This window comes from Scleropages formosus, chromosome 17 (assembly GCF_900964775.1).
Source record: "Scleropages formosus chromosome 17, fSclFor1.1, whole genome shotgun sequence".
Lineage (NCBI taxonomy): Eukaryota > Metazoa > Chordata > Actinopteri > Osteoglossiformes > Osteoglossidae > Scleropages > Scleropages formosus.
The window spans coordinates 14,137,948-14,278,689 of NC_041822.1; the positions used below are offsets into that span (position 1 = coordinate 14,137,948).

A 140,742-nucleotide genomic window follows, 5' to 3' on the forward strand; every position below is an offset into this window, starting at 1 on the left:
TCATTTGAAAGCATAGAATTTCCTCTCTGAGGTGCATTAGGAATTAGTATGGTAGCATGGACAGTTTGGGAGATACACTTAAAAAGACATTTCCTCTAGAGTGGACTAAAAGAAATGGCTGGGTGTCGGGAGGATGCACTGCATAAATGTGTGCGACTTGTCAGGTACAGGACTTGACTCAAATTGTTGAACGTATAGTGACTGTTGCTAATGGTATTGTATGTGCATTGCTTTGTACTGAAGTTTTTGCAAAGCAAATACATGAAGAATGATTTCAGTGCAGAACAGCAGAGAGCCAGTGCATTCATGTAACTAGCACTGCACAGTGGAATGGACATAAATTGTAAAATAAGAGCAATAGCCGAAAGGGAATAGAGGTCATCATGGGTCAGGAATACTGCGTGTTGCTGAATCGAGATGCTCAAATGGTACATCTCCTCTGTGGGCACAGCACTCATCACAGCTGACAATAAACACTTACAGGGCTAGAAGGTATGGGCACTGGAGCTGTGTGAAATCATAGCATATCACATCATATCCCTTTCATTGTATCATGTATGGCACCTCAGTCCTTAAACTTGATTTATAGTTCAAGGGCTTTTCCACTTCAACCTTAGCTTCCAGTCGAATATGTCGAATGACACATACTGCTTCGTAACATGTTAAAATTATAAAACACCGGTGTCATTTGCTGAAGCAATAAACCTATTACACTTTGCCTCTCTTGTCATATATAGGAGCATCTGTTAAATTAATAAGATGTGAAACATGTCAAAGGTTCTGTCACCATGATCTTGAGAGCAAGGTATGGTTTTTTTGGCAAAGGTTTCTGAAGGATCCCTGATGCTGTGTGGTATTTTTCAGTAATGCCAAGAGCTTTATACAGTAACTTCCTACGTGATGATAATGATTAATCATCTCCATCTCATAGTGCAGCTGACAGAGGTATCTTCTGGTTGGACCGTGTTTCTGTTACTAAGGCATAGCTGCTGCTGTGTTGTTTTAGCAGTTTAAAGACAAAGCTGTCGATGATCCATTGTTCTTATAATTGCTACGTCTGCCCTGTGTAGCACTTGTTGCAGTTTCAAAGTAATTCAAATCACCTCCAGTGTAAAGATCTCTATAGAACAGCAGGACATTCCTGCCAAAAAAAAATCCCTGGTCTTCACTGACATGATGTAATACTGAATTCAGGCAATGTTACACAGTAAACAATTACTAATTTGTATTTTCCCACAGCTACTCCCTATGAATCAGACTTTATACGGTATATTTTGGTAAAGCACATTCCATGTTCATGGTTTCTAGCCTTTAATTCATGTCTTTCTTACAACTAACATTACATTTACAATTTGTATTTAGACATTTGAGTTGTTTCTTACTGTAGATGCTAAAATAATCAAATCTGACATTTGTAAAACTGCCTGTCCATCAATATTTAAAATCATCAGCATGCTTACACTATAGCTGAGCACAGAGGAACTATAACTATGATTATATTATTATGATAATAACTATTAGAAATAATTTTCTCTTTTTTGACTCATGATCCCTGTGCCGTATGTTACTGTGAAATGCATAGTGCTCCAGAGCACCAGACCTTCGGGCAACTATATTAGCTTTGGAACAATTACCAAACAAGTGTATTCAGCTCCAAAACAAGAGATGATGATGCACCGAATGGATAACCCTGCATCTGAGATCACTTTTATGTACGCTTAAAATTTATATGAAAAAAATGACCATGAAATCCCCTTCAGATTCTCTTGATTACTTCTTCCAATTGTGCCAGTCTTCATTTCTCATTGTCATTCCATAAGTATTTGTAATAACAAATTTGCCGTTCTGAATTTGTCCTCTCTGGAAGTAAACATAAATAAACTACATAATATATTTACCATACAACATGCAAGTACAAAAACTCACAGAACAGGATTGTAATGAGTTCTAACAAAAGGGCTTTACATCATTTCCACAACACTGGTATAAAAATGTTCTGATCAAAGTATTTACAAAAATGTGACAAATGTGAAAGTGTTCAAAACAGCTGCATAAATTGTGATTTTAATGCTGATCATTATTTAATTTATATCTTAATATATTTATTGTCATTGTTTTATTGTTGTACCCTATATACATTTCTTCTTTACTGTATTTTGCTGTTATAACCTCTTGAATTACTGAATTTGAGCTGTAGAGTGTGAATTGGTATTGAGGGTCAGGTGTAGACTTTTATTTTAAAAATGCTAAAGTATGGATGACAGGACAGGGAGTATACTGTATTCATCAAATATCTAGCCAGCTCATGGGCTGGATGACTTGTTAAAAATATGCAGATGGAATGTGGTATCACTATAAAATCTTTTACCGTTACAATGTCACATTGATTAAAACATGACTGTTTTAAATGTGCTATTATTAAGATCTTCTGAGAATATTTTGTAACCGCTAGGTACTTGGTGATCTTACAGTTGAGCCTCAAGCTGTCCTCTATTGCCAGGTCACATCAACTGGAGAACAGCTCTGAAGGGACACAGAGATGGACCTAAGGACAAAGACCGGCACATAGGAGTAGGGTCACTCACAATATGCAAAAATGAAAACACTGTCCATTGCAAGGTGAGCAAGTGTCAAACCAAGGACACACAGATTAGAAGCCAAAATGTAATCAAACAGCTGTCAGGAAGCTCAATAAAGTATCACTAAATGTAGTGTTTAGCCAAAAACAGAAGATGAGGTCAGAGATGTGAAAAGTATAGCTGAAGTCAATACTGGGAATGCCAAATGTGTAGTTAGAACACAGTAACAATTCTGTTGAGCTCTCAGAAAACTGAGCAATGGCTCCTTACTTCATTGTTTTTATTGAAACATCCATTGTGTTTCTGGGAAAACAGGTTGAAGGAGTCTTGCTGTAAAACCCTTGAGCAAGGTACTTGCCATAAATTGCTCCTATGAAAATAACATAGCTGTATTAATGACAACATCATTGTAGAATATTTTGGAGAGAAGCATCAGCTAAATACAACTGCTGATACTAAAAAATAATTGCTACAACCACTTGTCCCAAAAAGGGTCACAGTGAGCCGGAGCCTACCCGGCAAAAGGCCAACAGGAGAGGGTACACACCCTAGAGAGGGCACCAGTCCACAACAAGGCACCCCAAGCAAGACTCGAACCCCAGACCCCCCACACAGCAGGCACAGGCCACACCACCACACCCCCATACATCAACTCAATGAAGAAATGTAAATATAGTGTCCAGGGTACCTGAAGAGTTTAGACAGATGTGTGATCCCTCTAGTGACAGGATAAATACCTGACAGAATGTTGTAAAACTAACAGGTTAAAAACTTTAATATTGTAGTACATTGGTTGAATTTCCATGTTGAAAGCAATACCAGACTCTAAGAAGAGAACAGTATGTAATGAGACGTGAACTGTGAACAGAAAGAACAAAAGCCCTTCTATTTGCTCATGGTGATGATTTTGATGACAGTTGCCTTTGTGGACCTTGGTGCCAGGCCATTGCATGGAGAGGAGCCCAGGAAATCCAGGCAACACATACCCACATTTGCACACTAGTGTCTAGGACTATGGTACTCATATAGTTTCTTAAGTTTCCTCTCAAAACTAAACTTACTTTTTTTTATATAACAAAACCTATAATTTCAGTTTATTTCAGATGGTGCCACAGTAATGTACAGTATGCACCATGATCAAAAAAGATTAAATATTTAACTCAAGGGTAAAAAGTGGCATCTATCCCAGAATTTAATTATGCACATTTTAGTCCAGTTCTCTTACCAGTACTTCCTCCTGCAGTGACTTGTCTTACTGGTATCCACTAACTACTTCTGTAAAATGGTTAATAACATTGGAAAAGTTGTTTTTATTATTCAAAATACATCTTTCAGTCACTTACCATGGACAGAAAGGGACCTGAAATTCCAGTCAGTTCCTACATTGCCAATCTTTTTCAAAAGTAAATGAAATATCTCGAAGAGGAAACATGCACAAAATGCTTCATGCCATTACACTTGATGCATATGAACTTCTTACTTTCTGTATTGCAGATGATCTAATCAGTCATTTCATTTTTCATTAATAGTGTGAATAAATACTGAATTATTATGAGGTAGTCAGGAGGCATTCGGCTACATGCCCAGACTACCATAATTTGTTCCCCTTAAATTGGAGATGCAATGATTCTCTTCCAAAGGCCTCCTTGACGAATTACTTCATCTTATCTTCTCCATTTTGTAGATTCTGCCGCTTTGTACCTATGATCTCATTTGGTTACATTTGGTCACTCATTTGTGACACTCAGTGAGGATGGACATAGAGGTTGAACAGTAAATTGTAAGCCAGTTTTAAAGACTCACCTTCTTCTTCATCACCACTGTCTTGTACAGTGTTTAAAATACTGCAGCTGCTGCCGCAACCAGTTGGTCAATCCCTCGACTTCCCCTGCTTTCCCTTATGAAAAGTGTCCCAAAGTTTTTCAGTTCTTTCTCCCAAGGCAAGTGCCCACCCATCTTGAGAGAGCATCCTACATTATCCCAGGTCACAAGCATCACCTCAGATTTGGAGGTGTTGATCTTCATTGCTAGCTTAATTTACTCAACAGTAAACCATTCTAATGCCTGCTGTACATTTGAATGCAGAGAAACCTTGGTGTCTCCAGTCTGGATACTCTCCAAACCGTATTGCACATTGATATCTAGTCCATGAACACCACAAGAGTATCAAAATACACCCTTAGTGGTGTTCCTAAAGGAATTCAGCTTAATGCTGAAAATGCAGACACCACTCTCACTCTGTAGCAACAGGGAACCAATAGCACACCAATCCAGCCCTGGTACCACATTCTTCTGCATCTCCTCCCACAGAGGTTGCTGGGATACACCATTTTATACAAGAGATGGGCCAAGACTGACTGTATGTAGACCAGGTTTGCAAAATCCCACAATCCATCCAGGCTCACCAGTCAGCTGTACCTTCCTTTCCAGTACCCTGGAATTGACTTTCCTAGGAAAGCTGAGAAATATAATCACTGGATGGTTAGAACGTGTGCCATCCCCTTTTGTAAAGGTGGGAGCCAACACCACTGTCTACAAGTTGAAAGGTACTGTCCCTTCCTTCCACACAATAATAAAAAGGTGTGTTAACCAAAAAACCTCAATAACATCCAGTGTTGTCAGGATTTCTCTGCAAATCTCATCTGTACCTGCAGTCTTGGCACTGTGGAGTTGTCTTGCTTGTGTTGTAACCTTACCCAGAGAGATGGACCCTAATCCCTGACACTGAGATTCCTGATCCAGGTTTCTCTGCCATTACTTATGTGTTTTTACCACTGTTACCCACACTGAAATCTCAAAGTAGGACCACAGAGTCTGCTTTCCCTGCTGTGAACTGCAGCCACATCAAGGCAACTCTCATCCACAAGTTCAACCATGAGGCGCAGAACAGTTTGATATTTAGTACCCCCATACCAAAATGGGGAATTTCATGTGGGGCATCTCCAGAGTAAGAAGTCTGGTTCCAGGGCCAACACTGTGTGTGGAGGTAAGGCCTATTATATAATATCTTCTCCATACTTTTCTACCTCTCACATGAGATTCAACTCCTTTCTTACAAGTATGGTGACATTCCAAGTCCCAAAGAGTCTGTTCTTACTGCAGTAATGTAAGCCATCTTGATTTGTTAAATCTTCACCTGCCATCCAACACGTACATCTCACTTAGCAGATGGTGAAACCACACAGTCTTCAGCTTTTTCATATTGACTTTAGCCAGGCCACACAGGTCACTCAGCAACCAGGCATCCAGCATCAAACACTACTCCAGGCCCTGGCTCCAGAGGTGAGTGTTAGTAACCCGAGTCTAGGCAAGGCTTGCACCTGACTTTCAGCCAAATTGCCAAGGGTGACCCCACAATGTGTATAAGGTTTCAGGTAGCATAGCTCTCAGTATCCCTGGGGTGTTAAAGCCCCTCCATGACAACAAGGTTGGCAATCCATGGAGTAGAGCAAAAATTCAACAGTTCCAAATAACACCAAACATGAAATCAGTTTTATGCTATTTTGAAGACACACACACACACACAAAGATTTTATTGACTGGTTACATTGTAAGGTCATTACAAGTTATATCTAAACCATTAGTAAGCTGACACCTTTGGCCAAAGTAAAACTTATGTTTTTACACTAAGCTACTTAAAATTGTTTAGCTGTTTACATAAGTGGGTAATTTTTACTGAAGCAATTCAGGGTAAGTACCTTGCACAGGGTATCACAGTAGGACTGGGGATTTAAACCTGGGTCCAATGATTGCTGACTTTATCCAGTACACTTTTTCTGTTACAGAGATGAAAACAGGTAGTGTTCTGAACTGCCACAAGGCCTCCAGATTTAGGAAAGTCTCATGAAGGTCTCATGAAGTGTTAAACCAAGCATCTCCTTCCACACTGGATTTCCCAGATGGGTAGATTTTGCTGTCTTCTTGTTTCCTATCTGCAATGCATAATTGATATGGTCTGTGGTGCTACTATGAGCCTAATTCGCATTACCACTGCAAAGTCAGGTCGTGATTATAAAGCTACAGCATCTGCTGTGTCAGACCGACAGTTTACTTATGGGTTCTTCTATTAAAATTTACCTTTGTGAAAACTAGATTGTCTCCCTCTGTGCTACTTGGTCAAAAACAGAAAATGCATTAACAAATTTCTTTAAATCTTCAAAATTGATCATGTTACAAATCAGCATTCTCATGACATACTAGTGACCACAGAAGCCTTTCAAGCAGCACTGAGTCTATTGATAATGCAGTTAAGCTTGCTACCTTTGCTATGGGACATGGTATTCATTTCTGGCTATGGGCTGTCTCCAGTGGAGTCTCAAGGATGTTTGAAAAAGCGAAAGGGTACGTTACATTACTAAAGAAAAGCATTATTGTGTTTCACTAATCATTAATTGTACTGCTTCACAGTTAATCACCCTATAAAAGTGATTGAGAACTCCTTAAGCTCATTTTGGAAAGGATCCATACGTAATAGCTGCTTTCAGTCACAGGGCTAGACATCAAACTGGGACATCACATGCTGGAATGAGAAAGAAACTTGATCTCAGATGAGGCTGGCTAAAATTTGAATTTCCTAAGAATCATGGCATCCACTGGTAAAATACCTTGGGTGGGTAGATGAAATATTCCCACCAAGACTGCTGGTGAAGAAGTTATTAATCACTGTATTATTACCAGATATTACTTCCAAAAGGATTGTGTGTCACGTGGTCTGAAATACACAGGTCTGATAGAAAGCACATCACATGCAACTCAACTAACTTTTTTTTTTTCAATATTCACCAATGTTGTAACCCCTAAAGGGATGTGTATGTGTAACCAGGGCTATTTCGTAAAGGCATCCCATACTATTTATCTTAGTTTTCTTTATTTAAACCGTAGATATAGTTCACAATTAAACCCGTTTATTAAGCTGAACGAGTAATTTAAAGGTGTTCAATTTGTATACGTTGCCAAGGTACCCGAGATTACAGTTGCCAGTTTCTGGTTAAAACTTATCTTCAAGATCAGTATACAGACATAAACAAGCTTGTTATGTAAAGAATATATATTCATTTACGGTTGAAAGGATGTTATTTCGTGTACCCTATAATGGTTTGCGTTTTCTTTCGGCCAAGACCCTGCAAAGCCGTGTTAATTCAAAGGACATTATGTCGGCCAAAACGTGCCTTTACTTTAAGATGACAGCGGCAAGCACCGCTGACTGGCTATAGGGTGAGCGGCAAGCGTTATGCGCATGCGCACTGGCCTCATTTTCTCCCGGTTGCTTCTCTCTCTCTCTCTCTCGCGCTCTCTCCCCCCCTCTTAACCACCTCCCGGTTTCTCGCGCCGAGCAGCGAGGATATTTTCAAATAAAGACGGCAGACAGCGTTCATTACGTCCCACCCATGAAGCATGGCAGCTAATTTCGGCAAGATTTTGATCGGGATTTATGTGGAGATAAAGCGGAGCGATGGTGAGTAGCGTGGTGGCCGCGTTCGCGGCTCGTTTTTTTTTTTTTAGTATCTTTGTGTTGCTGTGCAGGAGGGAGAGCGGCGGCCGTTGACGCTGAGGCGGAGGCGCAGCCGCAGTGTGGCCCGTCTTGACGCTGGGACCGGGTGGACCCCTCCTCAGCCGATCATACCTCCTCCTGGTCGCGCTCCGCCATTGTTTTAATAATCGACTGAATGTGTGTAGTAGTAGTCAGTAAACCGATAGTTCTGGTTGGTCCGGCGAAGGCCGTTGTTGTTCGGTGGAGCGGTTCTGAGCGCGTTAGCATGAGCACTGACGTCATTCCCCGGTTCGGCGCTGTGTCCACATTGCGGTACCGGTCTCTAACCGACGTAGCCAAGTTAAACTTGGTCAAGATTAGTAACAAGTTCTTAATGCGTTCGGTTGTCTTGTCGATGTCCGGAATGAGGTGACAGTACGAGTATCAGGAGGCTCCGGCACTCGTGCTCCTGCGTCCTGACAGAGTAACGCGACACACACTCGTGTAGACTAGTACTGCACCTTGAAATTCTGCCTGCCTGCTGCACGTCGTCACTCAGTGTCCATGGTTTATTTGCATTTTGTGTTTTTATTCTGCAAGTATGCTAGTGGTCGATTGGGGTAAAGAATTGCTGGGGAAAAGGGGGCCTGGTAGGACTGATGCGATGCCATCCAGTAGACTGGGGAGGCAGCTGGATGTGAGAGATGGTTCAAGAAGGATGGGAATGGTGGAAGGGTTCACATGGCCTGAGCTCTGTTGGCTCTCTGACGTGCAGAAAAATAGACGGACTTCTCCACCTGCCAGCCTGCCCGGTGTGAAAAGTGATAAGTGATGGACTGTGGCCACATTGTGACCTAATTGAATAGTTTGACTTCACGTTTAGCCTCTTCTTGCAATCCAGTTGGCTTACATCTCAAGTGGTACGTGTAAAGGCACAAACCATTCCCATATTGGGGTTAGTAATACTGGTCACCTGCTCTCCGTCTGTGTGGATGATGATGGTGAACCGCACATGAGGTTCAGAATTCAGAATAGTGCATTTTCAATATTTTATTAAACTCGGCGTTTCAGCTGTATTATAATCTTCTACACTTAAATTAAAAATGCGCTTCTTTTCTAGCACATGTTTTAGGATATTAAGACCAAATGTAAAGAATTTGTTTCCTTTAATAGCAAACATTTCCACAGTGTCACATTCCAAAGGTGTTTTCATAAGGTGATTACCTCTAGGTCATTTATAGTCCCCAGATGTTTCTCATTCATGGGCTGATATGTGGCTCCGTCTGTTCAGAATGAGCTTGTTTTGCATTTTTGTTTATTGAGCAAATGCTTTCCTCCAAAGCGACTTCCAATGAACTCTATGTAGTGTTATCAGCCCACACACCTTATTCACCACGGTGACTTACAGTACTAGATACACTACTTACAATGGGTCACTCGTCCATACATCAGTGGAACACGCTCTCTGTCACTCTCACACTATGGGTGAACCTGAGCAGCATGTCTTTGCAGTGTGGAAGGCAACCAGAGCACCCAAAGGAAACGCACGCAGACACGGAAACTCCACAGACCGAGCAGGGATCGAACCCACATTCTCTTGCACCACCCAGGCGCTGTGAGACAGCAGCGCTGCTTGCTGTGCCGCCGTGCCACCATGCTGCCCCAACTTCACCATGTTTGCGTGGGTTTTCTTTGGTTGTTCTAGTTTTCCCCACAGTCCAAAGAGGTGAGTTTTGGGTGATTTGGGGAATCTAAATTGCCCATTTTGTGTGTGTGTGTGTGTGTGTCTTGAATTTTAGGCTGACTTTATTATAGATGTCAGCTAAATGCTAAGTAATCATTGTACATCACTTTGGCAAAAAGTGTTTGTTTGCTGAAGGAGTAAATGTAAATGCTTCCTCATGTTCACGTGAGTTTCTGGGTGCTCTGGTTTCCTCACATAGTCCAGCAATGTTTGTTTCAGGTGAACTGGTGATTCTAAATTGCCTTTTCTGTCTGTGTGTGAGTGTGATTGTCATTAAATGGTGATGTGCCCATAGTGTATCCTACCTCACATCTGCTTCTAGTATAGCGTCTGCACCATTGCAGCCATAATTGAACTGAGGTTAGTGAAATTGAGGTGGAGAAATGGGAGTGAAAGACGTGTACATCCTGATAGTTTTATGCAGCTACTCGTATGATAAACATTCTTTCATGTGGTAGAAAGAAACAAACTGCATTTAAGAATCATACATCTGCATTTATAGCTCTTCCTGCTAGTGTAATGCACACATTGTATTTTCTATAAGATGTATGTTGCTTTGGGGGGGAAAAAAGCATCTGCTAAATTAATAAATAGGTTTCCTCTTTGATTATGAATATTCAGGATGGGTTTTCTCAGTAAACTCAATAACCAACCAAGTTTTGCTTGGTGCTGACCACAGATGAGTTTATTGTAATTGATGTCATTGTTGCATTTGTGGGAACAGAGAGATGGGGACTTGCCATATGGACCGTTCCTCTTTGTACTTTTGTGTCTTCCAGAAGAACTGATAATTGTCTGGAGTCTTAGATGCAGCCAGATTCCTGTTTGTAATTCTCAATTTCCAAGTGTGTGATCTGTGAATTCTGTAGTGTGAAAGTGATTTAGGTTTGAGACATGCTCTAAATTCTTGTTGCTAGGACAGGGTGGCTTGGTTATAAGAGTTGGTGGGAACCACATCTTCTGCACTACATGAAGACACAAGTATATCTTACAAGCTCAACCTCCTTTAGCTTATCATTGTCTTCCTCAAATTAGATCACCATTTTTTGTTTAATACTTCCCCCCGTTCTTTAGAGAACCTTTTTTGTTGCTCTGTCAATTGAACTTTTTATTATTAAAAATCTAAAATATAGTTTTAGATTTTCTTTCCCCTTGGAGCATACAGTAATATCCCACTGTCCATTGTCAGCATATTGTAATATTCCTTTTTCTTCCTGCAAGTGGAGGACACTCATTGAGGTACTATGTGTAGGGGTGTTGGCAGAACTAAAAACATTTAAAAATGTAAAACAAAAAATTCCAGGCATTTCCCTCTCTTTATGCATGTGAAATGCAATTTGTTTGTTGCCGAAGGCCTGAGGTGTCCATGGAATGTTGTCTTTGAATCATATCTGAGCTAAGTGTGACAGCTATAATGCTCCAAGCACTATTTCCTCCCTTAATCCAAATGATTGAAGTGATAAAGAGATGCTCATTGTATAGTGTATCTGTTCCTGATGAAAACCTTGGTCTATGCAGGAGCTGTGGAAAGCACATAAGGGATCTGCCATGAGAAATGAAGGCGGTCAGCAATTTTACATTCCTGGTGGATATACCAGACAACAGCTACAAATTGTCCACCTCATATCCTGTAGATGACAACTGAAACTGGCACTCCTTTAAATGATCATTTATGTAGACATCAGTTAATGTACCACGAAGAAGCTTTGCATTGTTTCTGTAGAACATCACACCTTTTAAGACAGAAATTCCCTTGACCTTGAGTTTTTTGTTTTTGAAATATAGAGTACTCGGTATTTTGAAAAGTCCTTCAATGTATACATAGCTTGAGTTATCAAGGTATTTAACATGCCTTAAAATGCTAAACTTTTTTCCACTACAATCACTATGCTTTTTCTTTTGTTGTCGTGATAACCCTATTTTGGTAGTCACCGATGTGCTTTGTTCCTTGCTTATATTATCTGAGAAAATTGCATGAATGAAAGCAGTCCCCCCCCCCCAGCAACTTCTTGATTATGAGGTTGTCTTATTTATTATTGGCCACTTTTTATATTTGTTAGTTGGATCAATGGTAGTTCTTTCTTTAGTTAAGATCCACATGTAAATGTAGTCCAGGCATGTGATCACCCATCACTGGGTGTATGCTGTAAGCCTAGACACAGGTGCGCATTGTACAGCATTTGATGGTGACGTTACATGCTGAAAAGAATGCTGCCATCCAAAGGGTTTGTTTCATCTTTTGATACAGACTACTACAAAAGCAGCAGCATTTTGTCAGAGCTATGGTGTTTTTGTAGGGTAGCTCGTAGCATAGTGGCTAGATATGCTGCCTTTGGACCCAAATGTTGCAGGTTTAAATCCCACCTCCAGTTGTAGCACCCTTGAGCAAGGTACTTACTCTGTGGTGATCTAGTAAACTACAACTATTTACCCATTTATACAGTTAGGTAAGTAGCTTGCCACTGAAAGGCATTTTTGGAGAAAAGCAGCAGTGTAATGAATAAATATGAATGTCTCCTGTTCCTGGAGGAGGCTTTAAGAATTTCCAAAGTTCATGTGGTGAAGTGGTTCACACAGAAACAAGGACAGAACAGTGGAAGCTGGGTACCTGGATATTGGCTTTCCAATAATAAGTAACCATGTTCACTGATGTCAGACCTTTAAGAGACACGATGTGGTCTGTTTCAGTTGAAACGTGTTTGTTTCCAGGGGGTTTCGAGACAAGACTTTGTCACCGGGCGTATAACTTAGTCTGACCGACTGCAGAGGGATGTCGTACTAAGCAAAGACCATTGCAGAAAGAGGAGCAGACTGCAGGTCTTTTCTGAAGTTTGTATGAACTCATTCAGTTTTCTAACTTGTAAATGATTTAATACAATTACAGATGATCTAATAGAAATCTAATCCAAATGATAAAACCAGTTTCTAGATGGTTTTTCCCCATGCTGTTATATCCATGGATGGCTGATTGTTAGTCTGTGCAATACTTTCTCCCTCTTACTTATTCCCTCCCTTATTTATTCAATCCCTTGTTATTTATTACATTCTTCATTATTTTCTCATTCTCCAGCACTGTCAGTGCCTCTTTGTAGTTGTTTGATTTTTGTGTGTGAATATATATTCGGTGGGTTTTTTTTTTTTTTTTTTTGGGGTCTATTCTACACTGAGCCATTGGAAACCAAAGCCAAATTCCTTGTATGTGTGTGCATACTTGGCCAAATAAATTGGATTCGGATTCTGATTCTAATGGGACTTGCACTCACAGCTTATGGAGTGATGCACAGGAGGAGTGCACAACTTGTATACAAGTGAAATTTCATTCCTTCTGTCCAGTAACAATTGGGAAGAGTGAATCAGGTTTCACCCAAAGAGGAAACGTGGCAGGATTGTTTTTTGCTTTGAGGAATACTGCAGTCTGTCATAGGGATGCCACAATGAACCCTGTGCTAATTTCCTCTTTGTGTTCGTCCTTACAGTCCAGGTTTGCTGTATAATGGTTTTATTCTGCTGCTGTTTGCTGTTGCCAGTAGAAGAAATCTGCAGCACATCTAATCAATTCATACCTGGTACCTTGCAGTTACTAGGTTTGGAATCTGCCCCTAATATTGTAATCTAAAATTGCTTGAACAATGGTTCCAGCTGAATGAAGAATAACAGATCTTCTCAATCTTTCTGACATGGATACCATATTAATCATAATTTGGTATCAAAGGAGTGTTTTGTCACCATGAGGACTCTTCACCCATTTCTTTCACTCTTCATTCATGGGAACTTGAGTATTAGAAAAGTTTATGGTCACCACCCTTAATGAAAATATGTGAATATTGTTTTTAAAAAGCTGAATGTTTTTTGACCCAAGACAACCTACATTACATGCAAATTTAATTTACTAGTAAAATCAGGAAAATACAGATTGTTTACCTTTCAAGTTCCACTCTCTAGCCTTCTAATAAATCTTAGCAAAAGTAAAACCAATGTCCAACTTTCTGCTGATGTACTGATAGTACAGTTTGTTTTTCTAGATTTTAACAGCAACGTGTTAACCACGACAGAGTGGTTGAGTTGTTTTTGAAATGTGACAGTACTGATGATTTTGGATTTTTATGCTTGTCTAAATGCCCATATTGTTTCCCCCTGATTAGGATTTGTTGACAGTATCTCAGGGGTGTGGTTTTTCAGTATTTTAGTCACATTTCAGAAATATTACTTGAACAGCTACAGACTGTCTGTACCAGAGACACACCCATCCCAATTGTCTGTTTATGTGAAATTTGTGCTATTCAACAAATAAGCCTTAAAGGCTTCTTGTATGTTGGTATCCCAGAAATTTTTGCAATGATTTAAAATTCTAACAGAGGATGAAGTTTTGTACTCATTAGTCTTGCTCTATTCTACCTCTTTGAGTTAGAAAAAATATTTACATTGAATATGCATTATGGCTTGTGTTTATGTGAGACATGGTGGTTGAGTTACTTGGTTGAAAATCACAGGCTAGCATGCAATGGTAATGGCAATTATTCTGTTTTGCCAGACAGCCATTTAATGATTTTTGGCTACATTGTTATTGTAAAATTGGAGTGCTAACTTTAACACTAGTACTCTTCAAATCTGAGCTGCACAGAAGTCACTAATGTTTATGGACATGGTTCAGAGAGAAAAAAATCACAAGACAGCCCTACAAGCACACTTAAATTTATATGTTGGGTCAGAAGGCATTATGTCACAACTGTAAGAGTAAAGTGATGTTGAGGAGCCAATGTGTAGCACACGACTGTTTTGGAGGAGAAGTTCAGTTTCACTGCTTTACAATGATGGTACCTGTTGGTCAGCTAGAGGGCCTTCCTCATAGCACCCTTATAGCTCACTGGTTCAGGGGTGTGTAGAGAAGGAGATTAAGGTGAAGTGCCTAGTTTAGGGATCATAACCCATAGGTAAGACCTGTCTTGCACTGAACTCTTAGGTCTCACAGCATAACAGCACTCTGGCAGAAATTCACCTATTAGGCCTTTTGGGTTACAGAAGTTACGAATGGAGTTGGGGAAAATGTCAGAAAAGCTATTTTGAAGTGGGTTGGGGAAGAAAATGTTTGGTTTCTGGTGTGTCAAGGAATTTCTGTCAACATGTATTCTTACCGTATTGCTGCGTAATAAAGTGATGTTTTCAAGTTAAAATATTCATAGGGTTGTTTATTTCCTTTCATTCAGGGATAGAAACAGCAGGGGGTATAAATCTGCTTAGTGCTGTATAGTTTGATGGAGGGCTTGCAAACTGGGGGCTAACAGCCCATCAGCCCCAGCATGGGTTCTTTTGCTTAGGAGCTGTGCTGCTGGATGGGAGGACTTGTTCTGTAGGTCTCTTTACAACCCTACAGTCTCTGCCCCTGTCTGTCTGTCCCTTCCTCTGTGAAGATCTTTTAAAATGGTAGCTGGCTTATATTGAGTGAAAGCAACAATGGTGCAAATGACCAGTCTGTTATTCAGACAACTTGTGACATTACCATGGCATAAAGGGATTAGTCAATGGCTTTCTTGTTTAGTAAGGGATGTTGTTGACAATGAGGTGAAAAATGTGCTTTAAATGGATTGTTAGGGCTTTGAGTGTCCTTTTGGAAAGTACTGTGGTTGAAACTTGCTTGTCTTATTGGTCTCTCACCTTTACGGAGTTGGTGTATCATGGCATAGTGTACCTTTGTATGAAAAGAATGCCACAGCCTGTTTCACAGCTCAGTATTGCAGGAACTTTTTTCTTTGAAAACTGAAATGGACATCTCTATTAAGCCTCTGTCCTTTCTTCCTGTTGGTCTTAACACGGATTACTTGGGATTGGTGCAGAAAGGTGGAGTTCACCACTGCAGTATGCACATTGGAAACGGTAACCATGGTGAAGAGGGAGGGTGGGGCTTTCTGTTGAGCTGTTGTAATCTTTATCGATGGCTACTTCAAATGTAGTCATATGTCACTGGACTGAGACATGGATTGATGGTGGTTTCAGAAATTATTTGACTAGGTACCAGGAATTTGAAATCAGTAACCAGAGTTGTTTTTCTGCAGCGGGGGCATTGCCATGTGGTTAAGGAGGGTCACGTAAAACCAGTGACAGAGGATTGTGAGGCTTCCAGAAAGCCCTGTAGGGAAGGGTAGAAGCATCGTCAGGCTTTTGAATAATGGATGCTGTAGCATTGTGATCACCGCCCCCCCCCCCCAATAAAATTATGCTGTAAAGGAGGGACCGTTTTAAGGAGCAAGGGTGAAGGGCCACAGAATGTGTGCAGATGGATGCAGTAGAAACCTTGTGGAAATGCACACGCAGCTGTTCCAGGACTGAGCAGACGTTCAGCTTTTTAGAGCTCCAGCCTTTCCTTATAGAGAGGCCTGATATGGCTCTTTAGTGTCTGTCTACCCCCATGGGCAAAATGTAGTAAACCTTTTGTATGTAATATTGCACTTTTAGGATGCTTGTTTGATACTGATAGTAAATCTTCCTCAAGATACAGATGCAACTGGGACCAGAAGGGTCTTAGTGATGTTGTGACTAGTATATTACTAAATCACCTTTAACAAAATTATTATGGTACAAACATTTCTTGATTGACTTTTTTTTGGGCAGGCAAAGATTCTGTCAAAAACCTCTTATACAGGTACAATTTTTTTTTTTTTTGGTTAAATTAAGCCATCATTAAAACTAACATTTAAAATACCAATGTTGTGTCTGCAAATTCCTACTGAATCTTGATTAATATGTGATTTCATATCATTAATTCTCATGCAATATGTGATGTTCCTCATCTTCATGCTACTTGCAGCTTTATTTTCTCCACTTTTGTCTCCATAATAAATGGATGTTACTTTTTCTTTGTTGTGACTTCAGTTGCTTGTTCATGAAAGCCATGCATGAGCTCTGAACACTCTTGGGGTAAGTTGTACTAAGACACTTGTACACTTGCTTAGTTTGTGTGTCTTTTTCTGACATCTATCAGCTTGAAACACAGATTCTTTATTCTAGAAGAAATTTTATAAAAGGGAGATGTGAAGACTTTTTTTTTTTTTTTTTTTTTTTTTTTTTTTTTTTTTGGTGCAACTTCAAATTCCTGACCCTAGTGTTCATAACCCAGTGAGCAAGTATATACTGAGTTCATATTGTCACTAATATTAGGAATCCAACGAAGAGAGAAGGCTGGAGGAAAGGCCTGTGCATAAACACTGTTGTCTTAAGATGCACAACACCTAACTTTAGCACACAATACAAATACGGTTTTCTAACACTAGCACTGTGTAGTGAACAGCTCGTGAACCTCATGGAATTCTCAGGAGTTTGTGTATTGTCCCAGGTTTCCTCCAGCTCTTTGTGGTGTGACTGCTAGGTCTAAATTTCACACCACTAAGTATCTGACTAAAGGTGAAAATCAATGAAAGAAAATGGCATAGTTTGTGATTTATGGTTATATCAAGGTTGTAACATGAGGGAATCACAGAAAATGCAAAACCAGCAAGTATTTTAAAGTCCCCCCCTGTTGTCACTTGACTGTGATAAAGCTGCTAGGGTCAACAGTATTTGCTGGGGTTACCAGAGCTACATTGGATATTGGCTGTGTTTCATATAACTACTGGGAGTGCAGCAGGTGACAGAGAGGTCTCTCTGTGAGATGTAAAGGCACGTGTTGGGTGCCAGCTAAAGGTTTCCCTCTGTGGGACGGATGGCTGAATGCCCAGTGCCAGTGAAGGGTTTGGATCTGTAGGAAAGAAGACGGGAATGAGACGGTTGCGTGTGAAAAGTTTCGGTTGTGAGCTGCTTTTGTGGTGACCAGCTGCACTTGTGAATCCTAGCTACTACTACACTACTTAAATCCTACCTCCTGAGGGTAAGAGGGTACTATTCTTTTAGCTGTGTGTTTTTGAAAATGTTTTTATATTTGACAGTATGTAGAAGTTTTGAATTGTGGGTGTGAGAAATATGTTGTACAATTTTTATCTACTGTAGCGTGAAATGTTTATGAAAAGCTGCATAAATGTATTATCTTTTTCCATCTAGCTGATACTGTACTGGTATCTACTGCTGCAGTGGCCTAATGCTGACATTTCCATGTTTCTCAATATCCTCTTGTATGTACAGTGGCAGTGTTTTAAAAATGTGCCTTATTGCTGTGCGTGTCAATATTTCAGTTCAGCTATTGGCGAATAAAGTGCCACATTTGGTGACTTCTCTTAAAGGCCGAATCCATCAGGCAATGGTCACGTCTCTGAATGAAGACAATGAGAGCGTCACAGTGGAGTGGATAGAAAATGGAGACACCAAAGGCAAAGAGGTAACTAATCCCCACCTGCCCCACCCATCTGCAGGGCTACTGTCAGGACTGCATCAGGACAAACATGTCCATGCTTTATGCCTCTCAATGCTGCAAATGGTGCCTCCCGAGAGGCTCGGGTTGCTGAAACACACAGGCTTTCAATGCATTGTCTTTTCTCACAGAACTGGCTCTGACACTCCTCTCCTTCCTTACAAGTTAGTTAATATGTATGGGCTGTCCTAGTGCATCACATTAGCAGTCAGAACTTGATTTTCTGGCGGTTTGAATTTGATGTGCTCTAGCCGTGCAGCTAGTGTGTTCAGAAACAATGGCACCTTGGTGGACATTTTTAGGTTGAGCAGTTTTTGCAGCGGAGACCCACTGAGTGCTCTTTGACAAGTAAGGTGGAAAATGTATAATAAACTTAACTTCAAATGTCTTTTGAAGTTGTTGTACGCTCGTTCCCATACAACAGGGTTAAAACAATGAAAAATGGCTATAACCACTTGCTGAAATATGTACCCTTGTTCCAGTGACAGTGGCATCCGTCTAAAGTCTTCGGAGAAATGCTGTTGGAATAGTATTAATGGGTTAAAGTGACCTCATTTAACAGTGAACAGTGGAAATTTGTACATTATCCAGAATGTGATACAAATTTTAGAAATGTGTAAGACTATTTATTGAACTTCAGTGGGTGTATCTTGGGTTATGACTGAATGGCTTACGGAATACCTTGTATGAGTGAATTTTATTCAGTATGTACAACCTGTTCATAATTCAAGTAAAGCCTTTACCTGTCAGTGTCTTCCCATTTCAGTTCTCTTATTTTGTGTTGTGTACAGATTGACTTGGAGAGTATATTTGCACTGAATCCAGATCTGGCCCCAGGTGAAGAAAGTATCCCAAGCCCTGAAACCCCACCCCTGCCCTCACAAACCTCAGTGAAGGTTAATAAGATCCCCAAGGTTTGTACCCAGGATGTTTGATGCTCACACGGCCTGGTCAACATAATGCCCTGGTCTTTCCAATTGGCTTCGGGAGTCTTAATTTCTTGTAACTTTTTGAATTGTAGGTTCAGCTTACTTTATTTTTCTTTCCAGAACCGACGAACTATAGCGCCATCTAAAAATGATACCCCATCCAGGGACAACAGAGGTGAGATTAATGCATGAATTACTGAAAGTGCAGTTTTAAGAGCTAAAATGAACATGCTGTATTATTTAGATTGATCTGTTATTAACTGATATCTTGTATAAGTGCATACATGCACTTTTTACTATAACTGTTGATTGAGAGTTTATTTTAAAAATTTTTCAGATGTATTTGCTTTTGAATGCAAGTCTCAAAGGCCAAGCAAAGATTAATGCTGTAAATCTGTTTACAGCCATGAGTTCATCACTTATTTTCTGGCAGATATTTCCTTCTGGTGTTGGTTTTTTTTTTGATGACAGCCATGGCCCATGTCGGTTCTGTTTCTACCCCAGCAGTGGGATCCACTCGAGCCCGGCCTGGCCATCAGCAGCCCGAGCCAGTGCCGGCCCCACCTCCTCCTACCCAGATGCAGACACAGTCGCAGTCACAATCGCAGAGCCAGCTGCAGCAGCAGAATGGTAGTATCACTGACATGTCGCCGCCTCAGCCAGCAAAAAAGGAATTTGGAATCCCCTGTATGTACCTCTCTGTTCGAAACCATACCATAGACTACAAGTTTACTTTGGTTTCTCCCATTTCTCCAACTCTATATGGTTTATTTGCAAAACTTCAATATTTTCAAAGCAGGTTTCCTTTAAATATGTTGCGTACAGTTGCACCACATGAAATTCTCAGATGATAGAGCATCTCCTTCAGATCCTTTAACACTGCTGGTTAACCCTTGACCTTGTACAAGGTTTTTGCCAAGACAGTGAAGTTTGACCAGAAAAATGATGCTGCTTTGAATATATGAAGGCTGGGTGCTAAGCTTTGCCCATGATGAGAGCTGAATAAGGTCTTCGGCACATCTCTTCTATGTGCTTTTTTTTAGATCTGTCAAGTTTTCTTTGAGATCTTTTAACTGGGACTTTTCTCAAAAGCTTTTCCTATTCCCTCTATTCTATAGCTTTTATTTTTTGTGCAGTACTTTGTATATTTTGTGTATCTTTTTATATTTATTTTGAAGAATATTCTGTGAATTAGTTGTCTTGAAGTTTAGTTTTTGAATGTGAACATTTTTTTTTTGAAAATGGGTATTCTGAGTTTTTGGAGAGAATTCCTCTGTTAAGAGTGTGATGTTAAAGACAGCAGCAGCAGCTCAGTTTGGAGGGCTGAGACAGACCACAGCTGATGGTGTGTTACATTCCCTCAAACCGTTCTTGACATAGAGGCAGTAGACATGGCCCATAAGGGTCGCTGTGCTCCCCTCCCCTCCCTAGCTGGCTTTCTCAGTTCCTCTGCTCTGTATTGATGGAGGAAATAAAGCCTGCAGAAGGTGATACGTAGGTTCTTGTCAGTAATCTCTGTGTATCCTCTAAGGATTGTCTTGTCTTGTTTCCTGACAGCGCGGAGGAAGTCTAACTGCGTGAAGGAGGTGGAGAAGTTGCAGGAGAAGAGAGAGCGGCGGCGACTCCAGCAGCAGGAGTTGAGGGAGAAGAGGGCACAGGTAAGGGAGCACACACAGCACCTCCTTCCATGGGAGTCTTGTTTGAAGGTACTTTTTTTAATAAGTTTTGTACATGTCAGTGTCTTAACTTTTCACCTGTGCTTTCTCTCTTTGTGCTGAAGGAAGTTGATGTCACGATTCCCAACTATGAAATAATGTACATGATCAGGGACTTCCGAGCAAGCCTGGACTACCGACCTTTAACCACAGCTGATCTTGTGAGTGGCGTGTATGACTACCAGCTGTGAAGTAAATATTACTGTTTTGTGATCATGCATTATGAAGCATTAAACATTTTTCTTTTGAATCTGAGACAATACTGATTTTTAGCGGAATAGCATAAATATACTGACCAATTTCATAATGTAATTTATACTTTTCTCTTCCCAGATTGAAGAACACAGGATATGTGTATGTGTACGTAAACGCCCCCTTAATAAAAAGGGTAAGTATCCATGTAAGATCTTTCTCCCTTTCACTTCACACCTTTTAAGCACATTTGCTTTATTACCATGTTATAGTTTCCAATGTGATTCTTTCCAGCCTAATTGTGGGAATATTATACAAATGCCTACTTCAGCATTCAGAGGGTTTGTGTAATGGGTATTGTGTACCCTCCCTTTGAATAAAATGTTCTTGCTTGTTTATTTACTTGATCTGTTTCATTGCCGTATGTATGTATGTAGTCATGCCTATGTATGTTTATCATATGCTACTATTAAGTGAAATTTCCCTCTAGGATTAAAAACATTTGATTCATGCAGTCATTCACTCATTCAAATGTTCACTTCAGCATTCAGAGATGTGTAATAGCTTATGCCAGGACTGCAGGGTCCACTGACTCCTGAGGTGTACAACTTGGCCCAGGACCACTGTGCTGTACAAAGGGTGTTGTACTTCCTGAGGGATGACAGTACTGGCATTTCTCACATGGGCCCTGCCTTTCAGAGCTCTCCCTGAAAGACCTGGATGTCATAACCATACCCAGCAAGGATGTGGTCATGGTGCATGAGCCCAAGCAGAAGGTGGACCTGACGCGCTACCTGGAGAACCAGACCTTCCGCTTTGACTACGCCTTTGATGACAGCACTACTAATGAAATGGTTTACAGGTGGGCTTTTTTTGTACAGGCATTTTCTCCATTCTCTCCATCTGTGGTCTCTGGCTGCAGCGCCACCTTACTGATAGAGCTGCTGCCCTGATTGCTCTGCAGGTTCACAGCCAGGCCTTTGGTGGAGACCATCTTTGAACGGGGAATGGCCACATGTTTTGCCTATGGACAAACAGGAAGTGGGAAAACGCATGTGAGTTACTGTAATACAAGCTAACCATTTTGCTATTTCTGATGTTTTATCAAAGTTATCCACTAAAACTGCAATTTCATTACTTAAGCATTTAGCTAACAATCAGGGTAACATTGCAGTATTGTAGCAGTGCATTACGTCATTCCACACATTCATGTAATCGTGTAAGCCATACTGCTTTAATGGAAGCTTTTTTTTTTTTTTTTCTCTCTCCCAATGCTTAGTGACAGATTGTTGGGTACATTTTAAGGTACAGATGCCTTCTTTGTCAAAAATAAGTAAATGTGAAATGTACTTTGAAGTAACACAAACTGTGGACAGATTGTAAGCAGACTTTTCAGATAAATTGTAATCATCAGTTGCCAGACAGCTGCTGAGAAAAGATAAGAAAGAATGGAAAAGCAAGTACTCACTTCCCATCCTTTTGAAAACTCCAAGCATGCGTGATGTAGAAGCTGGGATATGTTATGTAGCACTGTGGCATTTAGCTGTGCATCCTTGCCTTGTACCTGCTTTCTCTGCATCCCTGGAGACACAGGACATGTGGAAAGGTAGAGAAACAGGTGAAGTGGGGGGGAGCAAGAATTAATGGAAGGAACAATAATGTGGCAATTAAGTTATGGCTTGTTTTACTGTAAGTGTAGTTACAATTGTGTGTTTGTCACATGTTGAAGGGGGCAATGTAATCAACTGCTTTAAGTAGAAAAGAATCGCAGCGTCTAGTATGCAGTATTGGCACAAAATAAGAAAAGAAGCAAAAAGTAATAAGCAGATTTCAGTGGTCCGATTAAGACCTTAGGCTTTCAGGTTTGGATAGGGTGTCCCTCTGTGGTCTACTCCGGCGGGGCTAAACATAGCCCTGTTCTCCTTGCTAATTTGTATGCTTCTCTCTATGGGGAGAAAGAAGATTCACTGTTCTCCACAGCACAACTGCAAGATTTCTCCTGACTTGTGGGAAAGTATGGGCAAGTGTCCTGTGTTGAAATTTGAAAGTGCCACTCACCTCAGATTCTGGAAACTTCAGCTTCTTCCACCTAATTACACTTGAATGGGTTTATACAAATGCTGATATACAGTGCTTTGCAAAAATACGCCAATTCGAATCATAAATGAAAAATGTTCTCCACCCCTGTGCTCTGATCCGTAACTACAATTAACTGAAAAGGACACATTTTCCTTATTTGCCTGTCACCAGGAAGAAACTCCCCCCATTTACTGGGTGTAACCCTGCAAGGCTCTTTTTTTTTTCAGGCAGTGAATCTGAAGAAAAGGAATGAAAATAAGGAACAAAGACCATCCTAAGGAATTAACTGCATGTACACAAAAGTACAGAGGGAAAAAAATGGCACAGACTGTGTGGCAGTGTATACATACAGGAACTGATCAGTCCCTACAGCTTAGTAAGAGCAGATGTGCTTCTTGGGAGTCTCACTCATAAGGGGACCAGAATCCAAAGTCCATGGGTTCTTGGATTCGGCACTGATGTGGTCAAATTACCTCAATCTGTCCCTCAGAACTTCTATATCTAATCCAGCATTTAAGAAAAGTCTCACAACAGCACAATTTTCATGCCTGTTTCTGCCCTCATCTCCTATCAGCTATATAAAGTTGCAACATATCTCATGATCATCCTCCTGTTGACCCTAAATTCTCTTTGCAGCAACTCAGCTAATGTGTGAGCCAAAAAATGGCTGTTAGACAAAAAAAACCTGTTCTTTGTTAATCGTTTGTCAACCTCATTTTGTCTGTTTGTTTAATGTACATTTATATACCCTGAGTAGTGTGGTGCTTTGGAGAAAAATATCTATTACATTATCTCCTTAATTTCACATGGTAGCAGGGCAGTGCTCAAGGATGTGTAAAATGTACTTGCAGCTATCCATAGCGAAACAGGATGGGGGCAAAAATTCCGGTTGTAAAATGTAGAAAGAATGCCAGAAGGAGCTCTACATGTACAAAGCCTTTGATTGCTTCAACCATATTCAAATTCACCTGAAGATCTGATTATCCCAACAAAAACTTTGCACGGGGCGGGTTAGTTAGGCGGGTTAAAGCAGAATCATGCAGATACCAATGATTCCTACTTGGCCAATTAATAAGGCATACATTTTTTTTTTTTTTTTTTTTTTTTTTTGGCTTTTATAATTTGTACATGAAACACCTTATGAAAGAAGGCAGACATTGAACTGTTGTGGTAGGGGAGGCTTTAAGCATGCCATGGACAGCCAGGTAACCAAACAGGTGTATCTGGAACACATCAGGCCACAACTCCCTTTGAAAGCACAAACAATAAGAATCAGGTTATTGGACACATCATATGCAAATCACATTCTCTCACAAAAACTTTTGAAAGTTAAAGAAGAAAAAAAACAGGAATCGGTTTGGAGATTCTAGTGAGCACTTGCCTTCCGAGCAGTAAGACTTATGAGAGAAGCTACTGAGAGGCCAAATGTTTCTAAAAGAACTAGAGTTTGGTGGCCAGAGAGTGAAGTACAGTTGTATAAGTCTAACCTTTAAAAGTTATGCATAATGCTGACCTGTAGTAGAATGGCAAGAAAGTCCTTACTTTTCCTACTTTTTGGTAGAAAAACTTCCAATTACATTTATTCCTTTATCTGATGCTTTTTCTCCAAAGTGACATACATCTTATAGAAAGTACAGTTTGTGCATTACCTTTGGAGAGAGAGCTGCAGATGTGGTTAAGTACAGTTTTTCATTCACCATATGCACCGATGTTCATAGCACAAGTAGCTGCGTAAAACTTTACCAGAATACAGTTGTACAATACACCATCGTTTATATAAATATATGCCAATCTGAACACCATGGTGATCAGAAGACTGTTAGGAACTGGTTTTGTTTGTAACTCCAAAGTCACTTTTACCGTAGTCCCAATTTATAAAATTTGAATATTTGCAAAAAAAAGATCTACAAACAATGTAAGACATGGTTTCAATAAATGAAAAGTTTTTAAACTTTGAGCTTAAAATGATTAAAATTAATGTCAGTAAAATTACTAATTGATCAATTCATCCTGCGTTTCCTTGGCAGATTTTCTATCATTTCCCTTTTATCTTTAGTGAACTCATAACTTTTATGGTGTCCTTTATATTGGCAGTACAGAACTGCACACATGTAGAATTGTAAAATTGAGTTGGCTGATATTAACTGGTTGAGTTTGCTCTGTTCCAGAATGCAGATTATTGAAAAAATCCAATTTTTGGAATTGTAATAAAATTTGAAATGTCACTATTGTCAACCCTCAGTGTATTCAAATATGTATATGAAGGCTTAGGCAAGGGGTGTCAAGATATTTCTCACAGACTTTTGCTTTTTCAGACTATGGGAGGTGATTTTTCTGGGAAGAATCAAGACTGTTCAAAAGGAATCTATGCGCTGGCTGGTATGTGCCTTAAATCCATTGGTGATATTGCTGGATGAAGATGCTGAGCTTCCTCTGTTTACTCAGTGTATGGTTTTCACCCTTTTTCAGCTCGTGATGTTTTCCTCATGCTGAAGAAACCCAACTACAAAAAACTTGACCTGCAGGTCTACGCTACTTTCTTTGAAATTTACAGTGGAAAGGTAATTGAAGCAGATAAGTGTTCCATTTCCAAAGAAATGACTTTAAATTGTTAAAGCTTTAATATCAGCTGACATTTTGAAATTTTAAATCTTATGTGGAATTAACACAGGTCTATGTTTCTATGGAAAAACCTCTTTCCAGCATAGCTCTTATGTTCCACTCAGGTATTTGACTTACTGAACCGCAAAGCCAAGCTGCGTGTCCTTGAAGATGGCAAGCAGCAAGTTCAGGTGGTGGGGCTGCAGGAACGCGAGGTCAAGTGCACCGAGGATGTGCTTAAGCTTATTGAAGTTGGAAACAGCTGCAGGTATAAGGAAATGTTAGAGGAAGTCAGTCACTACATTTGTGTTTGCTACATGCTTTTCTCCAATGTGAAGTACACCTTAGATTAAACAAATGCATTCCACAACTGACAGCTTGGATGTATACACAATAATTGAAATGCAGCCAGCGGTTTCCTAGCACAGAAATTCGGGTCTGCCTATATACGGGGCATGTAAATAGGAAAATAGACATGAAAATAATGGGTGGTGAAGGAATAACTTAGGTTTTAGAAGCTCAAGAGATAAATGGGTCATATTTACTCTTGAATGAGAATACAAGGACCATGACAATGGACTGCAGTAAGCTAACCACTGTCTAGGATGTGTTCTACCTTGTACCATGTGCATTGAGGATAGGCTTCCTATCTCTGCTCCCTACCTTTGGACAAGAGGCTATCAATAATGAATTAATGATGTGTAATTTTTAAAGATAAGCTATAAATTAATGTTTGTAAATATTTAATATGTTGTGATATGCAAATTTTTGATATTTCACTGGATTTTAGGTGTACTTTTTGTTCAGGAACTACAGTGAAAATTAACAGTAATTTGAATCCCTCAATGGGAATTCACTTAAGGTGATTTCATGAAATGTGTAGAAGAGATGTAAATGAAATCTCCTTATGAAAAATTGATAGACACTGGCAATACAAAGGAGTTGTCTGTAGATTTTAGGCCAGTTGTAAGATGCATGTCAGCTTTTTTTACTGTAGGCCAGTGAAGTAGGTCACTAACAGTTTCCTGCTTGCATCTTCTCTGCTTCTGCGCAGGACATCTGGTCAGACCTCAGCCAACGCACACTCGTCCCGAAGCCATGCTGTCTTCCAGATCATTTTGAGGAGAAAAGGGAAGATGCATGGGAAGTTCTCTCTCATTGACCTGGCAGGCAATGAGCGAGGAGCCGATACCTCCAGTGCAGACAGGCAGACGCGCCTGGAGGGAGCAGAGATCAACAAGAGCCTCCTTGCACTTAAGGTTAGTAGTCAAAGGTCTCTTACAGGCTCTGGATGCATTCTTGTTTCTTAATGTCAGTTTTCTGTGTCAGTACATTGCTTAAACATGTATTAATACAGTAGCAGCCAAGATAATTATCAGTTGTGGGGGAAAAAGCAGTGTTTTTCATTGTAGGAGTGCATCAGGGCACTTGGCCGCAACAAACCACACACACCATTCCGAGCCAGTAAGCTGACACAGGTCCTGAGGGATTCCTTCATTGGCGAGAACTCGAGAACATGCATGGTGAGTATTCAGGCTTGGTAGATCCTTTCTCTACTGACATCTATTACATGACATTCATTCATTCATTTAGCTGGCACTTTTCTTGAAGGTGACGTACAAGGTTGAGCATGTAGAATGTTACTTTATAATTATTTACCCATTTATACAGCTGGGTAATTGTACTGGAGCAATTTTTCAGGTAAGTACCTACCTTTGAGCAAGGGACTTATCGGTGAAGGTGAGATTTGAACTTGCAATCTTTGGGTCCAAAGGCATCAGTTCTAATCACCACACTACCAGCTGGCCTGCAGAATACTGTAGAATAAAGATGAACTAAGTGGGGAAAAAACATTTACCACACTTGAGAAATTAACAGCTGTTTTTACAGTTAATTCTCTTCAATAAGCACTGCTGTGAAAAGTGTTTTCCTCCACTTCTGCATTTTGTTAAAAAAAAAAAATTTAATAAAGTTGTAGTATTATGTGAATGAAGCTTGAGAGAGGGAATGGTGACACTAATAATCTTAATCATTTCCTTGGTGTTTGAAAATTTGAATGATGAAGTGTGTTGTCATGTTTGTGCAAAAGGTAATTATCCCTTCAGAAATTAGAGAGAAAAAGAAAAACTGAAAAGGGGCAAATTTGTACACAATACTATGGAAAAGGTATGTTGTGTTATTGGTGATTTTTGTTTCAGCATTTTTCTTAGTTTTGACATTAATCGCCTTCTGCACAGATTGCGACCATCTCCCCGGGAATGGCGTCCTGTGAAAACACACTGAACACGCTACGCTACGCTAACAGGTAGGTACACTGCACTGCTATATGAGTCACTAACAAAAAAGAATAAAACACACAGCTGAATTCACAACTGCTGCTTGTAGTCCATCAGAGTTAAGTGGATCATATATAATCTTAAAATCATTATTAATAGCTTTTGTTGCATTTTTGAATCTCAGGATAGTAGTAGTATACAGTGTTCATGGCTCAGATAAACAAATAGTTTAAATGATCTAGCTGCACAAGTAGACAGTGTTAGTTTTGGAAAATAGCAATGTGAATAAACTACCTAGTGCTAATTGTGTATGCTGCTCCAGCCCTTATCTTCTTACCACATGGTAGTCATGTTTTCCCTCTTCCTCTTTTGTATTCATGTATGAGAAATAATGACAAACCCTGTGTTAGTAATCTTCCTGCAACATGATTTTCTTATGTGTCCCTGCAGTGCTTTACCAGGGCACCCTGTCTTTTATCACTGACTGGTTTAGTTTAAGGCCCAGTTCTGAATGACAGGGGGCTGAGTTTGCAATGAGGATGTAAAGAACTTTAATGTGGAGTTTTTGCAAACCGGTTTAACTCCAGGCCTGGAGTAAAGCACACTTACCATGCTCTTAGGAATGCATGCTTTCTGAAAATTGGATGACCTGAAGTCAAAACTGATAAATTTGGGGCTAGCAGAAAAAGAGACTTATTTGCCTGGCTAAAAGAGTATGCCATAGATTGGTGTCTGGAGTTGAAAGGTCCTGATTTATACTAATATGCAAGAACAGTCAGTCAGTCAGTGATGCATATTACACTGTCATGTTTTCCTGGATGAGCAGTCTATATGTAGAAACACAAGCATTTATTTTTTCCCCCTTTCCTCTGTTGCACAGTTTGTCCTGACCTGAAGCTCTCCTTTGCTCTTCTGTCTTTCCTGCTCTGTCTCTGTGCCTTCAGAGTAAAGGAGTTTGGGATAAGTCCCTCCGACATCCCTTTCTCTCAGGGGGGCGTCAGTCGATCAGAGCACTCCCCCACCTATGAGTACGATGACTTTGCCACTTCACCCAGCAGGTCTACCTCTCTTCATTCCCCACCCCTTCTGGCAGCCAGATGCACAGTGACAAACACATATACAAATGCAACATATTTTTTGTGGGTTATTCCCCCTTTTTGTCATTGTTTTCCTCATTGGCCTCTGATAACCCTCATCCCCCTCCAAATTTTAATCTCTTCATTCTCACCTATCCCCTTTGTATCAGTCACGCAGTAGGTGTGGCATGCTTTTTCTTCCTTTTTCTCATTGCAAAAGTTTGGATACTTCTTTTTTTTTTTTTCCTTTTTGTCAGCTCCCTAATGTCAGGCAGAACAGCTTTTGTTTTAATTCACACCATGCCATTGTGTTGCTGTGTTAAGGGACACCTCCCACAGTAACTTGTCTCTGGTTTCAGACATCATCATTGGCCTCAACTGTGAAACAGTCATTTCACTGCTCAGCTGAAGTGCTCTGTTTCAGGGCAGCTGCTTGCAGTTTTATTGGGTTCAAAAACCAGAACTGCTGTTTAGTTCTTGTGTACAGGTTTCAAACGATCCAAAAAGCAAAAGACGGGAACCTGTGGGTGGAGTCACTGGTATTCATGCTGGCAGAAACGTAGCTAGCATTGCTGAGGAATGGAAATAATTTCCTTGCTTTCTGTGACTGCAGAGTGAAGGAGCTCACTGTGGACCCCAGTGCGGTTGAGGGTCGCCCCAATGTTCATGCCGTGAACCAGCTGGACGCTCTGGAGGCACAGTGGGGGGTTGGCAGCTCCCCCCAGCGAGACGACCTCAAACTGCTCTGCGAACAGAATGTAAGGACAGCAGTTGGCCCTGGTTTCTGTCATAGTTAAAGATAGTGGGGCATTGATATCAATTGTCATCAATCTTAAGTCACACTTGCTGTTTCATTTGTTGTTTTATTTTTATGATGACAGGAAGCTACATCATTTAGAGTTTTAATCTGTTGTTCAGAAAGTTCTGTCAATACTTGATACTGTACTGTTAATCAGTGCATTGCTAGCTTAAACCACCATAACTGTATTGATCTATTTCTGTGTTAATATCGGTATAATCGGTATTGTTGAGGTGTTGAATGTGTGTGGTTGCTGATCACTCCCCACTCTATGAAGGTGGGGATTATGTGTGGTGTAATGGTACATCTGGTTCCTCTGGCAGGAGGAAGAAGTCTCCCCTCAACTCTTCACCTTCCATGAAGCAGTCTCGCAGCTGGTGGAGATGGAGGAACAGGTTTTGGAGGACCACCGGGCAGTCTTTCAGGTGAACCCTCAACATCTTCTCACTATAGTCTCTGTGGTATATAAATGACAATTATTTACAATATTATGAAGTGACATTTTCATTTTTCTAACAATGAAACAAGGATAGCAGAGTCGTCATGAGTGATGTCTTTCCACAGTTAGAAAATGAATGTTTCTGATGTGTTTCATACTCAGGAGTCGATCCGGTGGCTGGAGGATGAAAAGGTGCTCCTGGAAATGACTGAAGAGGTTGATTACGATGTGGAGTCTTATGCCACTCAACTAGAACAAATACTGGACCAAAAAATTGAGATCTTGACTGAGCTCAGAGGTATTTTTTTTGCAGAAACAGCTGACACATTTGTTGAAAAGCACTGCAATGTACAATATGTTTATTGCCCAAACTGAAAATTTCTGTGGTAAGAGGTTCTGGTTTTCACAGGCTGTTTTAAGGGTAATAAACTAAAGCAAATCATTATGTCACGGTGTGATTTGAAAAGACCTAGGAACATTTCACTACTCAGTGCTACTGATGTACTTTTCACCCAGCCTACATCTATAGATCGTGAAGTTATATGCACATTGCATTCACTCCACTGGAAACTGAAATTTTTACATGGTAAAGAAAGTGCAATTTAAAAAAACAAATATTATCCAGTTTTTTTTTTTTTTTTTTAAATCTTCTGAAATTGGTAACTCAACTGTGACATTTAAGGTACTTCAAATGGAAGCAAATCCCAGCAAATAATTTTTCACCAAGTCAATGAGTTGAAAGTCTTCAGTGTACATTGACTTCTCTGTACAAATGAATCTGTTTTGTTCCCCTCCTTTCCAACAGACAAAGTGAAGTCTTTCCGCTCTGCACTTCAGGAAGAGGAACAGGCCAGTAAGCAGATTAACCCCAAGCGGTCACGTGCCGTCTAAAGATGAATGTCTGTGTCTGGTAAAGGCACATATGTAGGAAACATGTCCACTGAATGCTTAATACTGTATGTTTGGTCATAACTGGTTGTGAAGACAGTGCTGTCCAAAAGCAAAGGAAAATGTAACAAAGATCTGATAAATCCCCCCCCCCCCCCGGACAATTTTTTTAAAAAAAAATGGTTCTTGTGAGGAAATCTGTGTTGAAGATTGGTGGGATTTTGTCTGGGCATCCTCAGAAATATAAGGGGGAAGTGCTTTTTAAACTGCTTCATTTTAATAAGGATAAAAACATTTCTGGCTGTTTTATTTCTTTTGGCAAGAAAAAAAAAAAAATGAACTGCAGCTTCCATGGCATTATCACTGCTGAACTTGTCATGGTTGCATTCATACAGTTCCCAAATGTACTCATGCATGTGTAAAACAGCTGTGACTTGTAATCTAACATCCTACTTTATACACAACTCAGCCCAATCCCAGTCAGTGGTGTAAATAGGTCCTGTAGGGTCAGTCTCTCTCGCTCGCTTGCTCACTCATTCTTTGTAAAACTACATGTAGTAAAAGAGTGCAAATAAAAATTTGTTCCTTTGTCCAGTTTACATTTTGCTTCGGTGTGTATACTTGTTTCTACAGTCTCTTCTAGCCATGAGTCTTGTAGTCGCCCTCAGTTTTGTGCCATGATTCCTAGCTGCAACTAAGGTTCTGTGACATCGAAGCATTTCCTTTTACTTCTAATACTGTAAAAATTGTTTTTCACCTTCATGTAACACTATTTGTAAAAAAAAAAAACAAAAAAAAAAAACAAAACTAGAAATGGAAAAACAAGAAGTATTAACTAATGTATAGTAAATGCCACTGACTTACTGCTGAAGATGTTCCTTTCAGTGTGTGCACCAGATGTAAAGCTGGTTAAAAGAATAAAATATCACCTGGTTGATTAGACTCGTATGCTGTATGATGTGTGGGGTGGTGGACATCAAATGGAAGTGCTGTGGAAACATGATGCGTACGGACTGGTAAGTTTCACATCCCCTTTTACTCAGTGAAATCCCTGCTCTGCTGTACGTAAACATGAACTTGGAAGCACTGGGTGCTACACTTTTTGATATATCAAAAGTATATAGTTGTAATGAAGAAAGGATTTTAAACAAGTGGACAAATAACTGGCATTAAAAGCAGTAACCAACTGAGTTACATGTGTAAGGTAGCTGAAGAGGTAAAATGAATACACTTTCTATTAACACCTCAGCATGTATTTGGCACCTTAGCTGAATGCTCACCTGTGCAAAGTAGGAGCAGCAAGGTCTTTTCTACATGCTGAGAATTTTCAAAGGCCATAGTGCAAATGGAATTGGGTTTTTTTTTTTTTTTTTTTTTGGCTTGTGCAATCAGGCCATCATACGTAAACTCTGTAGTTGTACATTCCCTTCCCAGCTCAAGTAAATGTGAATTATTTTTTATTAAACGCCAAACATGGGAGCGCTCATTCAAAAATCTGCTTGTATCAAGTTACTTTTATTCAACTGTCAACTAACAATCTATACATCTTTTAAATAAATGTGCTGTTCCAATAAAATTAGATATTGTGAAGTAGAATCTGATAAATACAAGAAGTGAAGACTTGGCTGCTAACAAACCAGTTTAAGTACTTTGCATGAGCTTGTTTTACTCTTGTCTAGCTGTTAGGCAATGATTCATTTGGGGCATCAAAAAAAGCTATTTGAATAGCTTACAACTGTTCCCTTATGTATAGTAGGGCAGTTCATGGTTAATGTATAGAGAATATTAAAACTTCAAATATGAAAAAATTAAGTTTAACATGAAACAATTGACAGAAATGTAGCTGAGTAAAAGTATGTTTTCTGTGCACATGTAGTTGAGTAAAAAAGCACTTTGAAATGCATGTTTTTGGGATTAGCATTGTGAATGTTTTTATGGATGGAATCATGAGTCATGAGGTTCATTGCCTTTCTTGGAAATAGTGTCTTATTTGTATTTAACAAAGGAAAAAGGTTCCATATATCCTCTCTGACTGTGCTTGCTTGCTGCCTTGCCTTCCCTCTAGTTCTTCAAATAAGCTTTACACTATGGAAACCTTGCCAGTCTTCAAAACTACATTTAAAAACAGTGTAAAAAAAAATAAAACGCATAGAGAAAGGGATCAATGCATTTATAAAATTACAAATCGATGTAAAAGTAAACAATTCCATTTGCACATTGAAAAACAAATCTAGTTAAATGCAAAGGTCTTTAATGGAAAATGAGTGGAAGAAAATGTGGAGAGGATGGAGCTCAGAGCGAATAGTGAAAAATGGACCGATGTCTATTAGAGGAGCTGAAATACTTCTACCGGAATCCATGGAGCGCCACCAACGTATTTCACTTTCACATTCATAAATGCATTCATTTCATACATTCATGTAAGCCCACATTTCAATGTATCATTTTCATTATTCACACTTTAATGTATTACTACATAGTGATTACTAAAAGTGATATTACTGCAGTAACATCCTCAGTTTTGTATTGTAGAATGCAGTGATTTATCAGTTATATATGAAGTTTTAAAATTAATAATTTTACATAATTCAAGAGATTTTTTTGTACATTTTCCATCAAATAATTACAGTATTTAGAAAGGCACACAATATACAAAACTACCAAGCCCACCAAAAGAAACATGTTAAAGATATCCTGAGGAACAGTAATGATTAATGAAATATTTCAGAATATGCTATATGTCTAAATGCATTTCTTTTAGAAAGTGGTCCCAATGGGTGTCCTCTGGACGTCCCCAAATGTGGGACATGATGATGGGCCCTCCAGGGGACGTCCTCTGGCTGAGCCACACAGGAATGTTAAGTTTAGGTCCCTCGACTATTTTTGTGTAAATAATACGTCGATATATAACACGATTACTCCAACATCTACATTTGTTTTCTTAAGCAAAAATAACTAATTCGGCGGTAGTTACACCAAAGTAAATACCGTTTAATTCCCTCTCTTTCTGTACATGATGATTGTGGAAATCACTTCCTCCACTGGTGTTTAACTTCGATTGTGAAACACTAGAATAAATTCAGACACAAAAATAAATAACGATAACAAACTTTTTCCTGAACTTTTATTAAAACTAAAGTTACTTAAAGTAAAACAAGACGTCGTCTTCCCGCGCTCCCGTTCGGTGTCGATTGTTGACTGATTTCCTGCGCATCGTGCCATGTTGCTCTTTTCGCCGCTTCCACGTTTGTTTGTTGTCGCCACCGTGTTCGCCTTGGTAACAGGACGCCTGTCTCCTACGTCATTAAAATCTGCAACGCGCGGGAACGCCGGACACGCGCCATTCGCGCTGCAGAGGTGAGTCGAGTGCAGGCGCTCGCGCCGCCCTCTTCGCTTTTGGTGCCATGTAGTGACATCTGCCGATTGAGCGGGAAATGCAGGCCGCGTTCGCCTGGTTACGGACAGGGTTTTGGCGAAATTGGGACGCGAAGAAACCACGCAGTTCTTGGAAAATACGTGTTGTGTTTATATTTAAAAATTCGTAAGCCATTTTTTGTACTCAGTATCTATTTAGTTTTGTTGTAGTGAACAGAGAAGGCTGAAGGAAATGCCTGTGCATACAACACTTCTTGAGATGTATAACAAGCTACCAGACACACGACTGTAGGGTTGCACGGTTATGCTTTTTTTTTTTTTTTTTTTTGGAACCCGAATTGAAAATTACTTTGATAATGTCATGTCTTGGGTGGGTATTGTTTGTCAGGAGCTCAGTACATGATATTGATGGGCTTCCTCCATAATCCAACCCTTATATATGCCTGGTAGACGAAGAAGTGCCAGGTCTTCAAATTACCACCAAGTGGAGGAAACTCAAGTCAACAAATCAAATGCAAGGACATACAGTTCGTAGCTGTATCTTGGTTGTTCCGTGAAGAATGAAAGGAAACTCTACATCGACAGCCATTTCAAACTCTTGTGTTTTCATTTACGTTTATTAATTTAGCAGACACTCGTGTCCAAAGCGACGTCCATCTCCGAGAACAATACAAAAAGAGCACTGCATCAAGAGATTTGGATGCAGACACGTGATTCCACTGTATAAACCAGTGTACATTGCATGAGTAGCTGCATAAAGGCCTTTTTAAATTATTAAACCGATAACATACGCGCACAGGTTTATTGAGCACTTAGGAAATCAAGACAAAAGTGAGTTCAAAAGAGGTTAGTTTTGAGACCCATCTAGTTGGGGTGTAGCAAATGGTCAGGTCTTGTAGGTATCGGCGAAGACTTCTTAAGGGTTTTATAGCTTGTAACCAGTCTTGAATTTGATCCAGGCATCTAAAGGAAGCAAAAGAGATGAAAATAATGCTACATCCAGGGCAAGAGTTATTTTGGGGATGGGGCTTGTATACAATGGATCGGCGAGAGTGACATGTTTGGGGTTTGCAACATTTTGTTTGACATGTTTGGGGTGTGAGCTGCTGTTTTTGGTGGCTAGTAACATACTCAAACCCTGTCTGTTGCTATACTACTTAAATCCTGCCTGGCGAGAGGGCATTACTCTATTTTATGGGTCTCTAGGCATGCATTTCCAGTTTTGAAAATGTTTGGATCGGACAGTGTGTGTGGAAGAGCATTTTTAACTGCGGGTCTGTGAAATGTGGTTGTATTTACTGAAGCATAAAATATATGTACACAAAACTCCTTAAATGCATCAGAAAGAGTCTGTTCCATCCTACTCATATTGTACTGCTATCTACCGCCATAGTAACCCAGCACTGTAATTTCAGCCAGTTTCTTGGTGTGTAGTGTTCACTTTGGCACACTACTATAAGAAGTTTATTCCTGTAAAATAGTTGTATTGCTATGTGTCAATATGCCAGTGTGACATGTTTGGTGACCTTTTGATAATTTCGTTGTCTTGCAGGACAAATAATTGATTGTCATGTCTTTGAATGAGGACAATGAGAGTGTCACAGTGGAGTGGATAGAAAATGGAGACAACAAAGGGAAAGAGGTAGCTGATCCCCACCTGCCCCTTCCATCTGCCTGGTTGGCATCAGGGCTGCATCAGACTGAACCTGTCCATTCTTCTTGCCTCTTAGTACTGCAAATGGAGCCTTCAGGCTCAGGTTACTGAAACATGCAGGCTTTCATTGCTTTGTTTTGGCTAAAGGGATTGACTCAGACATTGCTCTCACTCCATGTGAATTCAGTGTTATGAATGGGGAACCCTAGTACCATACGTTGTTCAACACATTCCCCTCTCACAGCTAATGGGTGTGACAGTTGTGTTCAGCTAAGTTAGAATATCGGGTGAACTCCTTGTACTGCTAAGCTTTGGGGTCTTTTTTTTTCTCAGGTGAAACATAACATGAGTTACTTTGAGACTCTTGAAAGCAATGCATTGTTATGGTTAAAGTGCTGTGATCTTAACTCGGTATTATGCTTTAGATTTTGGAAATAAGATCTTTTTTTTTCATGGCTCATTAATTTGTTCCTTAGGTCATATTTTTATCCCTAGGCAAAAATTTGACCCAAGCACACATTTAGAGCACTGTATATGCTTTCATCAAGGGTACTACCAGAGTAAGAGCAAGTTGGATTCAAACCATCAGCATTTAAGATACAAGAGAGGTGCTAAACCTTGGATTTTGGGCATTAATAAATATTAGGAAAATGTAGTGCATGGAGGTAGATAGTGTTGTGGTACCATTTGGCAAATCTCTAAGCTGCCTTTAGCTGTTGCAAAATAAATCCTTTATGAATGAGTCATAAATTACTTGGTATAGAATATAGAAGCCCATGCATGCACTATATTCATAAGGATAGTTTTCTTAGTATTTTGGCCCTTTGTGTACAGTACAAGCTAATGGTCTGAAAAAACATGACACTCCTTGTTTTCTCACTGTTTCTCTAGTTCTTGGTTGTATTGCTTAGTGTCTCCACCTCTGCATTTTCTTGCCATGTGCTGTGTACACATGGAGATAGTATGTGTATATAGTCCTGGAGAGCATGTATGCACTGAATCCAGATATGGCCCCAGGTGAACAAAGTATCAAAAGTCTTGAAATTCTGCCCCCCCACATCCATAAGCCTCAGTAAAGGTTAATAAGATTCCCACGGTTTGTACCCAGGATGTGTGGCACTCGCATGGTCGAGTCAGCATCATGTTCTGGGCCTTTCCATTGGTTTCAGGGGGTCTCAATTTGCTGTTACTTTGTCATTTGTAGGTTCAACTTGTTTTATTTTTTCTTTGCAGGACCAACAAATTATACCACCTTCTAAAAATGAAAGCCCATGCAGGAACAGAGGTGAGATTCACATCTTTCTGTAACTCAGACCTACATCTTCATGAATTACAGAGAGCACACAGGTTTAATAGCTGAATTATATTTCTGTTTTTCTAGATTGACATTAAATTAGCATCTTGTGAAAAGGTATAAATGTTTTAATGATTGCTTGAAGCTATGTATGTTTAATTGAAACTCTTCACTGGGAATATTTTGCAATCCACTTGTGTACGTCCCAAGTTTCAGACCTGTGTATGCTTTTAAAAAGCTGGGTGCTGATTCCATTGCCTCTGTTAAGTGTTCTTCTACTCTCTGTTAAGAGAGTAGAAAAGGTGGCCACTATTAGTGCCGTGTCAGATTCCAGCAAGCAGTTCTTTACAGAGAACACAGGAGATAAGGCATAGCTGGCTGCAGTTTCCTATAAAAGCCAACACTCCCTCCCTAGCTGCTCTTCTTGGTACCTCTGCTCAATGCTCATAGAGGAAGAGACAGAAGGTGATGCAGAGGCTCAGAAATCTCTGTGAGCATCCTGCTAAGGGTCACCTCTCTCACCCCCTGGCAGCATGGAAGAAGTCTAACTGCGTAAAGGAGGTGGAGAAGTTGCAGGAGAAGAGGGAGCGGCGGCGACTCCAGCAGCAGGAGTTGAGGGAGAAGAGGGCACAGGTAGGAGAGTACACACACCACCGCCCATGTGAGCGATTTGTTTGAAAATTCTGTTTAAACAATAGTTTGTTCATGTCGCACTGTTGTGTCAGTGTTTTAACTTTTTACCTCTGCTTTCTCTTTTTGTGCTGAAGGAAGCTGATGTCACAATTCCCAACTATGAAATAATGTACATGATCAGGGATTTCCGAGCAAGCCTGGACTACCGACCCTTAACCACCGCTGATCTTGTAAGTGGCGTATTAATTTTCAGCAAAAGACATGTAGCTAAACCTGACACTAGTCATTTTAAAAGGATTACATTGCTCTTTTGTGTTGAAACAACAGTGGACCTCTATATGCTTATTTTAGTTTTTTTTTTCTAGATTAAAGAACGTAGGATATGTGTATGTGTACGTAAACGCCCACTTAATAAAAGAGGTAAGCATCCATGTTGCTCATCACGTGAGCTCTAATATTCTCTGTCCCACGCACTTTACACGTGTTCTACAGTACAGCTGCATTATTGCCATGTTATTGTAGTACAGCCTAATTTTGGGAATAGAAAACAAATGAAAGTCACAGTTGAAGTTGCACAGAGGTGGACATTGGATAAACCCTGGTCCATCATAAATGATCCACATTATCTGCATGCTACCTTGATTATTGGAGGTCATTTCTGCTTGTAGCCATCAGACTGTACAATGAGTCCTCACACTCCAGGGTAGTGACCTCTTAACTTCTGAGTGAAACTGAGCTTGCTCTGTGCTATCTCACTACACGCTGCAGCACCTTAATTTACCGTAACCTGTCTTAAATATGTTTGCTTATTTATCTATTTACTTTTAACTTATCTACTTATTTATTTCTTTCATTATCATATGTATGCATCCTCATGCTGTCTCTTTGGATAAATATTCTTGCATATTTATTTATTTACATATCTTATTTGTCAGCTTATCTGTTTCATTGCCATATATATGTATGTATGTATGTATGGTATATAGTCATGTGTACAGTATGGTGTGCATCATATGCTGCTACCCGATGAAATTTCCCCCTAAGATTTAAAACATTTAATTGATTCATTCAGTCATTCGCTCATTCAAATGTTCACTTCAGCATTCAGTGGTGTGTAATGGCTTATGCCAAGACTGCAGGTTCCTCTGACTCCTGAGGTGTACAACTTGGCCCAGGACCACTGTGCTGTACAAAGGGTGTTGTACTTCCTGAGGGATGACAGTACTGGCATTTCTCACATGGGCCCTGCCTTTCAGAGCTCTCCCTGAAAGACCTGGATGTCATAACCATACCCAGCAAGGATGTGGTCATGGTGCATGAGCCCAAGCAGAAGGTGGACCTGACGCGCTACCTGGAGAACCAGACCTTCCGCTTTGACTACGCCTTTGATGACAGCACTACTAATGAAATGGTTTACAGGTGGGCTTTTTTTGTACAGGCATTTTCTCCATTCTCTCCATCTGTGGTCTCTGGCTGCAGCGCCACCTTACTGATAGAGCTGCTGCCCCGATTGCTCTGCAGGTTCACAGCCAGGCCTCTGGTGGAGACCATCTTTGAACGGGGAATGGCCACATGCTTTGCCTATGGACAAACAGGAAGTGGGAAAACACATGTGAGTGACTGATAGACATGTCATCTCTTTCCTTGTTTAATTAAAATTCTAGTAGAGGAGTCCACTAAAACTGCTGTGCTGTTACTTAGGCAATGATAAGGATATATTGCAGTATTGTAATATTTCCATGTGTAGAATGCAGAATCAAAAATAATACTAATGTAAAAGTACTGTTACTTTAAAAATACTAGTGTGCAAACATTTGTTATAGCATTGTAAGAGAACATTTATCATAACACTACCTGTCTGCAGTACTTTTAGCAAATGGAAATAGATACACACACACACACACACACACACACACACACACACACACACATTTTCAGAACCGCTTGTCCCATATAGGGTCGCAGGGAACCGGAGCCAACCCGGTAACACAGGGCGTAAGGCCGGAGGGGGAGGGGACACACCCAGGACGGGACGCCAGTCCGTCGCAAGGCACCCCAAGCGGGACTCGAACCCCAGACCCACCCGGGAGCAGGACCCGGTCCAACCCACTGCGCCACCGCGCCCCCAATTAGGAATAGATAATTCACTAAAATTAAATTAAATTAAATGTATTGCGAGTGAGAAGCGCTGTTGTTTCACAGTGCCTGGGTGATGCGAGAGGACGTGGGTTCGATCCCTCACTCTGTGTGGAGTTTGAATGTTCTCCCCGTGTCTCTATGGGTTTCCTCCGGGTGCTCCGGTTTCCTCCCACAGTCAAAAGACATGCTGTACAGGTTCACCCATAGTGTGTGAGTGACAGGGAGAGTGTGTTCCACTGATGTATGGATGAGTGACCCATTGTAAGTAGTGTATCTAGCAGTGCTTATAAGTCACCTTGATGAATAAGGTGTGTGGGCTGATAACACTACATAGTATCCATTGGAAGTCGCTTTGGTGAAAAATGTCTGCTAAATAAATCAACGTAAATGTATTGATAAGTATTTATTTATATTAAATATAACTCTCTATTAGTATTTAAAAACAAACTAAAATACTTCAGACCAATATAGGCAGTCCCTGGATTATGAACGAGTTCCATTCCTAAGTCTGTCTTTAAGTCAATTTGTACTCAAGTCAGAACAGTTAGGTATGGTTGGTATCTAAAGTGTCAGTCAGTCAAATGTTTGTCTTAGTATATGGTATATAGTGTACCTTTCTATCCATAAAAAACATTAAAGAAATGCTTCCAGATACACTACACACATCTTTAACATAATACAGTAGTAATAATAATAACAACAACAATAATAAATGTAACTCTTCTTAATAGAGACACGAAAAGAGATAATAATAATAAATGTTACTACAGTATTTATATTGGAGAGAGAAAATTAAAAAAGCCAAATACAGTAACACACAAAAGATACTGTTAGCAGCAACGTAGTCCAATTGAAAAGAACAAAGTCTTTGTCCTACCTTAGGCCCACAAGACAGCGAACCACTGTAGATGTGCAATGTTTTGATGGGCGTTGCAAAGTAGCGCCCGTTTCTTATTATGGACCATTGTATGTAACTCAGATTTTTAAGTTGGGGGTGGTTTGTAACTACGGGTTGTACATAAGTTGGGTGTTTGTAACCCGGGGACTGCCTGTACTACTTGATTCGAATTTACTTAAGATGATTGTGTTAACCTGTATACATTTTAACCATTATTCTGAAATTGATAAAACAGGAACGACTTGCCAAATAACTTGGTTAAAAAACAAACCAGATCACTTAAAAAAATTCAGCTCTCACAATATGAAATGGACATGTTGATCTTTCATCAATATGTTCAATCAATCAATTAATGAATCAATCAATCAATGAATGAGCTTTATTGCCAAGTATGTTTACACATACAAGGAATTCTTCTTGGTGACAGGAACTTCCACAGCACAGACAGAATGACAATGACAAGACACATAATAAAAGTAGAGTGGGCTAATGAAAGATTAAAAAAAAAGAAAAAAGAGTATAAAGTACACAATATACAAAATAGACACTAGACATTATATGTGAATTATATCAATCAATATTTATGTTATTTTAGAATATAAAGATATTTAATCTCTGGTCAGCATTAAACTGATTTGTCTCACTGCATGGAGAAAGGCACATTGCTTAAATGTGGATTAGGCTATATGATATATCATAGTCTAATGATATGTGATTGTTAATGGATCACTGTGAAAAATTGATCTGACTAGCATCTGATAACCAGGATGAGGCAGTATCGCTGCTGCGATTTAATTGAAGACATTAATTCTGAATTTAAAAGTATCAAAAACATGACAGAGTACATTTTTAAGGAAAAAAGAAATTTAAAGAAAAAATGTATTCTGCAGAAGGGGGTGCGGTGGCGCAGTGGGTTGGACCGCAGTCCTGCTGTCTGGTGGGTCTGGGGTTCGAGTCCCGCTTGGGGTACCTTGCGACGGACTGGCGTCCCGTCCTGGGTGTGTCCCCTTCCCCCTCCGGCCTTACGCCCTGTGTTGCCGGGTAGGCTCTGGTTCCCCGTGACCCCGTAAGGGACAAGCGGTTCTGAAAGGGGGTGCGGTGGCGCAGTGGGTTGGACCGCAGTCCTGCTCTCCGGTGGGTCTGGGGTTCGAGTCCCGCTTGGGGTGCCTTGTGACGGACTGGCGTCCCGTCCTGGGTGTGTCCCCTCCCCCTCTGGCCTTACGCTCTGTGTTACCGGGTAGGCTCCGGTTCCCCGTGTCCCCGTATGGGACAAGCGGTTCTGAAAATGTGTGTGTGTGTGTGTGTATTCTGCAGAAATTTTAATGAGTACAAGTAATGGAATAAATGCAACACATTGCTACTCACTCACCTTGGCTGAATGCAGTGCATTTATATTGAAGGATTCCTAATTTTTATGTAAATACATCGGATGTGCTGCTATTTGTATTTTTACACTGCTCATGGACATAGTCACTATGTCACTTCACTGTCAGCTAACTGCAAAGTACACAAGGCCTTTGTTCAAAAACAAGTGGTTCTAACAGGCAGTTGCCATTGATAATGAGCAACCAGAGAAGTCGTAATTGACAGTCACCAGGCTGCTACACAGAGTAAATGTAGGGAACAGCGGACACCTACCCGAATAGACTCAAAAACATTTATTGCAGCAAAAGACTAGAGCTCTAAAACTTATTGAGGTGTGGTTTCTGGAAATATATCTGAGCTGTACATTTTTGTATTGTTGTTTGTTCACAGAGAGAAATAGATACAGGTAAGGAGTGTTGTAACAGAAAAATAAAATGTTAACATCATTTGCATAACCTAAACTTGATTTATTTTCTCCCATCATGGACATCTGTACATGTCACCATTTAACTTAATAAAGATTAAGCATTCCATTACCCAGCTGCTTTGGGAATTGCTTGCTGAAATTAATTCAACAAGTAAATAATGGTCCATTCATTAAATTAGCACTATGCCATTTTTTATGTTGCACAAACAAACAAAATATTTTTAAAATATGTCCGTGATATTTTCTTTAAACATTTTTTATGTCTCGGTTAGCTGCTTTGTCTTTCAGAAACACCATATTAAAGAAGAAAAACAAATGAAATCTGATCAGTAAATGACTGACTGGTACTGTATTATTGGTGCCCTCTGCTGAGGCCAAGTCTGTTCATCAACCTGAGCTGATCATCAACTTAATGCTGTCACTAAAGGGAGGATTGTATCTTGTTTGCTTTTTGTTAGTTTTAAAAATTGTGTGTTTTTAAACTCATTTGTCCAGTGCATATAGTTGGGATGGTTCTGAGCTTTATCCTGAAAACACTGGGCGTGAATAAATCAACACATTCTTGATAAGGTGCCAGTCCCATCACAGAGCAATCGATTACGTTTATTGAATTACACACACTGCAGACAATTTACAGTCACCAGTTCGACATGTCTAGGCACTGTGAGAAGAAATATCTGGAGCAGTCAGAGGAAGCCCTTGTGAATGTGAGAATGTGAAAAGGGGACAGCAGATAGCGTAGTAGTTAGGGCTGCTGCCTTTGTACCCAGAGGTTACAAATTTGAGTCTCACCTCCAGCTGTAGTACCCTTGAGCAAGATACTTAGCTTAAATGGGTATATAATTTTAAGTGGCTTAATGTTTTGAGTTGCTGTGGAGAAAAGCATCAGCTAAATTAATAAATGTCAATGAAAACACACTGAGCAAGGTTCAAACAGTCTAAAGTCTCTCTAAACCCCATAGTCCAGGAGCAATGAGACTCCAGCACTACACTTAATGTCATGCTTAATCTTGATATTACAGGCATCCCTTGATTTATTTTCAAGTCAGCGTCTATAAAAACATCTCATATAGCTCAATTACAAGCACTGAAAAAAATGTTTTATAATTTCTCATTTTCACTTAATAGAAAAAGCTTTTTTTGCGAACATTTGCAACCTGTGAAATAATTGTATGAAATCTATGTATCTAAAGGCTTAGGCAAGGGATGCCAGGATTTTTTTCACAGACTTTTGCTTTTTCAGACTATGGGAGGAGATTTTTCTGGGAAGAATCAAGACTGTTCAAAAGGAATCTATGCGCTGGCTGGTATGTGCCTTAAATCCGCTGGTCAGTCAGAGTCATTTATTTGTCATATGCACAGTTATACTGAGTACACTAGGCATTAAAATGCTTGTGACGAGGCTTATAGATGTGAACAGACGTGAACAAACACGTATTTAGACAAGGATGTGCTGATAAGTAAGGCAGCACAAATAAGTGTAAAAGGGCAGGTACAAATAAATACACACACACACACACACACACACACACATTTTCAGAACCGCTTGTCCCATACGGGGTCACGGGGAACCGGAGCCTACCCGGCAACACAGGGCGTAAGGCTGGAGGGGGAGGGGACACACCCAGGACGGGACGCCAGTCCGTCGCAAGGCACCCCAAGCGGGACTTGAACCCCAGACCCACTGGAGAGCAGGACTGTGGTCCAACCCACTGCGCCACCGCACCCCCCAAATAAATACAAGTACAATAAATACTAAATAAATAGTAAATAGTGAACACTGAGTAAAGTCCAGGGATCTGGAATAGAGGTAATAAAGTGTCGCAGTGCAGGACTACTTGCTGTTAAGTAGTCTGATGGCCCATAGGTAAAAGCTGTTTTTCAGTCTTCTCTTGAAACAGCTACAATGGAGGTGTCTGCCAGACGGCACTAGGTGGTATTGCTCGATAAAGATTCTGAGTTTCCTCTGTTTACTTAGTGTATCCTTTTCAACCTTTCTTCAGCTCAAGATGTTTTCCTCATGCTGAAGAAACCCAACTACAAAAAACTTGACCTTCAGGTCTATGCCACTTTCTTTGAAATCTACAGTGGGAAGGTAATTGAAGCAGATAAGTGTCATGCCAGCAGTGTACAAACTTTAAAATATGTGAAATTATTTCAAGTTCTTTTTGTGTCATGTCCATTTCTTTATTTAAATTTTTTTAGAGACTACTTTGCAAATCCAAATCAAAAATGCATTATAGCTGACAGCATACATGTGCAGGTTTAGGAATCTCTGGAAATGCTTGTCTCTGTAGCATGGCTCTTCTTGCCCTACCATTCAGGTGTTTGACCTGTTGAACCACAAGGCCAAGCTACGTGTGCTAGAAGATGGCAAGCAACAGGTTCAGGTGGTGGGGTTGCATGAGCATGAGGTCAAGTGCACTGAGGACGTGTTAAAGCTCATCAAAGTTGGGAATAGCTACAGGTATGATGAAATGTCGGAGTGGTTATCTAGGTCTCAGCATTTCTCCTGATTTTGGGAAGAAGCAGGAAGGATGGCTTGCAACAGTGTTTGAATGTTTATTTTTGGTATGTTGATGTTTGATGGAATTTCTTATAATGGAGTGGGATGGATATTGAAACAAAACTGCTGCACTTATGTTTATTTATTTGCTTGATTGCATTAAATTATAAACTATTGAAAATATCTCTGGTGATACATGAAGGACTTTACTGCAGCAAGGAGTATTCAGATTTTTGGAGCACTTCTAAGCTGCCTAAACACCTCTATTAAAGTTATATACATGAGATGACTGATGTGGTTTTTAACCGTGTTTCCTCCCTGTGTCTTTTGTCCTACCATGTAACTGCAGGATGTCTGGTCAGACCTCAGCCAATGCCCATTCGTCCCGTAGCCATGCTGTCTTCCAGATCATTCTGCAGAGGAAAGGGAAAATGCATGGGAAGTTCTCCCTCATTGACCTGGCAGGCAATGAGCGAGGAGCTGATACCATCAGTTCCAACAAGCAGACTCGCCTTGAGGGGGCTGAGATCAATAAAAGCCTACTAGCGCTCAAGGTTAGAGGTCAAAGGTCATTTATAGGCCTCAGAAGGTTTCATGTTTATTGATCTTCAGTTTTCTATGTAATACATGGCTTTGAAAGTTTATTAATGCAGTTGCAATGCCAGCCAACACCATCACAGGTTATCAGGAAGCAATATAGTCTTTGAGAAAACTGGATTATTTGTTTTGTAGGAGTGCATCAGGGCACTTGGACGCAACAAACCACATACACCATTCCGAGCCAGTAAGCTGACACAGGTCCTGAGGGATTCCTTCATTGGCGAAAACTCCAGAACATGCATGGTGAGTATTCAGGCTTGGTAGATCCTTTCTCTGCTAACATCTACATCTGCTTCATTACCATAGGATAAAGCTGAGCTAAGTGATTTAGTTACTGTACCATACCTGCCAGTCAGTTATTACGCATTTTTGCATATAATGACTGTAAATATGTAGAAATTTCAGTTTTTATATAAATGTTGTCTTCTGTTTTAACATTTTCTCATGGAATTAATACTAATCTCTTGCACAGATTGCTACCATCTCCCCTGGAATGATATCCTGTGAAAACACACTGAATACATTACGCTATGCTAACCGGTAGGCACTATGATGTAAAATGAGCTGTAAACAAAAAATAGCTGAATTCACAAGAGCTATCTGTAGCCCATTAGAGTTTAAGTTATGGATCATATAATCTAATTTTAGAAAAGGAACATTCATAATTTTTGTTGCATATTCATATCTCTGGTGCTAATGGTGTTTATTGATCATATATCCTCAAATAGCTTAAAGGATCCAACTGTACAAGAAGACAGGGTAGTGTAATAAATTTGAAAAGTGCTTATGGGAATGAATTGTCTTTTTATTTTCATCTCCACTCTCATCCATCCCTTTTGTACCAGTCACACAGTAGCTGTCATATCCTTTTCTACCTATGTCTCACTGAAGATTTTTGGATCACCTTTTCTGTGTTTGTCAGCTCCCTAATGTCAAACAGAGCTTTTGTTTTGATTCACACCATGCCATTGTTTTGCTGTGTTAAGGGACACCTCCCACAGTAACTTGTCTCTGGTTTCAGACATCATTACTGGTCTCAACTATGAAACCAAAGTCATTTCACTGCTCAGCTGAAGTGCTCTGTTTCAGGGCAGCTGCTTGCAGTTTGATTGGGTCAGGGTTAATAATTCAAGGATATTAATAATTAAAAGTTAAGTTCCCAAGAAACAATTACTGGTTGCAAGGAAACAATACTGAAATGTATTTTGACAGACTTAAAAAGTTAAGTGCCCTTCTTTGGACTGGAGCCCTATTCAGTGTATACCTGCCTTATGCCTCTGCTTCCAGAATAGCCTCTGTGCACAAGAACTAAGGAGCACAATTGGTTTAATAACTGATATTTAACTGCCAGTTATACTTGGTGGGCATAGGTTTGAGTCTAGTTCATGGTGTGCAGCTCAGGGTGTGCAGAGTTTGCATCTTTCTCCTTGTCTTTGCATTCTGCAGACATGTATTAATGAAGGCATGGCGTAAGTTGTCCATTCCTTTCATGCCTGAAAAACCACGCAAGTTGTTTCTGAGAGATAGATTTGAGTGGCTGGCACTTCCACACAGTCAACTCAGTTCAACTCATGTGTGCTGTTTAGTTTTTATGCACAGGTTTTAAACTATCCAGAAAATAAAATATGGGAGCCTGTGAGTGGAGTCACCAGTATTTTGACTTGGTAGAAACTCAGACAGAACCTCACATGAATAGTGATATTCAGTTCATGTTTTGTGACTGCAGAGTGAAAGAGCTGACTGTGGACCTTGGTGCAGTGGACGGGCGCCCCAATATCCATGCAGTGGACCAACTGAACATGATGGAGGTGCAGTGGGGGGTGGGTTGCTGTTTTCAGAATGATGATATCAAACTGCTTTGTGAACAAAGTGTAAGGACATTGGTTGACCCTTGTTCCTCATAATTGAAGTTAACTCACTCAGTCACTCACCTAACTAACTAACTAACTAACTAACATGAAGTGCTTGTGGGAGTCAGGGTTGAGGTTGTCTGGAACCAGAGGCACAGTGTGTAAGGCCAAGGAGGGTACACTCTTGAAGGCACCCCAGTCTAGTGCAGGATAGCCGCATGCACAGAGTCACACTATGGGAAGATAGAGTCCTGCACAAAGAATGAGCTGGATTTGAACCTATGTCTCTATAGCCCAGCCATTATCTTACAGCACCTGGGTGTATGAGAGAATGTGGGATTTATGTGGAGTTTGAATGTTCTCCCTTGTCACAGTGTTTGTGTGTGTGAGTGACAGGGAGTAAGTGTGTTTCAGTGGTATACTCATTGTATAGTTACTCATTGATGAGTTACTCATTGCAGGTAGTATATCTAACATTGTAAGTAACCTTGGGTGAAAAGGTATAGGCTGATACTACTACATAGTGTTCATTGGAAGTTGCGTTGGAGAAAATTTGTCTACTATAGGAATAAATGTCAGCTGAAGTTGGTGGTGGATTGACATTACTCCTTGGTAGTGCTGTTAGTTTGGTACTTTGCTACTCATAGCTGGTACTGGCACAATAATTCATTTTTAATGAGTACAAGGACTGGTAGTAATTGGAACAAACTTCGGAAAGGATCTTAGAAGTTCTAGTCTATTATTTAGGAAGTACATTTATCAGTTCTTGGTATTATCTGTTCTCATTACCAGCATTCAAATATAGTATCAGTGCATCCCTAGCTTATGGCACCATAACTGTATATTGATCTATGTATTTGCTCATGTCTATATAATCTTTTTGGTGGAAAGTCTGGGGGTATTCATGTTTTCAGTGTGTAGTTGCTGGCCACTGCCCTCTCTGTGGAGGTGGGGATTATAGTATGTAAGGTGTTATATCTCTGGTTCTTCTGGTTCCTCTGGCAGGAGGAAGAGATCTCCCCTCAGCTCTTCACCTTCCATGAAGCAGTCTCTCAGCTGGTGGAGATGGAGGAGCAGGTTCTGGAGGATCACAGGGCAGTCTTTCAGGTGAACCCTGAACATGTTCTCACTATCATCTCTGGTTATCTAATAACCACTACATTATATAGATCTAAAATCTCTGCTTGTTAATTTACTGAGCTGGAAGCCTTCATAAATGGTACTCATTTACAGTGGTATGAAATAAATTTTCATTAGATTTTTTTTTTAAACAGTGAATCAGGGTTATTCAAAGCAAGGTCAAGAGTGATTTGTCTCTCCACAGTTACAAAATGAATGATTCTGATGTGTTTCATACTCAGGAGTCAATCCGGTGGCTGGAGGATGAAAAGGTGCTACTGGAAATGACTGAAGAGGTTGATTACGATGTGGATTCTTACGCCACTCAACTAGAACATATTTTGAACCAAAAAATTGAGATCTTGACCGGTCTAAGAGGTATTTCTCTAAAAACAAACTATGAGGTACACATCTGTCAAAAATGTCAGATATAATCAGTCAGATATAATCAGCTTAAAACCACAGCTAAACATTTATGTGGTAAGAGGTTGCTGTTTTCCACGTGCTGGTTTCAGGAGGGTAAAACAAAGTCAGGCAAATCAAAATTCAGTTTAGTCCAATTAAATGTATATCTATGCAGCTTTCCCTCAACAAGGTGACAAAAGCACAGAATGAGAGAATGCAGTTTATACATAAAAGATGACAATAAAAATGGAGAAAAGAGAGTATGTAAGCCACTTTGGGTGAAAGAAAATGCCAAGTACTTTTTCGGTCCAGGAGAGACAAATTTTAGAAAGTAAAGTGGTGAATATATGTTTCATAAGTTGCCAATGAGTTGGAAGTCTTCAGTGTACATTGACTTTTCTGTACAAACGGAGCCGTTTTGTTCCCTTCCTTTTCAACAGACGAGGTGAAGTTATTCTGCTCTGCACTTCAGGAAGAGGAACAGGCCAGTAAACAAATCAACCCCAAGCGGTCACGTGCCGTCTAAAGCTGAATGTCTGTGTCTGGTAAAGGCACATATATAGAAAACATGTCCGTTGAATGCTTAGTATGATTCATCCTAACTGGTTGTAAAGACAGTGCTGTCCAGAAATGAAAGAAAATGTAATGTCCCTCCAGACAACTTCTGGGGTTCTTCTGAGAAAAAGGCTGTTGTTAAAAACTGGTATTCCGTCTGGGCTATAGGTAGCGTATTGTGTTTAAAATAGCACTTTACAATGCATGTTTGAATCCTACATCCTGCGTTGTGACTTGGATAATGTACTTACCCGGAATTGCTTTAGTTGAGAAATGAAGTTCTCAGCTACTACATGAAGGGGGTAAATATTGGTAAGTTGTTTTGGAACAAAATGTCACCTGAATTAAAGAGTGGAACTACTTTTTAAACTCCTTTCTTTTAATGCGTTTCTTCCGATCTTACTTTTTTGACAAGATGTGAAAAGAATAAAAACTGCACCTTCTATGGTATTCTCACTGCAGATTCTCTGCCATGGTTGCATTCAAGCAGTTCCCAAATAAAAGTTTGTTCTTCTGTCTGGTTAACATTTTGTATGTATACTTATTTTTTTCTATTTACAACAGAGTGTAAATAAGAAAGGCCAATAAAGAAAACCTATTCAGAGCTGGACCAGGGTGTTGGTGCCCATCTTTGGCTATGTGATCCTATGTTTTTACTCCACACATATGAAATTCACTAATGCTCAATACAATGATAATACACAAAACCATAAAACAAAGCTTGGAAAAACAATTTAAGTTGTCTACACCTGAAGGTAAATAACATACATACAACTGGGCTATGGCTTCAAGTCAGATGTATTACATGGAGGTGGAGGCAGACAGGTGGCATTTCACTGCTGGCTCAAAACTGGTAGCTGTAGAAGCTACAGGATCATGTACAGATTATTCACCTTCTGGTTGCTTCTTTTACACTTTCTTCAATCTTTCAAAAGTTAAGGCAGGTCATACTCGCATACTCCCTGTTGCTAAACTCACAAAGAAACCAAACTCAGCTTTTAACATTTATCAGCAAGTCCAAAGTGTTTAATCACACTCATAACATGAAACCTATACACAAGCCCCAAATGTCCATTCTTTACAAAGAATTTAATTTGTGTTTATTGGCCACACGTGGCACTCATTGTCTCCTGCCAAGCTTTTACATAGGATTTTGTCTGAGATGGGGCAAGCATTCCAAGATGTCATAGACCTATGACTTGGGTATGTGCGGGGAGGAGTAGGCTCTGCAGTGCTGCTGCTACACCATGAGGGCTAAGTGTCATCCCCTTGGATGAATGGCAAAATCCCTGCTCTGTTGACACACACAATTAAGACACAGGAAAGATATTCAATTGGTCTTTAACTTTCAGCCACAAAGTAAGGAGCATATGGACCAACAGATAAAAATGTCAATACACATTTATGTAACTGAATGGGTAAAATAACAGATCATTCTCAACACTCCACAAAACTAGATTCATTTGGCACCTTGAATGATTGTTGAACTATGAAGAATAGGAGCAGCAGTGTCTGCCTTCTGTATGTTAATATAGAGGGTATTAAATGTTCAAAGGGATGAATGACAACGGCTACCTCTGCTTTTGTGGTTAGGGTCTGATGATCTGGCAATTTACTTCATTTCACATCTGTATTCCCACATTTAAAACCCAAGATAAACACAAAGAGTACTTAATTAAATACCAAATCAAACAGAAGCCCAAGAAAGTCTGGTGGCGAACTGAAAGGACATTTAGTGACACGACTTTATACTTTGGAATTGGGCCATGAACCCAGAGGAAAGGCAGGTTGGAGAACTTTCTGCATTCAAACTGAACAAATGTTGAAAACATCAGAACTTGTGATGACCCCCATCTTGTCTACTTGACATATCTACATTACTTTACATATGTTATTTCATTTACCAGACACTTTTCCCCAAAGAGACTTCTAATGAACATTTTGTAGTAGCAGCAGCCCTCACCTTATTCACTCAAGGTGATTTACAGTGCTACATATACCATCTACAATGGGTCACTCATCAGATCTATTCATCTTTCGTTAAAAATATCAAATTCCATTGTCAACATCAAGGTCATTGTTCAAAAGAAGGCTTTCCTAACTTACCTGGAACACTCAATAAGTTCCTAAGACTGGGCACTGTGTAATGCTCACGAGCTCTTTTAACAAGAGCTTGCTAATACAGCAGCCAATCTCGGAACTTGGCAGCACATATTACAGCTTTATGGTTACAGTGCTTGTGGACTACTGAAGAATTGCCGTCCCTGTCTTCAAACACAGCTATTGTTCCCATGACCGTACCCCATGGAGCAGGATCCCACACATTAATGAGGGCATTGCATCCCTTCGCCTACCTATACATACAGCACATGGGCTTTTTGAGTTGTGGAGAAATACTGTACAAGCCTCAGTCTCAGACAAAGGAATCAGCTCAGTTTTTCTGGACAGTTGCCCTCTGTAAGTAAACCCCTTCTGGGCTATTAGCCTAGAGCTTCATCTTTACTTTTTATATTTGCAGACTAAGAATTCATAGGCTTTACTAAAACAACCAATAATGTGAACAGACATACTGCAGGGGGCAATTTGGCATAAATGGTTTCTTCATTTTCAATCCAGGCAAGGGTATACGGGTATACCTTACCACAGGTGAACAGTAAATCAAACACATATGAGTTGCTGAGTTCATCTGTAAGAACTCAGAGAAGGGCATACAGCTGCTCTACTGTGCTCGGTACAGGGGTCTCCCAGTCAATGTCCACATAATGCACTGGTGCATAACCATGACTCAGGCCATGTCTTGGCTTCGCTGTACTGTGTTTTCTGTTCCTTATGAAAAGTGAATCCCAGCAGAGTTGAAAGCGTGGAGTAGGCTGCAAATGAAAGATGAATCATTCATAAGACACAATTCATTCACAAGCAGGGACCCTGGCATCACAATCCAAAAAGCTAGCAGATAAAATAGGAATTAATTTACTTTCTTCATTGCAAACACCGTATTCATCATTGCTTTTAGCGGAGTGTAAAATGCAAACAGGCAGCTGAGAAAATTCAACAAAAACAAAACTTGATCCCTATTCCCAAGACCTACTGCAGAGTAAAGGCTGGAAAGTGGACTCAGATGTTTGAGATCACTTACACCATGAAGTCGTCTATGTCCATAGAGCGAGCTCTCTTCTCTATGAACCCAGCCTCTTGAAGAACACACTCAATTTTCTGTGCAATGCTGAAGTCCTGTGGAATTTCCTTTTGAAGGAAAGAAAAAAAAAAAAAAAAAGTCTTTTGCAGATGCACCACAAGCAGCAGCAACACAAGACAGCAACATGTACTCACAATGCCATGCACAGAGCAGTGAATCCTGTAGTTCTTCTCCAACAGCTGCTCCACAGCAGAAGACCTAAGACACAAAGAAACCAAAATAGTAATAATAAACAAAACTTCATTTTACCTTCAGCTCAAATAAAAAATGCCATGAGAAGAAAAATTTCATTTCAAAATACGAGCCTTGGTGACTTGAATCATCACACAAAGTGAGCAGCCCTCCCACCCCATGCAACAACAGATACAGTCGAGACTTTGCTTTGAGTACAATTTTCTCTGTGTAAAAAAAAAAAAAAAAAGAAAAAAAGGCAGGAATTTTTCATGTTTGATGAAAAGAAAAGAAAAGGAAAAAAAAAAAAGGCTGAACGCATTACGTTTTCCCTCCAGAAAAATAAACCGTAACAGCTTTTGTTACAAAAATTCTATTTTTCCTAAACAAATTACACTGGTCTGAGAACTGAGGAGGAGGGCTGCTTGGAGAGTTTTTTCAGTTCCATTGATGTTTTGCCAGGAAGGGCTATTTTGATTTAAAATAATACCCTCTTCTGGGGCAAAATCTGCTGGTCTGTGCCTGAATCCTACACATGTGGCCTCCTAGGCCCACAACTGGCCAAAAAAGCCTCTGTCTGAATAATTAGGATAAGTTTAAAGATGACTTACTTGAATGCAGAATTCAGCGTTTTATTCTTTCTCACAAATGCAATTCTGACAAGACCATCCCATTCCTGTAAAGGAAAAAAAAAACAATGTTCTGGAAAAATTTGTGATGTTTTTTAAAAAAAAAAAAAAAAAAACCACAAGTAAACATCTAGCACAACCACGCCAAGCAGGGGTGGATTGGCGCTGCAGGTGTGCATTTGTGGTTGGAGGAAGGTGACTTCGGTAAGAGGCCTAAGAATTCATCAAGGCAAAAAGAAGTGTTTGGGGGGACGAGGGCAGGGGCCCTGCATTGATCGCTACGACCTACGGAGCGGTTCAAATAAGTCGGGTGAAGTCCAGGGGCAGGTTGCACACCAAAGACCACAGGACATCAATACCTCTGTCTTAGAGGAGGCAAGGCCAAACATGGATGCACAAGGCAGCATCGATCATGGGGAGGATGCGGGGCAGATGATATCAAGACGGGCAGGGAAGGAAAGGGGTAGAAAACTTAAGGTGAGATGGCCAGGTGCCACTGACTGTAAGGAGTGGACCTCTGTTAACAATGATTTGAGAGGGATTTTAAATGGTTTGAAGGGTACGGCTGAGTCCAAGTTAAACCAGTTGGGTGAGATTATATATGACTATGGGGAGAAGAGATTTGGGGTGTTTGAGAAGAAGCATAAAGGTGAGCAGAGTAGGTTAAAGTCAAGAAGGCAGATGGAAATTGAGAGGTTGGTAAAGGAAAGAAGACATCTAAAAAAGCTTTGGAAACGAGCAGATGAGGAAGGTAGAAGTGGTATTAATATCTTGCAGGAAGAATTGAAACGTAGATTGGTAGTGTTGAGGAGAGCGGAAAAGCTTAGATTGAGGAGAAAGAAGAAGGAACAGGCTAGGGTGGCATTCTTTAAGGACCCATTTAAATTTGTGAAGTCCTTGCTTGAGCAAGAGAAGTCTGGGTGTTTAGATGTTCCAAGAAGGGAGTTGGAGAGCTATCTGCGGGGAATGCACACCGATGGTGAAAGTGAGAGGGTTTTTGAGGTACCTGCAGACATTCCTCCACTAGGGGAGATTGTGGTACAAATGGATGTGTGTCCTCCAAGGTTGAAAGAAGTACAAGAGGTGGTACGGCGTGCAAGGGCAGCATCTGCTCCAGGACCCAATGGGGTTCCTTACCGGGTGTACAAAGGTGCCCCAGACGTCTTAAAGTTTTTGTGGAAGCAGATGGTGGTCGTATGGAAAAAAGGTATTATTCCAAAGGAATGGCGGCGAGCAGGAGGAGTGTTTATACCCAAAGAGAAAGATGCGGTGGATATAGGGCAGTTCAGGCCAATATGCCTTCTTAACGTTGAAGGGAAAATATTTTTCACTGTTGTGGCACAGAGGTTATCTGCATATTTGTTGGTCAACAATTTAATTGACACCTCTGTGCAGAAGGCAGGAATTTCGGGTTTTTCAGGTTGTTTAGAGCATTGCAGTATGATTTGGCATCAGATAAAGGAGGCCAAGATGGATGGTAAAGACCTCCATGTGATCTTCTTGGACTTGGCAAATGCCTTTGGCTCAGTGCCGCATGTTTTGTTGTGGAGGGCATTTGATTTCTTTAAAGTTCCAGAGTGTATTACAAGACTGGTTAAGGTGTATTTTGAAGACATTAAGTTTTATTTCTGTACCAAGCAATACACCACATCTTGGCAGCGGCTGGGAATTGGTATAATGGCCGGATGCACAATCTCGCCTTTGGCTTTTACCATGGCTATGGAGGTGTTAATAAGGGCGTCGAGATGGGTGGTTGGGAGTATGAGGCTGAAGGATGGTCCTCACCTTCCACCAATCAGAGCGTATATGGATGATATGACTCTGCTTACTACTACTGTCCCATGTACTCGTCGTTTATTAACGAAGTTGAATGGAAATCTAAAACTGGCCGGATTGAAAATTAAACCTAGTAAGTGTAGGAGTTTGTCGGTAGTTAAAGGAAAGTTATCACGGGAGAATTTCCAGATTGATGGGGAAAAGATTCCGTCAGTGGCTGAAAGGCCAATTAAGAGCTTGGGTCGCTGGTATGATTCCTCATTTAGCGATAAGGAGCAGGTCAAAAGATTAAGGGAGGATGTTGTACTGGCAATTAATAGGATTGATAAATCCTTTTTGCCAGGGAAGCTGAAGGTTTGGTGCCTTCAGTTTGGTTTATTGCCTCGTATTAGATGGCCGCTAACTATATACGAGGTCTGTATGTCAGAGGTTGAAAGGCTGGAAAGGGTTATGAGCAAAACTATTAGGAGATGGTTGGGGGTTCCTCATTGTTTGAGCAGTGTGGCTCTGTATGGAAATGGGGTTTTGGAACTACCACTGACTAGCCTCGTGGAAGAATTTAAGTGTGCCAAGGTTGGTTTGGAATTAACATTGTCAAACTCAAGAGACCCAGTGGTGAGATCGGTTCCTGTAAGTTTAAAAAAAGGACGTAAGTGGGATCCACGGGAAGCTGTTGCGCAAGCGCAGACAGCGCTTGAGCACAGAGATGTGGTTGGTCAGGTGCAGGTAGGTAGGGCGGGGCTCGGTGCCGGCGATCGAATAAAGCTGTGGAGTAAAGCTAAGTTACCGGAGAGGAGGAAGATGGTGATTGGTTTTATTCGCGAACAGGAAGAGGAGGCAAGGCGGGTAACTGCGACGTCACATGGTGTGCAAGGGCGATGTTTGGCTTGGGAGCATGTGGAGAAGCGGAAGATCAGCTGGCGTGATCTGTGGGCGATGGACGCCGGTCGTATTAAGTTTCTCATCGGAGCCACCTACGATGTTCTCCCTACTCCGCAGAATCTTAATCGCTGGGTAGGTACAGAGCCGACTTGCAGCTTGTGCGGTGGTGTAGCCTCTTTGAGGCACATTCTATCTGCATGTAAGGTTAGTTTATCTCAGGGAAGATATACTTGGAGGCATAATGAAGTGTTAAGATCCTTGGCATGCTTGTTGGAGAACAAGCGGGTTGAAGTTAATTCACTCCCGCAGTATGGAAGAAATAAGCTTATTTCTTTCGTGCGGGAGGGGGAGAGTGTTATAAGTCACGCGCGTGGTCGTGGTGATACGAGTTTTAAATGGGGTGAAGTGCGTGACTGGAAGTTGTTGGCGGACGTGGGAAAACAACTGCAGATGCCGCAGTGCATTGCGATCACGGCGTTGAGACCCGATATTGTGCTGTACTCCGAGGGCGCACGGATAGTGTACTTCATTGAATTAACTATACCTTTCGAAGACTCATTGGAAGATGCCTTTGAGAGGAAGAAATTGAAGTACACTGAGTTGGCTGGTGAGGTGAGGGAGCGAGGCTGGCAGTGCGTTATTAGACCAGTGGAGATCGGTACTAGAGGGTTTGTTGCAAAATCAACCACGTCGCTGCTGTTGGAGTTTGGTTTTAGGGGTCAGTCGTTAAGAGCAGCCATTAAAGGCTTGTCAGAGGTAGCAGAAAGATCTAGTCAGTGGTTGTGGATGAGAAGGCACCAGGGTGCTTGGGGGAAGCACACTTGAGTGGGGAGTACTCACCTAGGTGAACATCAATGGTTTGAGTTTTGTTGTCACCTCCATATGCTGGTATGGTGTATTGGTTGGTTTTTTTTGGTGGGTGGAGTCGCTGGGATGGCACTGTGGGCATGGAGGGGGGTGGGTCTGGGACGCCAGATCTCGCTGTTGAGCCTTCTGGAGGTGTAGTGGGCTCAATTCAATGAAACATCAATGAAGGAAGGTGCCCACTTGACAACCCCAACGAAGTGCACACGGTGGCTCCCGGCAAGGAGGATGGTGTTTGCCCATGATATTTTTTTGTGAAGGGAATTGGTTGGTTTTGGGAGGGATGGTATATTGTGGCATGGTTGGTTTGTCTAGCCCCCTTGGTTTTTGGCACGAGGGGTTGAATATCTTTCCCTGTGTATTATTGTATGTTACCCTGTATAAATTCTACAGTGCCCGTATCACCGATAAAGTGATTCGAACTCACCTGGAAGTTGATTGATGGTGGAGGATTCTTGGGCTCTATTCTGACAACACTTGACTCAACTTTTGGTGGAGGTCTGAAGTTATTTTTTCCCACCTATTACAAACATGGTGTAAAAATTTATTGAATTTGGAAAAGAAATAAATAAGCAAAAAATATGATTTCCTTATCTACAGTTCTGAAATCAATCTGTCCTACTGTACAGCTGTTGATATCCACACACAGAATCTAACACCTTAGCCTGCGTATGTTGAATGAATGGGGTAGATTCTGAATAAGAGGTGTACTATGCTGCTTTAGTACTACTTAGTTCCTGGTACTCTTTAACTCTTCACAACCAATAGCAGCTTAACCTAATCACAGCGATTGAAATTAATCTCTCAACATATTACACACCCATGTCAAGGTTCTCCAGCATGCTGGTATTGAAAGTGTAAACAAACAGTAAACTGGTTAAACACCAAACTGTGCTTGATCGTATCCAGTTAAAAATGTCTTTTGACTTTCTGGACCACAATATCATAGTCCCCCTGACAACTTAGGACCAGGATGAAGAACCTGAGATCTGATTTATGGCGTCATGTCGAACTGACTGTCACTGGAGACGACTGACCTTCATGAGGTGGTCTACTCGAGCCAGCAGCTGGGTGTTAATGGACAGCCTGCAGTACAGTTTATCCCCTGGCTTAGCCACCAAGCGCAAGGCAAACTCCCTCTGGAACATCAACACTGCACACCTACCACCAAATCAAAAATGAGGAGTAATCATGACTTGAAGGTTCAGTGGAAAACAACATGGAACAAAAAACTTTAAGTTACTGTTGCTGGTGATACTTTATCTTACAAAAAGATTGATAATTACTGTAATGGTAATTATTTCATATTTAATTAGCCAAATAATTTCTCCAAACTGACTTAAAATGTTAGGTTGTATGCTGAGCTACTTACAAATACTTCCCCATTTATACAGCTGGGTAGCTTTTACAGGAGCAAGTTAAGGTAAGTACCTTGCTTAAGGGCATTACAGCAGAAGGTGGAATTAGAACCTGGGTCTTCTGATTGCAACGCAACAGCTCAAACCCCTATGCTACTTGTTGCCCTGTCGTATTTAAAACTATAATTTCGTTTCTTGTCCTGAAAGGGTTCACCAATTACTGTGCATCAAAATATTTCTTACCTGAAAAATGGCCTATGAAGTAGTAGCTTAAACACAAATGGCGAAGATATCTGTTGAAAATAACAAAATCCACAAGCATTAATGAATGTTTTCAAACATCACATTTATATTTTTAAAAATAAGAAAGGTTCCCTCAGCCCCAGCGAGGTCAATTATAGACTATACCTGATAGGGCAAGTTAGCCACACAGATATCAAAGAAGGGCAGCTCTGCCTTCAGAACATCCCCAACCAAGATCTGGAGTTTTGTTTGCAAAGGCCTGCAGCAAAACGTGTTCCGAGACAAGCCGTCAAATTCACACGGATCAGGCTACTCTCTCCACACTGGTAGAAATCCATCTTTTATAATACGTATAATTTCAGAACCTTTAAAAATAGCATAACTGCAAAGTCACAGGTTCAGTTTTCTATTAAAACACGTTAAAGCCACCCATTGCACGTCTGGATAGAAACACTGCAGTAGTACCTTGACATTTTTGTAAGTTCTGTAGTTAAGCAACAGTGGGACATAAACACAACACTAGTCACAAACTGCACAACATCCTTCCTCCAATCTAACTTGAAATTGTAATAAACTCACGTGCACTGGACTCTCTTCTGAAGTTCAGCCACAAGTCTGGTGTCCAGTTCACAAGCAACTACCTTAAGAAAAACAGATCAATGACCACCAGCTCCTTTGCGCCGATGCACAGTTTTAACAGCTTAATACCGCTTTGTTCACCTGTGTTACGACACAGTTTCAGCAGTCAGGGCTGTATATATATATATATATATATGTATATGTGTGTGTGTGTGGGACCAGCATTCCCATTCGTGAAAACGCCCACACTCCTTGTAGTTGACCTTCACAGGTGTCCACCATGAGGACGGAGCGATCCAGAACACCACCTGCCGCCGTCGTCCACAGGTCGTGTTGTGCTGCTGAAAGATGACATACCTTCTTTGCTTTCTCCAGCAGCTTCACTGTCATGTTGCCAGTACCAGGCCCAACTTCCAGAACCACATCAGTGGGCCTTAGAGCCGCCTTTGGAGAGACACAGGGATAGTTTTCACACAGCATACTTTAGTATATTAGTATATATTTTTAGTATATTGGGTTTCTAAACCTAGCATTACCTTCTCTATAATGCTGTTGACCACAAGAGGATTCTTGAGGATGTGCTGACCAACGCCGGTGTTGAACATAATTCCTAAAATAAAATTGTTACACAGAGACGACGATATTTATGGCAGTCCTTGTAATTTACTATTGATGTCAAGATAATAATGTTCTAGCCGAGATACATACACATACATACTGAGTTAAATGACAAGCTGCTTTGCCGCATTTTCTTGACTGCGAAATTTAAATTAAAACCAAACTGATACATACACAGTAACTTACTCTGCATGATGACGTCCACACTAGTCAACTCGCTAAACCATCTTAATCTTTAAAAGCTCGTCACAGTATTAATTAAGAGTTCAAACAGTCATTACCAACCTTGGCTTTTGACATCCTGGTGTTGTCTGCTTTTCTTTTCTGCTTTAACTTTGGGCATGTTCGTAACGTGCGATAATCCCTGAATTCAAAACTGTTTAACACATCCACATGTGCTCAGCCCAAATACTAAGCCCGAACAGGAAATACTACTTCAAACTGCATTGTGGGAAACGACGTATCGAAGACATGAGATAAAACGAAATCGTCTACAGCGATGCAGTAGCAGTACTTCAACTCCCAAAATGCAACACAAACCCATGGGTCATATCCATTCATCTTCCAGGTCATTCTACGCAAAACAGAGAAGTAAATGTCAGGTAGTAGAGAGAGCAGTGAAGAGGCTGTGGAAACTTATACTTCTTGCTCATAACGATTTTGAAGCATTTATGGCATTATAATTTCTCATTCCTACTAAATGGAGCAATTTTCACAATATGTAGAAGGGGTGTAAAAGTTCTAGTGTGGTGTGTGTGTCAAATTGCGTGTAACTCCGAACTAAAAAAAAAAAAAAAAAATCAGAATTTATATTTAAAAAGAATAAAGTTGATGTGTACATGATACAGTCCCCTTTTCCATGTGTGAAATCAGTGTATGTTTAAATGTAGAAGTTAAGTAAATTTTTAAATTAGAGGTCCGTGGTTTTCATTCCATCATTGAATCGACATTCAACGCTGGACATCCGTTCAGGTCACAGAACTTGACGACTTTCAAAACGATTCACTTTCGACACATTAAGTTACGTTCAGCACTCTTCTGTGCTACTACTAGGTTAAGTGACGCTTCTGATGTTCAGTAAATCATGAGTTTATAAGAAAGGTTCTGGAGAATGATTTAGCGCTCTGAAAACACAACACATAGCGTGGACACGGAGATAAATAATAAACTCGTAACCAAGAGGGTCTCTGTTGTATCAGTTAAAAACAATACGAACTGCTTCGGCAAAATATTCAGATGTATAAAGGTATAAACGTATAAATTAGCTAATTAGCTGCTGTGTAGATGGATACATTATAAAGTTGCTTATTGAACACTCAAGTCTCCTTGCTTGGACAACAGACAGAGTCGGCTAAATAAGAGCAAAATAACTTGGTATTGAGTGACAAGTTTGTGCGCCGGTGCGTTCTCCGGATTTCAAGCTGTAACAAACATGGCATCACACAGTTTGATTAATTTGAAAGCGTACACAGTTCCGCTTTTGGTAGAGTAAAGGAACGGCACTACATCAGAATCAAGAGTTTTATTGCATCGGCCAGTCAGTGTGCTGTGGTTCTAGGTGCCTCCGCTATTTACAGGCAAACAAAAAGCTGACGCGGAACTGCAGAATGAATAAACATATTTATAGAGTATGCAAACACAAGAGTACACAGTAGTAGTATAAACAGAAAAAATGTAAAGAAGTAGGTAAGTAAATTACGAAAGTAATGGGATTTGTTGCACTGACAGGAAACCTAGGGGAGTGTTAACTGTTCATGAGCGACAACCTGAGGGAAAACTGTTTTGTATCTGATGTTTCTGGCGGACACTACAGAGCTCTGTAACGCCTGCCAGAGGAGAAGGGTAAAAAGTTTGTGTCCGGCCGGGCTGTGTGAGATCAGTGACGATTTTGCTCGCCCGCTTCCTCATTGAGTCATTCTGGACTTGTACAAAACCTGAAGGGTAGGCAGGGGTGCACCAGTGATCCTCCGTCTTGACCATCCTTTGTAGCCTATTTCTGCCCGATTTGGTAGAATCGAATATACATGACGTGTGTTTAAGTTTCCTACGGTTACAGAGGCCTAAGAAACGGAGCAGGGAAACAACCTTTTCTCCTCTCTTTCATTTTCAGGAAAGCACGCGAGTTCCGCCGTGAGGTGGCGGTGGACGAGAGTCTCTGTACGCCTAGAACAAGGAAGAACTGCCCACTTTTCGTGACTCGGGGGCGAAAAAAAGTCTGCGGGAGTGGAGCAAGCGAAGCCTCCTGCCATCGAGTCGGCTGGGAAAAATGTCGATAAACTTGGTTAAACACGCGCCTCCGCACGACGAGCCGTCCGCGCTGCTGCGGCTCCTGTCTGCCGCCTTTTACGCCGCGAGCTCGTTCGTGATCGTCATCGTGAACAAGGTCGTGCTAACGTACTACAGGTGAGCTCGCCCGCGTGCGCGCGCCCGTCGCGTGCTGCTTCAGTGGCCGGGCGCCCTTTGCCGGTTGAACGTTGACGTTTTCTTATCCCACTTTTATTAAAGTGTGGAAGTTAAAAGAAACGTCTACAGCTGAAAAGTAGATAGTGAAGTTTTTCTAACACTTAAATTTTTCGTATACAGCACGTGTATATTATACGTAGTTAGAAAACACACACAGCTTGTTTTGTCATGGACACGAATGATTTAGTGCACAAATTCCAGTAGCTACTGAAGTGACATACAGTACAGTTCAGAAAAAGGTAAATAAAAAGCACCAGCCAGGTGATGAGCGACTAACTTACGAATGGTTCGAGAGCTCTGGAAAAACATGTTATGAAATGAGTCACTTTTTGACACCCCTTCTGTGTTGCGTAATACTCATGTCATGAATGTACTCTTTTAGGTTCCCCTCATATATGTTCCTTGGAATTGGTCAGGTAAGTTATCAATCATGTAAGTATATCTTTGTGTAAAAGGTAAACTAAAAAAAATTGTTAGATCAATCTGTTCTTGTTTGTAATTTGTCCCCCGTTACAGATGGCCACTACCATTATTATCCTCTATGCTGCCAAAATGAACCAAAATATTCATTTCCAGGATTTTGACAGAAGTATACTTTATAAAGTAGGTATCTGTGTGTTTACTTCCAGTTTGAAGAAACAAATGTCTTTCAGTTTTCGAAGTAAAGTATAGGTTATGTTTGTTATTCTTTCTGTTCTTTGAAATGATCTTTTTAACAGATCTTTCCGCTTCCTCTGCTGTATGTTGGAAATCACATCACAGGACTTGCAAGCACCAAGAAATTAAGGTACTATTGCTGCAACGAAATATGAAACATTGCTGAAAATACAGTCACATGCTTCTAACACCCTCGTACTGTTCTTCACAGTTTACCGATGTTTACTGTTCTGAGAAAATTCACAATACTGATGACAATGATCCTGGAGTCAAGGATACTAAGGTACTTTAGCTTTAGACAGTGCTTAGTGTTAATTCTTTTAAAACGCCCTATAATACTGACTCAAGTTTTCATTCTAGGAAATCATTTTCAGTTAATCTCATATGCAGTGTGTTGGCCATTGTGTTTGGAGCTCTGGTAGCAGCCAGGTAAATTCATCCCCTTAATTCCTTTTGGTTTTGTCAACATGTTCAAATGAATACACAGATTTTCTGCTGTCATTCATTTTTAGCAGCATTTCCATGGATAGTAACACATTTTCATGCTCATTATTGACATGGTCAAGAAATATATATATTTAAATTTAAAAATATATATTTATAAATATAAATTTATAAATATATATATTTTATATATATATAAAATATATGGGAATTAGGGCTTATGTAAAAACCAAGATGGAAAACAAAGTCCTGTTTTGTAGCTCTGACCTGGCCTTTGACCTAGAGGGATACACTTTTATCCTTCTGAATGATGTGTGTACTGCAGCCAGTGGCGTTTACACTAAGAAGAAAGTTGGTGTTGAGGTGACTGGTCTCCCCTTTCACTGACTGTCTCTTTTCTCTATTTGGTTCTTTCTGATGCATATCCTAACATCACTTGATGGCCCTCACAATGTACATTTGATTTCCTTCTCACAGGCCAAATAGTTGTAGGCTGAAGTTTTAATATTACCCTGGTCATTGCATGTTTCTGCATTTCAAACTATTAGACCTGCTTGCAAATGTACATTATTCATTTAAACTTTCTTTGGCCTTTCTGTTAATTTCTTAAACACACTACCTAAATTTACTGGTTGCTGAGACATTGCTTTTTGCTTCTGTGTAAGATTTTGAATTTTTCTAAAGAGCCTTTTTTCTTTTAAAGGGTCTTGGAAAATATGGAGTGCTCTTCTACAATGCATGCATCATAGTTATTCCCACACTTCTTGCAAGCTCGTACACTGGTGATTTGAAGAAGGTAATTTTGTATGTGGAATGGTGAGCAGGAGCAGAGTGAAGGAATCTGTCAACTCCAGGGCTGGAGCATGGAATCTTTCACTATGTCTGTCTGTTGGTGTGTATAGTCTGGGTTCCTTCTACATTCTGAAACCAGGAGGAATTGTTTATGTTAGGTGATGTAGAGTGTGTGATCATGTTCATTTAATTGGCTGACTTTCTGGTGTTTCTGCCAGGATTTACCCTTTCTTGTGCCTTCTTCTTCCTAGGATTGTCACAGTCTAACCAGAACCCTACATGCATTATTGACAGTGGATTATTTTTTTGTTTTTCTTTTACCTTCTTAACAGGTCATCTCTTTTGAGCTCTGGCTGTCGTTTGCATTCACGTTCTACTTTCTCATCTCTTGCATAATGGGGTAAGGTCCTGCACCACATTTTGAAGTTTCCCGTGTTTTGATCTACCTCACTTTTTGTAGTGCAGGGAGTAAACTCCAGCTGTGTTCTTTTCAGATTCATTTTGATGTATTCCATTGTACTGTGCAGCCATTACAACTCAGCACTTACCACCACAGTCATAGGGGCCATAAAGGTAAATATTTGCGATTTTAGTAAACATTTAAATGTGGATATGGTGGGGAAAAAAAGTTCAGATGATTTGGCTTTTTCCTAGACTGATTTTTTCAAAATGATTTTCCACTTCCTTCCCCAGAAACAACTCCGACCTCCAGTCCTCTTTTATCCACCTAAATTGTTTTCTTGTAAAATGTATTACTTCTATTCTTTCCTTATATCTTAGTCATTCTATGTGTTCACACTAAAGTGTGCCACAGAATGATTGTCTTTATTTGTTCAACAGTTTAATTGGAAATTGTACAAAACTTATGTCAGTCTGTCATTTCTGTTCCTTTTTCAGAATGTAGCAGTTGCCTACATTGGCATGTTTGTGGGTGGAGATTATATTTTTTCCTGGATAAACTTTATAGGATTAAATATTTGGTAAGTAAGAGTGATTTGCATTTCCCTGATATTTCTCAGCAGTTTTATTTAATACACAGCTTACTACCACTGCTGGTTAATACCTTCCTTTAATGAAATCAAACAATTTTTAAGCAGAATTTTGTGCAGATGTGGCAGTATATCCAGTCTAATTTTCACATAACTGTCTATGATGGATATTTGAAGCTTTATATGTTATGAAAATGGCATGTTTGTGGAGTCTGCCCTGTTATAAATTTTCAAGTTATTGTCACTCTTTTTTTGGTTCCCCCAGCATGCTGGGTGGCCTTGTGTATTCCTACCTGACGTTCCGAAGTAGCTCAGCTGCTGAGAAGTGTGATGAAAGGGGAGCTCAAGCATACAAGAACATAGAGAGCCCAGCAGAGCCCAATGAGCAACAAGAGAAGCAGCTGGTAGTGGTGTAAGGCTGGCATGCCAAGGGCACAGGTTACCTTGCTGGACTTCAGGTGGCAGCGTTTCATATTGGGACGCAGCATAGAAATGTAGATTTTTTTAAAAATTATTATAGTCTGATTTAATGTTTTATATTTTTTTTCTATATTTAGGTAATTTATTATTTGGTAAATTTTTTAAGGTTCATGCTAATTTATTGTTGGGCTGTGTATGTATAAACAAGATAAAAGATTTAAAGGTTCAAGTGTTCATGTGAAGCTATATAAGGCAAGGAACACTTTCCTTGTGTCTTACGTTTGGGCTGAGATAATGACAGCTCTGAATACCTTTTATGCCACGTTGTCTTAACCCTTCTTATGAAGGTAATACATTCCTAAAACCCCTTTGTAAGGTGAATTCTCATAACTCATGTAATTATTAGTTGAGCCCCCAAACCAACACCTATTTATGATAAAATATCACCATTGACACAGTTGCTTCAATATTTAATATTAGCAGTCATAACACAAGGCAGTTTCTTTTCATTATTTACATTTATTCATTTATCGGAAGCTTTTCTCCAAAGCAACTTGTATACCCATTTGCAGAGTTGGGAAATTTTACTGGAACCATCTTAAGGCAAGTACTTTGCTTTAGGGTACTAAAGTAACACTGTTTCTACATTCAGTTGCCCTTCAAAATGTGCAAGCATTTACATTTATTAAGCTGAAGTAGGGGTATTAAATGAAATACCTTGTGAAGTCAAATTCTTGGAGCTCAAATAGGTACATCTCAGGGGGTGATTGTATATAATGTTGTGTTAATCACAAGAAGTAATTTCACATAGGAACCCTTTGTAATATTGCTGTTATCTAGTCATTCATAAGTCTTATATGGAGTAAAATTTAAAACAGCATTTTCTAATTTTCAGTTATGTAGGCAACGGCAGTAGGTAGTACTACATACTGAATTTCAAAGGACTGCTTTTGTGACCCTTCTCTTTTGTTAGGGAACTAATTACATTTATTTATTTAAGAGATGTTTTTCTCCAAAGAAACTTCCAGTGGATACTATAGTGTTATGAGCCCGCACACCTTATTCACCAAGGCGACTTACACTGCTAGAATAGACTATTTATTCTGGGTCACTCATCCATACGTCAGTGGAGCACACTCTCTCTCACACACTAGGGGGGAACCTGACCAGTGTGTCTTTGGACTGTGGAAGGAGACCCCACACAAACATGGCAAGAACGTGCAGACTCCACACAGACTGAGTGGGCAAATCAAACCCACATCCTCTCGCACCACCCAGGCGCTGAGAGCAACGGTACTTGCTGTGCCGCCTGAGTACTTCAGAAGTCAACATGAACAAACCCAGAGAACACACAATTCATACATAATGGTGGTTTATTGGATAATTATGACCAAAATACCAGAGCTATGGCCTGCCTGTGAGAAAATCCTGCTTAAACATTCATAATGGAATTCTATAAGCAAGCAAAAACATTTCCTAGCAAGGACAAAACAGACAACCTGAAGGAAAAAGCCAGTTTATTAGCCTTCTCAACAGCTAATGAAAACTAACAATAGTACTTATGTTATGAAATTTAAGTAGATGAACTGCCATTTTTTCAGAAATAATGATTAGAAATGGAGCAGGTGTATGCTGAAGTTCAGTTCATGTACTGATTACATTCTCTCCCCAGTTTTTACTTTTTTCTAGATAGGTCTTGGTATAGTGTATATGTAGTTACTGGGAGAGGCACAGAAAATATCACCCAAATACTAATACTTCAAACTACTGTATGATAAATGTTTTAGAAAGACTCTGGATACTGCAACAAGAAGCAACAGTGTCACTAAGCAGGGCAGTAGCCTAGGAGTAAAAGCTTTACATAACATCTTAAACATTTAGTGTTGCAAACTGAAAACAGTTCCAATCAATATCCTGAACACTGAACTTTTATCAAACTACACCCTTATTTTCAACCACATTCATAAACAATTGTTTTGCACAGAACCTGCACAATATACCAGGTAGCCGTGGTCAAATCATCTAATCAAGGCAAAACAGGAAAGAAAGCAATTCTGGGCAGCAGCAGTGCCCTGCTTCCAAGTTTCAAACACTTTTGAGATTATGAAAATATTGGGCAGTACAGAAAAGGTAGACAAGCACAGATAAGAGTTAAACTTTGGATCAAGCTTCATTTGCTCTTGCAAGGTTGGCCATGGCAAGAACATATCTACATCATGTCATATATAGATGAGCTAATTTGGCCTATTTTGTAATTGCTGACTAATAGGGACATGAAATCCAAATCAAGATTCCCCTCCAATTTAGAGTTGAGGAGCTTAAATTAACCAGAGCAGAGTTGCAGTGCTTATGAGACAAATATGATTAAGGTGCTCGCTCAGATCTCATAAAAGCTTTACAGTTTTCACTTATAAATCCCTATGCAAACTAAACCTATTTATAATTTAGAAATAAAAAAGTAGACATGGCCTCTGAGTCATAAATTAACAAATATCAGTATTTGATTTACAGAAAGGGGAGACATACAACACTGCAGATAAATGTGTCTATCACAAATTTATTGTGGCATCAAGGATGACCACAAAGTACATAATGTAGGTGATAGGTGAATCACTACAATTTTACCTTTGTCTATGTGAATTGCTGACTGAACAGGACATAAATGGATCACTTTAATTTTGGACATTACCCAAAGTGTTTTATAAGTAATGTATATAAAGTGAATGGTTTAACATTTTTAAATTCTCATACAAACTCCCCTGTCTAAGTAGGAAATGTGTTATGAATGCTTGTCATTCAACATTAATTCAGCTTTAAGTTAGCTTAATTCAAGCCTGTACGAACCAGTGCCTCTTTACCTGTTATTACCTGTATCCTGCATGCACCTTTTATTTCAGACCAGCAGAACTAAACCCTCATATGTTCACATACACACACAGAAAAACAAACACTACCAAAAAGTGCAAAAAACTAACCCCCCCCCACTCAACCCAGCTCTTACATCTCTTTAAAAGTCAAGAAACAACATTCTTCATATAATGAAATCTACAGTTTTAGCAGCCTAAAAATGTAAGCGCATTAAGGTGCTTTAGCTTGTACCCAAGTAGGTGTCTGCCAGTAGGCAAAGGGTCTTGTGGTGGAGCTATGAGGAAAGGTTGTTAGCCAACTGGATGAGTGCCAGGGCACCGTGAAGACGCTCCCTCTGCTCCTGGAGCCTCCGTCTTGCTGCCCCACTGCTGCCCTTCTCCTCTTCTGGGTCCTCTTCATCTGATGGCTCAAACTCAAGGGGGTCACGTTGCTCTTGATCCTCTGACCTAGTCTTCTCCAAGCCCGTCCCCTTCGGAGGCAGAATTCGCTGCTCCCTCATCTGCCAGTACCTGGGGCAGAAAACACCTGTTCAGCAGCCAACTTACATTTGGAGACATCAAATGTAACCAGACCAATGTATAGCTAAAACATAATGTCCAAGCTGACACAGGAGGTTTGCATATTGCTAAACTTCTACTCTGAGCAAGTGAGATCTCCAGCGAGGAGGCAGTTCTGCCATGTTTCACATGTGGTTCACCTGGCCAGCCACTCTGCCACTGCCTTGTTGTCCACAGGCTGACATTTCCCAGGCTCGCCCACTGGCTCCTCCCTCTTCAGGCGAGTGTATGGGTGCTTGGAACAGTGTCGGTTGGCATGGGTGAACCGACTCCCACAACCTTGGGAAAACGAGGACGAGCTCAAATGAGACCGAGCACCCTTACAACAATCACTTTTCTCCAAAGCAACATGCAATAATAAATACCTAGCTAACCCCTCTGTCCAAGGTGACTTAAAAATGCTTAATACACCACACTAAATTCCCTAGTCACCCATTTGTACAACTGACTAATCTCTCTTTCTCTCTCACTCACGCACACAGATTAGGCAATTTAAGAGCCACCAGTACACATCTTTGGAATGAAGGGAGACCAGAGAACCTAGAGGAAACAACCAAATGTGGGAAGAACATGCATTCACATTAATTTAGTTGACACTTCTCCAAAGCAAGCTGCAATGTTAATATAGCAACAATCATTTACACATTTGTACAGCTGGGTAATTATCTCACTCAAGGGTACAACAGCCAGAGCTGAGATTCAAATCTGCAACCTTTGGGTCCAAAGGCAGCAGCTCTAACCACTATGCAACCAGCTATCCCCATAAACTCATTAGACTGTGTTGGATTCAAATCCGCATCCAAGGAGCTGTGAGGTAGCAGCAATACCCTTAGTGCCACAATAGGCAAATGCAACCCCCCCCTTTTTAAAAAACACACACACACAAAAAAAACAAAATCCTGCTTTTCTGCAGTCAGACAAGTAAATATCTACCCATCTCCCCTTTCTCACCCTTTTCCGAGCAGACAAAAGGCTTTTCCCCTGTGTGCAACCGCTGGTGGGTCTTCAGCTGTCCACTTTGGACAAAAGCTTTTCCACAGTTGGGATAATCACAAAGGTAAGGCCTTTCACCTGAAATGCAGAAGAGGAGGATTTTAGGATCTGGAACGGCACTGGACCACCTGTACAGTTTTTCCCCTTTGTGCACGTATCACCACCTGTGTGGGTCCTCTTGTGGGCTTGCAGAGACTTCTCTCTTGGGAAAACTCGGTGGCAGACGTTGCAGCGGATTCGGCTGGACGAGTTCTCGCCTTCGCTGATCAGCTCCCGGACCGTTTCGGCTCGAGGGCGGCCTCGCCGGGTCCCATCCTGAAAAGAGAAAAACACCCCCTCAAAGTTCAGCCGCTTCAGTAGTAGAGGATTGCTGCACGAATGAAGTTGGGAGCCTTTATAAAACAAACCCAATGGAGGTCAAGAAATTAGGTGACGGCAATAGGACCGAGATACGTTCAACAGATTGTCAGTTTGTGTCACTGCAGTCAGCAGCTCTACTGCCTTCTATAGTTAGGCATGCATGCATGCAAACCAGAGACGCAAAGGTATGCTGTGGAGATCTCAGCACCATTTAGGATCACACCGACACAAAGTGTCCCCCTGGAGCAACAGCCGCTCACCGCCAGCAGAAAGGCTCACGATGACCGTATTTGTCCCGTTCTCCACCATCACTAACAACGGACGAGCTCGCTTCTACGGCTTTGCGATCACTAGCCTGGGCGAGGCGCTCTCACAGAGCAAGCGCTAAGGCAGGAGGGAGGAACAACATCCGGTGACTTTTGGCGCGCAGCTCCGACGTCACGCATGGCAGCAGCTGCCGCAGTCGGAAGTGGGAGTTTAAAATCCATCATGTCAGGGCAACTGTGAGCGCGCGCGTTTTTTTTTTTTTTTTCCCCCTGAGGTAATTTTCGGTCTATCCCAATATTGTTTCACCGCAATCACCAAAGAGAGAAAAAGAAAAAAAAAAAACAAAACAAAAACACACAACACCTTTTTTTCCCGCCCCCAAGCAATCCATTTTAACTATCGCCCTTTTCATTTTTGAAGTTGACAATCCATATAAGAACCCCGACAGACTAAATAGGGAAATTTAGAGTAAAAAATTTGTCCTGGAGTTTTCATGCCTCAGCCTTTATTCAAACAAACCCAGCAAGACAGCAACAGTTTCACTGAGGTACAACTTTAAGAGCTCTACTTTCTTGCATTGAAAGAACAACAGGTCGCCCTTTAACTGACATCTGGCTGTCCAACAAGATAACTGAAGCCTTCCTGTACCCGGGGTGAACTGAAACACGTGCTACATCATTACGAAACACAATGAATGAATCAACATCACTCGCAATGCAGAAACACAGAGCAACAGCAAGGAGGATACCTTCATATGGTCCGGGCACGGGGAGCCCTCCCCATCCGCTCCCGTCGTGCTGCCAGTCGGGGACGCGGCTCCGTTCGCCGGCCCGGGGCTCAGGCTCACGTTGTGGGCGTTCTCCCCCCACTTCCACGGGTAGACCATAAAGTCGCTGAATCCGGGGCTCGTCGGCATCAGGTGCTCTCCGTTCTTGGGTTTTATCGGCGTCGTCTTAATAACGGAGACAAGCACTCTCTTCGGAGAGTCGTCACAAAAGACAACCTGGGGAGCTCTGCTTTCGGCCATAGTCAGTAAAAATTAAACGAGATTAAAATTCGTTTTCCCGCCGTAAAACGCTCAGAACCTTTTTTTTTTTTTTTTTTATTTAAAAAAAATAAAAAATACAAGCCAAGGACTGAAGGAAAGCAGCCAGCTAACAGCCAACTACATTAGCCACTTAGTTTCCTCAATTCCGTCCTCATGAGAAAAACAGAAACCCTAAAATGTTCCAAGAAATTCAAATTCTCACACAACTAGATATATAAAGTTTGTAATAAAATAAAATGCAACATAAAGGCAATATTTAGGAGAACAATGCTCAATCTTTCTCCTGTTTTCCCCTTCGCAGATTGCGAACACACTAAACACAGTAACCTCCCAAAACTTTCCCGCGTCACAATTCGCGCCCGGCTGTTTCACCGACCAATGGGATGTGAGAACACTGAAGGACATTCACCACTTGCTGAAGAAACAACCTATCTCTACTACGTATGGTTGACCCAAAGATATACAATAACCAATGATCGCCCGTCTTCCATTTTATCCGCGCGTTCGGTCAAGTTATCTATCCAATGAGATTTAAATTCTTACAGCGCGCCTCTGTTAATTGACTGAAGTCTAAACCAATTGCTTTAAAGAAAAAGAAAGTCCTGCCTAACTGAGCCCTACTTAGCCAATAGGATAGGCCTTATTGAGGAGATTATGATTGGTCGTTCACGAAAGGTCGCCTCTCCCGCGCACACTGCTAACGAATATAAATTAATTTTTGGTGAATTTAAAGGGCATGGAGGGGTGTAAGTCTGGCCGGGTGTGGTTACGTAATAAAACCGCTAAACGAAAATTGAAACAAAGATTGCTTTCATGTGAATGAGAAAGTCGTGTGAAATCACCAGTAGCATGTCTGATTTACAGCATAGCAACGCTTAGAGCGATATTTAGAATACTTGTTCTTTTTGTTCAGAAACACATCTGAAAGGTGACGTGAAAACAGCACGCAAACTAAAAAAAATCGAATTCATATAGCCAGTTTGTATTTCAGAACTCGAGAAAAAAAGTTTAAAAAAAAAATCAGTTTTAAACGTGGACAGTTGAGTCCACCGATAACTCATCCACCGGTTATTGTCCACTTTTTTTAAGCGTTTTACTGGGTTATCCAGAAAACAGTGAACGCTGGTGGGGTACTTCCAGGCGTTCTAGAAGAAATGAGGTCTCCATTCGTGGTCGGCTTCACAAAACCTGGAGGCAGAAATGTTCGTCCACTAGTGTCGTTCAGGAACGAAGTAAAAGAAAACGCGCTGTGGGGGAAACTGCTTTGTTTTCCACTGAACTGCAATCCAACAGACACGAGCCAGTCTAACAGTTTTCTAAGTCACCCGAACGGCCAGGTGGTAGCTCTTTACACGCCTTTTCCAAGACACTTTTAATATCATCAAAGTCGTATGACAGGTGAAAATAGGTGAGATAACGCTTTTGAACTATTTATGCTTTAATCCCATTTTTCCCTCTCGTTGGGGGAAGCCATTTTTGATAGAGACATAAGGAAGGAAGGTTATTTATTTACTTAAAAATCAGTTTCCCAGTCGATTTTTTTCCAGAAAATCGACTCGTACTAGACAGATCTGCAGAAGTAACATCGATTTTATCGGTCATTAGCAAAAAATAGTATGTCCGTATGGATTTATACTTACAAATGGCACAAAAAAATACACTCCTGTGTAAGTACATGCATTCTGTATATTTACTTGGTCGTGATATAGTGAGTTTCGCACCCTGATCCTTCGGGATTCGGATTATCAGCAGTCCAAGGCCTCATAGCGAGTCTTCCAGGATTACCACACTAAAGTACACGGTCTAACAGCGTCAGTTTTTCTTTCATTGAACAAAATGACAAACAATTTTGACCCAACCCTACTGAAAAACGACTCCGCATGTATTTCACTTTAAAAACTGTTATATGTGACGCTGTCCCATGACAGGTGACACTTTAATGCGAGGAACTCGTGTTTACTCGCGCGTCTATGTGTTCCGACTTCAGGAGCCCCAACCTTTAAAGCCTCATGAAAAAGTAAAGAGTGTGGGCGTGGCTCCGTGTCCGCATTGTCTTAATGAAGAGCAGTGGGCGTGGCCCAAACTCCGCGTTACTTTAATAAGCTGAGAGGGGCGAGAGCGCACAGTTCGCAGCATCAGCACCCGTTTGCGCGGTCGTGTCGCGACGCGCCTCGTCCAGTACCGAGCACAACGACAATGACGCGGTCGGCTCCTCTCAGGGCTTAGACAGCGACACCTCTCATGAGACGACGAGCCAAGCAGCTTGGTCCTTAAACAAGGGGGCGAACCCGTGCGAGGAGGTGGTGGGGACGATGAGCCAGTGTGGAGGCTCAGGCTGCGGCAGCCCCGGCTCCGCGGTGCAGCAGGACGCCTTCGGCTGCACCGTGACGAACCGCTTCGACCGGCTCCTGGACGACGACGCCGCCGACCCCTTCGACATCCTCCGCCAGGCGGAGGTGGAGCGGCAGAGGAGGAAGAAGAAAGAAGAGGCGAAAAGAGGGAACGCGGAGAAGGCTGCGAAGAAGCCGGAGTCGCAGAAAGACAGGAGAGCCCCCCCGAGCGCGAGCGCGAGAGCGGAGCAGGGGCACAACAACAGCAAGCAGGCGCACGTGGCGGCGGGTAACGAGGAAGCCGAGACTAGCGCTCGCGCCCCCACTTGCGCGTCACGGTCACACTTGTTGTTTCTCCTTAATTCTCTCGGACGGGAGGTTTGAGCTCCATGTGGGAGGAGACTCACGTTGCGAGCCCTCCTGCGCCCCACGGAGTTGGTGGCTTTGTACCCTGGTAAAGCTGCTGCTGCTGCGCTTGGCGTGTTAGCCTGCCTGCGCACAACCCGTGTCCTGTCTCGCCTGTTTCTGTCTTATTTTGTCCAGTTGAAATGTTTTGTGTGGCCGCATCTGGTAGGATTGTCAATTTAGTGCTTTGGATAAGTTAGGATCCAGGGTCGTGAGCAGCCTCAATGTCTTCAGCTCCCCGCACACCAGAAACATGGTAAACTGTCCAGCAGGTTTAAAAAGCCAGGTGCGGCCTGCGCCTGAGGAGCTGCTCCTGGCCCATAGCAAACCACCCCTGTTCGCCGTTGGTGGGTCTCTCCGCTCGGAGACGCGTGGGTTTCGCTGTGCTGTGCTCCGGCCCCGTCATCCATCGCAGGACAGCTGCTGACTCATCCTGCTGACATAGGCGGCATTTATTCTGGACCTGCTCTGTCTGTGGGCCCATGAAGGTGTCTAGCCAAGTTGCATTTTGGTGTGTTAACCCCAAATGCTTCTACATTTTTAGGATCCCATGGTTTTTTCAATAGAGTTGCACCTTTGCCATGTGCTGCTACCATTATGTTTGCCAAATTTTGGATCAGCCATGTCTTTGTACCTGAAATTCCCAAAATGTGAGGTGAGCATTTAGGCTGTTCCAGTTTCTCAACTTGACCAGCCAGAAATAAGTTATGGTGGATCTGAGGATCCTGTAGTTAGATGGTGAATGATTTGGGTCATTTCGCTGATGGTGTATGAAAGTCTGCGATGTACTGGCATCACATCCAAGCTGTACCCTACCTCACAACCTGTGCTTCTGGGATATGCTCTGGACCCCCACAACCTTACACTGGATGAGGAGTTATTGATGCTCAATGAAATATTGGCTATTTTTCTGCAAAAAGTGAGTGATGGAGTGTCATCCACTGACATATGGATGAGTGACCCAGTATAAATAGTGCATCTAGCAGCGTAAGTCACCTTGATGAATAAGGTGTGTGGGCTCATAACACTACATAGTATCCATTGGAAGCTGCTTTGGAGAAAAATGTCTGCTAAATAAATAAATAAATGTAAAATCTCTTCTACATGTCTTTCTTGGTAAGGACCAAGAAATTGGTCCTTGCACTCTAGGCATTCCTCTCTCTTTCTGTGCAGGCTGCAGCCCTGCCAGCAGTGGACAGATTCAGAATGAGAACAAAGGCATGGTGGAAGTGGAGAGAGGAGAGAGGCGTGCAGTTTTCCGGGAACGCCGGTTAAATGTGATGGAGCCCCCTCAGCAATCATTTATGGACAGGTGGGAGTCTGGAATTATCTTGTATTACTAATGAAGGGTTAGGGTTTGGTATGAAAGAGTCCTTTTTACAAATGAGAGCTACGGTATTTGCCTTCAGATGTGTATTATGGTGCTCATCTGTTCAGAGCAACATGTTGATGTGGCCTGCTCTTGAAGCTGTTCCCACCCAAAAAAGTCAGATTGAAGTGCTGCTATTCAGTTATCCCTTAGGTGGGTGCAGTTGGTGGGTGGTGATGTCATGATACCCCAACCATGTATTTATTAGGAGTGGACAATACTAATTTTTTGGAAACCATTCTCACTTGAACAAGCCTAAGGTACAGACAGGGAGAGCAATGGATTCGAGCCTCTGACTGTGTTTTGTAGAACGAGTTTTTCAGGAACATCTATATTCTTTGGGGGGTGGTGGTGGTGTAGTGGCACAGTGGGTGTGACTGGGTCCTGCTCTCTGGTGGGACTGGGGTTCAAGTCCCGCTTGGGGTGCCTTGCAACAGACTGGCGTTCTGTCCTGCATGTCCCCAGCCTTGTGCCCTGGGTTGCCGGGTTAGGCTCTGGCTTACCGTGACACCCCTCCCCCCCGGGACAAACGGTTTCAGACTGCGAGTGTATTCTCAGTTGCTTAACTGAGCCCTTAATCCAAAGCAACTTGTCTATAGGGTAGGACAGTCTAGGTAAAGTGCAGGATACCTGCAGTGCTAAAAAGTCTGTTGCTGACCACATGGTGCTTAATGCTGATCCCCTTATAGTGCTTTCCTTTTATTTCTGCACCTTATTTTGCAGGCCAGTTCATAAGCTGGAGATGGGTAATTATACAAGAGGCACGGGTCGAATGGGCTATCTGCGGAACACAGATGGTTTTGACCAGAAGGGCAAGAGAGAATTTGACCGTCAAAGTGGCAGCTACAAATCGTAAGGATTTATTTGTACACTTCTTGTATACATGTTTTATTAAACTAATGTAATGCTGCATCTCTCAATGTGTTTGTGATTAACACAAACTAGATTTGTGTATTGGAAACCTCTAAAGTGATGATGCATAAACTCATGCTGAGACTTGGAAGATGAATAAGGGTTCGTATGTGTGTGTCTGAATCCTGAGTCCTGAATTTTGACAAGAGTGAGTAATGACATTAAAACTGCAATGTAGAATGTGTAAATTTATTTTTTTTTTTTTTCCCCCTCCCCCTTTAGTAGTGTTCGTCCAGGTGAGAAGCGTGATGGCAATGGTCCAAGAAACTGGGGATCTATTAAAGACCCAGTGAGGTAAAGTAACTGGTTTAAAGTGAGGATGTTGTATAGCTTGTCAGTCTGAGCAGTGACTTCATTCAAACTCTTTGAAATGATGCCGAGTCCTGGGCTTTTTATTTTTTTGTGGAACGGTGTAGATCATAGTACTCATGTTTGCTTTAAATCTTGTCAGTTTTTATACTCATGAGGCAGATTAGGATAAGTAGTGAAACCACAAAGATAACAATTTTAGGGTTATTTGTAGAACAGTATTTGCTTAAATTCTGTAACATTTCACATTTTGGAAGTTTAATGTATTACTATGAAATTTGCCAGTTGGTATTGGGCTACTAAGTGAAATAAAAGCTGACCTGGTATAGCCTCCAGGGACCAGAGTTAAGTGCCACAGCAGTACACTTATGTAATAAAAATCTGAGAAAACTGATGACTTTCCTGTGCTGTAGTTATGAATTGGAAGGAACACCCACAGAGCAAGGGGGGTGTCCTGAGGAGGCAGATGAAGTTATGGAAACTGATGGTGAGAACCGGTGAGTCCTGTTTGTCTGCTATATGTGAACCTTTAAGGTTTTTTAAAGCATTACTAGTTGAATGTTTAGTTCCAGTTATCTTGTTTAAGATTTTGGTCCCAAGTCTTGATCTTTGGTTGCTGAGCCACCTACTGCTATACTGTGCATGCGTGCGCGTGCACACACACACATGCACGCACGCACGCAGCTATGCTGTATAATTTGGTACTAGAGCAGGGGTTAAACCTGAGTGTACAAATAGATATAAAGGTATCTGTAAGGCACAGGCTTACTATGCTTTTACAATCTGAGCTTTGTGAATGTAATCGAGATTAAGTGCAATAAATTCAGTGTATTTCCCCTATATCTATGAAAATTTTTCAGGAGGAGGGTCCTTCATGTTCATCAGATTCTTCAAGGTGTTTGTGCCCTAGAAAAAATGTTAACCTTTGTAGTACAGCATTAGATGGTTTATTTGCAGTTTGGCTGCATATTAACTGCATGTAACCCTTTAGCCATAAGATTTATGAAAAAAACATACACGAGTAAAACTTTACATTTTGGTAGTGTTTTGCAATGCCTAAGGTCAATTAGACAATGAAAGGAAGGCTTTTGAATGTCACATGGGGAATGTGTTCCATGAAGGTACATAATAGGGTTGTTGTGTCAACGCATTTAAATGTGAGGGGGGGGGGGAAATGTACGATGGCTTATACAGAATTGCATTGAATGTTTTTAATGTAGTAAGTACTCTTGAGTTTTTGTGTATAAAACTGACTTGTTGTTCATGGCTGCATTCCTATACCAGGAAATAGGAAACTGTGGTAGGTTGAAGTGACCACTGTCTAAATGTGTCAGGTCTGCAGAGGGTGAGGGTGAATCAACCCCAGAGGTCACTGTGGAGATGACGCTAGATGAGTGGAAGTCTTTCCAGGAGCAGAGCAGGCCAAAGGTGGAGTTCAACCTCCGCAAAGCAGACTCCAGTGTGTTTTCCAAAGCAGTTGTCATTCACAAATCTAAGTACCTGGAGGTAAGACTGTCTATGTCCATTTTGGGTGAACCAGATATGGATCGAAATGGAGAGCAATTTTAAAATTGGGCTCATCTATAGCTGGTTTTGTCAGTCTTCAAGTGGTAGTTTTTGTATTTTCAGTTGAAGTGTTTGTAGGTTTATTCTGCCCCTTGTCTGCCTGTTGTAAAATTCAATGTCACACTTAAAATGTAGACCTTTACAATTTTAGTTTTTGTGTTAGTGTTTTTTTTTTTTGGGGGAGGAGACTTATAAAGTAGCGCTCACCTACATTAGAACTGGTAACTACAGAGATGAACCTTAAATATTTTAGGGGGTGTAATATCTAATTGCTGGATGCCAAACACTACTTATGAATGTCTCCCTGAGACCAAAGAAGTCTTAACTCTTGTTTTTAATGTATGTCATGATCCAGGGTCTGAGAGAGGGGCTAAATGAGGATGAGGATGCCCACTTTTTCCGACGACCTGCCAATGACATCACTTATTCTTTGGACATCAACTTTGGCAGCCTGGCTCGGCCCAGCCGGGGTGGTCGAGGTGGGCGTGGGGGACGAGGACGCGGAGGATCGGTTTCCCGCACTGAGACTGTACAGTCTGAAGTGGTATGGATGACCATTGTACCATTCAGTTTACCAAATCTGATCTCTAATGTATACAGAAACCATTTACCTGAAAGATAAAGTAGGAGTATTTGAGATACTCTAGGACCATTGATGGCTTTCATCTATATTCATTATGCTTTCTGCTTCATAAGTATAAACTTATCATGAACCAAGTTTGTATGTGTGGGATCATCAAATGATTAGACTGAGTACCACTGTTACTCCTAAGTAAATATTGCTTGCAAGTTTGAGATGGTGTAAACTTGACTGGCCAAGGGTGAAAGTCAGTATCTTCATGTATGTGTCGTGTATTACTGTACATCTCCAGATCCCGGTTCTTGCCCCAAACCCTGATGACATGGAGGACTTCCCTGCTCTAGCCTGAGGATGCCATCTACCAATGGTTCCTCCTGGCTGTTTTCACTGCTCTCTTGCTGCAGTATTTGTGCCTCTTACAGATTTGTTGCACTTGTCAATTGCACAGGGCTATCAGAGTACTGTATTTTTCAGAGGTCATTTTTGCTTCCTCTTTAGTCTGAATGAAATAAATGAAATTTTGTTAAAAATAAAAATGCCCTGTTTGCTTAAATGCAAATGGTATGTTTTGGAAAGTTTGTTTTTATTTAGAACCCTCCACCACACAGTTTGTAAACTCATAATGCTGTGAAATGTTAACAGAACATCACCACTGAAAATTCAGAATACTAAAATATACTGTGCATTTTTTTTATTGGAGTGTTTAATTTTTCCATGCTACAATTAGATACAGTGCATTGTATTGTGCTCTTTATAGCTAAAATTTTTTTTTTTTTTTTTTTGCAGAAGTGCCAAAGCTAAAACTATATATAAAATTGGTCAGCCATAACTAGTAGTCCAAAGGCAGAGTTTGAACAGCAGTCATTTGTGTATTTTATTCCTATGCAACCAGGTGCTTATTCTGGTTTCATAAGTAAATGGCAGATTACTGCCAAGCCCCCACAGTTCTCCTTGCAGGAACATTATTAGAAATTTAACACAAAATGGACAAGTTTGTAGGCTGGAGCAGGAGTGTGGGGACAATTCCTCACCCCCCTGGCCTAACAGCCATATTTAGGGAGAAGCTTGAATAAAGGAGCACCAGGTATAGCCAAATGCCATTTTAAAGAGACTGAAAAAACAAAATGACCATTGTGTTGTGGGACTTGGACTTGCTGTTGTAAATTTAAATTACAGATTTGTGAAAGAGGTATTTTTTTTCAGTGTCTTTGTGATAGTTTTGGTCCTTTTTATGTGAAACTATAAAAAGGTCCTGATTGTTACTGAGTGTTTTCCTTGTTACAGGAAGGAAGTTTTAGATGAGAACAGGTGTGAGCACCAATATTAAAGTTTTGATATTACTGGAGGGTTGTGTAAATGAAACGGGTTGGCTTGATGGACAATGGTTACTCTCTTGTTCTGAAATTGAGTTACTTGAAGCTTCATTTTCTATTTCTTGGTGTTTTGTTTGCTTGGTTCAAAGCTGAAAGCCCATTTCAGTTAATTGACTCTTGTTTTGGCATTTAATGTAGGCATGAAAATTTAAAAAAAAAAAAAAAAGCCACCTGTTCTCACCCCATGCCTACTTAAGACCAGACCTATCACTGCATATACTTGGAGTTGAAGAGTCACCACAACACAAAATGGAGAAAAAGCTGATTGTGCTGAACCTTAAGCAGCTTCTGGATTTCTTGTATTTGTAAATCCAGAAAGTCACATCTTAACAGCAGAGCACCTAGACATTGCTCCTGTAAGACACCAAGACAACTTAAATTCACTTGCATTGTTTTGACTTTTCCTTTGTGCTTGTTTAAAATTAAGTTAAATGCATTAAAGAGGTAGCCATGATACTTAATTTTTGTGATTAGGTATATGGTACCAGTAGGTACAACAGATAATGCAGGTATACAATTACAATACTATAATTCATGAAGGGAAACATCCTTGTTATATTGTTTAACTACTTGCTATTTTAACATGTAAATGGGTGTTAATTTTAGGGCCCAAGAACAATTTTTACCCCAGAAACTAATGGTAATTATGTCAGAGTTAGGAGAATTCACCTTTTTCAGGACTGCATTACCTTTGTACACTTTACCAGTTATAACTGTCCCAAACATCATTTGGAAAAATAACAGTTGAATAAGAGGATGGCAGGCCTTTATTGGCTGTCATTTTCTGTTTACAAATTTTTTTGATACATGATACCAGTTACAGTTCAACATTCATGAGCTTGATTTGAATAAATGAATCCAGTATAAAGTACCAAATAAAAGTATATACACATATAAAATTAACATCTGTTAAAGTATACTCAGCTTTTACCTATTTACAGTATAAAGTACAGTAGCTCAATTCTAACTGGCTAGAAGCTTCATGCAAATAAAGGATTGCATTAGTATGTACAGTATAGCTACAAGAAAGCATCTTTTTAGAAGATAAATGTAAACTAAAAATGTGAACCAAAAGCCACATTTTAGTACCACTGGTTCTAAGGTTACCAACCATGATTAAAAAAAATAAACAAATGAAAAGGATGTTCTAGGGAAACAGACATCGAACAGTTCCCAAGGAGTCATTTTAACTGCTCAGCTTTAAACTTTACATTGCCCTAGCCCCCAAAATGTGTAGTATCAGCATAAAAAGTTATGAGTGGGGAAAAGTCCAAATGTACAGTTAATCCCTTTTTGAACACCTGAAATCTCATGTCTAATAAGGAAAACTGGGACTGCTGCAGTGAAATTCTTCTCTCTATTCTGTGTTTGGCATTTATAAAGGATTGAGGTCCCACGAGGCATCCTCTGAAGAATCTCACCGGAGAAGAGGTGCTCTAGCTTTTGGCATGGAGTGACTGATGAACAGGGTATCCCCCAAAAAAAAAAGAAAAAAAGAAAAAGTTGGTGAGATTCAAACAAGGCAAGGATTTCCATGGTCATTCCAATGTAACTTTGCTTAGGATCTAAAAATTCATCTCCTGCAGAAGGAGGTCTCTATAGCTAAAACTTGATATCGAAAAAAGAAAATGGGGCTTCATACAGTAGGGTCTTTTACTGAACTCATAATTCTACAGAAGTAATTTCTGTACAAGTGAAATTATATTTCTACTTTTGGTTCCCCAGTACCTGACACAGTGGTTGCTCCACTGATACAGTATGCTGCTGTGACCATTTTACTGCCTACAGTATTTCATTCATTTAGATATTGTAGTGATTTTTACATGTAGCTTTGTATATTGTTTTCCCTAAACTAATAAAATTCCTTTAGCTGTGTGAAACCAGTAATTTGTTTAATGAGAATTTCTTTGCTTAGTTTGTTAATGGAGAAAAAGTTTAGTACTGTAGTTCTGTAATATCTCAGAAGAGACTGACATTAAAAAAAAAGTACCATATTCTCGTAAAGCGCATCGATTGCAAAGGGCATCGCCTTCTCCTTCCCTTGGACACTGGATGCCTGTTCAGAGAAAGGATGAATAGCATAACCATAACAAAATAATCAGGTTACACTGGTAAACAGCTGTGCAACCTAATTTCAGCCCTGAAATCTGGGCTGCCATCTCAAAAGCAGAAGAGAGCTTTGAAAAAAGTCAGGATTGCTCTGAGCGCTGGATTCAGGAACGCATGCAAGGCAGCTGATGAAGACAGAGAAGCAGCAGGAAACAATTTGCAATTCTGTTTTTGTTTTCATTTTTTCAACACAAGTTGTGAGGCCCAACAGAAGAAGGCAGGTAGACTCTGTTGCAGACTTACTAATTGGGACAGGCCTGGACTGCGCCCACTGAGGGGGTTGGAGGAGCTATCTGCAGCTGCCTTGGGACCGCAGTGGCTTGTATTTTTGGCATTTTGGCTGCTCATCTGGGAAGCTGCATTGCCTGTGACCCTAAGGCCTGACCTTGGCTTTCCATGCATCGCATCCTGCTCACTAGCCAGGGCGTGCAAGCTGCCTACGGATCTGGTTAGCCCTGCATTTAACGGGCTGTCGGAGGGAACACATGGACAAGGAAACTTAAAAACAGTTACAGTATTACGCAGACCATTTTTTGGCAGAAATTTTGAAAGCGTTAAGGAGAATGTGTCTAGATTTTAATTTGGCTCTCACAAAATTCACACATGTACTATTCAGCAAGATGGGTCTCCACAGAGCATCAATAAAGCAGATCAAACTCTTTGCTCACCTCCCAACACTGTTTTGTCCTGTTGAAGCCCTTGACCTCCTCCTGGTGTTGGTACCATTAGAGAGGCAAGCAGGTTTTACACGCTTTGGAGTTTGTACAGTGGACTGCAAAATAATCCTGCATCCAATAAACGGCATACTGAGTTTCAGATGGGTTTTACAGTAGTGCAATGTGGATGCTAAGACAATATAAGGTGATTGCAACCTGGCTTCTCCTAAAGTGATTTTACTGATGTCATAGAGTTACCTTAAAAACATGCAAATCCTACACAGTAAAATTGCTTTTAAATACAAAGTATTTGCTTTGCCATTTTAGAGATGACAACCTTTCATTCAACGTGAAAAGAAACAGGGATACTGAATTCCTAATGAGAACTGTGTCTGCCAGTTGCCATTTCATTCCATTCCTGGTTTAACTGGTGTAGTTTGGATCTAACTGTTTGTAACCATTGTACTGATTGGCATCTCAAAGAAATAATTAAAATTTGTTGAATACATTTAAGTGGAGTGTGAATTGGAAAATAACTAAACTATAAAAATAGAAGACAAAAGTAATTATATTTATATTATATATGTAATATTACCTTAGGGACTGTGATGAGGACCTGGTGTGAATTTTATTCTCTTCTAACCTGTAAAACAAAGAATTTAAATGTTACATTCTTCAGTTTAATCCGGGGCATGAGCACTGGTCATGAAAAGATCTTAAAGAGCTTTTGCAGTGAATTTTTTATGAGGGCACAGGAGTTATTCACACACACATTATCTTTGTTAGAGAGCCCAAAACCACATTGTCAGAGGTAATGAGTGTCACAAGGGTAAAAAGAACAAACTTCAACCAAATTAAGATAATCATCTGCACTCTATATGTTCACACTCTTAATCTTTGATTAAAATCTGCTACTTAAGTAGAATCTTTATGAGCTGTTGCTATTAATAAAGCTGAGGGAAGACTATTCCAACTTTTAAAAATCTTCCACCACTCTGCTTTTTTTTTTTTTTTTTTTTTTTTTTTTTTTGGGGGGGGGAAACCAAACATATTTGCTTGTATTATGATTAAAAGGAGGAAAACCATCTGACATAATAAATCCCATTTTTCACATCTTGCTTTTACTTATATGTGCTCTATTTAATATTTTATAGAGTAAGCTATGTCTCAGTGTTCCTTATCGTGGTAAATGTTTGAATACATAATCAGTATCAATACCAATATACATTACATTACCATGTGCAGCAGCATTCCAGCTCAGCTTGTCAAGTGGTAAAACCAATTTAATCTATGGTCACACTGTCTTTTACAATGTATCAATAAATTTGAATATGTCTTGCAATGAGGTAGAAGGTTTTTGCTCCAGATTATATTAAGAATTTCTATTCTAGTTTTTATTTCTTGAACAAAATGGCAGTTAGCAGTTCAGTTTAATAATTATAATGGAAAGTTTTTACACTTGTCTAGAAAGAAATTCAAACGTAATTTTGTCATATGGTTTCTATACATCCAAAGATGAAACTACTGTACATTTTGTGTAGAACATCTAGAATGGCAATGGCTTTGATATGGCTGGGAAAAAAGTTTTACATTAAACTGATAATCCTGCAATGTTTCATTTGGCAGAATCTACATGTACCACAGAAGTAATTAGTTCCATTCAGCCTGTTTTCAGGGGAAATTCAAATTAGTGTTCCCTCAGCTATAGAACTGCATAACTTCTAAAACTCAATGGCAGCCAACTTCCAGTGTAAAAAAATAAATACATATTCTTTTACTGTATATGTAATTGGGGTGTGAACAACTTAACATACATTTAATCACCATTATGCAACAAGATGCAGATAACCAAATTAAAACTAAGCCTTAGTCCTCACAGAAGACTGAACAGTCAAGGGAGAGGGGGGAAAACCACTCTTAACAAATGTTTCAACAGAACGAAAACCACTGTAGCATCCTTTCATCGATGCAACCGATGTACTTGAGCCATCCCCTAATGCAAGTTGGTTTACCTCCATGGTTTTAGAAGGTTTCATTGGTTTTTTTGCATGATTTAAATCACAGGTGTCCAGAGTACAATGTATGAATACAATACTGTGTAAATACAATGCACGAAGAAAGAGGCAAAAGGGGCACACTTACAGAGTTCCCTTCAGAGGCCCTGCAGCAAGAGATCATCCCTAAAACCCTCCCTGTTCTATACAGAAAAGTCAGCTGGAGAAAACAAATCATATACAGTGCTACAGTCCACCAGAGGACAAGGCAACACAGGGAGGAGCCCATCATAAAGAGCAGCTATCTAAAAAGAGAGGGGAAATCTTAATCTTAAGTATAAGATGTCAAACTTCTTTTGTACCCAAAAAAGCCATAATCCACATTCTACCATCTACTCCAACTTGTTGCCTTCGCATATGGCATTTAAAAAGGGTCAACAGAAGCTTAAGAAAGAAAATAAAATCAAATTAACTGAGAGTACATATCCTGGTCCAGGCTTTGAAATACTCTGGCCCTCTCTGTCAAGCCCTGTATGGAGGCGAGCATGCATGGGTGCAATGGGTTACTAGTTCATTGGGACTTGGCTGTGGCTGTCAAATGATGATTAACTCAAGCTTGCCAAATGGAGATTTCAGCAGAACGGTAAACATGACAGAAAAAACAAACCCTTCTATAAAATTACACTGAGGTAAATGGATGGAAAATGGCCAAGTAACACAGCCCACTTGGGCTTTGTGCACCCAGAGGGATTAAGTTTCCAGCCTCCATCACATGAATCCTCTTTCAGTGGTAGAAATTTACATTCCTATTAACCTCCCTTGTGTATTTTGCAAACAGATTTATGCGAAATGTGCTCAGTCCAAGCAGGAATGAGGGTGGTCACATCAAGCTGCAGAAAAAGGCCATGCAAAAAAAAAAAAAAAAAAAACACAAAACTTAATACTACTGTATGAACTGAGTGTGTACTGTCACTCTTGGTCCAATAAATAGTTAAGTTACTAGCAAGTGAACAATATCTGCCAGGAGCAAACTGCTGTGTACTGAAGGTTTGTTTTCAATACATTTCCCCTGTATACCTACGTATTCTAACCCTGTTTAATCATGCCAGTTACAACGATGGCAGAATGAGCACCACGAAAATATAAAGTAGTAATGAGAGAACAAACACAGAAGTGCATGAGTGAAGGCTACCCTGTTGCTACAGATCACCGGGAAGGATAAGCACAGATCATTTGTATGAAAAAAACACGCCACTACAGAACACCCTTATATGGCCGTTCATGTTTTTCAATTTGAAAATTATATAAATAAGAGCAGGTTAAAAAAACTAAAAGACAATCACAGCAACAGAGCTAAATTAATTCAATGGTATGGAGGAAAAATTGCACTTGATTTGTCATACATTTTATATTAAAATTCTTTGCAAATGCATAACTACTGGAAGATGTTTGAAACTCAGGTTACTCACAGCGGTCATAGGACCAGATATGCTTTAAATAACTGGCAAACTGCTATATACAATACACTAAAACTGTACATAAATTGAGAAATGTTCTAATTTATGAAGGAAGCACATGATGTATTCTGTCACATTCACTGTCTAGAGCAAGGAGGTTCATTTTAAAAAGTTAACTGGGTTTGTGGTACATAAACATGCCGCACGTTAAGCGACCGGACAATAACTTGTGCAAAAAATGTGAGACATCAGGAACTGAAGAGCACTTACCTCTATGACACAAAAACGCACTTTTGCCCCCCTCAGTCTCGGCTGCAGAAAGCCAAGTTATCTTTGAACGCGAGACAACATTCAGCCAGCACTGAGCTGAGGAAGCCGCACCACTTTAAAACGGTTTTCCTGTCATATAATAAAACCGGTGTTTTTTTGTTTCGGTTCTTTCAATTTCAATGCCAGAGTTCAAACATAGTGCATCATGGCATGAGCAAGCCTGTGGTTACATTTATGGCAATGAGAGCACTCCTACCTTCAACAGTAATGAAAAGAACAACTGTAACCACTGCCGCTTCAAACAAGGAATTTGGCGAAACATTTAAAATCACATCTGATCACTTGACCAAAGGCACAGCTACTAAAACTTCATATTCACATGTTAAGTTGCTCATTGTTTGACAGTTATTACAGGATGCACGTAATGGGTCTGCATGGAATGAAATGGAATGAAATGAGCCATTTATATGATACAATTACAGGAAAAAAAACCCTTCCTGTCAGCTTCATTTTTCCACTTCTATGGGCACAATAATTTTCTAAATCAATTTTCAAGTTTCAACATGTGAGTTACTTCAGGTAGCACTGACAATGTGAAAACGGGAATGACAGTGAGAGTGAATCTGAGGTGAGACAGAAACCAGTGCAACATAAACTTACGACAAGGAGCCTGTCGATGCTCGTGCCTGTCTTTTACTCTTCAGTGCTCGCAGTTTGTCTCCCTGTGTGATCCCGTTTCTCTCATCCTCATCGTCATACTGATGAGAAAAGAAAAAAAGACTAGTGTAAAAAGTTGTGTGAACAGGACATGGATTAGTTCTTCTTACCAGATAAAAATAGCAGCTTGGAACCCGACAGGCTTATTGTTTTAAATAGAAGGTACCTATAAACCTGCATATGGATTTTAGCCTGAGGTCTGCTATATTAATGCGTACAGAATATTGCCTCTAACCCTGACAGCGGTGATTTTCTACACAACACAAATCAAGGCACAAAAGGTTTTACCTGCTCTACTTCCTGCTTCCCGGGCATTGTCTGGTCCTTGTTGAAGCCATTAATTGATATGTCATCCACCCCAGACAGGATTCTTGTAACTGCCATTTGGCTCAAGTCGTTTTCCTGCTCTCTTATCTTCTCGCGGTAGAGGTCACCCTCTGCCCAGAGACTGGCTTGCTTCCTGCCTCGAGCAGTAACGATTACTGCATTAATCATTTGGCAGCCAGAATATTCACATTTTCATGTTTGAGTCACAAGCACATGCTTGAGCACATGTAGTGCAGGAGAGGTTTTACTATTTTCCAATAAGTAAGATATTTAGAATAGCATTAAGACAATGCTGCTACTTTCCATCATACAGTTTCAAGGAATTAAACTCCCTCCCGACAAATCAAAACTGAGCTTTTATCTATGCCATTTTAAATCACATTGTCCCATCAGTGAATAGCTAAGTAATCATTACATAATTTCAAACAACATGAACATAGACAGGGTGTTTGTTACCAGGAACAAAAACTGCTGCCCGTGAAAAGAAAGTATCATAGCCAGGCTAATAACCAACGAATCAGTGACCATCCTCACCCATCAACATATGTCACAAAGAAATACTTTCATTTTCAATGGCTAAAAAGACTAGAATAAGAAATAAAAAAAAAAAAAGCTGCTGGAGACTTACTCTTGTACAAAGTTCTGCTGTGGCCCAATGATGGAGCCTGGCCTGCAGATTCTGATCCAGGCAATGGCCTCAGCAGCCGTGATTCTATAATGCTTCATCATGTAGCACCCTATGAGCGTGCCGGTTCTGCCCAGGCCAGCTAGAAAATAATAGTGCAGTTTCTTTTCATTGTCTTTACGGGATTAAAACTTCATACTGTTTCGGTGTATATACAAGCAGTTTAACAATATTACACTCAGTTTCAACCCAGAATCCTGAGACTACTGAATTGAACTATATGAAACTGGGTGTAGATGACTCTTAGGAGAGCTGAGATGGGGTGAAGTGACAATTACCTTTACAGTGAACGGCGATGGCGCCCTCCGCATTCTCGCAGATGTTCAAGAACTTGCTGACGATGGCATCATTTGGTGTGCTCCCATCGACAAAGAACAGGTCGTAGTGCTCAAAGCCCTTGTCTGTAAACCGCTTGGCATTATACATCTTCTTATTGAGTCGGATAACAGTGGTCACATTGTGCTTCCGGAAGTAAGGAATATAGGCCTCCGGGGCATGGAGAGGGTAGCCTTTGGAAGAAATGCAACCAATAATGAAATCCAAATAGACATGGACACTTTAAAGCACTTCTCCTCAAGCACTAAAGCAGTTCCATTCTAAACAGGTTAAGTTTTTACCTTATGTTCAGTAACCCAAAGACTATGGGCTACTGATTAAGCACCATGAACTCGATTTGGTTCCCTTAATACTAATATGTGCACACATATATCTGTCAGGTTTTATTAAACCAGGATCTCACATACCATTTTCAATTTTGCTCTTGGGATGGGGGCCACTGAATGCTAGAAACTTCCCTGGGACTATCCAGTTGAAGTCTCCATTCTCTGCTCTCTGCAAATTGTCAATATAAGAAAGAGAAATGACAACTGAGTTACATCTTCTACTGACTAATGCAAATTTAATTAATTCATTCAGCTGACAGTAACGACAAATTTTACTTTATATTAGGATGGATATTAGTAAGGCCAAACAAGACAACAAAAATACCTCATAGTGTTCATATTCCTCCACATCAAATTTGGAGAAGTCAAGCCAGCCATATCGTAATGCCTGCAAGAGTGATTGTATTTTAATGTCGGCAAGTAGGTAAACCCACAAACAATTCACGCATGAAATTTTTTTTGAAGCCGTCTACAATAAATCTCAAACAATGGTTCAAGTTAATACCTTTTCAACTGCATGCAGACAGTCCAGGATATAAAGGTTGTACACACAGGTTCCGAATGAGGCATCCCTGTGGGTTGAGTTTTTTTACGTTACATAACTCAAAGAAATACAACAACTAAAGAAAACAAAAACATTCCACACAACAGACTTAAGCAGAACAAACATGTAGGAAGTCTAGTTTCCACAAGATACACTTGCTCGGTAAGCAAATTCTATTCAAAGAAATGACTGTTATGGGAGTTTTGGTTCGCAACAAAAATAAATCTTATATAAACAAGTTAATAAAGTTTTTCAAAAGCATGAGTTCAGTGTCACTTTCAAGGAAATTAAGGCATTGTCAATGAAACTATGCATTCATTTTAAGAGGGAAAAAATGTTTTGAGAACTATATACAGATTAGTTTAAAACCAGTCTATAAAAGGCACTTATTTTGAAATCATATATTCTTGAGTACTTAACTATTGGTTATGTTCACAAGATTCAAACAGTTTTTAAACTTTTTCCCAGTAACCTGAAAAAATTTGCTGTTAAACAGATTTAGGTATTTTTTTCCATAAATAAATACATACAAAATAAATCACGAACCCTCATTGAAATTCTTCCCAATAAATGATGAAGCTCATAGACAAATTTCACCAACGAGTGAGACTCACCTGAAAGGGAGGTAGGTGGCGTTTCGGGACACCAGCAGACTATATGCTTCTTCAGGTGTCTTCTGTAGGTGCATCACCTGGGAGTAAAAACACAATAAAATCCTTCACAGCATGTCCTTGAAGCTAGCTCTGAATCTTCTTTTGTTAGCTACCATTTTGCAATAAGCAAGGGACAATTTCAAAAGATAAAAACCAGTAAGCTATTCATTACTGACCAGAAAAATTAATTAAAAAGTCACTATTAAGGAGGGTGGAGAGGTTAAATGGGAAGCCAAGCTTTACCATCTTTACTTACAGCATAAGATCCAATAAGATAAGCAGCATTTGCTTGCTTCTTCTGATCACCACACGTATAAAAAACGATTTTCTTCTTTGCCAGAGTGAAAGTCTGTCAGGGTGGAAAGAGAAAAGAACATTGTTTTAATATTTCTGATAGTGTACCACCCAAAAAAATTCCAAATTACACAAAAATGTCACAGATTATCAGAATTTCTTCTGACAGGGGAATCACTGGGGGTATTTCATTAAGCAAAGTCACTCATGCAATATTTGGGTAAAGAAGTTAGCCTGTCTCAGGAAAAAAATCTAGGTGTCTCTCTGCTGGACATTTCTGTCTTTCTTCCACCATTGTGGGTTTAATCCTAGTTCCTCCGGTCTTATACTCGCTGTAGGGGGTGTTTTGATGTGAACTAAGATGGGGGGGAAGGTCAGCACACATACGCCAACAGTGCTGCCCCTTCGAACCACATCATTTCCATCTGAGGAGCATCACGGCATGGATACACAGCTTCCTCAACTCAACAACTGGGTGTTCCAAGAGCAAAGTTCACGGGACTGTTTACCTTCAGCTTCTTTGTAAGCTTGCAGCAGAAGCGGTAGAACATAGCCAGGTTGAGAGGACCGAAGTCTGCATAAAAGCTGTAAAACATTTATAAAAAAAAAAAGAAAAGAAAAATGTCTTGTATCCTTTTTAGACTCTTCCATAAAGCGATAAAACTTAAAAAAAAAAAACACACACACCAAAATAATTTAAAAGGGCTGTGCAACGCTTGTCCAGTACACGATGTGCGGAGCAACTGTTAAAGAGGAAGTTCACCTTTTTCCACATATGGGCTCCTTGTATGACATCCTATTGTCAACTCAAAAATATGCACTTTAACAAGCTTAAGATACTGCATCCCAGTTTCAAATGGACAAAATATTTCTTGTAATTTTCACGGTAAATTATTTCAGTAGTTAAATATGCATGAAGACTTATCTTTGTATTTACATCCATAAGTGTGAAGATTTTTTACATTCATTCACTTAGATTCTTTTTTCCGAAGTGATGTATAACAAGAATACATTTACGTTACATTAAAGTGTATTCCACAACAGGCAATGTGCTTTAGAGACAAACACTTATCAAAGCAGTTTTTCTATGACTCCAACATTTTTGTTAGCTCACATTATTCAAGCAGCTGCTTATAAAACAAAGTGAGAAGGGCAATGCATGGATGATCATGACGGATGTTGCAATGGAGCAAGTAATGTAACTTCTCATATTTATAACGAATACTACAACCCTGGCTAAAAGTCTGAAAGGGGCTTTGCAAACATTAAGACCTGCAGCATATTTCAAGCTCACCCGGGCACTTCTTTTAACCAAGTAAACCGCACCTCATTTTACACTGAAACGTACCTACTATTTGTTGTACTTTTGATAAAGACAGTTAATCAAAGATGCTTTATTAATCTTTCATGAGTTTTTCCTCTTTGTAGCTCACACTCCGGACAGCCGTTTACTGCCTCTGCTGGTCTCAATCCTCATCCTGCTGCCATACCACGTTCCAAAGCATTTACCCTGAATTGACACCATAAAAACACCCTGCTGTGTAAATAGGTGTTTCTCTGTAATACCTTGGAGAAAGATTCCAGCTAAATGAACAGTTTTACAGGAGCAATTAAGTGTAAGCACTGCACTTTACAAATGCATACTTTGAACTGCTATGCACCTTGTTGCTGCACATGAAGGATGCACTTGTAATATATATGTATTTTTTTTTAAAACCTACCCATAAAAAAAAAAATGTTGACAAGAGAAAGCCAAGCCATGTCCCATGTACATTCAAGATAAAACTTTACATTTCTGTACATCTGCGTCATTTTGGGAATTTCCATTTTAGCAAGAGTAATACAAAGTGATCTGCAGAAGGGAAATGAAGAGTTGAGGCCCCGGACAAGTGTTCTACGGAAGGGCAGCGGGCTGCGGAAAAGGTGCGCTTCCCCTTTAAGAGGCCAGTTTGAAAAACTTCGCTTGTTTAAGCACATTTAACTTGAGCACGGGAGGGAGCATAAGACCCGTGAAAAGAGGACCAAAAAAGCAAGCTGCCGAACCAAACTCTTAAAACATCATGGGGGGGGGGACACATTAAATGAGAGTCTAAAAAAGGCAGTAGAAAGCGCAGTGGAGGAACAGTTTTTGTACTTCTCGTATGAGAGCTCGTCGTCGATGCAGAAACAGTGTCTGTCCGCGGTGCTGCGGATCCTCTGCTGGAGGATGGCGAAGTAGAGCTGCTCTGCAGGCAGGAGACACGAAACACAGCGTCAACACACGCATCGCCACGCATGAACTTGAACTTAGTGCCCCACACAGCCGACCTCCGAACAAAACACGTCGTCGTTTTCAAACCTCTAACGGTCTGTCATCGCGACTTCGCCACACCTCCAAAAACAGTGAACCCCAAATTAAACGCAGCCAGTCCTTTTACATCTATTCACAGTCTAAATATCCACTTTCTTATATTATTCGACACACATCCTTCAGTCCAGCTGCCGCATGTATATTTCTCTCACCATCTATTATATATTCACGCGGCAGCTGGACTGAAAGATGTGTGATTTTAAACGTCCCTGTCCGGAAATGCCCGACCTGAGAGCGACATCCCGTCAAAGTTATGAAAATTAGAAAGTCAACAACAGTGCGGGTCGGCCCTTCAGAATTTACACTTACCTGGAATAAACTCGACAGCACCACAAAGCCACTTCTCGTCTGTCATTCTCGTAAACCACTCACCGGTTTTATTTTTACTATTCGAAACACGCACGATTATCCTGCACGACTCGTACACTCGGCAGACCTCACTCACGTGCAGCTGACAGTTTCACGCTTTTGTTTTAAAGACTCAGAGACCTTACCGCAGCCTCTGGGTTTTAAATCGATCTCAGACAGGTAAAAGCAGCCGTCTGCGCAACGACAAACACCATCAAAATGTGTATCGATGGATCAAAGGAAGCAAACTGGACAACTAAGTTTACAAAGATAAACACTCTTGATTATCTTCCAGCAGACGAATAAGGAATATGCGAGGGGGGGGAAATGTGAACAAAGGTTCACTGATGTTTCCTCACAGTACACAAAAAAAAAAGTGAAAGGCGCACACTGGACGTCTCGTGCTCCAGGTCTGAAACTCCTTCGCAACACGCAGACAGGAGGGGACACTTTACTCAAAGCCCATTGGCTCTGAGTTTGAATATTCGCCACACGATTGGACGAGACAGATGCCAATCATTTTGCGCCGTCACAATTTCAAGTTGTGCTGAGCAGACGCAGGCCGACGCAATTGGAACATTGCCCTCGCGGTTGCTAGGATAAAACCCCCCCCCCCCCCGGTCCCACTGCTCGCGCTGCCCACTTTCGCTTGAGCTTTCCAGTTCTGCACACTTTCAGGGCTATACTTAGAAAAAAAAGAAAAAAGTGATAAATGTTAAAATTTTTGTGTGCACTTTAAAATTTCTTAAGGCTGTTTGTTATATTATATACACTAGTAGACTGTCGTGCAACCATTCCCCCACCCCCCCACAGCGAGTCCTCTGGACCATTTTTGATGACATTTTTTTGAGTAGTACCAACAAGGTAACGCCTCCTTCAGTCGAGGCTTATTGACAGCCAGAGCAGAGTTCAGACAATAACCAGCATCCATCTGTTCGTCTGGACCCGTATTTGCGTTAATGCGGGTTTACAAAGTACCGTTCGCAAGAATTGGAAGAAGGACACAGAATCCAAACATGAAAATTCGCGTAAGCTGCTATAGTTTAGTTTTTTTTAAAGCTTTTTTGAATCGAAAGAGATTCGTTTAAACTGTGGCATAGTGAGTGTTAACGTCTACCTCCTGTCATAAAACTTGTGCATTCCATGATTTTTAAGAGCTTTCATACTTTTTGTTAAAAAATGATCACTTCATAACATAAATCGCCTTTTTAAATATAACTTGTTCAATTCCAGAAATGAACCTTGGCATGCATTGGATGATGTCCTCGATGTCATTTGACTACGTCCAAGTTTTTTTAAATTACGTTAAAAAAAATCACTACAAACGAAAACGGTCTCCAGTAGTAACAGCTGTTAGGAATTCCCGTGCTGTAAAACTCATAATGGCACGGAAAGAACTATTTCAAAACAAAAGCTGAACGCTGTTGTTTTCATGCACCCAGAGAGTCTCCACAAACAGAAAAAGGGACGGTAACGTGTGGCAACACTAACAGTCTCCAATCCAAGCAAGCGCATCATGTAGTATTTACCACTGAAACTGGCGGTGTCGCCATTTTAGGTCAAAAGCTGGCACTGAAATTATTACGGATTTTGAGGTAAATTACCATTAAAAAACCAATCAGTTTGCCGGCTCATCTGCCATGTGCGCTCGTTTCGGCGAAGAGAAACCGCGCAGCGGCTGCATGTGTGCCTGCCCTACCTGTAATACTGATGTAAATATCGGCCGCGGGCTCCGCCTCTCCGCGGTCGGCCGCGCGACTCCTCTTCCTGCTGTCCGCGCGCCTCCCGTCGCCTTTGCGCTTCATTCTCCCTCTACGCGCACACGCGACTCATCCTCGGCGAGGCCACGCTGTGCAGCCCACGCAGACGGACGCTGTCCCTCCGCAGCTTCCTTCACTGCCCGCTACAGGCAGCGCGGAACAGCTGTTCGCCGCCGCCGCTGCCGCCGCTCAGTTTTTGTTCTTCTGACGTTTGAACGTGGGGCAAGTTTGTACCCCCCAGCGTGACGTCAGCGGCAGGGAGCTTTCCGCAGGGTAAAAGAGGCATTTCTGTGAAAGTGAGAAAGGCGGCGGCAGGACGGTGTGACTCGCCAGAAATTATTGGGCTGGAGGAACGGAGACACACACCTGTCCAGTAACATTTACCCAGCTGTATAAATCATGGGTAAATAATTGTAGGTGCAGTAACACATGATTGTAAGTCGCTTTGGAGAAAAGCGTCAGCCGCCATGTCATCTGCTTTATTAATAAAGCTAAATAAAGTTCATTTAGCTCCATCTTTCGTCCGTCCTGCATTGAATGTGAATCAACTTTAATGCTTTGCACATTTTTCCGCCAGGTATTCTATCGATCAAGGGGACTACAAGTGGGATTGGAAGCAGTGCTGAGTGCAGGGTTCTTTATTACGACATCACTAAATAAACAGGACTTTCTGGTTCACTTTCAATATTTATCCAGTTCAATGTGTGTAAGATCACGTAGCAGGAAGAAATACGCAAATGAAATGCATGTTGGTATTTAAAACATTTGTAACGTTGTTTCACAGGTTGCAAGGAGCTGATTGTAGAAGGATTTCAGAGGTACAGTACTAAACTCCTGCGCTACATCGTTTTGCCCGTGTTCACCAGGCCCCCAGTGCACGAAGCAGCGCCTCCTACAGGGCAGGGCTGTGAAACGCAGTCTACGAGGGACTGTACGCACTGAATCTGGCCTCTCAATATTTTCTAGGGACTTGTTGCATCTAAAAAATTTTACAGTCAGCTAAAGTTCTGTGAAGTTCTTTTCATTGACGGTTAAAGTTCTTTAAATTAATTCTTTTGAGTTCTGGTGACAACCCCATAATTTTGGCTCAAATACAAACAGTAAATTGTGTAAAATGTTTGATTCCAAATGGGGCAAGTTTTTCTAATAAGAATGTGTTGTATTTGCTGCTTTTGTTTAGTTCACCCAATTACAAAGCCAATATCATAAAGCCATGAATTTTACATTGTACAGGTGTAATGCAACATGACATTTCATGAATAATACACAGCAAAAATTAAATTTCTTAAATGTTTTATTAACATCACTGCTACAGCACTGGCAATGTTTGTAATTGTGCAGTTGCAAAATAATCCACATTTAGACTGTACAGATTGAATACTGCATACAACAGCATTGGAACAGTGACAGTACAAGTTATTGACACTGCTCAACATCTCAAATTGTGTCAAAAACAGCTGCTGCACATGAAGTACCAAAGAGTGTACATAACAGCAGTGGAACAGTGGGGGGGAATTAAAAAAAAAAAACCACATAATTTAATCTATAAGGCAGCAGGGTGTCATAGCAGATTCAGCTGGTGCCTGATGTGTGGCAGGTCTGGGGTTAAAGCCCTGCTTGGGGTGCCTTGCGATGGACTGGCGTCCCGTCCTGGGTGCGTCCCCTGCCCCTTCAGCCTTGCGCAGTGTTGCCGGGTAAGGCTCCAGCTTGCTGCAACCCCACTTGGGACAAGCGGTTGTTGACAATGGATGGATGGATAATTTAATCTTTTTTTTTTAGCTATCAGTTCTCTTCAGGGGAGGGCAAATGAAGCCGCCATGATGGAACTTTACTTCACAAGTGTTTTTTAAAGCCCTTGTTGACTTACAAACACAATCTGAATGTAAGCAGGGAAAAGAACCTCTACTGTCTGGCCAATTAAGTCAGTGGTGCTTCAACAGGATGTCTTGCTGCAGCATGGAAAATTTACAAAAACATCATTGCATAGATCTGTGTTGAGTTTTAAATACATGAAATAAGTATCATTCAGTAAATTTTTATAGAAAGCCTCAGTACTAAAAACTTACAGTGCAAATATCAAGCTGATCGCTGACAAAGAATGTTCTCAGCTGAAGTGAACTTTAGACATACAAACCCATGCAAAATCTATCCAATTGCAGTTCTGCACAGAGGTGTCGATGTGCTGAGATTGCCACCGCTGAAATACAAAACAAAAAACAGAACATGATGCATTAATCACTTGGAATGTTATACAATACATCCAACAACAGCTTTGATAAGTCTTTTAAAGTGAAACTAATATATTATTCACATGAGGTAACAAAATAAATTAACTTCCATACAAAGTAATGTCACACTTGCCAGCTGTATAATAAATCAGGAGAGGTACACTGTCCCAAATGATAAACATTACACCACCTAATGTTAACATACACAAACAGAATAAAAAGATGCATAATGTTAATTACTGCTTGACGTTTATTGCTTTTAGCCTATGCCCACCACAAATACTTCAAAATGCGATATGCAAGACATGCCACTCCAACAATTGTCAGCAAGATAACTTTAAAATTCATTTTAAAATTAACCACAAGTGTTATGCTAAAACATCTAAAAACTGCTTTTTGCATTAACAGCTACAAGCCTAACTGTAAAGCCCCCAAGACAGCACTGTAGCTAACTTCAGCTAGGTTAGTCGGTTAATGACTCACAGAAGCAATAAATCAGCATTGATGTGCAGAGTTGTGTTTGAAATCTATGTTAAAAAGAAGTCTTCAAATCAAGTCGAGTACATGCTTAACATTGTCAGTTGCTTTGGAGAAAAGCATCAGCTGAAGGAATATGTATAAATATATACAACTAATTTGACTAAATCGTCAACTAACTTGGGTATTAATATTGAAAGTAAATTTGAGATATGATTGAAAGTCTACAGCTTTGCTGACTTGTAAATGTCTGTCAAAGGACCCACCATTCATTTTATGAAGCTTATGCTGGATTACTCCTTGACATGACATCTTGTCTTCTGGAAAAATCCAGAATATTTGAATTTAGTTCCCTAATGCACATGCTCAATAGATTGAACATGCCTGCAATTTTGCTCAGCAAGCAAGATTTCTTTTATTAAAAATGAAAATTAAATGAAAAGCTGTCTTAGCACAGTTACTTCGCTTAATGTAACATTTACAATGTAAGTCAAATTGTGAAATATTTCACTGTTTTGGCCAACATTTTCACAAAATGGATTTTTTACAGTGCAGTATGTTGCTTTTTGCCTTGATATTTTACAATAATTCATTTAACAGACTTTTCTCCAAAGTGACTTACAATGAATATTGTGTAGAATTTAGCTGACACTTTCAATTATTTAAATGCTGGTACTTCCAGGTATACAAATGTTTACACTGCTTGCGTTTGCAAGTCGACTCTTCTTTAGAAATGACAAAAACAAAATAAAATTGTACATATTGTAGAATTGAACACCACATTCCTGCAAAATTCCATTAACATGAAAAAAATTAAAAAGATTTATGGTGATTTAAAGATTTTTCCATTAAAAATATTTATGGTGTGATGGTTCTGAAAATTAAGAAGTAAACAGATGAATAATTTATTTTGAAAGAGTAAAGGTAACTGCATAGACTACCTGCCTGATGCTAAGAGAGGTAGACAGTAACACCCCAATCCTCTAAGGCTTCATGGGTTGTAGTAAAACGCTCATAGACACGCTACTCTCAGTGGACTGAGGCTAACCCTCCTCAGGGCCGTGAGGTTTCAGTTAATCATCTCATTTCCATGAATGAATTTTTGTTCTTTTGTCACAAAGTGAGATATTCAGAAATCTCTTTAAAAACCCAACTCTTTCAAGTTTTTTTTCAAAGTTTTGTAACTTTTGTCACTGTATATGTATCTGCACATTTTCACTGTATGTAATGTTCTTTCAATGTATGCAAGTTCAAAGCATCAAGAAATTTAAAAAAAATATTAGTAAATTATTTTTAAAGAGGCCATAGAAAGTAGAAGATTAGGGTCTTTGATTTGCAATCTGAAGATGCCTAGTTCAAATCCCCCCTCCTGCTGCAGTACCCTTGAGCAAGGTACTTATTCTGAATTGTTCCAACAAGAATACCCTGCTGTACACATTGGTAAATCAAAAGTCATTTTGGGCAAAGACACTGCTTAAAGAAAGAGAAATTGTAATATTTGTTATAGTGTTTCACCAGCATAAATTAAATGTCATTGGCTTCCACATACAGGTAATGTGTAATGTCTAGTGTTCTTGCCTCTTTTACTGCTTAATATTAATGGTTTCAAACTTTTAAACATCAATTATCCTGGGCTGATTCCTGAAATCAACCATCTGAACATCTGCCAACTGCAGTAGCCAGTTGATGGGTGTGTGGTCTAGTCGGTTCATGTCAAAGTGAGCAAAATGGACTTCAGGCCCTGGGGAAACAACAGCAAAGTATGATTAAAAAAAAAATAAAGTGCAAAAATGAATATACATTTACATTGTCACTAACCAGGTGAATATACCTGGACAGATCATGAAACATCTGCAAAAGATTCATATTAACAATCATGTTCAGTGAGGAATTAAACACAATGAGAAAAATTCATTTAGACCTCAACGTCTCATCTATGATTTACATTCTTATTTGTACTCAGTCTACAGGTTATGCAACGGTTCATTTCTAATTTTTATTATTACCTTGATTTAATATTTGTCAGAATTTTAAAATTTTAACATAAGTAAAGGAGTTAATTTATTACTTTAAAATTAAGTAGGAATTTAGGACGAAGAGATACAAAGAAATTTAAGATGACATGTTGCTGGTGAATAACTGTGCTACCTGGGCCTGCAATGAGGGCCCCACCCTGCTGATGTGGGTCTCCTTGGAAGTCAAATACCGGGCTGGTCATGGCTCTCCAAATGCTCCTCATGCTACCGGTCAGCACACTGGACTTCACATGGGGGCTGGAGAAAGCTGGCAGCACACGGAGGGACCATCACTACGGTGAGTTCACTGACAGAAAACTACTGTTTAAAAACAAATAAACTCACCATGTAAATATTACCTTCATCTGACATAAATGATAATAATGAAGAAGTCAAACTAAAGTAATTTTTACCTGACTGGAAAGGTGCCTCTCCTCTTCGCATCCCAAGTTTTTTATAAATACTCCTCTCAGGGTCAACATAAATTTCATGCTGATATTTTGTCAGGGAGCAGAAAGGCTACAAGACAAATATTTTAAAAAGTAAGCATTCCAGATAGGGCACAGAGGACTAACCAAAGAAACAGATTTGACCCTTAATGAATCTAGCAAAGTCTTGCAGCTGAGGCTGAAACATAATAGTTGACAAGAAATATAAAAACAAAGACTAGTTCAAATTCACACCTAACACACACAAGCAACAGAGTAGCATACCAAATCTAAAAAAAAAAAAAAAGTCCTATAGTCTATAGCAAAGTACATTACAATGGTTCCCAAAGCAGGCAATAATTCTAATCAATACAAATTAAATGTACAGTATATAAATGTAATGACATAAATGAGGTAAAGAATTCATGTTAAAAATTGCACATTTCTTCATACAATTTTAAAGCTTTAAAAGTAGACAAAATCTAAGGGACAGTAATACAGCTTTCTGCAAACAAAATTTGGTGTAAAGTTCTTTAAAGTGGGACTAGTGCTTCTCTTAAATGATGTATATGGCATGTGAATACCTCAATATGGTGATGAGAGGACTGCCCAATCACGACCAACCTGACACCAGCATCCTGGATAAAAACAAGCTTAAAGTTGATCCATTTAAAAAGAAATTCTGTGCAGCTCAAAGTATCAGGATCAAATGACAATATAATAATAAACTTCATTCATGACACTAAAAACCAAAATGCTTGCAAAGTCACAAGATAAAAATTGGATTATGACAACCCAGGGTGAAATATTCAAAAATAAATGTTTGCAAAATATAACAATCATTTTGCAAAAGGAAATGATAAACAAAGCAAGAAGAACAAGTTAAAGGCACAATAGAGAGCTTTGCAAGGTTGCAAGGGTTAAGAAAACAGATTTTATGACAAAAAAAACATGAATAACACAAAGATGTTTAGAAAGGTCCAAGACGGTGAGTGAAGAGATGAGTCTTCAAAAAACAGCACAACTGGGAAGGACTGGCAGTACACCAGATCTTGATGGGAAGCTCATTCCACCACTCGGGAGCAAAAAGAGAGAATGAGCGATACAGTACTTTTGTGTGTACATGACAAAAGGATGAGAAAAGGGTTTGTGACTGTATTAAAGTGTATAAAGTTACATGTTTGTGACATGTAACTTTATTAAAAAAAAAAAAAACAGAGAACAAGGGCCTAGAGAAGACATTGGATGCTATAGCCAGTAAGGAAGGGGAATGATCTGCTGATATGATAAAGAATTACACGACAAATCTGGGCCCAAAAAGTGATGTTACAATTATAGCTGAGTCAGTTTTCCGCTGCCACACAGCAGTTCATCACAGAAGATGAGGGTGAAAGGGTTATATCACTGAAAGGAATCTTGAAGGCGAGGTCTGTGAAAGGATTTGCGGAGCGTAGATAAAGGATGTCGTATTTGGAGAGATTTCATTTCAAGCGATGGTCAGGCATCCAGGAAGAGATATCTGGAAGGGAATTTGAAGTCTGGTTTGAGACCTGAGATTTGAAAGGAAATGAGACACTAATTTGAGCTTCATCTTCATAAAGTTGACAGGAGAAGCCAATGAATGGGAATGATGAGGGAACCCAGGAGAAGCAAATGCATAGGGAGAAGAGGAGGGAACCCAGAAGGGATCCCTGAGGTACACACCTGTGGGAGGACTTGAGGAGAGTTTTTCTAGGAAATCAACAATCAATATCCCACGCTGAGAATTGTTCAGCTGTTATTGAAATAATTTTAAAACGAAACAATCTGAACTTAATATGAATCAATTTCAGTGGTTTTACCAATGTGGTATCCCGGCTTAAACATTTTTTTTTACATTATATTTTGGGTTCGTTCAGCAATTATTGCTTCAGATAATTTTCAGAAAATAAAATAAAAACAGCCTTACAATAGACAATCGTGGGCACCGAAATTTTTCGGAAAGCCATAGCATAGTACTACTAGTACTTACGCGGAGGTAGTCAGGGGGGATTTTTGCCAAATCCTCAACATACTCTTTGCAAATGTAGCACAAGAAATTCTGAAATGAAAGGCAAACATGCAGAAAAATTAAATAAACGATACCACAGATCAAGTGATGAGTGGCTGGGTGTGTGTGTGTTGTAGACCTTCGAGCAAACACAACAGCTGTTTCTTGCGACTACCGCTAACACATCGTGTGTACTTCGACTCGAAGAAAACGGACAGGTCCAGTAACTCCATCTTGCCTTGTAATCGTACTATTTCTTTATTACATCTTCGGACACAAAGTTGTTCTGACACACACTGTCCCGATATCATTTGCGGCTTCCTGAGCCGTTTTGTTCGTCCCCCGCTGTCCGGCGTCTCCACACACCCTGACGAAGACGACGATGGCTTTCCTGTCCTTATATAGCTGTCCGAAGGGGAGGCGCGCGCCATGGCGGTCCAATACAGTACAGTTGCGGACCGCCGACAGGTCCACATCAAAGTGACCCTCGGCCGATGTGGGCTCCGTCCTCCTGACCTGTCGAGTCACCGGAGCTTCGGAAGCCATTACGAATAACACAGGATCCGCCGCGGAGCGAGCACCCACGCCCACTTCCAGGAGTTTCCACCCGTCGTCGGGACGTGAATTCCTCCCCCGCGCCCCGCGCGCATCACTTACATCACAACAGGTTTCCAAGTGCAGCGCGCGCATTGCTCCGTCGTCTCTCGCTTCGTTAACGCGAGTGTGTACCATGCGAAATATACAGTAATTGTTGTTTCCCGTTGTAAAGAGAACACACAGTGACGTCAGTTTCCCTGCATGTGGGTGCAAAGACTTTATTATACTAGGTTGTAAGTTGATGATGATGTAGTTGTTCAAAAACACGAAGCTCGTCAGCTCATGCAAAAACAACGCGAATCAAAGAACACTCACTGCAGTGCATCACTGCGAGAAGTCACCAGGAAATCGAGCACCAGCCATGCTTCTCGCTTCAAATGCGCTATTTTTACGAAGTTTGTTTCATAAAGTTGCATACTACTACTATCATCATGCAGTAACAATTATCAGAAATACACTTTAACTTGCGCTTACTTTTTTTTACATGACAACAGCACCTGGAGTTACCAAAAACAATGTCAATAAATTAACAGAGAGGGAAAATAAACATTGCTACCTTTAACTTTTACAGTACAGTTCGCCGCGGCGTAATAGTGCCACTTTACCAAGTTAGGGACTACCTGGAGGACTCGTCGATTGACGAATTGTATTAGTTATTCAGCGAGACTGACAGGACATCCGGTCAATTGCCACTGACTGCTCTGAAGCGGGTCCAGAAAATTATCCAATGGCTGTTGAAGTGGAAGGCGTAACTTCCGGTCCAGGGTTTATTCCGGAACTCTTTCTAGTGATATGAGAGTCACAGACCTAATGTATGCGGGCGTCCATAAATGTTGATGCTGGATTTCGTGTGGAAACTTTCGAACTGACTGCCCGTGCGACCCACGAAGATAATGCGATCGCGGGACGAAGATGGGCAGCACCGCTTGAACTGGTAGGGGAAGTTGTCGTGTGTATCAGTCCAGACTCTGTGAGCAGCAGAGCAGGATCACACACACATACTCACTCAGCTGAGCTAGCAGAGCTAGCCGATTTACTCCGTGAATTCACTTAGAAAGTTCATTTGTGACACGTGCAACTCACTTTTTTTGTATACTTTATAGCTGAAATAGCTCGTTTGCAGCAGCTTTGAAGGTTTTCTCTTCTATCATTAGAAAAACGTTAGTCAGACAGAGAGAATTTTTTTTCCTAGCAAAGCAGCAGTAGACTAGTTCATGTTGTTTTCCATGGACCATGCATGCATGTATTGTATGTACCTTCTTTTTGTAAAAAAAAAAAAAACCCCCCAAAAAACATCTATTATCATTTATGTCAAATTGTATATCTTGAGGCTTGTAGTTGTATTCAGTTAACGTGAAACTCGTGTGTTATTGTAGTTTTAACTGAACGTCTGTGGAAAAAACATAAGTGATGATTGCTGTTTGTGTTTGTAACTCCCTAGTCCACACATTACATGCGGTGTTGAGTGAGATTCAATAAGTACAAGTGCCATTTTAAAATATAATCCTGGAAACAAATCACTAATCATACACTCAGTAGCTCCTACTGCCTCAGATCAACATCTCATATCTTGCTTGTTCAGCCAAACGCGCATGTACTATGTAGATGAGATCTGTGTGTAGTGTATGTGTAATGTAAATCAGTTTAGCCACCTCACCTGTTCTTCCCAGAGTTCAGGTTCTGAAACAATAGAAATAAAGATTATGGTAAATGCAGGGCACACTAGTTGGTTTGCATGCTCCTTGATTCCCGCTGTTATATATGTATAATCGCTTGCATGCACATTTCAATACTAAGCTATACAGAATCCTGGCCTGGGCAACAACAGGAAAGTGATTTTATGTTTTTCTTGAGTGGTTTGATCTTTGTAGCAGTGATTAGGGAACAGGACACAACTTCTGTGTTGTCTTTTAAACGAATGGTCACTGTGTTGTGTAGCACTTGAACCTATAAGGACAGTCTTGGCTGCACAGCCTTGTAACACATTTTTTTTTTTTTAACAAAAATTGGTTTGCCCTGTAGTCTTTGTCCCTGCTGCGTTCCCAGGTTTGTGTCCACACCTGTGCATTTCCTGTAAAGGACTGTACTAATCTTTTTCTAATTGTATTTATTATATTGTATACGAAGATCTGTTTTGTTATGGAGAGTGGGGTGCGGTGGCGCAGTGGGTTGGACCACAGTCCTGCTCTCCAGTGGGTCTGGGGTTCGAGTCCCGCTTGGGGTGCCTTGCGACGGACTGGCGTCCCGTCCTGGGTGTGTCCCCTCCCCCTCCAGCCTTACGCCCTGAGTTGCCGGGTTGGGCTCCGGTTCCCCGTGACCCCGTATGGGACAAGCGGTTCTGAAAATGTGTGTGTGTGTGTGTGTGTGTGTGTGTTTTGTTATGTACAAAAAGGCTATTATGCAGCAGAATTTTTCTGGATTCCAAAGTGTAAATTCTTGAACTAACTGGGATCTTGTTTTGGTGCTCATTAATATCACTTTTCTAGAGTTGCCGTGAGTCATCTATATGGGCCATCTTCTTTCGAAAAATGGTAACCGCTTGAAGAAGAGGAAACGTAAAACGCGGAAGAAGAAGAAGCGGAGGAGGAACTGCTTCCTGCAGGGCCCTTGCATGCTCTGTTTCATTGTCCATGGTAACAGTGGGAGTCTCGACGACGACCGCCTAGAGAACAGTGCCACTAGGCTTGCTGAACGGTACGTGGCGCTGAGTTCTCCCGAGGACTGCGCCAAGTTCCTACTGTCGCCTCAGGAACTTGCCGTCTGGGAAGGGCAGGGCAAGAGTCTCCTGTCGTCTGTGCCCGCCAAACTCATTGGCCCTCAGGTGCTCTTCCGGACTGCTCTTCCCACTCAAACCCCTGGTGACTATTCTGAGATGGTGTGCAAGCGCAAGTGTGGTGAGCCGCGCAGGTCGGGACCCTGCAAGCAACCGCGCTGTGCCTTCCAAGAGGCTGTGGAGAATGGCGGGGCGGGTGATACTGGCAGTGCCTCTATGCACTGCCATCTTCCACTCTGCCACTTGCCTTCATCATCATCGTCCTCTTCCACCTCCTCCTCTGCATCCTCCTCAGAAGACAGCTCTGTTGCAGGGCTGCATGCAAAGGTGGGGCAGAGTGTGGGAGACACCTGCAATGCTATGGCCGTGCCCCAGAGCAGCGCTTCAGCTTCCTCTTGCCCACTTGCCTGTAGTGACACCCCAGGGGGCTTTAATGCTCTTGAAGTGCCAGACAACCCAAGCATCAATCAGTTGCCCTCCTCCATCCTGCTGAAGGTAAGTACAGAGCACTGTTTTCAGTGCAGCTGAATGTTCTTCAAGTATCGCAGTTGCAGCTGTGAGCCAAGATGCACAGTAACAGTTAAGTCTGAGTACACTTTTGTAAAAATAGTTTTGGCACAAGATATTTGATGAAGAATTTTGAGCAGAAAATTAGTGGGAGTGTCTTTTTAGCTGTTCTGCAGCAGTTCCTAGAGATGGAAGACACTGGCGCAGTGCTTTGCTTTGACTCTTCTGTCTAGTTCGTCCCGTAAAAGTACTGGCCAAGCTACCCAGGTGTACTCAAACTTTTCACTGGTACTGTAAATTTAGTGTGGATACTGGTAACCCCTGGCTACTTCTACTGAGTCTTTGCAAAGGTGGGGAACCCAAGGTGAAAACACCCCCCTTGCTCACTCTAATTGTAATATTATTTTTCTTTCTTCCGTTTTTGTTCTTCAGATTTGGTGTGTAGCCTCTGTTTCAAACTGTCATAAAAGTAATGACACATTTTTTTTCATTAAAACATTAAAAAAAATCTCCTCTCCCCTGAAAGTCCTGTCCACCATGACTCCTTAAGGCAGATTTTGCTGGACAGCCATACAATGGTTATTCCATGAAGTTGTAATTGCTTAAAATACTTCTAACTTCCTGAAACTTTTAAAGTCTTTATGAAAGTGCCAAACAAGAACTGATCCCGATCATCTAATTAAATGTCAGTTTCTGTTACACTTATGTCAGCAGCAATTAGTCTGGCAGAATGAAGGTTGATACACATATCCTCCCTATTACGGCAGCAGTTCACAAAAACTTTGGTTGACTTTGTGCTGTACGTGGTGCTCTAACATCCAAGTTTCAAGTTTATTGTCATAGGTACAAGTACCGTGTACAAGTGTCATGAAATTTTTCTTGAATGCTTCTCCACAGACTATGAACAAACCAATAGATAATACTGCACAAAACAATGACAATGAGTAATGCTAATAACAATAAATAACGGTAACAATAATAACAATAAATAGCAATAGACAGCCAGAGAACTCAAAACATGAGAATGCTTAAAGTGAGAGTGTAATCTACCAATGTGCTTGGAAGGAGCAGTCCAATTCTAGTTACAAGAGGTGGCACATTGATGAGTGTTGTATACTCTTACAGCAGTGGGGTAAAAGCTGTTGCTGTATCTAGCAGTGTGGATAATCCATCCATTATCTTTTATCTCTTGTATGGCTTGTGTTGTTTTCATAAATTGATTGGCAATAATTCTGCCTGATTTTTACAGATGTAAGAATTCATGTCTATTGGAGTCCCCAGTTTGTTTGTTTTAATTTTTTTTTTTTAAAGGTATTTTCACACCTTTCTGTGAAGGAACGCTGTCTCTGTGCATCCCTTGTCTGCAAGTACTGGCGTGACCTCTGTTTAGACTTCCAGTTCTGGAAACAGATTGACCTCAGTGGTCTGCAACAGGTGAGTGTGCTCACAGACTTTCTGTGGGTATGTGTGTTTACATGGAGATTTCAGTCTGGCATAGAGGTTTTTTCCCCCTTGAATTTTCCAATTCCCCCCCCACTTCAGAGTCAGTACAGGTTAAAGCTAGAGCTGGTCTTTCTGTTACCTAAAGAAAGTGAGTCTCTATTGGTGTAGCCATGAAGTTAGCAGAAAAATCCCATTCATCACACAAATAAAAATGTTGGTACTCTGATCTTGACAGTCATTTGTCTCTGGTAGGTGACTGATGACCTTCTGGTAAAGATTGCCTCATGGAGGCAGAACGTGATGGAGATAAACATCTCTGACTGCCGAAAGGTGCAGGACGCAGGTGTGCATGCCCTGGCCTCCCGCTGCCCAGGCCTGCTGCGCTACACAGCCTACCGCTGCAAGCAACTAAGTGATGCCTCTCTCATCGCCATAGCAACCCACTGCCCACTGCTGCAGAAAGTTCATGTGGGCAACCAGGACAAGCTAACCGACCACGCGCTCAAAAAGGTCTGTGTCTGACTAGTATTGCAGAGCTTGTGGGAACAGAATAACTTTGGGAAGGTTAAGAAGCATTCTTAAAAGGCTTGGGATTTGTTTAGCAGTTAACATTTCCTTCCAACAGTTTTTTTTTTTTTTTTTTTAAATTTAGGTTTTACAATGAGCAGTTTAATGTAATAAGTACATAAATTAAAGGGATACCTGGATGAATGAGTTCTGTATAAAAGATGCTGTCAGTCATCCTCTACTTTACAGGTAGTGATATAACTCAGGAATTGTTCTAGAAACAAATGAATACCATCCATCCATCCATCCATCCATCCATCTCTAATCACATGTCCAGTGCCAGCCTGTTGTGATCTAGATTCTGTCTGCTAGACAAGGATGTCAGGTCATTGCAAGTCAATCACACAGAAGTACTCGCTCATACATAAACGCACTAAAGGCAGTTTAGACTCACAATCCAACTGAAACATGTCATCACCGGCTCTACCCGCTGCTGCACTCCATGTATTCATTTACCTGTTATAAATTATCTGCATTTGGAAAACCTTTTTGTTTGTTGCAAGGTCAATACTAGTCAATCAGAGTGTACTAAAACATGTAGCCAGCCAGTTACTTTTAGATAGGTTGTTATGAAGATACCGCTGTGTTTTTCCAGCAGTGTTACTGAGTAATTTAGTGTTTACATTTGAAGTGCTTGGCTCATTTAGTTAAATATTTGCCGAAATCCTCTCGTTAGCTCTGTGTTGCTTGTTACAGAAGACAGCCATACTGAAGCAGTTTTATTTTTGATTTTTATTGTCTAAAAATGGGTAGCTAACCAACCTGCAGCAGTACCAACATTCCAAATCATAATAATTTTAGTTCAGTACTGTGGCGTTTCAGCTTATGTGGGGATTCTTGTCTTTGATCTTCTGTGTAAAGCCAAAAATTATACATGGCTGCTTTACCATTTTTATCTTGTTGTTATTATAAAGGGTTGTACTAAACGTTAATATTTATATATTGTCAAACCCTGAGATGCGCCTCTTTGTCTTGTGAGAATTTAACCTAACAAGGGCTTCATTTTAATACCCCTACTTTGGTTTACAAGGCGTTTTCTTCAGATTTATCATTACTAAATTTGAATATTTCTGTGCCTTGTGAAAGCTGAGTAGTGTGAGACTAGAGTCACCAAGTGACTTTCTTTTTTTTTCTTCAGTTATACTTTTAATGCTCCAAGTTTTCGACCTCACCTACCACTTGTTTACTAGTTTCATGTGCTTTAATCTTGGTTAACATGGCTTGGTAAACGATGTGAGCTTGATCCATGAGTGTGAGTCCATTTGTATTGTTTTAATTTATTTTTGTGTTTGCTGTTCTGTTTTTCCATTACAGTTTGAATTAATATATAGACATTGAGTATCATATGTATGTTATTTGTAAACGTTTAACTTCACTGTATGTAGTAGCTATGAAAGCTGAAGAAGCACAGGTAGACAGCCATACAGTTATAGCACAGTTTAGTAGTTAATGAAGGGAAATTGCCTTGTTATTGTGTTGTAGTCACTTGTGACTATTGAAGTAATAGTGTGCATTCTAATATGAGCTATGAGAATACATCTTATTAAGGGTTTTTTGGAACAAATTACCTGCATAAGGTAGGGAAAGTCTGTAATAAATTAATGAAAACTTAGATTGTACTGTAGTTACTCCTAAGATACACAGTTAAAAGAAACTAATGTACACCAGTACACATTATAAAGTTCTGTATATAATGCCAATAATATATAGTGAGGATGAAGAAGGTGCTAAGGGGTTTCTCGGGGCATTGTTTGTTACATAGAAGGTTCATGTAAGATCACTAGTAGCTTATTTGCTCTGTATCATGTTTAGAAACATCAGAAATCCTACTTTTTTATATTTTCACACGAGCTGTTTTGAGGATTATGAAGTTAGAATGCCAAAGTGAAATGTGTGTAAGATGCAACTCCACTGTGTGTTGTCCAACTCTTGGCTTGGGTCCTGCTGGACAGTGTAAGTGTATAGACTGAAAGTGTTATTCGGCACAATACCTGTTATAATTTTTCCTTGCCGTTCACTCAACCGATCTTCAGCATCTCAGTCTAGCATGTATGTTTGTCTCACTGGCATATCTACATTAGTTTAATATGCTTGTTGGGATGGATGGAAAATTGCAACATTCAGCTCACCTGGAAATTTTGCAGAAATGCCTGCAGCGTAGCGGTTCAGGTAGTTATATTAGCAGATCTGGTGACCTTTTCTCAGAGCAAATGCAGTGGTGTTATGCGTTTAATAAAAGTTAATTATTTTTGTGATAATGCCTTAGGAGTTTGAGTCAGCAGAACATTATGGGGATGTTGTCATGGCAGGGTGGGGATTTTTTTTTTAATTTTTTTTTTTAGAAAGTTAGCCAATATTAGGGTCATGAGGGATTTTATGGAAATTGCCAGCTGTACACATTCCAGGTGCCTGAAGGGACAATACTGGTTACTGAAATTGGGCAATGTGATTAAAGTGATGGTGACACTGGGAACTGGTCAGTTACACAGATGGAAATGGCAAAACTGGGGAAACAAATTAGGTGAAAAGAGTATTTGGTTGTGTTGTATATGGGACTGTACTGTGATTTGCCTTGTTAATTTTCTGAAGCACAAGGTGGTTTTGGATTGCACTCTGCTGGCTGGGGTTGCTGGCCTCCTCTTCCTCTCTTCATGGGAGTGTAATTTTGGGGACAAGTGGACCATAAACCCAGAGCTCTGACCGTGTTTTTGTATGCCTGTTTGTCTGTGCCCAGCTAGGGGAGAACTGCCGGGAGCTGAGGGACGTCCACCTAGGCCAGTGCTATGGCATCAGCGACGAGGGCATGGTGGCTCTGGCCAAAGGCTGCCTTAAGCTGCAGAGGATCTACATGCAGGAGAACAAGCTGGTATGTGTGCTGTTTTTGTCCCATGTGCTGGAGGGGTGGGGGGTGCCAGGCACCAAGACTGAAGCTGCTGTTCTTCAGGAGAAGAAGGCTGTCTGTTCTCCTTATGACTGGAGGGCCTCAGGTGTTTTTGAAACTGCTGTCTTCTTTACCCACAGAGTGTGTAATAGGATATGGGTGGCACAGCGAGTAACACTGCTGTCTCACAGCGCCTGAGTGGTGTGAGAGAACATGGGTTCGATACCCGCTCAGTCTGTGTGGAGTTTGCATGTTCTTCCCGTGTCTGCATGGGTTTCCCCCGGGTGCTCCGGTTTCCTCCCACAGTCCAAAGACATGCTGCTCAGGTTCCCCCATAGTGTGTGAATGACAGAAAGAGAAAGAGAGAGTGTTCCACTGATGTACGGATGAGTGTAGTGTGTGGTTCCTCAGTGATGACATCCAGTTTTGAGCTGAAGAGACCACAGGTGGTCCCTGACTTGCGATGGGGTTACGTTCCGTGAAACCCCTTGTAACGTAAAAATGTTGGAAGTCGAAAATGCGTTTAATACACCTAACCTACGGAACATCATAGCCTAGCATACGTGCGATGGTGATTACGGCCTTGCCGTTTTCATGGTGGGCAATTATCTTGAGTTTCTCCTCAAGAGTAATTGCCTTCCTCCTCTTCTTGCCACCAGTAGCAGGAGACACAAATGGGCGTTTTGTAGATATTATGGATGCACAAAACACAACCGCGTGACGGACAGGGAGATGCGGATCGCTGCCGTTGCCCAGCATTGTGAGAGAGTATTGTACCGCATATCGCTTTCCTGGGAAAAAAAATCAAAATTCAAAATAAGGTTTCTGCTGAATGTCTATCGCCAGCTCACCATCGTAAAGTCGAAAAAATCATGTCGAACCATCGTAAATTGAGGACCACCTGTATAGACATTTTACCACACAGATTTAAAGCAAATGTATATTGATGAGACTAATTGTTTGAAGGTCTTTTGTGCTACAGGACAAGATAAATCACTGGATGAACATTTTTCAGTATTATGCTCTTAACATCAGTTAGTTGTAATTATTCTTTATATTTATTTATATCAATTTAGCTAATGTCTGTCTCGGGTGACTTACAATTTTAGGTTTGTACGAAAAGTTGGTTACAGTGCATTACACACTTATATGGTTTGACTGTTAGTTCAATGTAAGTGCTTTAATCAAGGAGGAGGACAGGATTTGGGATCTGAACCGACAACCTTCAGGTTACAAGGTGATGACTCTAAACACAATGCTACCTGCTGCCCCAGTTATAAATATTATTGTTAAACTGTAAATTAATTTGTTAAAATTACTCCAAAACCTTGAGGTTATTTATACCATATGGGGAAGCAGGAATTTCAGCTGGTAATCAAACCCAAACCAGCAGTGGCAAGTGTGCTGTAGTGCCTTGTGTTACCTGGTTACAGCAATTCAGTGCTGTAGACTGCAGATGTGTATGCTGGGATAAAATTACAAATAATTTGTTTGTTGTTTTGTTAATTTAACTCTGGATTATTGAAATTGACTCTGTTTACGAGTTTCTGCTCAGAAATGAACAAGCGATTAGCCTGTACTTCCAGTGTCATGAGCGATCCTCCAGTGTCCTTGAGTGACCACTGGAGGGCAGGCGCACTCCGTGTCTGTCCCCTCTGTCCTCGGACCACCTCTGGGTCTGCGTATGGTTCACCAAAGCAGGCTCTTAGGAGGACGTGAAATTCACTTTGAAATTGTAAACGGCTGATGCATTCTTTTCTGCAACACATTATTGTCTCCTCTTGTTTTAGTGATGGCAAATGGCCCTGGGTGTTAGAGATGCTTTGGGATTACAGTCAGATATACAGCCTTAAAGAGGCTTGGAATCCAGTAATGTTTTTCCATTGGCACATGATACCTTATTGTACATTTTTTTTTTTTTTTTTTTTTTAAACAAAAAGCAACTGTTTTACCCTCCTCCACCACTTGTGCCAAAGATCTGATTCAAAATCATTCCCTGTTCTCTCCCACTGCGCTATAACCTTGATGAATTGGACCTCATAACGCAGTTAACAGGATCTTGACCTGTTAATAGTTGGTAAATCATAATAATCGTTATAGACATGGTTGTTATTGGATGGAGTACAAGAATGTTTGTGTAACTATTTTAGCACAGCTATCGGTTTCCACATGGCTATTACTTGCATGCGAGGTTTGTAGCAAATGATCACGGCAAGTCCTCTGGCACTCTGGTTTTATGTGCCAGAGAAAATCTGCTGTATGCATTTCAGAGATTGTTATGTCTAGCTCCTTATGGCTCAGCCAGAAACTTTCAATGTGTCTCATCCCAGATTTGGCCAGGGAACAACCTTCCCTCAACAAGGGGTATGTGGATATTATTTCATTGCATTAGATATGATTGTAATTTTTTTGTACTTTTAGTTAAAGGAGACTAGATTAATAGCTCAATAAGTAATTACCCCATTTAATTAGAAATTTAGAAGATTAAAGCATTGATTTTCTTAGTTCCCCCTTACCAAAAATGAGAACAAATGTTGAATTATTCAGTATTATTCCGTTTTGGCCTCAACAGGTTTCTATTTTCTCCCTTTCTGAACTGGCTACACTGTCACCAGAGGCAGGGCTACATATATAAGGGCTAAGTTATATACTCAACATACGAAAAAAAGATAACATTTATTTTTTAAAAATGCTTTTAGAAAAATGGTCAGCGTGCATGCCATAAGTGCATGTAAAACGTATATCTGATTTATACATACAGTAAAATTAAAGGTCTTGAGAACAGGGGCTTGTTAAAAATGCATATCAGTCCTAACGACCCAATTCCTCTGTTTCAAAACTGATATGTCGTTCTTTTCCTCCTTGTGTTCTGCTTCAGCTCGGTGCGAACCCTGTGAAAGTTTGCACCGTTGTAGGAACTTTCTCATCTCTGTAGGCAGGTTTGCTCCTTGAGACGTGCTGATTATTCATCAGTACATTTTTGCCATCTTAATTCAAGGGTAAGGCCTTTTATTTCGTTTTTCTTTGTCTAGTCATCTCACAGATAAATGGTTTTCTTTAAATTGTTTATCCAGTTTTTTGGTCTCATAAAAACTTTAAAGTCCTGTAGGGTAGTGTAGTGATGAGGAAAATAGACTTGTTACTGAGAGTGTGTTTGCTTCCCAGGAGATGAGCTGCAGTTCCTCTCCTGTTAAACCTGAATTGTCTCATTGAGTCTCCAGCTGTGTAAATAGGGATTGTGTAAAACATACCAACTGCACCTTCGGGAAAACGGTGTGCACCAACTGACGCATTCTTCATTTTCCCCTTTCCATCCACTCCTTGGGAAGTCTGCAGCAAAGCTCAGGAAGCCATTTGTGTCACACATTTGTATTGCCGTGTAGTCGACTATTGTCATGTGTACTACCACTAGTGTATTATTTCATATATTCATATAGAGGTGACAGGCTTGAGAGCTGTCACCACGTCTTCCATTTTGTCCCAGTCTGCATAGCTGAGTATTGGGCTGCATAGAGCCTTTTAATGCCTTTTACAGCTGAAACTGAAGCTGCTGGGCCTCTCTCCTCTCTGAATCCATGGCTTGAGTTGGGCAGTTGATCCTGGCCCTCTGATGTCATATAGTTTTGAAGTCGTTGACAGTTCCTGTAGTCCCCCATCAGGGGAAAATATGTCTGCAGTCATCTTCCGAGGCACCGCCGTGTCTGTCCGGACATCCGAGCGCAAGTCTCTCCTTTATCGCTGCCTCCACGTATCCGTCGACGGATTTGCCTGGCTCCTTTATAATTGTGGCACAATTCTGGTCTGATGGCTTCCTCTCTATCCAGTGGATTAAAATGAACCCGTGATTCCACGATATACCTCTTCCTGTTCTTTCTCTCTTTCCATTTTTCCCCATTAGGCCTTCCCCTCCTCAAACGAAGAAGACGACCTGGAATCTGTTTGTGCCTTATTGGAGCTGTTGAGTTCTGTTCGTCTCTGGCGTTTATGCAGCGATTTCTAAGAAGTGCTCCATGCCCGTTTGAAAAAGAATCTGTTCTGCTGGCTGTGCTTGGATGCTCTCCTTTAGTTCACCACATGTGTTTCATTCGCAGACGAATGTGTAATTGAATGACTTGTGCCAGGTTTGAAATGTATTTGGCAAAGGCAAACATGGATAAATCCAATTTTCACCTTTAGCAAGTTTACAGAACCCTCAAGGTTCAGCCGTTAAGCTGCCTGTGGACATGAAGCAATTACGGCTCTCTGTTTAGCATGTTAGGCGGCTCACAAAACTTCTCACAATGAAGTCTTCGCTTCCATCTCCCTTGCCGGGCAAAATTAGTCATAGAGCTTTAGAGTTGGCCTGCGAGTCTCTGTTTGGGTTTGTTGCTCTGGGATCTGTGGACAACTTGAGCTCCTTTTCACGTGTAATGTATGTTTCTCGGTCCATGTACACAGCTGGCCATTATGTTGCTTATAGTTCTCATTAAATTTGGCAAACATCGCTTCTTGCGTGAATAATTTTTATGCATATTTTTACTTGGTTGCCTGACGTTTGTCTCAAAAGCAGCTTTACAGTTTTTGGCTTTGTACTAAGCTACTTGTAAACTTTTACCCATTTTTATAGCTAGGTTTTTTCTGAAGCAATTCAAGGTAAGTATCACAATCAAGCGTGCTACAGCAGCAACAGGGATTCAAACCTGAAGTCCTTTGACTCAATCCACTGCATCTAACCAGTATGCCACCTGATGCCTCCTAGATATGATGCTTCATTGTATTACTGAGAATTTCCCCCCCCCCATATTTCTTTTTGAGGCTATGGATACAGCCATGCCCACTTTTTCATTTGCGTGGTACACTGAATATTGTTCTAAAAAGGTAATCAAATGTTCTGCGTTTGGCTCCAACAGCTCCAATGTGTGATTACAGTTTCTTTGGCCACTCTTTGCTGGGAGGTGGCAGATCCTTCTCCTGAAAACCACGTGAGTCTGGGGAGAGATTACACATCCAAATCTGATTAGTAAGAGTTTTAATTAGCCTAAATGTGAAATGCAAATGGAATTGTCGCTGACCTAAAATAGATTAGCGCCTGCCCTCAATTTGGTTCTAATTACTGTGTGGATCCCAGTTTCTTTCAGAAAATTCAGGCTAGCGCCTTGCAGGCAGACAAAAGCTCAGACTTGTGATGAAAGATGAGTTTGGGGCGAATGTGTAGCTGTTGTGAATGACGTGCAGAGTGGCATTTAAAGGTAGTTTGTTTCCAGAGACCATAAAATATTGTGGTGTTCTTGAAAAGGTCCTAATATTTTTTTTTTTCTCCCCTATGCTGCTAAAGAGGTTAGACACTGTAAAGCTTCAGCTAGTATGTGTCATGGGTACCAAATATGTACCATATATGTTATAAATGTGGACATGGGCATTAAATGGGAGGTAGGGGCCTTGATGGCCCTTGAACTGTTTTTTTTGGTTTGCAGGGCGTGATATTAATGGTGTTCTGGGTTCCAGGATGTGTCTGTAGGATGTAATTTCTTGTCATTGGATTAAATGAAACTGTTCCTTACATCCTCGTTGTAGAACCCTTCCCTGTTGATAAGTGATCATCTAAATGGATAGTTATGTACTGTGCCCCTGTAGTATTCATACTGTTGTACCCTGTGTGTTTTTAGTCTCCTTAGAGCCCTTCTATTGATTTCTCTCTCAGCTCACTCAGCGGATGTGTTGGATCGGCCTACGACCAAGATGGTGTGGGTGGTCAGTGTCTGAAGATTTGAAGCCATTCATATTTTTTGCAACTTGTGAAGTGTGGATCTATCTCCTGAAGCTGATGTCAAGTGTACCGGTTGTGAAGAGTTTACATGAGTTTACTTGCTTGCATTCTGTCATCGGTGCACACTTCTCTGGAACCTTGAGTTCATAATTACTAATCCTGCGCGAGTGATCCAGGGTGTTAATGAGTCCCACTGTTCTTTTGACAGCTTGGTGGTCTGTAAATGGAGCACAGTTATTTATAATCCTGTCATGGGGCAAACAAACACAAAAAGCAGAATACAGCTGGTGAACTCTAAATGTCATGTCCAAAGCTAATAGAGAGTATAGAGCTGTAGCTGTAGTCCAGAGGAGGGAAGGGAAGCATAGTAGGAGAGGTGACTGACAGTCCGTCTTTGATGTAAAGTTCCTGCAGATGGGTACACCTGTATTCATGTCTGTGTTTTATCTGTGGAGAAGAGGTGTTTTAAGGGTTGTCCCTGTTGCGTTAGACAACATTGTCGAGATTGTAATATTCTGGCACGGGGTGCTATTTGTGTGTCCGATTGAACGACAGTGAAAAGTACCTGGACAGTCTGGCAAATGTTTGTCTGCGCTGACTGTTGGCAGCTGGGGGAAATGTAGAAATGGACAGGGGCTCAGTGACGGCTGGGTCGCCTGCCGGGTGTTAACGGAACCAGAGGCAGGCAGCAGAGGGCGTTCCAAGACCGCTCTAAGCATCGCTATTTACCAGCATTCAGTGACTTCTGTCCTCTCCTTGAAGTAAAGGGAGAATGCTGCTGCTCGTCTTGACACTGGATTAAGCTAAACACAAGATAAGTCTTAGACAAAAGCACAGTTACTTAACTGAACAATTCTAAATTATGCTTTAATACATAATTTACTTTTTTCAAATACAAACGGACTTACAAGGCCCCTGACAGCGATATGTTAATGTAAACTTGGAGCTCCTTTTGCACTTCTGTGTAAATATCTTTTAAAGTGTTCAACTCTTCTGACACTTTAAAGCCATCGAACAAAAAACAGGCACGCTTAAGGAAAAAACACATTTAAGCTGATAGATGCACAAAGAAGATTTGTTTAGGAACTGTTGCCTTTTATCGTCAGTGGATTAGTCACTACTGAGGGAGACTTACGGTCAGAGAATTGCACGTTCAGATCACATGGACAGCTTCTGTTTTTCCCTTGAGCTCTCTATCCTGAGAGAACAATATATTTGTTGTCCTTTCATTTACAATCTTTTAGCTGAACAGGTTGGAGGGGGGGCAACCAGCTAAGTGTTCGGGGTAAGTTAACTAAACCAGCTTGCAGTGTCTCTGAGTACTTTCTACACAGTGATTGAATTGGATGAAAATGTTAGTGGTTTCTATAATGGAAATCTCTCCTCTATTAGCTTCATAACGTTAGACTTGGAAGAATAGGACAGTATTTTTTGAGTCTAGGAATTTTGAGAGGTGTTTATTACAGGAACGCCAAACTTTTTTTTTTTTTCTTATTTTTTTTGTGAAACAATATGGATAATATGCTAATATGCAAAAAGACAAATAGGTCAGTCTTTCAGACATTCCAGCTGTATTTTTGAGAGGTCAGATTACCTTGAGTTTCAACTTTTCGCCCCCTCTCCCTTGACTGAAAGTGAGAGAAAATGAGAATTATCCCAAAAAGATAAACGACCAAAGGCGGTTTCAAAGACCATGCAAAGAGTGCTCTTTGAAGCAAGGGGAAGTCTTGTAACCTTTGGCGGCTCTTCCCTCTGGTGAAACAGCCGGGGGTCCGTACCAGCGGGCTGCCTGTGGAGCCCCCAAGGAAACCGACTCCCCATGAGAGTCGCCGGAGGTAAATGTGTTTCACATCAACGGAAGAGCCGCCTTTAAATCGCTGAGGATGGGAGAGCGGGCCAGGTTTTGTCTGTGATTTATGATCCATTTGTGATGTAACCTCATTGCCCCGCCGGCCACCCCTCCCCACCCCTCCAATTTTAACATGATGGATTTTTCTTTGTTTCAGCAGTCTAAAGTGTGAATGTGACTTCATCTTCTAAAACTCACCACTCCTTTTTCTCAAAAAGGAAATGGAAGACTGAAATGTATTGTGTGATATGGAATGATTAATAGTGCCTCGCTTGCCTGGGGCTCTGCGAGGCTTTAGAGGGAGGTGAGTGTCAGTGGTCATATGGAGAGGGACGTAACCTGCTTTTCTCTCCCTCACTAACTGAGTCATTCCTGCACTGTTTGTCTCTTGCACACACACACACATGCCCGCTCAGACAGATCAGAAGTTGCACCATGAGGACACGGGGGACCCAGGCTGACACCCTGTGCTGGGAATGATGCTTGGTGGCACTTGACTGTGCAGTTCAGCACTGTTAGCAGCCCGTCCTTTCATCTCACGAGTCAGGAGGGCTGCTGTCAGTGAGCCAGCCATTCTGGGACTAATTATCTAAGGATGCTCCACGGGCATCCAGCGTTAGGAGAGGAAGTGATGTCAGAGGACTGACCTTTCTGCTGATTTTTTTATTTTCCTTTTCTCTGTCTGGTCTGTCCTTTGGTAGCTATGGGGCCCTTGAGCTCAGCATCTTTGACGTGTGTATCTGTGTGTAGAGCCATGAGAAAGGACTGCCTTGTTGTCACTCAGCCACTGTGGGTTCTTCTTTAGTTTTCCACCATTAATCTGGTGCTGTATGGAGGTGCTTTGGGGTGTGGAGGCTGAACAAGAATTCTGAAAGGGTTGTCTTTGATCACTCTTTGATCCTTTGCTCTTTCTTCCGTCTTGTGTCATGGTTGGCAATATTAATAAGTAATCATGTTTGTTATTAGTGTTATCTGGTTGACCTTACTCTTTAGCTCCTGCTTCTCCTTCTCCTTGCCCTGAGTAGTTTCCTAGTTGCATTAGAGTCCTATTTCTGCCCCCTTGCCCCCTCTGCCCCATGTCTTGGGGGAGCCTTATGCACCTTGATATTAGAAAAAAATGATCTGGTGCATTGTATGTATCTCAAAGTGGTTTTTATATATACATGAAAAGAGGGCAGCAGGTAGCATAATACTTAGAGCTACCACATTTGGGCTCACAGGTTCAAGGTTTAATTCATTCTGCTCTCTTGCTGTAGTACCATTCAACAGAGTACTTGCCCTAAAATCGCTCCAGCAAAAATTACCTAGTTGTGTAAATGGGTAAATCATTGTAGGGAGCTTTTACATTGTCATCAACTTGACATTGGCTTAACATTTGAAGAACAACATCAGATAAATATAAATGTACATTTACATTTATTTATTTAACAGTTGGTTTTCTCCAAAGTGACATTCATCTCAGAAAATAAATTAAGTCTTTACAAAAAACCTCGCTTTTAAAATTCACTCTGTTGAGTGTTACTTTGAGTACCAGAATAGCATTAGTGTCCTTCAAGAGGTCAGTCTGGTGGAGCTGGTCCTTCTCTGGATTTTTCTTTCCAATCTGCTCGCCATATCTAGCAACTCTGTCTCGTGGAGTCCAAGGTTAAATCACACAGTGGTTTGAAGTTGAGCCTCATCTTGTGATGATACGAAAGCTCTCAGTGAACTGTTCAAACACAATCAGTGTAGTTTCCAGAAATTATACTCATCATTTGGAATGATGGGCTACATATTCATGGTGGAATGTAGTTTAGCAGTTCTCCAATAGCCTTGAAGTCTGCTTCATCGAGTCTGTCGTTTATGCTCCCTGTCTCTGAAATTTAAATTCGTATTGCTTAATAAAATGTTTTGTCTCAACAAACGTCTGTGGTAATTGTCATGCATAAAGGAAAAAAAACAGTAGTGCTAGTTATCAGTCCTTAGTGCAGCTGGCTTTACTAATTGTAACAGTAAAACCACTGTAAAAAATGAAGATGCAGTTTGCCCTGTGGTTGCAGTCCCAGCCATACCTTGTTGCCCTGACTCTCACTCTTGCACTTTTAGATGTCTTCTCAAGCTCCTGCACTATAGTGTGGGAAGATCCCATCTTTTTATGTTGACAGGTCCTTGGTTTCATTAATTTTCACATTAAAATTTAAGATCTCCTCTCCAAATATAATTTCCCACAATTTGAAAGTCAGGGAGTGTCCTATTATATTTCCTCTTTTGCTGTTTCAAGTTGTTTTGAAGACTGCACCACTTCTGTCACATGTGCAGCTTGTTCCTTACAGATTAGTTCCATTCCTGTACATCCGTTTTTCCTTCAGATCTTCACTGCAAATCTTTAAATCTCTTAATGTATATAATATATTTGTGCCATGCAAAGGTGCATAGTTTGAAAAAGGGAAAAAAAGGGATAAACGTAAACAGGTAAGTGCGGAAGCCCTAATCCTTTCCATATTTTAGTTGCTTGTGGATGTGTTACAACTAGGCACTCCCCTTGCTTTTAATTCTGATTGATGTCCCAGTCTGCAGTCTGTTACATCTCTGAAAACAGATGGTGCTGCTGGGTGGGTTGGGGTGTGTTGTGGTGTGGTGTGGTATGGGGTGGTTTTTGGTCAGCGTAGGAGGAGGCAGTTGACTGTTTCTCGACCTCTGTGCTGCTGCCACCCCTGGGCTGTTGGTGGGACAGCAGCGTGAGTTTCTCGCTTGGATCTTTGCCCTCCTTCGCAGTGGAAGCCCGTCCCGCAGCCGGGGATCTCCGTGCTTCAGTGGCCGCTGAAAGCTTTTGGCAGAGTGGCCCTATGGTGACAGATGGAACGTTTTCCCTCATCGATATGTACTAACTTTCTCTATTGACTCGTATGACTCAGTGGGTTAGCCTGCTGCCTGCTCAAGGACTCGTCTTCCTGTTGCCTGCGGGGCAGACAGTATTGAATATCCAGATGTTGTGCCTTTTTTCCTTCTCCCCTGGCCCTGGTGTTATGTGTCCCGTAGCTGTGTATTTGATGCTTTCTTGAATGTGCAACAGTAACTTGTACTTTTGGGACACAGACTGCGACAGGATTCTCCAAACATTAGTCACTGTGTTTCTCCTTAAATGGAACTGTTCCGGCATTTGATTTTATGTATAATTGCTGGCTCCATGTTTGGAGACAGGTTTCAGAGGACGGTAAGCTTTTAGTCTGAGCAGAGAGCTGATCCCACTCTTGAGGGCTTACTGCATAGACTGTGAGTAGGGACTGACTTGCTACATGCAAATCAGTCATCATATACTTCAAGATAAATCTCAGCTGCTTGTAAATAAAGACCACAAGGGCTGAGTACAGACTCTTTTCCTCTGCTGTTGAAGCACTACTCACTTAAATACCTTCGAGTGCCTTTGTGTGGCTGTGGAATCAGTCCTCATTTCTTTACACTTTTTGATTAATTCATGAAGCTGGATATTATACTTTAAGTAGTGAGCTGCAGAGTAATGATGGTAAAGTTTTTGTGATCCTTACTCCCACATCCGATGCTTTACTAATAAAGTTCATCTTGGTGTGGTCCAGCAGTTCCATGTTGTCTACGTGGAGTTTTATTTGTGCCAAAGTAGGAAGTTCTTCCTTCATCATAGGTACCAGGATGCCCTATCCTGAGATGTGCTGCTGAGACTAGCAGTTCAGACTAGATGGCCTGGTCCAGCCATGACTGTTTCCACCTTCCCACATTCTGGTGTTCCAGTAGATCTGTTTTACCCTATCTGTATTGTTGAGTTGCAAAGTTTTGAAAGATTTTTCAGTTGTGTTTATTTAATTGCATTTTATTCACTTATTTATTCTAAAAATGTTCTGTTTAAAGTTAATTCAACTTGTAATCTTTTGCCCTGCTGGTGGATGACAATAAAGCTCACCCAAAGGTTTGTGGGACCACTGCAGTTCAACTCACTTCCACAATGTTTGAGAGTGTCTGTGATCGGTAAGAAAATTTATTTGTTGGATGAAGTGATCAGCACTTAGCATTGAATTTTTTTTTTGGAGATGACATGTTTTTATTTTCAGTAATTTAAAATTGCTTTAATTTTAATGTTGCTAAAAGTTAATAATTAAAATGTCTTAATTATCAGTTTTTATTTATTATAGCTATACCTGAAGTATTCATAGAACTTTACGAGTGGAAAAAGTTGAGATAAATGTGATGGCAGACAGACAGACTTGGGTCAGTGTATTTTTCGCCAGTCTTTTTTCTGAGTCTGTACAGTACATCTTGCAAATCATTTTCAGCCATATAGCTGTGTTTTTAAGTTCATTTGGGAAGTTTTATTGAATGATAGTTTTGTCATTTTGCACTTCAAAAAATGTAGGAGCCACACTACCAATTAACTAGACTTCTTGGTCTGCTCTGTATTTGAAGCGAGCCCCATCTTTGTTTACATTTAAAATATCCATTTACTTCTTAAAGATATCCACTTTATTTAGATCCAGATTCTGCTGGAAAAATGTTAGCGCCAAAGGCCAGTTTCAGCTGGGCTTTGTGCGTTTATGGATTTAAGCCTTGGTTCCGTGTTCTTGCATTTTGTCAGTTTTCCATTCATTAAAGCCGAGGACAGGAACCGGCAATTAAATTGGCTTCTTTCTTTCAGTAAATGGAGTTCAGGGTTCTTGTCCTGTTTACAGAGATTTCATCAGACCACCAATCCCAGCTACAGGCAAAAGAATGGTTTTATATATTATATACACACACTGAGATGCAGAAAAAGGACAAAAATAAATAATAATAATAATAATAATAATATATATACTTTATTTTTGTCATTTTTCTGCATCTGTTGATTCACTTTAAATTGGAGCCATTGGATTTTCCTCCCCGGCTGTTTGTGCAGCACTGAACTGATTCTACCAACATTAGCCACCAATGAATTAAGGAGGAATGGGGGGGGGGGAACCAAGGCAATGTGAATTAATATGAAAATCAAGCAGAGTGTTAAAAAAAAAAAAAAAAAAAAAAGGCCAATATTGTCCTGTTTAAGTGTGCTGTGTTGAGTGCAACGTGCCAGAAAAAAAGAGGCATATGTAACAGCAGAAGCCTCGTGGTATCGCTCACCTGACCTGCGGTCTGAACACTGCAGCATTTATTTACTCTAAATCCTTGGACCCGGCACTACACCTGTATGACCAAATGACAGCACCTCTCTCAAATGGGACTGCTTTCAGGTGTTCAGACAGTACTGGTTTTCTTCAGCGTTTCCCTTTTTGTTTACCAGTACAGTATGGTAAACGGGGAAAGAAGCTTATTGAAGAAATAAAATGACAGCCGATAGTAGCTCTTACCTCTAAGCTATGTTTGGTCATAAGAATTGCAGGTTCAATTCCCACCTCTGGTTGTAGTACCTTTGAGTAAGGTATTTACTCTAAACTGCTGCAGTAGAAATTACACAGCTGTTTAAATGAGTAAATAATTGTCAGTACCTTAACATTGTAAGTTGCTACTGAGAAAAGCATCAGCTAAGTAAATAAATGTGAATAAGGTGGGGTTGGAGGCATCTGCTGCAGTGGAACTTGGGAGCCTCACGTTGCCTGTTTATTTAGTGTCCGTAACGACTTCCTTTGCGAAGACCTGGAAACTGTGTGAGCAGCTTGGTTCGCTTCTAATTTGGTGTTGTATCAATATCAATATTAATGTTATACAGGGTGGCTGAGAATACCAGCTTAAAATAACACAAGAAAACCCACAACCTTATTAAATTATGCTTAAAATTGTAATAACAGCAGTTCTCTTTTTTTCCTCAAAGCCTGAGTTTTTGGTTTGCATTTATCATTCCTGTATTCAGGCTGTCATGTGTTTCCTGTGGTATAGTAATACAAACAGCTGAGCATTGGGTCTTTATTTGTGTTTGTGAGCCGGGAAACAGGGTGGTGATTGATGGGCCTTGGAGCCCTGCGCCGCTTCTGACTGACACCCGTTCCCAACGCCATATCAAATGAAAAGGCCATAAATATTAGGAGCTGACAAGTAAAGGTCACAGTGGAAGGCCGGTGTTGCAGGCTGTGGAAGTGCAGCTTTTACCATTGGCAAAATAACAACAAAGTCTGGAGCGTGTAGTGGTCTCTCGGCATGGATGACTTCTTTAGAACATGGAAGAGAGGGGGCAACCAGATCCTTCTAAAAAGAGCATAAAAATGGCAGCATGTCTCAGTGCTTCTCAAGTGCCTGACTGCAACTCTGTAAGGTCTGTTGGCTATATCTCCTGTTTAGACAGTTTCACCAAATTGCTAAAGTGTTGTTTTTTTTTTTTTAAAAAAATCTGCTGTGTACAGTGTGTATTGGATACTGTAAATTAAAGATTCATCAGAGAAAGTGGTCATGCAGGTAATGTGCTCAGCAGGAATTTCTCAGGACATGTGCGGTCTACACATTCTCTGGTTTTTAGCAACCCTCATCTTCCAGTGAAATGCCTACCAATACATTTTTTTTCCCATACTTATTTTCCACCTCCCACATACCTTTAAAGCCAGTTTTGAACTGGAGGCAAACCTCACGATTGACATTATTACAGTAAGTAAGGTAAACCACCTAGCGTGTGTCTGTGTGTTACTGTTTCCTGTTTTACTGATCTGCACTGCTAAATATTTTGTGATTTCTCAGAGGTTTGAGGAAGATGATCTCCTTGGTCGTGGGCTGCAGCCTGTAGTGCGGCTGACAGGCGGGGTGTGCGGCTGTCTTTATTGGCCTTGTTCTCTGCTTTGCCTTCCTCTGTCTCTGCCACAGCTGCTTTCAGAGGAGCTTCTGCGCTCTGCATTTCTTGCGTGGGTCTCATTTTGTTTACATTTTTCTGCTTTCTCTTGTTTTCATCTGCCATGCCCATATGGTTCACTCTGTGTTGTGCAGAGTTGTACATTGCTTGGAGGAAAGTGTCTGATAAACAAATAAATGTAAATGTTGTTCATGATCTCTGTAACTAAGAGTGCTTGAGAGGACCTCACTGGAATGCACCTTATGCCCCATTCATCCTGGATGTACACCTATGTATATGTGTGCGTGTGTCTGTGTCCACGTGAAACCTACATGAGTGAAGGCGGTGGAGGGTTTTACAGTCACGTGAGTGGTCTTTAGAGTGGCTGCACACCCGCTTTGTGGTCTGTAGATGTAGGTGCTTTAGACCAATGGTGTTGAGCCTTGAATGGCATGTACACAAACCCATGCTAGTTCCCCATTCAAGAACTGCCCACTCTTGTTTGGAAAGAAGTTTATTGGATAAAACTGTTTACTCTTAGGTTGTTCTTGGATCAGCATTGAACAAGCATTCTGGGAAACTCGCACTTGTACCCGTGGAGAGGCTGATTTGCTCCTTGTAGCCCCATTGTTTTTTCGGTGGCGAGCCAGATGGGAGAGCCCAAACGTGGAAATGAGTGGTGCTGCGTGTCGAATGCAGACAGAAGACAAACGGCTGAGCTCGTCAGAGAAGCACGTGCCAAGAGCTCAGCCAGGAGGAGCAGGAGGTGCGATAGGCAGGGTGCAGGGAATTACCTCCCAACATGCCTCGTTATCCTGTCAACAAAGCACAGGTACAGCTACAGAAGCCTCCCTCTGAGAGGCTACGCTAACTCTTTTTCCGCTGCATAGAGGGACCTGAACGCGAGCGTGCCGGACACCGTAATTGAACATTTCCCTTGTTAAATGAATTGGGAAAGGGTATGCAGACTGCGAATTCAGAATATGCACGTCTTGGCCTGTACAGCTGGTATCTGTGTAGGAAGCCTCCTGTCTGGCCCCCCCCCGAAGCCCATGTCAGCCAGTTTTATATTAGTGAGCTGGGATTAGTTGGGTTTGCTGACAGAAAGCATTAAGGAGCTCATTTATTAAAAAGCTTCGCTGCTTTATTTATTTATTTATTTATTTATTTATTTTTGTGCAAAAGCAGGTGGGGCAGACTTGCTTTGCTCTAGCTGATTCTGCTTCACTTGGAGCAATGAGGTTATTTAAGAGGCTCTCCCAACTGCCCTCCTCATTTTCCCAGTATTAGAGCTTGAATGGTCTGCAATCTTCTGGAGAGCATGAGCCATAGGCTTTTTTTTTAAAAAAAAAAAAAAAAAAAAAATTTAAAGAAAGGAACCTTTTGGCTTCTTAGCCTTGGACCATGATGTAGACTTCTGTGTACAGTCTATATATTCAGGATATTCTCTCTCTTTAGAGCCGAGCACGAATTGTTACAGGAGGCCGCAACTCGATCTTTGAGCTGTGGCCAAGGAGCTCTCGGCTCTATCTTTGTAGCTAATGTAATACGAGGTTGTTGTCAGCCTTTTGAAATGCTCAACCTGTTTTACATCCTTATAAATTAAGGTACCTGAATAAGCAAGATATAAACCTATGAAATTGCAAAGTAAAAACAAAACAAATCAAAGGCGCAACCAGTATCCAAGGTGTTTGAAATGATTAGAGATGGCTGTCACTAATGGACCAAAGAAACAATGACAGCATGCTCAGTGAAAGGCTGGGTTCGCCATGTCTACACGAGAACGAAGGCAGGATGTCGGAGCGCCCAACACTTCAATGGATCAGGTGTGCAGGTGGGTGAAGTTTACTGGCATTCATTACACATCCTGATCTGCACTCCTGGACGGTGGGATGTCCTCAGGCCCATGTCTCGAAAGCGCTTGAGCACTCTCGTTATGCGTCACACTGCGAATGTGGTGCTGTCTGGGGCCCCTGGATTTCTGCGGCTCCTGCTACAGATTAGCTGGGCCAGCAGGCTAACCTGCATTTTGACAAGTTTGGTCAGTGTGTGTGGCAGCTAATGAATATAAATGGGGAGGGAGCCATGATGGCAAACTGCAATCTGGCTGTGCCGAGGTGTTTGAGATATGCTGTAATCAGGTGAACAAGTTCCACCTGTGTGTTAATCACTCCACCCCCACCCCTCATAGCACCCCTTTTTCGCAATAAATTCATGAAAGACCGAAGGCAAAAAGTTCCTGAAATAAGTGAGGTTTGATGGATAGGTGCGGTAGAGGCCTGGCAGCACAACACCGGGGAAGATGCACAGCATTTGTTTACAGTTCGTAGAGTTCATGAAGTGATAATGCAGAGCATTTGCAACCAAGTACTAATTGTGACTGTTTTGTTTAAGACTTATATTAATTTGCCTAATTAATTTTGATCCCCAGCAATGGTATCCATCCATCCATCCATCCATCCACCCACAAAATAGGGCTGTAATCCCTGTATAGTTCACTTGATACAGAAGTAAATACTCTCAAATTAAAACAGCCAGTCTGCATTTTAACCTCGTCGTTGTTCCATTTCAAATCCAACGTGCTGGAGTATAGATCCAAAATGACAATTGTTACTGCCCAACTACGGTATACTTATGGACTGCACTGTGCACTGATACCCCAAACTACTGCTATTTAATTGTAACTTGGACATTGGATTGTGCACAGGGTCTCTTTCAGTGTGTGTTTAGGGAGTAGAGTGGTGCTAGTCCACTGCCCCGCTCTCTGTAGTTCACAAGCTATGACCACATGTAGTTCAGCTCCCCTATGGCATCGCTCAGAGCGGTGCTCTCCATGCTGCAGCAGAGAAAAGGCTGAAATAAACAGTTGGCTGAAGATGCTGGCTGAATTCACAGAACTGGGAATTTAGGGTATGTGAACAGTTGGGAACTGGTGAATTCAAAGAACACACAACTTCAATATCAGCAGGAGGTTCCTTGCCATTTTCCATGCATCTAGGTGCAGGAGGGAGTCGCATGGACGAAAGATAAGAACAGTTTTTCCCTGTGTCATACCAACGGCTTCTTTTAAAAGAAACATTCTTTGCTGATTGCAGTTGATTGTAACTTCATCTGTACTGTTCGTCAGAGTTATTCTGCTCATCGTAGCTGCACAGGGATGAGCTGAACTCTCTTTTGCTGGAAATGTTCTTTTCCTTGTCATTGATAAATTCCCTCCATCTATCTGCCGGTCAGACCATTATAGAGCTGGAGGAATGTCCTGAAGGATTATACGACATGCTACTCCTAATAGACATTATACTCGTATAACAGATTGTGCATTCATGTTTCTTCTGCTCTGATTAAGGTTCAAATATAATTTCATTTCGTCAAGTAACATTTGAAAATCTCCCGTTTCGAACTCTTTCTATATAATGGTGGATTAAGAACCAATTATTGAGTTGTATTAACATGTATTCATTATTAATTTGCAGTTTCTCACTTTTTATGCATGCTCACTGACCGGCACATTGACGGATTTACTGCAGCGGGACAGTTGATCATGTTCGTCTTCTATGCCCTGATGTGTAGAGAATGAAGGGGCTTGAAGAAAAGATTGTGTGAGCAGGAAAATCTAACAGAAGAGGGTGAAATAGAGAAATATCATTTGGAATATTACAAGGAATGTGAGGATCTTACTATCGTGGAAAGTTATGATAATAGGAAGCATGGAAAAAATAAAACTTGTTCAGCAAATTCTTTTACAGGACACGATAAACTATACGAGTGTCAGGCTTTGCCATTCTTCCACTGTATCTGGTGTCAAGTTATACGTTCTCTCTAGCTGGAAATACCAAACACGTAATTAGCACCTAATTAAGGTCCCCAATGGGTAAAATGGCATAAATAACAGGCAGCAGAGACGGGAGACCAGCAGGGAAGTGTTTGCATACTGCTGAGTAAATACCATGCTGCCGTGAGCTTTACTGTTGCACTGATGTTGTTCTCTGAATTACATGTATTATTATGAGTAATTTGATGCAGAGTTTTGTTTAAAACACTGGCACATTTATAAAGTGGTGTATGTTGAATTATTCTGTTGTGTTTATTAAATTTGAAGTAAAACCCAACAAAATGTCAGATGATTCTCATTGAGTGCGGAGGCTTGCCTGGACCCCCTGTGGCCTGGCTATCGGTCGTAAGCCCACTCCGGTGAGAACCGTAGTTGAAATGAAGGCAGCCGAATAGTGGCGGAGACGCACTTTGTTGTTCTACCTCTGTCCAGATGAGAGATGTGTTCAGCCTCCACGTTATTTACATTCTCATGTTATTAGTTATTTAGCGGGTGACCTTTCCCAAAGCAGCCGTATGCTTCTGCTGTTTATACAGCTGGATCTTTTGCAACAGTTTATGTTAAGTGCTTTGGTCTTGGGTAGGACAGTCGCTTCCTTCCTGCTGCTTAAAATGGTGACCTTTCTGGTCACAAGTTAAGGTCCTCAAAGGTGCACTGAGGCACCGCAGACCCTGCAGTGTATGTCCAATTCTACACCTCACAGGAAGTGATCTCAAAGTGGCCATTCCTCAGAGGGACCCTTAGCGGGTCCAGATGCCCCCTCCACTCACTCCCTCGTTTCTTCATGTGGTTTTTAGTAATGGCATTTTATCACTTGGTTGGGTCGGGGCTGGGAAAGGCCTTAATATCCTTCACCAAGAACAGGAATCTGCACAGAGCTCTGTCTCCTTGAATTAGGGACGGCTTCTTCTCAGCCTGCATTGGATAAAACGCCACTCCCAGCTCCTGGTCCCACCCGTTGGCTGTTTAGCACCTCTCGCCCCCCCCCCTTCACCCTATATGTTTGCACACATCTGACAAAGCAGTTATACTTTTGGTGCTGCAACTCCAGTGGATATTGTTTTGACGCACTTTGTTTAGTGTGTATGAGGACCACATGCTCTTTGTTTAGTCCCCAAACATGGCCCCCCCCTCCGATCGCTTTACCAGTCTCTCACAGACTGAAGAGACACGGCGCTTGTAGATGGAATCAGAGGTTTTGGGGGAGGGCGTTAATCTTTTGACCCGGGAAACCCGCCTGTTTGGTCACCGCCTGCCAGACGGCCCCAGGTGACCCCCGCTCACTCAGAAAGGGTTTAGCAAGCTCAGTGTGAAAGGAGCGTTTTAAGGACCCTTATTGTACTTGTGGAGGAGTTCAGAGGTCCTTTGTTGGGCACGCTGAAAGGATATGAACACGCCGCTCATCTGTGCAGAGCCCCTTTGGCGTGCATGCTGCCGTCTCGTCCTGCAAAGGGCTAGGGCAGGGGGGCATCTTGGGATATCGAAGGGAACTGCTCCAAAAGACATCAGGCTAATCCCCCCCCACCCCCTCTGCGGGAGTCCTGGCCTGGCCCGGCGGAACAAAAGGGGGTCGCTTTGGTAACGGTGGGAGCCTGCGACCCTTCCTTTGGTGGACTATGTCACGGTCCAGGCTCCGCATCAGCTCTCTGCTTGATGCCCTTTGTCCTCACTGACACTTTCGGACTTCAGGAAGGAGACATAGGAGCTGGAAGGAGGGGAGGACATGGCCTGGGGGTTGTTACGAGTGGGGCACTTCTCTGGGTGGCAGCTGTCCCAACAATGTTCCAGTCAAACCAGGCTGAGGTTTCTGGAAGTATGGCAGACATTATTTCATATTCTATTTAAAAATACCTTGTACTTTCATATTAGCACACAGGTGTGTGTGTGTGTGTGTGTGTGTGTGTGTGTGTGTGTTTATCTAAAGGTACACTCCTTCTTGTCACTAACCAAATTCACTGCAGCCAATGAAGAAATGGTCAACCATACTACATGTAGACGGTTACACAGTGAATGAACACAATAGCGATGAAAGGCCAGTGTCTCGAAGCAGCTTTACAATAACGTGCTGAATGAAGAGGCCTTCAGATGTGTAAATAGAGTGCGACTGATATTGTAGCATTCTGTGGAAGTAGGCTTTTTTTTTTTACTGTGGAGAACACCACAAGCCTCCTGCTTCTCACAGTTCACAAAGGGGAGAAATTGAGGAAAGTTGACAGTCTTTGGGATACAGCAGCAGTAGCAGCAGCAGCAGGAATGACTCCCTCGGCCTCACTACCTCTCTCTCAAAAGGGCCTACTTGGTCCCCTGGTTTGTTCACGACGACAGAAAGCAGGAACGTGTTCGGAATCCTGCTGCACCTACGGAGTAGCACTAAATGGCTTCGATCGCAGTCCTGTCGGACATGTGTTCCTGCTGTGCGGGTGCTGTACAACTGGGTGAGTAATACCCTCTCCTTCACACAGACTAACAAGACCTAAAGATGGACTATTCTTTCTGCATCTGTATGGCTTTGCTACCCACACTGTGAAAGTGGCTTGGTTCGTGCTCTAGACCCAGATGCAGGCCTTTGCTGAAGCTCATGTCCTTGTTTTGTAGGTATTTAGCTGTATCCATCTTGGGACTTGAACAATGAACCTTGCGGTTGCAGGCACGGTATTTAACACCTCTTGGTTCTGCATAACACTGACTAAAAATGTGGTTAAGGTCTGAAATGGTGACTATGACCAGGGCATGGCTGCATGTGTGGCTGATTATTTAATAAAAGCTTGTATCATCATTCGGAGCGTAGCTCTCTGTCGCATACCTTGGATGGGATGGAGGTTGAAATGATAGGGTTTATGACCATCTGTAACGTGGAGCCCAAATTTGGCCCTCGCGAAGGGACAGACAGGGCCTTACTGCAATTCCCTGAGAAACACCTGGCTCAGCTCCTCAGGATGCCGACGATGGAGCCCTGTAATCGCTGCCCTATTTAACTAGCTAATTAAACATACCGTGGAGCAACCTGAGACGTAAATGAAATGACTCGGTCACAGTTCAGTAAAGGTCCTAATTGAGAAGGGGCTCTAGGGGGCTGAGACTTGGGGTGGGGGGGGGGGGGTTGGCGTGGGCTGGCAGTACTAGAATACCCTGTTGTTACACTTCTGTGAAGCAGTGCCTTTACTGTAAGATCACCAATTTTCAAGCTCTCCATTTTGACAGCCGTCACGCTTGGACTCTGAATATGGGCCCAGGCAGGTGGCAGCCCGGCACACAACCAACAGGTGACACCCCCCCTTCCATTCTATTGCTTTTGCCTGACAACGTATGGAATCTGTTTTTGCCCCACAGCTCAGGCCCAACAGCTGGACCACTGTGAATGTGGAGTACTCTGGTTGGGAGGCAGTACAAGGATATTCGATCATGTGCAACCCGCCTGCTATCCTCAGCAGAGGGATTAGAATTCCTTTCAATTGTTTTTAATGTACAGCACGGCACAGACTATGAGTATCCCGGTGAGCTTTTCTCTTCTAGGAATACATCAGCTTTGCCTTAGACTAGTTGTACAGGTACGTAGCCAAATCAGTTATGGTTCTGCTCTTATTGCTAGAGGGAAAATGTTGAATTAGTTGTCCGTGGATTAAGCAAGAACTGCCTTGTTACCTTGTGCCCCACTGTAATAAAGGTGTGGCTGATAAATACACGTTAGTCCGTGAATTTATCCAGCTGCTGTACCTGATAACGTGTAATGTATTTATTCTGATCAGTTCAGAAACTATCAATTTTTTAATCAAATTTATTTAAAAATACATATTATATGACATCATCAAGCCATCAGCCTGGATGAGAAAAGTCTCCAGTAACAAATGATCAAATTAGGAATTTTTGAAGATACGGGCATTTATTGTTGTAATTATACAGTACATTCCTCATAAATTTTTTTCGAAAGGGTCTCTACTATAGTCAGCATGACCTGTATGTGTGACCACAGTATCATTATAATTGTACTGTGTCCCGGGTTTGCACAGATCACAATATTTGAGGCTTGCCTGTGTTATTAATTGTGTTGATTGCGCTTTAGGTGTGAAAGTACCTTTGGAGTTTCTAGTGAAACAAGGTACAAGCTACTTCTGGTCTCACTTGGTTTTGTAGCTTTAGGAACCAACGTACTGAGTGGAGCCCTTCTGTGTGGTTCATTTGTTCCGGTTTGTATCCCACACCCCTGCAGTCCCAGAAGAAGTGAGCTGGAGGTGCACTTTTTGCACTCTCACAATTATGCAAGAACAGACATGTAAACTCTTGTTGCATTCGGTTCCCCAGATCATGTCTCTGAGAGACATGGAGATGTTGGCTGATGTTGAACATGGAGGAGGAGGGCTGGGACAAGAACCTGGCGTTTATGTTCAGCCAGGGTAAACTAGACAGTTTGTTAATTGGTGCTCTAAGGAGGTAAACAAGGAAATCAAACCAGACTTTATAGGGGTAACCTGCCCCTGGGGTCTCTTTGGGAGTGGGAACCAGTGCAGTGCTCTTCAACTTGTCGCCCAAGGACCGGAATACCAGCTGCCTCTGTAAACCTCCTCATACTTTGCTCTTTGGGGAAATAAAGTGTTTCGTCCTTCAAACCAAACGTTCAGTTCCACTGTGTCAGGAACCTGACCTGCTCCATCAATAGGACACATTGTCATTTCGTTGTTCTCTTTTAAAGGAGCCTATTTATCCATTTCATTTATTTGACCCTGAAAGGGGCTTTTCTTGAGCACCATGAGTACCATGTTTCCACTAAGGCAAGAACGTTGTTAGTAGCGCAAATGTGGTCAAGGTTTATTGCAGAGATGTTATTAAACAACACCCTAAACTAATGAGCTCAGCATGTACCCAGTTTTTCAGGTTTAAAACTTTTTGTACAACTGACCTTCCTTTTTATACTTTTTTGGGTTATTAATCAAACTTTATGGGCTGCTAACAGAGGCAGCGGTGCTCCTGTTTAATTCCGCTTGTGTTATGTTACCTTTGCTTTTTCGAGCCTGCAGCTCAAGAAACGGCGGTGGTGTGATGGTGCGATTCCACGTCACGGGTGTCTTTAACCTCCTCGTTCCTGTCGTGCCATTTCTGTGGCGTGTGCAGCGTCCTGCTGTTTTACAAGACGGTTTCAGGTCATGGTAAGGGTTGTGACTGAGCTTGTCACAGTTTCTGTAGCTTAGTTTATTTCCAGTTACTGATGTTTGTTATTGCAAACATTTTTTTAGTTTCTTTATTCATATGATCATATGATCTGTTTTGGCAAGGATAGTGTAAAAGGAAAAGTATAAACCAGGTTTCAAAGACAATTTGTTTCAGGCAGTTGACCAACAATGTACTCTGCTTTGTTATGACACTGTAAATTTCCAAAGAAGGTCACAGTGATGATAATGTATTTTAGAAAAAAATTAATAATGAAGGTTTACAGGTGTAGAAAATGTGCTGAAGCCATTTGGGGAAGGTTATGAGGCCATTTTAACGCTGAGAGGTAATGAGGTTAGGAGAAAGGCCCAGTGGAGAGGACAAAACTCTCTCTCGGAGTGCAGGGTGAGTGGTCCTCTGTGATGCTAAACAAGGTGTGACCTGGACAAAGTAATTCGCTCCTCATAGCAGATGTTTTTAAAGACATTTAAGTCATTATCAGTAACTGGTTGTCCAGTGCAGTGTTGCGGTGGTCTGGTGCTTATTCTGGGAGCCTCACACACCCACACGCAAGCCATTTAGAGTCACCAGTCCACCTGAAATGCACGTCTTTGGACTGTGGGAGGAAATAGTAGCATCTGGAGGATACCCTCGTGAACCGGGGGTGCAAACTCGACACAGAACGAGTCGGATTCAAACCCGTGTTTGAACCCACAACCCAGAACCTGTGAGACACCAGCACCACCATCAGTGACATCTTGTTGTCCTCGTTTTTCAAAATATTTAAAAAACCTTTGTTAATTTATTAACTAATTTGTGAGTTCTTTTTTTATTGCGAACACACACTTGATTGCTGGAGACGAGCCATTCCCTGGCAGTTGTCCAGAAGGCATCCGTGTCTGTGGTTGTTCCCGTACCTGAACGCCTGACGTACCTGCCTACATCTTCTTTTCATGGAGCGTATCCACCTACAGCACCTCTTATGCCTTCTCTACATACTGTCCAGTGTGACCACATTAACATGTTGCATGAATTTTGTAATTACATGCAAGATAACATGTAGCATTTAATCATGTAATATAAGTGAAAACCTTAGATTTTATAACTGTGTATATGTGTGGAGTTTATCTTAAAAAAATGAAAAGGTCTTGCTTTTTAGCCATACTTGATTTGCTTGGATTTATTGTTCTTTGAAGGGTTTTAAGCACTTTTTATCCGCAGATGTGAAAAAAAATGTTCACCAATCAATGAGGATTCTTGTGTCACGATTACAACAAAATGACAATAATGCTGGCAAAAAAATTTTAAATATAACTATGCAGGAGTGAAAGGGGAACAACACAATGGCAATTATGAATGAGGCTGAGTAGATATAAAATCTGTAACAAGGGGGAAAGGGAAAATGAAATGAGTGCGGCATGTGTAATATGTATTTTGGCGATGCTGAAGAAATGTTACAGTAACATTACAGTAACTCCAGAGGTCTTTTGTTTCTTCCCTTGTAAGCAGTCCTCTTAATGCAGGTGTTACGGTGTGTCTGAGTACGAGACGCTCGTCCTCCTCACACACACTGTTTGCGAGCTGCCGCAGGCACTGGCTGCCTCCTGAGCCACCGCACGTTGACCTGTGAGCCATGGAGGTGTGTAAAGATTCACAAGGAGCACCATGTCTTCAGCCTAGCACTGACAGCTCACACACTCGCCACACCCTTCTCAGCTTGTTGTCCTTGCGCAGGATTTATGGGAAATCCCATTATCCTTTGCAGACTTACTTAATGTCTCTGCTCGCTAAGTGAATTGCAGCTCGGTAGTATTCAGTGATCTAGTCTGATGTTGTCAAAACAGAGCCCTTTGTTTATTTTTAAACCCAAATGGTGCCATCATAAAATTTTAGGAGTGTAATGATTCACTTTGATATACAGAAATGATTTTAGTAGTAAAAGAGAAACCCTTCTAGATTTTGCAGCACTTGGGGAAAAACGGAGCCAATGCTAATGACAAGCCAAATTGATCTGAATGGCCTGTTCTCACTCTTACACTGATGTTCTTATGGTGTTTCGCAATGGCTTCACAGTGGTGAAACCCACAGCTGGGATAATGAAACAAAGATGAGGTATTTAGTGAAAGGAGGTTTGTGGTTTTTTTTTTTTTTTTGGAATCTTGAAATGGGCGGCAGGCAGTGCTAGAATGTGCGAGGCCATGTTTGAGTATTGTTTTAGTAAACCAAAGAGGAGTGTGAGAGATGTAAATGAATAAATAATGTAGTACGTGTAATACCATGTACAATAAAACAGAATCTTAGACTCTCAATAGAAGTGGGAACTGGCTGACCTGATCCAACCACTGTGTGTGCTTTTTCAGACTTGCTCTCTTGCTCGGGCTCCAGCGTCTGCGTAGGCAACACCATTAGGAACCGTGTCTGTTTCTAATCACTCAACTTTAGCCCTTATTTAAACTTTACTTTTTTGAAGATCCTGTATGTTATCCCCACTCTTGGAGTTTGAAGACCTATTCCTGAAATGTGGCCGTGTGAAGGGGGCCCGCCGGGGCGGCTGCAGATGAAATGCTCCCGGTGCAAATGGCCCTGCGGTGTGTTGGCTGCAGCGTGCTTGGTGTTCGCTCACCAACTGTAACCGCTGCAGAACGACGGGATCTCATTATGCATCGGGGTGCTCGGGTTATTTCTACTTTATCCTAACAGTTCTTTATTGGCAACCCAAGACGACGGATGCTCATAGCCCCCTCTGTTGTTCTGCTGATGAGCTGTTTGCATTAGCCTTTGGATGGGCATTTACCTTTCCATTGTTCAGTACTTACTGATTTGATTGGCATACTGTGAATAAGCCAAAATACGGCGCAGTTTACATACCTTTTCTGTTTAAACCCAAACGCATCAATTTGACAGAGGGACAACACTTACTGCACTGTCCAGCTCAGAGCTGTGCTGTCTGTGTTCTCAGCGGGGTTTCTATTTTCCTCCCACGTCTCACAGCAATGCAGTCTCGGCTTATTGGAGAATTAAATTACACACGCGGGTGTGAGCGCACTTGCATGGCTACGCATTCCTTGTGTGTGCTTTCATTGCGTGTACCAGTGGGTGTCTACATTCATGGGGAAAAAGTACAGGGAGTCATTGTATTACGAGCAAAGTTTTGAATATGCAAGCTTCCAGTTTATATTTTATTGCATTACAAAAACATAGAAAATGACCTTTTTTCAAAAGTGTTACTTATGTATTGAAAATCCATCAAATTTAATTGATCGGTTTTCAGAAATTCACAGCACAGTGAGCATGACCTGACTGCACCCAGCTAATGGTATCAATAATATACATCCAAAGATAACAGGATTTAGCTAATTCGCGTCCACTGTGTTTACAGCTTGTGTCACATGTTTCTGAGTGTTAGTGAATAATAAGATGAGAAACATTGCCTAAGTTTAAGGATGATTTGGTCAGCAAGCAGGATTCAATAAGAAACAAAGTGTGTATAGAGACAAAGTATATTTATTTTCAGTCATTTTTAAAAATTAGTTTAAACATATCTCAAAGTTAATGTGTTTTTTTTTTTAATTAAAAATAAAAGGTTACACCCAACACTTCTATACAATCAGACATTTAAATAAATTGAAAGATGTGTGTTTTAACTTTTTATTCACTGTGTGTTTGTCCTTAGAGATTTTGAAATTAATGGACAGCACAGATTACAAAGTGAGATCTGGTCCCAGTTGTGTTTGTAAGCTGTGAAGTCAATGTATATAAAATTACAAAAAAGAAAATGCAGTCGCAACTCCTGAAACTAGTCATTTTCCCTAGAAGCCTGGAAAAAAATCTGAAAAGTCAGCAAAATGAAATGCAGTCTTTAAAAATTATATTTATTACTGTATGTATTTGTGAAAGAAAATCACCAAAGATTACCACTTCTTGTTGTGTCCAAACAAATCAAGTCTGGTCAGCATATTTGCATGACTTAAATAAAAATATAGAATTGGAAAAGTAAAATGTTTCTCAGGAGGGATTTTTGCTTTCTGTCTACTGCAACAAGTTTTGCTTTTCTGTAGTCCAGGCTCACATGACCGCTGTTCTCCTCACATATGAAGCTGAAAATTGAAAAAGTTTAAACATTTAAATTCCATTGCTGAGCAAAATGAGGTTCCGTTTGCTTGTGATTTCTGCATGGAAATTTTATGTTTAACACATGTAAGAGAAACCAGATTAACTTCTTTTTCAACAGCTTCTTTATGGTACACATGTAGAAAAGTTGTTTTCACCGTAAAATGCTGTGTTTGATACCCTCATATTTTAGGTTTGAACCGCTCAGGAAAAAAAGCTCTTGGAAGTAATCGTTAGTGGAATGTCAGGATTTTTTTTTTAACCAGCAATAAAAAGCACTCTGGACCAAACGCATAGGATCCAGATTGCATTATTTGGAAGCTTTTGTGTTTGAGGAGGAGTATTTTTGTGAGGCCTTGCTGCAGTGTTATAAATAGTTACCGAAATATTGAAGAAAAAATCCTGTCACTTTGTTTACAAAGAGCCTCCGGTTGAAATGGCCTCTTTATACAGTTTGTTTTTTTTTTGTTGGATTTGTTTTTTCTGGTGTTTTGAAATTGGGTTGTTCAGTTTTTTCCTCCTGTTTCTGTATCTGACATTATATGAGAAGTCAAGAGTTAAAGTAATTCACAGGTTTGTGATTTTTCATAGATTTTTTTTCTATTTTTTAAATGTACATTTTCCATAGTCAGATGTACAGATGATGTAAGATTTTGTGGGTTTTTCTTTGAGAAGTCAAAATTGTTTGAAGTCTGTCTAATTTGTGTTACAGACAATGAGCCTGTGTGTTGAGGGTTGTTTTTCCAGTCTGAATTATAAAACTGATATTGGTTCCAAATCAGGAAGGGATGTTGTTGTGTGTTCTGTTCTAGGTGTGACTGAGCTGATTCCAGATGTTGGTTTGTTGCCTCTACCCTGATTTCGGCTATGAGCAAACAACGTTACAGATATCGACATTTATGTTTTCTGTATTACACTTTGTATTCCTTACAGTGGTCCAAGAAGATAGAATGCATAGTTCAGATTTGTACACATTAGGTAAAAAGTAATGTATTTTATTTGTTTGCTTGTTTAAGCCTGTCTGTTGCCTTCCGGTATTTAAAGGGATAAATTAGTCTCCTAACAATTCGTATTATTTTTGTCTTTGGATAATCTAAACGAAATATTTCTTTTGTGATTCTGTGTGTCTTAAGCAGCGAAATCTATCTTCAAATGATTATAATAATATTCAGAGAAATATTTGACTTGCTCTGGGAAGTTTTTTGTGATGATACCAGGATCATACTTTTCCTCTTGTCTAAAATTCTCCTGTAGCTTCAGCAGAACTATAACTGCAATTGAAGGACCTTCTTCTGTATTAAATGTGCCATCTGCCTGCATTGTATAGGAATTGTTTGTAATTAGATATTTTGCCTCATTTGTTTATCATTATTGGTGGGATGATGCTTTTTGCATTGAAAGTACCTGTCCTGTGTTTCTGCTGATAGGGCTTTGATGAAAATGTCTTGAAACAGGCCTCTTTGCTGTCTCCGATAGAGAGGATACGGTTCTGCAAACAACAAGGAGGTCATTCACAGGGATGGGTTTTGATCAATAACTTCTACATGTGCATCTCCTTAAATCTTTGTGCCTCATACTGAAATTGAAAATGGATCTTGA

The 140,742-nt window shown here is 40.9% G+C and overlaps 9 protein-coding genes across 29 annotated transcripts in view; 5 read left to right on the forward strand and 4 right to left on the reverse strand.

The window, feature by feature from the left end:
* The first annotated feature begins 7,835 nt into the window (after positions 1-7,835).
* kif2a (kinesin family member 2a) lies at positions 7,836-31,458 on the forward strand. 9 transcript variants are annotated; one of them, XM_018759403.2, is made up of 21 exons: positions 7,836-8,034; positions 18,001-18,095; positions 18,920-19,042; positions 19,178-19,232; positions 19,562-19,744; positions 20,615-20,715; positions 20,838-20,933; positions 21,106-21,160; positions 21,664-21,826; positions 21,929-22,019; positions 25,359-25,422; positions 25,513-25,604; positions 25,770-25,912; positions 26,699-26,903; positions 27,057-27,167; positions 27,882-27,949; positions 28,865-28,978; positions 29,610-29,754; positions 30,119-30,220; positions 30,397-30,532; positions 31,040-31,458. In XM_018759403.2, exons 1-21 carry the CDS (start codon positions 7,974-7,976, stop codon positions 31,123-31,125), a joined length of 2,289 nt encoding a protein of 762 aa, XP_018614919.1. In that variant the 5' UTR covers positions 7,836-7,973; the 3' UTR covers positions 31,126-31,458. The 9 variants fall into 9 exon arrangements, with proteins under 9 accessions (XP_018614919.1, XP_018614921.1, XP_018614922.1 ...); XM_018759405.2 differs by having other exon boundaries at positions 28,865-28,948; XM_018759406.2 differs by having other exon boundaries at positions 19,562-19,687.
* A 3,005-nt stretch (positions 31,459-34,463) lies between these two features.
* Positions 34,464-50,299, forward strand: LOC108938423 (kinesin-like protein KIF2A). Of its 3 annotated transcripts, none has more exons than XM_029259502.1 (18): positions 34,464-34,479; positions 36,050-36,139; positions 37,385-37,436; positions 37,978-38,078; positions 38,213-38,308; positions 38,444-38,498; positions 39,335-39,497; positions 39,600-39,690; positions 44,151-44,214; positions 44,911-45,002; positions 45,232-45,374; positions 45,763-45,967; positions 46,146-46,256; positions 46,486-46,553; positions 47,740-47,833; positions 48,869-48,970; positions 49,225-49,360; positions 49,828-50,299. In XM_029259502.1, the coding sequence occupies exons 2-18, from the start codon at positions 36,068-36,070 to the stop codon at positions 49,911-49,913; spliced, it is 1,731 nt and encodes a 576-aa protein (XP_029115335.1). In that variant the 5' UTR covers positions 34,464-34,479; positions 36,050-36,067; the 3' UTR covers positions 49,914-50,299. The 3 variants fall into 3 exon arrangements, with proteins under 3 accessions (XP_029115335.1, XP_018614494.2, XP_029115337.1); XM_018758978.2 differs by lacking the exon at positions 34,464-34,479 and adding an exon at positions 34,602-34,663; XM_029259504.1 differs by lacking the exons at positions 34,464-34,479; positions 47,740-47,833; positions 49,828-50,299 and adding an exon at positions 34,602-34,663 and having other exon boundaries at positions 49,225-49,338.
* Positions 50,300-51,009: 710 nt separating this feature from the next.
* dimt1l (DIM1 dimethyladenosine transferase 1-like (S. cerevisiae)) lies at positions 51,010-60,682 on the reverse strand. The gene is made up of 12 exons (XM_018759444.2): positions 60,544-60,682; positions 60,177-60,250; positions 59,998-60,084; positions 59,641-59,702; positions 59,227-59,320; positions 59,062-59,111; positions 58,498-58,621; positions 57,888-57,980; positions 53,921-53,985; positions 53,273-53,336; positions 53,079-53,185; positions 51,010-52,812 (listed from the first exon to the last, which is right to left on the reverse strand). Exons 1-12 carry the CDS (start codon positions 60,599-60,601, stop codon positions 52,770-52,772), a joined length of 921 nt encoding a protein of 306 aa, XP_018614960.1. The 5' UTR covers positions 60,602-60,682; the 3' UTR covers positions 51,010-52,769.
* A 153-nt stretch (positions 60,683-60,835) lies between these two features.
* On the forward strand, positions 60,836-66,512 carry slc35d2 (solute carrier family 35 member D2). 4 transcript variants are annotated; one of them, XM_029259509.1, is made up of 13 exons: positions 60,836-60,860; positions 62,369-62,661; positions 63,104-63,137; positions 63,238-63,324; positions 63,441-63,508; positions 63,590-63,661; positions 63,739-63,807; positions 64,083-64,185; positions 64,526-64,618; positions 64,947-65,014; positions 65,109-65,187; positions 65,512-65,594; positions 65,869-66,512. In XM_029259509.1, exons 2-13 carry the CDS (start codon positions 62,525-62,527, stop codon positions 66,017-66,019), a joined length of 1,044 nt encoding a protein of 347 aa, XP_029115342.1. In that variant the 5' UTR covers positions 60,836-60,860; positions 62,369-62,524; the 3' UTR covers positions 66,020-66,512. The 4 variants fall into 4 exon arrangements, with proteins under 4 accessions (XP_029115342.1, XP_029115341.1, XP_029115344.1 ...); XM_029259508.1 differs by lacking the exon at positions 60,836-60,860 and adding an exon at positions 62,140-62,199; XM_029259510.1 differs by lacking the exon at positions 60,836-60,860 and adding an exon at positions 62,248-62,266.
* Positions 66,513-68,028: 1,516 nt separating this feature from the next.
* On the reverse strand, positions 68,029-72,334 carry znf367 (zinc finger protein 367). Its single transcript, XM_018758945.2, has 5 exons — positions 71,817-72,334; positions 70,606-70,756; positions 70,400-70,519; positions 69,589-69,727; positions 68,029-69,400 (listed from the first exon to the last, which is right to left on the reverse strand). The coding sequence occupies exons 1-5, from the start codon at positions 72,093-72,095 to the stop codon at positions 69,166-69,168; spliced, it is 924 nt and encodes a 307-aa protein (XP_018614461.1). The 5' UTR covers positions 72,096-72,334; the 3' UTR covers positions 68,029-69,165.
* A 1,920-nt stretch (positions 72,335-74,254) lies between these two features.
* Positions 74,255-80,233, forward strand: LOC108938422 (intracellular hyaluronan-binding protein 4). Of its 2 annotated transcripts, none has more exons than XM_029259335.1 (8): positions 74,255-74,735; positions 76,025-76,163; positions 76,944-77,072; positions 77,355-77,426; positions 77,855-77,938; positions 78,776-78,947; positions 79,363-79,551; positions 79,880-80,233. In XM_029259335.1, the coding sequence occupies exons 1-8, from the start codon at positions 74,429-74,431 to the stop codon at positions 79,934-79,936; spliced, it is 1,149 nt and encodes a 382-aa protein (XP_029115168.1). In that variant the 5' UTR covers positions 74,255-74,428; the 3' UTR covers positions 79,937-80,233. The 2 variants fall into 2 exon arrangements, with proteins under 2 accessions (XP_029115168.1, XP_029115169.1); XM_029259336.1 differs by having other exon boundaries at positions 77,358-77,426.
* Positions 80,234-81,709: 1,476 nt separating this feature from the next.
* On the reverse strand, positions 81,710-96,026 carry cdc14b (cell division cycle 14B). 5 transcript variants are annotated; one of them, XM_018759150.2, is made up of 17 exons: positions 95,726-96,026; positions 93,463-93,553; positions 91,838-91,913; positions 91,291-91,383; positions 90,996-91,072; positions 90,343-90,409; positions 90,163-90,225; positions 89,919-90,006; positions 89,454-89,684; positions 89,119-89,257; positions 88,452-88,623; positions 88,107-88,204; positions 84,321-84,368; positions 83,738-83,854; positions 83,313-83,538; positions 82,951-83,016; positions 81,710-82,417 (listed from the first exon to the last, which is right to left on the reverse strand). In XM_018759150.2, the coding sequence occupies exons 1-17, from the start codon at positions 95,829-95,831 to the stop codon at positions 82,397-82,399; spliced, it is 1,779 nt and encodes a 592-aa protein (XP_018614666.1). In that variant the 5' UTR covers positions 95,832-96,026; the 3' UTR covers positions 81,710-82,396. The 5 variants fall into 5 exon arrangements, with proteins under 5 accessions (XP_018614666.1, XP_018614668.1, XP_018614667.1 ...); XM_018759152.2 differs by lacking the exon at positions 95,726-96,026 and adding an exon at positions 95,631-95,667; XM_018759151.2 differs by lacking the exon at positions 95,726-96,026 and adding an exon at positions 93,988-94,564.
* Positions 96,027-97,506: 1,480 nt separating this feature from the next.
* On the reverse strand, positions 97,507-103,860 carry prxl2c (peroxiredoxin like 2C). 3 transcript variants are annotated; one of them, XR_001966428.2, is made up of 7 exons: positions 103,330-103,860; positions 102,946-103,014; positions 101,519-101,572; positions 100,920-101,025; positions 100,640-100,774; positions 97,921-100,232; positions 97,507-97,735 (listed from the first exon to the last, which is right to left on the reverse strand). XR_001966428.2 is itself a non-coding variant. In XM_018759155.2 (6 exons), exons 1-6 carry the CDS (start codon positions 103,693-103,695, stop codon positions 100,105-100,107), a joined length of 858 nt encoding a protein of 285 aa, XP_018614671.1. In that variant the 5' UTR covers positions 103,696-103,860; the 3' UTR covers positions 97,507-100,104. The 3 variants fall into 3 exon arrangements, 1 of the variants encoding a protein (XP_018614671.1); XR_001966427.2 differs by having other exon boundaries at positions 97,853-100,232; XM_018759155.2 differs by having other exon boundaries at positions 97,507-100,232.
* A 460-nt stretch (positions 103,861-104,320) lies between these two features.
* The window catches only part of fbxl17 (F-box and leucine-rich repeat protein 17), a 232,157-nt gene continuing 195,735 nt past the window's right edge, over positions 104,321-140,742 (forward strand). The window contains exons 1-5 of the mRNA XM_018759149.2: positions 104,321-104,494; positions 106,047-106,828; positions 108,152-108,274; positions 108,536-108,793; positions 111,585-111,716. Of these exons, the coding sequence (XP_018614665.1) occupies positions 106,067-106,828; positions 108,152-108,274; positions 108,536-108,793; positions 111,585-111,716 (1,275 nt within the window). The 5' untranslated portion in view covers positions 104,321-104,494; positions 106,047-106,066. The remainder of the gene's footprint in view (positions 104,495-106,046; positions 106,829-108,151; positions 108,275-108,535; positions 108,794-111,584; positions 111,717-140,742) is intronic.

Excerpts from the sequence above, each read along its gene's own strand:
- kif2a (XM_018759403.2), top strand. The coding sequence starts at position 7,974 with ATGGCAGCTAATTTCGGCAAGATTTTGATCGGGATTTATGTGGAGATA. Across the intron at positions 19,745-20,614 it reads AAAGGAATTTGGAATCCCCT|CGCGGAGGAAGTCTAACTGC; the intron begins GTATGTACCTCT and ends GTTTCCTGACAG. Across the intron at positions 26,904-27,056 it reads AGAGCCTCCTTGCACTTAAG|GAGTGCATCAGGGCACTTGG; the intron begins GTTAGTAGTCAA and ends TTTTCATTGTAG.
- LOC108938423 (XM_029259502.1), top strand. The coding sequence starts at position 36,068 with ATGTCTTTGAATGAGGACAATGAGAGTGTCACAGTGGAGTGGATAGAA. Across the intron at positions 45,375-45,762 it reads AAAGTTGGGAATAGCTACAG|GATGTCTGGTCAGACCTCAG; the intron begins GTATGATGAAAT and ends ATGTAACTGCAG. Across the intron at positions 47,834-48,868 it reads TGATGGAGGTGCAGTGGGGG|GAGGAAGAGATCTCCCCTCA; the intron begins GTGGGTTGCTGT and ends TTCCTCTGGCAG.
- dimt1l (XM_018759444.2), bottom strand. The coding sequence starts at position 60,601 with ATGCCCAAAGTTAAAGCAGAAAAGAAAAGCAGACAACACCAGGATGTC. Across the intron at positions 59,703-59,997 it reads TGCTGGAGAAAGCAAAGAAG|GTAGTTGCTTGTGAACTGGA; the intron begins GTATGTCATCTT and ends GTTTTTCTTAAG. Across the intron at positions 53,337-53,920 it reads ACGCTGAATTCTGCATTCAA|GTCTTCTGCTGTGGAGCAGC; the intron begins GTAAGTCATCTT and ends TTTGTGTCTTAG.
- slc35d2 (XM_029259509.1), top strand. The coding sequence starts at position 62,525 with ATGTCGATAAACTTGGTTAAACACGCGCCTCCGCACGACGAGCCGTCC. Across the intron at positions 63,325-63,440 it reads ACAGAAGTATACTTTATAAA|ATCTTTCCGCTTCCTCTGCT; the intron begins GTAGGTATCTGT and ends TCTTTTTAACAG. Across the intron at positions 64,619-64,946 it reads ACACTGGTGATTTGAAGAAG|GTCATCTCTTTTGAGCTCTG; the intron begins GTAATTTTGTAT and ends CCTTCTTAACAG.
- znf367 (XM_018758945.2), bottom strand. The coding sequence starts at position 72,095 with ATGGCCGAAAGCAGAGCTCCCCAGGTTGTCTTTTGTGACGACTCTCCG. Across the intron at positions 70,757-71,816 it reads CGTGCCCGGACCATATGAAG|GATGGGACCCGGCGAGGCCG; the intron begins GTATCCTCCTTG and ends TTCTCTTTTCAG. Across the intron at positions 69,401-69,588 it reads GTGGCAGAGTGGCTGGCCAG|GTACTGGCAGATGAGGGAGC; the intron begins GTGAACCACATG and ends TTTCTGCCCCAG.
- LOC108938422 (XM_029259335.1), top strand. The coding sequence starts at position 74,429 with ATGAGCCAGTGTGGAGGCTCAGGCTGCGGCAGCCCCGGCTCCGCGGTG. Across the intron at positions 78,948-79,362 it reads ACAAATCTAAGTACCTGGAG|GGTCTGAGAGAGGGGCTAAA; the intron begins GTAAGACTGTCT and ends GTCATGATCCAG. Across the intron at positions 79,552-79,879 it reads AGACTGTACAGTCTGAAGTG|ATCCCGGTTCTTGCCCCAAA; the intron begins GTATGGATGACC and ends GTACATCTCCAG.
- cdc14b (XM_018759150.2), bottom strand. The coding sequence starts at position 95,831 with ATGAAGCGCAAAGGCGACGGGAGGCGCGCGGACAGCAGGAAGAGGAGT. Across the intron at positions 90,410-90,995 it reads GCCACCTACCTCCCTTTCAG|GGATGCCTCATTCGGAACCT; the intron begins GTGAGTCTCACT and ends CTCAACCCACAG. Across the intron at positions 90,007-90,162 it reads AGGAATATGAACACTATGAG|AGAGCAGAGAATGGAGACTT; the intron begins GTATTTTTGTTG and ends GACAATTTGCAG.
- prxl2c (XM_018759155.2), bottom strand. The coding sequence starts at position 103,695 with ATGGTACACACTCGCGTTAACGAAGCGAGAGACGACGGAGCAATGCGC. Across the intron at positions 101,573-102,945 it reads TCCCCCCTGACTACCTCCGC|GATGCTGGTGTCAGGTTGGT; the intron begins GTAAGTACTAGT and ends GTTTTTATCCAG. Across the intron at positions 100,233-100,639 it reads GGCCCTCATTGCAGGCCCAG|GGCCTGAAGTCCATTTTGCT; the intron begins GTAGCACAGTTA and ends TTGTTTCCCCAG.